At 39.6% G+C, this 126,223-nt stretch overlaps 6 protein-coding genes across 12 annotated transcripts in view; 2 read left to right on the forward strand and 4 right to left on the reverse strand.

Annotated features, from left to right (window-relative positions):
• plekhm1 (pleckstrin homology domain containing, family M (with RUN domain) member 1) overlaps window positions 1-6,377 on the reverse strand; it is a 16,524-nt gene extending 10,147 nt beyond the window's left edge. Inside the window, exons 1-4 of the mRNA XM_036533836.1 lie at window positions 5,998-6,377; window positions 3,638-3,730; window positions 2,484-2,731; window positions 900-1,538 (exon numbers count right to left, since the gene is read on the reverse strand). Coding sequence (XP_036389729.1) covers window positions 900-1,538; window positions 2,484-2,731; window positions 3,638-3,691 — 941 coding nt within the window. The 5' untranslated portion in view covers window positions 3,692-3,730; window positions 5,998-6,377. The remainder of the gene's footprint in view (window positions 1-899; window positions 1,539-2,483; window positions 2,732-3,637; window positions 3,731-5,997) is intronic.
• A 22,833-nt stretch (window positions 6,378-29,210) lies between these two features.
• Window positions 29,211-30,409, forward strand: LOC118786253 (interferon alpha-21-like). The gene is made up of 5 exons (XM_036541406.1): window positions 29,211-29,345; window positions 29,442-29,528; window positions 29,689-29,840; window positions 29,930-30,026; window positions 30,314-30,409. The coding sequence occupies exons 1-5, from the start codon at window positions 29,211-29,213 to the stop codon at window positions 30,407-30,409; spliced, it is 567 nt and encodes a 188-aa protein (XP_036397299.1).
• Window positions 30,410-42,374: 11,965 nt separating this feature from the next.
• cd79b (CD79b molecule, immunoglobulin-associated beta) lies at window positions 42,375-51,648 on the reverse strand. The gene is made up of 7 exons (XM_036541472.1): window positions 51,561-51,648; window positions 50,590-50,889; window positions 49,864-49,982; window positions 49,542-49,595; window positions 48,865-48,955; window positions 42,614-42,733; window positions 42,375-42,481 (listed from the first exon to the last, which is right to left on the reverse strand). Exons 1-7 carry the CDS (start codon window positions 51,610-51,612, stop codon window positions 42,375-42,377), a joined length of 843 nt encoding a protein of 280 aa, XP_036397365.1. The 5' UTR covers window positions 51,613-51,648.
• A 7,503-nt stretch (window positions 51,649-59,151) lies between these two features.
• On the reverse strand, window positions 59,152-101,339 carry scn4aa (sodium channel, voltage-gated, type IV, alpha, a). The gene is given in 27 exon segments (XM_036541743.1): window positions 59,152-60,770; window positions 61,828-62,098; window positions 63,424-63,528; window positions 63,740-63,877; window positions 64,119-64,172; window positions 68,053-68,331; window positions 68,702-68,824; window positions 69,237-69,410; window positions 69,559-69,713; window positions 70,567-70,696; window positions 71,485-71,937; window positions 74,162-74,518; window positions 74,763-74,936; window positions 75,045-75,283; window positions 77,144-77,276; window positions 77,490-77,672; window positions 80,000-80,200; window positions 81,181-81,322; window positions 81,633-81,696; window positions 81,887-82,162; window positions 82,648-82,739; window positions 84,526-84,654; window positions 85,159-85,248; window positions 85,897-86,015; window positions 86,996-87,251; window positions 87,253-87,385; window positions 101,228-101,339. Coding segments are annotated over 26 exon segments (5,691 nt in total). The 5' UTR covers window positions 87,348-87,385; window positions 101,228-101,339; the 3' UTR covers window positions 59,152-59,511.
• Window positions 101,340-104,023: 2,684 nt separating this feature from the next.
• On the reverse strand, window positions 104,024-110,165 carry ghrhr2 (growth hormone releasing hormone receptor 2). Its single transcript, XM_036541563.1, has 13 exons — window positions 110,112-110,165; window positions 109,351-109,471; window positions 108,692-108,799; window positions 108,133-108,236; window positions 107,422-107,519; window positions 107,042-107,174; window positions 106,527-106,680; window positions 106,230-106,290; window positions 105,756-105,822; window positions 105,380-105,471; window positions 104,743-104,872; window positions 104,228-104,269; window positions 104,024-104,128 (listed from the first exon to the last, which is right to left on the reverse strand). Exons 1-13 carry the CDS (start codon window positions 110,163-110,165, stop codon window positions 104,024-104,026), a joined length of 1,269 nt encoding a protein of 422 aa, XP_036397456.1.
• A 4,790-nt stretch (window positions 110,166-114,955) lies between these two features.
• zgc:163073 (uncharacterized protein LOC100037358 homolog) lies at window positions 114,956-119,202 on the forward strand. 7 transcript variants are annotated; one of them, XM_036524294.1, is made up of 7 exons: window positions 114,956-115,010; window positions 115,284-115,381; window positions 117,824-117,851; window positions 118,109-118,258; window positions 118,602-118,775; window positions 118,984-119,061; window positions 119,174-119,202. In XM_036524294.1, exons 1-7 carry the CDS (start codon window positions 114,956-114,958, stop codon window positions 119,200-119,202), a joined length of 612 nt encoding a protein of 203 aa, XP_036380187.1. The 7 variants fall into 7 exon arrangements, with proteins under 7 accessions (XP_036380187.1, XP_036380205.1, XP_036380215.1 ...); XM_036524312.1 differs by having other exon boundaries at window positions 115,290-115,381; XM_036524322.1 differs by having other exon boundaries at window positions 114,956-115,008; window positions 115,309-115,381.
• The last annotated feature ends 7,021 nt before the right edge of the window (window positions 119,203-126,223 follow it).

Consider the following 126,223-nt stretch of genomic DNA (forward strand, 5'->3'; position numbering starts at 1 on the left):
AATCCTGTTGTATTGAAGGTGATAAAGTATCTTGGCTGCATAAACGCAGGTGGAAACACGGATGTTTTGCACAAAGAAATGTCAAAACCAGGTGAACATTCAGTTACGGCCTTAGTCGAGCCAAATTAATTGAGGGGATATTTGAAATGTAAAGGGCTAGTCGCTGTGCATTCCCAGGACCAGGGTTGGAAAGCATTACAATACAAGGATATCCAATGTTATATATGTTAATAAATGTTCAACTTCTACATAACACTTAATATGATGATTTATGACTTAATTCATGGTTTCATTAAACAATACACTTCTGCATACCTCAGCACTCATAACACAGTGTCTACAGCTCAGTGTACTTTACTTTTGTCTCTCTACAGTACAGGGAGTGCACTTTACTCCATTGCAGCCAAAGTCCAGGAAAACATACAACATCTGCTCAAATGCTTCCAGTTTCTATTTAAGTTAAACTGGTCTGAGCAGCTGTCACACATTTACAGATACTATACTGGTTCAAGCAAGCCAAGGAAAACCAACCCTTTAAGAAGAAAGTGTTGCTTGGTGCTGCAATGGGCACTGTTAAAGGTCAACCCCTATGCTTCTATTCATTCTTCTTATGTGCTGCAAGCATCGTCTGGATCACTATGCAAGAAATGGCTAGTAAATCCTTGCGCTTAAATCCAGACTGTCAGTTTCGTCCTACTCTCTCACACACACGGACATGCGCTGCTACTAATGTTTCGCTGAGGTTTTCACTCTGGATATAACCTTCCAGACTCATGTTGTGTAAGACAGCTTGTCTTACACGACCAAAACCTCAAGACAAGCAGAGGACTCTAGTAAACCTATGAGAGTTCGGTTTCTACTCGTTCCTACTCGTATGACCAAAAAAAACCCCAACTCACTCCTGCAAGGCCTTTTTAGACTCCTCCTCAGTGACGGCAGTCACATCTAGGTCACAGGGCCAGGGCTCTTTGTCGGGGCTCTTGTGTCCGTTGCCCTGCAGCAAGCTGTCGGAACTCAGGCTGGACGATAGCTGGGAGGAGCCTGTGGTGTCCAGGCTAAGGTTAGAGGAGGTCAGCTGTGCCCTCCCACCTGCCCCATGGCTGTGCCCTGGTCCCCGCTGCACCTCAATGGTGTCTGAGCCACCGGAGGACTGCGATGTCGTGTCCCAGGACTCCTTGCGCTTGGGTGCATCTGTCCGGGAGGGCACAGCGGGGAGATCCAGGGAGTCGGCGGCGGGGCAGAGGCCGGCCAGCGCCAGCGGCGTCACGGTCCACTCGTTCAGCACCGCCGACTTGTAGGAGAGCTGGAAGGTGAGGGAGGTCAGGCCCTGCAGGTAGCTGAGCAGCACCTCCCGCTCCTCCGGGTCCAGCAGCAGGGCCGTTGGCTGGTAGTATCCCGCCAGCTTGGAGCCCTCCCGCAGCAGGGACGTCAGGTAGCACTCCACCAGGCCATCGTTAAGCGCCAGCCGCACCCAGGACCGGCAGCGGCCCACGTCCGTGCTGATGAAGCTCAGCCTCTCCAGCTCCGTCACCACGTCTCTGCGGGAGGAGGGCAGGGTCTCGTGACGCTGACGCCATGACGACAAATACTCAGACACCACTGCTCTACTTACAGCTTTTTCCGTGTGTGTTTATTTACTATAGTTTCCTACTGAGAGTTAAGTGCTACGTCCAAGGAGTCCCTGGAGTACAGTATTCTCTGGAGTTCTCCATAGGTAGGCATTGAAGCGCAGTATTCCCTAATGTTGTTCATAGTACACGATATCAAAGACTGGGTAAACATGCTGAATTTGAATTTATAACTGTTGATTAGACTAAAAACCTACGATTAAAGAAGGCTGCAATGAAACTCAAAATCAAACTAAAATTGCATATATTTTAGTCCTTTTTCAAGGGTACAAAAAGTCCCAGGTAGAATTTCAATCCACAATGAGACAGTTGCTAGTTAGGTTCTAAGTCCTTAACTTCCACAAGTACTTATCTATGCTATCTATTAAATCCATCATATACATCTATTAACACTTCAACTACTTCTACACATAGTAACTCCAGAGTAAAAAAAATCAAACTGCCTCTGCTAACACTCACTCTCTGAGACTGACAACAAACATATACTTAGAACTGTATGTGTGCATTTAAATTTGAGAAAGTACATTTTAACCATATCACACAATACATGGGTAATTTAACATTATCGGATGACAAAGTTGGAATATGTGTTGAAATAACACATGAAGGACCTGCTTAAAAGAGAGGATGAATTAACTCAGAATTCCTAACAGAATTCCTCTGGGTCAAATCTGTGAAAACTCAGTTTTTCACACTTCTTCAATTTCCAAGAATAAAACGGAATGAATGACTTAATGGGCTGAGTGTCTACTACTAAGAAACACGTGAGATAGGGTGGATAGAAGTCGAGCTGTGTGACACTGATCTGCATCAGGACACATGTCACCTCACTGGACAGGCCCTGCTGTCACGCACCGGTGAGTGACCGTCTTCAGCAGGGCCCAGAAGACCGGCTGGGGAAGGGGACCCCGTGGCCCTGCCTTCCGGCCCCGCCCTCCAACCTCCACCCGGATGTGCTTGCTCTTGATGCCATGGATGAAGACAGCTTCCAGGGCACAGCAGAGGAGGTTGGCATCACCATCTTCACTGGTCACCACGGCATCCGTAGTCACGTAGCGTTTCTGCAGAGCTTTGAGTGACAACGCCAACTTCCCCTTTATCCACTGGAGTGGCAGAAGGGACAAAGAAACAGATTGAGATCATGGGGTGAGGTACAATGAAATTCAGCATTCGTCTCCTGTTCATTTTTGTTTTGGACACATGGCTGGTACTTGTGGTAACTATTCCCCAGTTCCTCAAATATTACCAAAAGCTAGACAGTGGGTCTCTGTTTTTGTACTTGTTCTTTTCCTTTTACTAAGCCATTTTGCATTTTGTCAATGCATAGGTCATTGCTATTGAGGAAATGCACAGTCATCTGATTTACAGCACGAGGCATCTGACTACATGACTCTGCCATGTACCAATGACAAAACATTCACCTGATTTCAACCGGTTACACAACATTTCATGGTTGACTAACTGTTCAAAAGGCCATTACAAAAGTCAGCCTGTCTGTCTTCAAGTGCATGTATTGTGCCTAGTGGCTAAGACTAAAAAAAAAGAATTTACTGGTTAAGAACAGTGACTGTGCGAACTTCATGTTCAAAGTGCAACTTTACCTCTCATTTCTCCTGATTCTACCAGCCTTTTGATGTGCAATTTAGTGTCTACAGAATATGAGTGCAACAAACTGTTCCATTACCACAAGTCCTTAAATCTTCAACAACTTAAATGACAGTGTTCACCTGACAAAATAAAATGCTCACTGTGTATAAAGCTTTTGCAAGTGTGCACAACTTCTCCAAAGACTAACATCATCAATTGTTCTGTGAGATAAGGTACCACCTTATACAGTTCTAACAGAATAATAATAATCACGTAATCATAGGTTGAGAGTATGTATCCCTTATGCTTACATTGAATACAATGGGAGAATACTTTCTGCACATCATTTAACAGTATGACCCACTGCTTTAGTAAATTGTATAGAGAAGCTAAGATACACAGAAGCTGCAGCTGATGTTTACCTGTTTGACTTCTTTCTGCTCTGGCCCGCTCTCTGGTGTATGAGTGGAAAGCATTTCACCTCCTTCACCTTTCCCTCAATCATGCATGACACTCTGAAACACACAGCAATCTGATTATAAAGCAAAATGTATGTGCTATTTATATTTTTATAAACATTAATACCACAGTAACAGTAATACACAACATGCCAGTCATCCATATGCTAAAAACAACTGTCAATGGTTGGCATTACATTACATTACATGCATTTAGCAGATGCTCTTCTCCAGAGTGACTTCCATCACATCAGAACATAAGTGTATCCATTCAGTTTAAACAAGCAACAGTGTTAGACCAGGCTTACAACCTTCCCAGACCAGTGAGTGTGAGCTTAACACTATTTCAGCCGGAAGATGGCCAGTGTTCACTGGAGGAAGTTCATTCCACCACTGAGGGACCAATACAGACAGAGATCATGTCTGAGAAGAGTGACCCTGTTGGGTCGGGACAGTCAGTTGCCCTGTAGATGCAGAGTGCAGTGATCTTGAGGGAGCAAAGAGTTTTAAGAGTGGTTGTAGGTATGAAGGGGCTGTCCCATTCACTGTCCTGTATGCCAGCACCAAGGCTTTGATGTGATGCAATGATGTGAGCAATGACAGGAAGCTAGTGAGGTGAGGTGAGGAGAGGAGTAACAACTATGTTTAGGGAGACTGTAGACAAGTCATGCAGTTGCATTTTGGATTAGTTGTAGAGGTTTGACTGTAATGAGGGAGTTACAGTGGTAACAAGAAGAACCTGTGCTCCCGACTAACTGCTACCACCTGAGAGGAGAAGGGCAGTTGGCTATCAAGCATTACACCAAGGCTTTTAACAATGCTGTTGGTGGTAAGGCTTGTAGAGTCTAGGCTGAGGGAGAGGTCTTGAAACAGGGAGGACATGGATGGGAGACAAAGCATCTCAGTTTCAGCCAGCTTCAGTTTCAGGTGGTGGTCCACCATCCACTGTGAAATGTCTTTGAAATGGCATCTGAGTTTGAAGTTATGCAAAGATGGCCCTTCAAATGGACTTAGACAAAGAGCATATGTAAAGATACTCAACTTGTGGCTGGGTGGAATGTATGGCACAGTCCTAAATTCTTCAACAGATTAGGCCATCAGGTGCCATCTTCCCTCACAATGGGTCACATGGTGTCACAATCACTCTATACCATACAAAGCTTGCTTACTTAGGTAACATTAACATCAGACTACCGCTGCCATTGCATGATGGCTTTCAGCTAACTTGCACTGTAAGAGGGCATTCCATGACTTGGTCACTAACAGAACAGAAATTATTTCCATCAGATGACACTGTGACAAGGGAAGTCTAGTCACACTTTTCAAACTGTGGAAATGTCTGCAGGCAGAAGTTCCTGAATTGCACGAGTCATGAGAACGAAGAAACAGCCAGCAGCAGAAACCAGCTACTCTGGAACATGTGAATTTTAATGTAAATTCAAGAAAGTGTACGAGAGTCAACTTTGAGCCCTTAAATGCACCCCTGCCAGAGTAGGTGTGACGTCGGTTAGGACGTTGAAATGTTACAAGCTATGTCATTTAACAAATCTTTCGTTATACATAAACGTGAACACTGCTCAGACACTAACGTTACACAATTCTGAGTAATTCCAAAATTTCCTCACATTTTTCAATCACCACAACCGTGCTCCCGAGTGCGAAAAACGATAAAGAAAACACATGAATATAAGTACACGAATGTAAATAAATGTTACTCTTCACGACGCCATGAAATATAACTAAACAAACATCTGAAATCAACTACCAACAGACACCTAATATTTTATTTTTGAACAAATAACATCTCGTCTACGATAAGCGAACATTAGCTAGCTACCAATAGCTAGCTATGTGACAATGTTTTGATAAATATCTTCAATATTAATTGTCCTGTTGGAAAGGTACCTATTGTTTATCGCTATGTTTGTCAGTGTAGACGTGTGTCTTTGTGATGTCAGAAAAGGAAGGAAACCTTGCTAACTCCTGCAGGCTAACAGCGGTATACCTAGGTAGGTTATCCTAGCAAACTAAAAAATACACAAACAGGAGCGCAGCCTTGTCAGCTAGCTAGTCTACATCAAGAACGTTAATGTTCTTTACTTCATTAGTAAAGTAGCTACGAAGATGCATTCATAATCCTAATTCTGATGCATAATACTAATTACAGTATAGTCGTCTACCTAAGAGTTTCCATCAGATTTAGTAGGTTAGCTAGGAGACTGAAAAGCAGGTAACGGAGCTGGCTGTGTGCTAGCACATTAGCTAAGGAGCTGACACAACCAACACTACAACTTGTCATTAAGAAAGGAAATGTCCGTCCTTACCGACCAAATGTTTTGCGCTGTACAGACATAAATGTAGGGATTTCCCAGAATGAACTGAGGTTTTTCAGCTAACGTCAGCTAGCAGAGAGTTAGAGGCCGAAATTCTCCCCAATCTTCTCACTCCACAGCACAGGCTGAAGGCTTGTGTGACAGCAGCCGGACTTCACATTCCACTGTTCTACAACCAATCAGGAATAAATGTATGCATATAACGACAGCTAGCTCGCTAACATTTTTATCTAGCCGACTCTCAACCTGAGAGTCGAGAAAGACAGGGTAACAAACAGTGAGTGGGTAAAAAATAAAACACACACAGCTAGTGTCAGGCAATATTATGCGACTTCGGTTGTAAGGCAGCGTGATGCATCATGGGACTGTGACGGACTGTTAGGCGTAAGCATACGTTTCGGAACTTAAAATCACCTGACACCAAAACACTGCGGCTGGTCGTGTTTCGTGTTTAAGTTGTGTCGGGCTGTTAAATTGGGCGGACTTCGGAAGGCCAGGCGTTCCGCCACTGACAAGGCAAATTTGCGGGGGGCGGGGACAGAGAGAGTGAAAGGAGAGGGGCCAAACGCTGTTTACGAGCGAATTTGGAACAGGACGATCCGTTCTCGGAAAACAGCGCAAGCTTACAGTGTGGCAGTTCAGTGAACCAGTTATTCCTCCTGAATAGGTATCGTTCGCTTGTAACGAGGAAACTGGATTTTCTGTTGCATTACATTTCATTTGTGTGATACTACTTCTGTTTTCCCTTGTATCAATAACTGGGACATTGAAATTTATTGCACGTCGCAGTTCGATTGTTAGAATTCATAACTGTTCTTCTTTATATACACATTTCTATCTCTTAGTAGTAGCTGTTGCAGTTCCTGATACCAACAAAGACATATTTCTGCTAAGGAAAATTATTAATATTTAAAATGTATAAATCGGTATTTTTACAGGTTGTAATACCAATAAAAAATTAATCATTTCAGACAGTGTGTGTATTCCAGACCAAAACAAATATGTATCAGGTGTAGGTAAATGTGGACATAAATCATAAATCCGTGGGAAATTATTATAATAACTCACTACAGTAATAATTGCCCTGTTTTTAGGATCATAATGGCATAAGAAACAAAAATAACACAATGAGATCCATTGAAAGTGAAGCATGTCTTGAACGTGAAGCATGTGAGCAATTATGCTGAACTACATTACATTTAGTCATTTACCAGACACTTTTATGAGTTCATTATTGAGTTCATTATTCTATATTGTGCTGCTAGACCCTTGTGATCACCGGAAGGTGCCTACTGTTGCTTCCTAAAAAGAGACTAAACTGGGGACTGTGCTCTACTTCCAAAGCCATAAAAGTATGGAAAAGCTTTCCTTAATCCTTAATTATTAACAAAAGGCAGGATGTATTTTAAGCCAAAAGGCTCCTCAATGTAATATGTACTTATTTTTACTCAAAGTTACGTTGCCATAATGTAGCTGCTCATATCATGTTAGTGTGGGCTGAATTGTGATACTGTATAGCTGTCACACCCCTGCTATCAATCGCTTTCTACACGGGGGTCTTTGGGATTCTCTTCTGTTTTTCACTCACTGGACCCTCCTCTGCTGAATGCATTGCTACCCCATGCTTACTCCAGTGCCTCCTTACTTTGCAATGCAAGGAAATCTTGCCCTGTAGGTCAGCAAAGAGGTCATTAAGATCATCCTATTCAATATTTGCACCTGTTGAAGGCTAGTTTTTTAAAAAGTTATTCTACCTACCCAAGCAGATGAAGTAGATTTGATCTAGAATTTTTACTTTTGCCTGCCACTAACAGATTGGTGGAAAATAGTCTAATTTTTATTTCACCAATTTTGAAGCTTTTTTTGGGTCTGTCCTCTAAAACAAGTAGTTCATTTTAATGATATCATTTATATCATTTTGCTTGTATAATAACTTCATATGTGTATTAAGTTCCTGTGGGACATCTTATAAACTGTTTAAATGGAATGGCATCTTTAAAGTGCTCTGTGAAAAGTTAGATGCTAAGGTGTGACTGGCCAATGCAGAATACATGTTTGTATTTCCCTCCTCCGAGGGTTAGGAAACACAGAAAGGGTGTTTAGAGCCTTCCCGTCCATATAACACCCCAAAGAGTAACCAAAGAGAAACTGTTTGGACACAAATAAAACTTTATCAAATTTACAACCACATCAGAACCATGCCATTTCTTTTTTTTTTACTTGGTAGTAGCTTGTTTTATGGTAGTATTCTTAGTATTCAAAGTACCTAAATATGCTTTCAAAATCACTGTTTCATGTGCTTGTTTTGAATAAATAATCATGTATTTGCATTAACGATGATATATACTGTACCTGCTATCAGCATTGTAATTGATATCATTCAGTTTCATTTTACTTGAAACACAGACCTTTTTTTAACCATAATGCATTTGATTAAAGTACAATGAGAGCCCCCAGAATAGAGTTATGTGCAATAACATAGTGATTGAAATAGCAGAAAGCCACTCATCTCTGTCTAAATCTGTTGTCCAGAAGCTTTCATGAGAGCAAAACTTAAGAGAAAAAAAGATGGAAAGACAGAAATCAGGAAATCCCTAGTATATGCATAGGACACTGATTCTATTCAGCTCTGGCCCTGCTTCCATGCTCCATCTAAGAGGTTCCGGTTGGTATTAAGAGGTTCTAGTGCTTTAGGTTTCTTCTATGGGATGTTCTGTTTTAAACCACACCCCATCAAGCATTTTGACAGTGAGCCAGCAAAGCAGAACACTCATAACTCCAAAATGGCAGGCAGAATGTAGAACACACTAACTGGTCCATATATTAAGAATCTGTAGTATTATCTATATACCATCATTACATTGTTGTCATTTAGTAGGATATATACTGAGACAGTTCTGGGGTAGGTACCTTGCTCAAGGGTACAGCAGCAATGTCCTAGCAGGGAATTGAACCAGCAACCTTTTGGTTATGAGCCCTGCTCCTTACCACTTTGCTACACTGCTGCCCCATGCTATATCTACTCACAAAGCTGCTTTAATCATTATTTAATGTTATAAAAGATTATACTCCTCTTCTACTGCAAAGCATCCCCTGGTTCTTCTCATTTCCTTACCATTTCCCACACTCCCTGTCCCCTAGACTTTCTCATTCCCTTCACAGCTTCTTCTTCGTTTTTTCCCCATTCCCACCACAATTTTTCCCTTTGTAAGGGCAAAGTGGGTCAAACATATGACCTCTGGTAAGTCAAATATGATGATGTCAACAGGTGATATACAGGCATTTATGTGCTACTAATTCACCATCACTCATTCCACATTATGAAAAGAGGTTATGAGACACCAGAGAGCACCTTGATCCTGTAGGTTACATTACAACTGCTGAGCAAGTGTTCTTCCACAGATGACTTCCATAGATGACAATATTGTTATGCCTTTATCCTCTGTGCCAATGTGATACATAATAGTACTGAGACATCCTCTGGTTGAAAATCCTTCTGCTATCCCTTCCCATGTTCCCTGACCCCTACCCCCTCTTCTCCTTTCAGAGTTGCACCTCGTAATGTCCACCCTCCCACTAAAGCTCACCTTTCTCCCTTTGTTAATGTGCAAGTTGAAATGGCTTACAGTCTGCCACCAATTAACCTTCACTGTTCATGCTACAGTTTACATTTTGATCACCCAAAGATAAGACTATTTCCCTTACACTCTTTGTGGAGGCTATCCTATAAGCCCAGGAGTGGATGGCCAAGTGTTCTCAACGTGCAGGTAGCTCCAGTAAACCAATGTCCAAACAATAGGTTCAGGTTGGGTGGCGTTCCCGTGTATTACAAACTTACGGACTTACATAAAATCAAACTTCACTTTATCTGGTGCAGATCAAAGGTGCTGGTGATATTAATAAAAGAAATTATGCTGTGATGCTTGTAGTGTGGAGTCATTTAATTTAGCTACGGTAAGAACCGTGTCTCCTCCGCCATCCACACCTTAACCTACTTAATATGTGAATGCCTGTTCATATACACCTGTGAACCCATGTGACTAACACCCAGTGCATTACACCCCCAAGTGGCTAAAACAAGAAAGACCAATAAACCCACAAATTAAAGGTGACTAAATGGCTCCTACACCCTTTACGAGTAACACAGACACAATGGTAAAAAAAGTTATTTCATGAATTGTCAACATTCAATAAAATTTAGAAAAAAGGTTCTGAGAGACTTGAAGCCATCACCATCTTATTCTGTTGAAAGTTTCTTTAGTTTCCCAACATCCTATCCCCCTTCTCAAAATTTACTCTTCTCCCTTTAATAGTCTTCCCCTACATTCCTTCGAAATCTTCCCTTTTGCCTCCTGCCTTCCTTCTTCCCCCTCTTCCCTTCATCTCAACGTCCTGTTCTTATGCAACCCTTGTCATTCCTCTCCACTCTTTTCCCCATCACCACCCCTCCCGTTCGACCTCTCCCTGAAAACAGTGGGATTTTTCTGTTGTATGCTTTTGAACACTTCTCCATACAATAATGATCATATTGTAATTTAGAAGGTACACAAAGATTCTCTTAGTGTTCAAAAATGCTGAAAAAAGACCAACAGACAACAAACAAAGTTACTGAAGCAAACTTAGGAAACATTGGTCAGATAGCTGGAGAGTAAAGTTGCCATTATAATTACCTTTCAGGATAGCTGGCTGGCTGATCATGAGCCTTTCTAACCCAGAAATGATAAACTATATGGCCAAAAGTATGTGGACATCCCTCCTAATTATTGAATTCAGGTGTTTCAGCCACACTGATTGTTAACAGGTACAGTACATAAAATCAAGCACACAGCCATGCAATCTCCACAGACAAACCTTGGAAGTAGAATTGGGTCTTACTGGAGTGCTCAGTGACTTTAAACCTGGCACTGTTATAAGATGCCATCTTTGCCACAAGTCAGTTCGTGAAATTTCTGCCCTGCTGGATCTGCCCCAGTCAACTGTAATTGAGGGGGGGGGGGGGGGGGGGGGTCCATATTAATGCACATGGTTTTGGATTGGGATGTCCAATAAGCTCATATAGGTGTTGTGGTCAGGTGTCCACATACTTTTGGCCATATAGTGTAGGTTGCAGCTGGTCAGGAATGGCAAATCTAGATGGGGATGTTAAGACCAACCTTTTAAGTCTGATGCCTGTTGTGAAATTGGAAGTAATAGGGAGTGTATTTTAGAAACGTGCAGCCTCTTGCAGTTACATTGCTATGTTCTTCTTCTTATTCTTTTCTTTTGTTTAGGAGCTGAGCTGGCTTGCTAGCTAGTTTTCATACACAACCAATATTGTGGTCATTTTCTGCCAGCCACAGAAGGTAATTTGAAAAAATGAACAGATGTGGCCACTAACTGAACATTGGAGTAGTGGTGAGAAGCATAACTTTCTACGTACATGTACATAACTAGTATTTACTTTTTTTAGTTAAATGAACATAGCTATAACTGCCTATCTAAACTTAACTGATGAATAAAAACAAATGCCCAAGACTATGTTTATGATAGACTGATTAAGCATATATTTTGGACTGTAATATTAAAAATGTAAAATAAAAAAAAAATTAAAATGAACTAAAACTAAAAATTAAATACATCACACACACACACACACACACACACACATATATATATATATATTTAAGAAACATAACCAATATGTCATAAACCAGTAAACAATTTATTATGAATAAAACAGGCGATAACATAAATAAATTAGAGATTTGTAAGGCCAATAAGGAGAATTTGTCGTCCTCATCTTGGTTTGTTGTGAATTCTTGTTATAGGTTGATCATGAGGCCGCGAACTTGTATTAGAAGTGTCTCGATTTCACTTTTCACAGTTTCCCATGCACATTTGCTGTAATGCTACAAATAAGAACGAACAATATCAAAACCAGACCATTGGAATCTTTATTGTGAGTTATTTTTTTACTTAAAACAACTGAAATTCATATAAATTCTATGGCATTTACGTTGTCTCAGGTGGTATGGATGCAATTTGAGACGTGAATAGATAACAGATATGATATTGTGGGAAATGGTTTGTATAGTCCTAAATCAGCATGACATTTTTTTTGGATACATTTAGCAGGTTCACCTAAAGCAGATCTTGCTACAATGCATACATGCAAAAGTCTACATTTCTTTTCATACAATTAATGTAGTCTGATTTTCTTATTCAGATGGATTGCAAAAATCTGCTATTTTAACTGATACTATAGTGATATGATCAATAGCCTTACCGTGTCTTTCAAGTAGTCTTCCAACTTTTGGAAATGATTCTTCACTTTCTTGTAGTTGTTTAATCTTTCATTCTGTTTCCATGGTTGCATCTGTACATCATAAAGAGGACAATGACTGGAGTCATTCCTAAATTGGACCACTTCAAGGGTAAAAAGGTTAAAATGTTTTTTGTTCAGGACTTACACACTGATCCAGATCTAATGTCAGTCGGTGAATATTCATGTTGAGACTAGCAAGCCGTTCTTCATCCCAAGAGGCAGCCTCAAGATTTTTTTGGAAGATATTCAACATCTGAAGAAATGTCTCATGGACCGTTTTCATGGCATCTCCTTTCTGCAGTGACCCAACACAAATTTTACATTGGAATATTTCTCCAGGGGTGATAGAACACTTTGCAAGACCAGTGACTTTGAGTCAAGTCTATTGCACATTGGTGTAGGTGTCAAATCACGTTAAGTTTTGTATTTTGCCTCCTTTTTCAGAAAACACGTTACCAAATATTTCCTTGTTAATTTGTTGGAGGAAAATACAATACCATACTGAACACAGCTATGGCTAGCTATATACAATTGATGAATAGCTACTAAAATGTTCAGCTACTGTTTTACCAGTATTAGGTTTTTAACATCTAGTAGATAAGGCTATGGAGTGATATAATAAAACTACGTAAATAATTAGACCTAGGGGTCTAGGTCTAATTCACTTGACATGGACAGAGGGGCCAAATCAAAGTGAGGTTTGCATCTTTCCTCATTTATCAGATTGCTGTATATTTATTTGTCTATTTGTTGGGTTCAAATACAATACAATACCAATACATTGTTAGCAGATGGTATCCAATACCATAGCAAAGGGTGCTTTCTGACACTTGTATGCAGACTGGCTTAGATAACATTACGAATAACTATCAATATAAAATCAGACTAACAAATAAGAGAATGAAACATATAAAATTATATTGAATGAAGTGACAATGGTAAATAAATTTCATGATCACAGTTTTGACGCTTCATAAAATTATGGTGTTTGTTTTAAAATAGATAAATTCCTGAAGATGTTTAAGATTGATTAATAGTGATATCCATCACCTTTGATAGAAAAGATGCTTTCACTAAAATGTGTGACGCGCACAGCTCTGAAATTGCTTTTGTAATACCACGGTATTCATACCAATCCCATCTGCAGTATTTTTACCTGATTTTGATAGATAAAGCAAGACTGTGCAAGGATTTATTAAAAATAGCCTGAGGTAGCAATGCAGAATATAATTAACCAAAATTATTTCACCTGTAATGTGCATCTAAAGACTTTTTGCGTCTTTCTGAAGTTCACCTGGAGACTGCGGTCATTGGTTATTAAACACTCGTTGGGTACGCCTGTCCCCTGGAGAAAGACAGCAAAGTAGACGATGCATCCATTTTAACAGTTAGAACCTACTCCTTGGTTATTAAATGGTTACTAAAATAGATATACATACTGTTCTGCAAAACAAATTTTATAAATACCCAGACGTACCATTCCATTAAGTGCCTCCCAGATCTCACCGTATTTCATCTCCACCTCTGTCCAGTTGCATTGGTGGCAAGCGGTATGGAGGACACAGAGCGCGCTAATAATGACATATCTCAGAGCCATGATTAAATTAGTGATTATTCAGTATAAACCCAAATTTGAATCTCTGACAGGTTTTGACGTATTTATATACAAACTTTAAAATGGAAAGTGAATGGGGCTTTCACGACGCAACCTTGACATTTCGAATTTTGATTTGCGAAAGAGGTGCATAGTAAATAGACTTAATTAAATCAATGGAATAGTGTTCTCGTGTTAATTAATAAACGCGACAGAAGGGAGTGAAATTCTAGTAACTCAGAGATACGCCAAATAATAGTTATGGACAAATAATGACGGCCTATGCACAAACAAATATAAAATTAAATATTAAGCTTCCTGATTAAGTAATTCAAACGTGGATACCCTGTATTTATGAAAATTAATGTGATGCAGAGATTGAATTAATTACGTGGTATCCTTGAAAATAAAAGTATTACAGTTTTCAGAGAGAACCTGGGAGGAAATGTAGGCTATCAAGTATTGGATAAAATTAAACCTAAATGTAATTTTAATGTAGCTTAAAAATTGTCACTCAAATCGAATGCCTTATTACCAGGTGGGTATTGTATTCCGCCTAATTTAAAAAAAAATGGAATTACTTTGTATTTTGTCGCGGTGTTTGTAGTATACAGGTAAATTAAGATGTTTTATGATCCAATATTAACCCAGTCATTTTCCAGATGCACTGGCACAATGACTCGGTTAATATTGGAGTATAAAAAGCATTGTGTTCGGAGTCGTGTAGATGATAAAAAGCTGGACGTAACGTCGAATATTTTGCTCAACTTGGCTAAATTCTTTATACGCAAAGCTTTAAAAACCTGTTGTGGAAAATTTCTGATTAAGTGTATACCCCATGTGGAAATTGTAAGCATTGCCACTTTCACCCCACCAGAGAAAAGCGGAGCTTGACTTGGTACGATTAAGCTTGTTACTTGGTGGAGATAAATTATTGCCAGCAAACATTATAAGCATTGCCAATAGACGTTAGTTTTTTATTTTAACTGCAGTTATTGATATATTAACTGAAGTTATTGATATATGAGCCATTTACTCTATTAAACAACCTAACACTATAGGCCTTAAATGAATAATAATGTATCCTATTATACTTTGTATGCCTGTGAGCAGAAACTAGAAAGAAGGGTCAAGAGAGTACAGGAAACTGCGGGAGGGGTATGCAGCTGTGAGATACCTGTATGCCAAGTAAGACCTGTTGTGGGGCTGTTAATGAGAGTTGGACACTGTCCGAGCGCTGCTCGGAGGATGGACCCTTAGTGTAAGATAAAAGAGTTGGACTTTAAAAAAGGGGTGTCGCAAACAGGGATTCTTTATGGAGTATAGCCAAGGCAGAGCAGGTCAAGAAAAGACAGTTATTTTTTATAGATTAGATATGCGCAGTCTTGGAGATAATAGTGTACAGCCAAGGCGGGGTAATTATTTTTAATTAGACAGGTGTGATCTTGGAAAAATAGTGTACAGAATGTGTGTTATGAAACTGAAGGAGGGAGTCTGAGTCTAAGCTCCAGGAGGGGCTAAGGGAATAAGCATAAAAAGGGAGATGCATTTGGGGATGGGGTTGACTGCTTGGGGGGGGGGGGGGGGGGGGGGGTGGGGCTGCTTGCCGGACTGCTTGCCTTGACTGCTTAGGGGACTGCTTTGGGGGACTGCTTGGGGTTATGACTGATGACGCTACTGCTCCGCGCGGACCAGCCCGGTTTACTGTATGTGATTTTGAACCATGTACAATAAACCTTTTGCATCAGACTTTGAGGAATATTTTGTATTAATTTTTGGAGATTGTTCATTTTTGCATTTGATGTAGCTTCCTTGCGGCGCATTAGCAGAAAACGGCGGGGAGTGGTGAGGTCACCACAAACCCCACCCTCTTTAAGTTATTATTACAGTGAGTTTCAGCTTTATATCGAATAATTACTACTACTACTACTGCTGCTACTACAAGTACTGTATTCTGTTTTTTTTTTAAATTTGGAATGTGAGACATCTGCTTATTCAGCATGTATAGGAAATTCTTGGTTGATGATGTTTGTTTATTTTATTGTTCTTTAAACATCCAAAAAATAAATGTACCCCTGGTACTTCCTAATACATCCAGAAGGTTCAGCAAGTGATAGAGCCCTCTCCTACTGAGCCCCCACTCTTGTGCAGCCAACTTAAAACTGGTGGGGATTTTGCCCATGCAGCTGCCTCTGAGCTTTGTTGTCTTTATTGCTCCTGGGCACTGTGGCTGTGCCCTAACAGCATGCACGCATTTGTCTGCTCTCATTCAGTCTTCCTCTGAGGTAATGCCCCAAGAGAAGATTGTCTTGTCTTTGCACCTATGTAAGTCGCTTTGGATAAAAGCGTCTGCTGAATGAATAAATGTAAATGTAAATGTAAGATGCACATCTGCTTTGAAACCGGAGGCCCACACCTGGTATACTGCCAAGACCTCCAGCTGCTGGCATGCCATTGGCCCAACACAAAACTAAGAGAAGTTGCCCACAATCATCACAACCATTACAGAACTGAAACAGTCAACCAGCACAAACCATGGGATTTAGGGAAACAACCTCATCAATGAATGAGAGATGCTACTGTAGCCTGCTGCCAACCATGTGCCAAAATCCCAAACAGAACGCTAATTCTCTTCCGATATGAAATAAATATGCTTTTTAGAAATTAACAGACAGATCATAGTTGATAATAGTCCGCAATTACACTGACTACATTACAAGGTATATCCTCTCTTATCAGCCGTAGCCTACATCAGACGGGCCGCACGATGGATTTAAGGATAGAGATAAAATGATAAATAAAATGAATACTATTACAGTATCTGTGCTTTGTAATTTACAGAGTAATTATTATTACTGGAAAAAATGAAGAATGTATGGTCATATTGATTAAAATTCATTCGAATATGCATTTAATTTATGCATAAAGTAACGGAGGTACATTGGAAGCAATAGGGGTAACGAAATAAGCTATGATCTGTTACAACTCAGAACTTTTTTGTCAATATGTGTCATCCTCTCTTTACGTCACACCTGAAGTATGTTAGCAATCAATCCATCCTCAGAAACCTTTATATGTTTTCCCCGTGGGATATCTGCGGTGTGGTGGTGATGAAAGGGTTTGGTATGCAATCGCCGAAAGTGAAAGCGGTCGGCGTTTTTAGACCATGTGATGAAAGAAAACAATTGCGTCAGGTTTACAGGTTTTACACGTCTGATTCATGTATTACAGTAACGAATAAAACTATTTGTTATGAATGCTCTATAGATAAATGAATATGTGTAAATCAATAAATGGAATACTCATCAAATCTCAGCAAGCAAATGAATTATTTAGCGCAGCACAAACACCTAATCGGTCGAGGATACGACTCCCAGATGTTCTTAAACATCTACTAGCCTACATGAACAATGGCAGTTATAATCCGCACACACACACACACACACACACACACAGAGAGCGAGAGCGAGAGAGAGAGAGAGAGAGAGAAAACCCTGACAGGGGAAATGGCCCTTAATTTATCAACAGTGGCATTCTCTCTGATCAGGAGGATGACCTAATTTACGAAACTTCTTCAAATGTGGAAATCCCGTAATAAAGGCGACCTATAATATATCAGAGTGTATTTTAAAATAGCAAACAGGTCCCATGAGAAAATTTACCCAAATTCATAAGACAGCCATCAATTTACAGGCAGATTAATCCCCTCAGTTCAAAGTCCCTTTCTCCCATCAGTGTGAATACACAGCATGCAACGTTAATGCCACTATGATATGTAAAACTACTGTGAATTCAGTAATTGGATGTTAGTTTAATACAGATTTATATATGGTTTACCCAAGAGATTAGGGTTTAAATTGTCGGCAGTTCAGACGCCGAAAAAACGCATGAAACGACACGTTATAGTGGTCGCTTCAAAATTCCACACTGTCCTCTCAGCATTTCATTTTCTTTAGGTCGGCATCATCTAAATTTTAATGTCCTCATTTGATATGCTTATTTGAAAAAAGTGTAAAATATGAGAGAAGGACAAAGGTTACTGGGATTTTCTTACCGCCGTTTCAGTTTCCTTACTTCAACTTTCCAATTAGAAACAACAAAAACACCATCCACATCTTCGTTTGCAAACACAAGTCTGACAGCACAACTGACAGCACCACCAGCAGCAGTGAACTGAATTAAAGCTCAGGATCTGATTTTATCTTGAACATTTTGGTATGGATGTTCTGGGACATTTCCTTTGTTGTATGCTCGTTGTAATCATTCCAGGTGTGTTTCCAAAGTGCATCAGTCGAGACATCCACCTTCACTACATCAGCAAAAGCCGCGACCTTCTGAATCTAATGGTAAGACTTTTTTATTTTTTATTTTTAATCTACCCGCTTCAATATGTAAACTGCTGCATTATGGCAAATTAAGTGTTGAATTCAAACGTACAAGTTTGTTAATGTTTTCTGTTATGAAACCTCTTTATCGTTTTATTTTCTAGGACAAGTTACCCGACACGTGCCGAGCAGACGTGATGATAAAAATAACGGAACGACCAAAGCTACAAATATACAAGGTAGAGCTCTTTGTCTGATTCTTTTTGAGTAAATTGGCTTACAAACATTTTTAAAAGTCAGATTCTGTATGCAGACCAGCACTGGAAAACCTGGACTCAACTGACAGTTTGGTTCAACAACTACTGTATAATATCACACATTATATGAAACATATAGCCCTCTAATGTATATTTGCGCCCACCTTAATCAGGCATGTGCTAAGGGGGCTTGGGTCCCTGCCCTTTTGGTTCTAAAGCCAAAAGTGCATTTCTGCCAGATCAACTACAAAGGTACCCACTGCCATGCAGTACATTTTTTAGTTGAGCGCCTGCCTTCTTGAAAGTATATACATGACCCTGGTTGGTACTTTACCCTTTTAAAATCATTTTTACTTTTAGAGATTTTAGTGATTAATACTAACTGATTAGTGTTTGAGAGTAGAATCTTGGACATTGTATAAATCCATACAGATGAACCGCTTATAAAACCGACATAACATTTGACCACATGATACTTATTAGCTGCTTTGTATAAACCTTCAAGTGAAAACTTGTATCTTCCACAAATAATTCACTGCTGTTGCCTGTTTGTAAATATCCAAATGTTTACAACAGAAGCTTATAAATCATAGACAGTTTCATCAGAACTCATAAAAGTTTGCACAGATGGAGAGAGCTATGTAAGACATTGTGTTTTCAAAATGTAATTTAATCATCATATATTTAGTGCTTGTTTGTCCTCAGAATCCTCTCTAATTATTACTGTCCATCCTCCTTTTTTGCTCAAGTGGTCATAAGCCTATGATTATGTGACTGTACCTGACAAAGTTTTGTTGAGTTGAACAGCATATATCATCCAGACTAACATTTTTGTTATTCACGTTTATGACACTGTTTGCTTACAACAGCCATGTAGTATTTTCATATACAGAAACCGCAGAGGGTTACATTTGTTTTGCACAATTTGGACTCTAGAGACTTTATCATTCAGGTACTTTTATGGGCAAGCAGAAGTGGCTGTGTGAGTTTAGAAATGGGGAATGCAGGAGAGTCCAATGTGTTTATAAGTGCAGCACAGAGAATGACTTAATCCCTGGGAGCCAAAACAAAAGCTAGAGTAGAATTTTGCCAAGTGTTTGGTTCATTGGTTCAATCTCCACACAAAAAACAGCAATTTTACAAATGTTACAATCGCACCCCCCCCAGTGGGAGAGTTGAACTCACTTGTATTTGTGTTTATCATTGTGAACACATTCATACCACATTCCTTCTTATACCTCATATTTTTACAAATGTACAAATGGAGTCATTTTCTATCTATTGCTCTGTTTGCAATGCTGGCAGCAGGATTAGACCAGGGGAAGGATTAGGTTGTGTAGGTCAGGCTTTGTTAGGTATGTACTCTCTGTGTTTTCACAGGGTCTGCTTGTACAGTATTAATTGCCACTTGTATTGGGAGAGATGCTTAGGCGTGCACTGCTTCATTAATAACCCAGAATAGAAAGATCAGGGTCAAAACAACATGTTAAACAAATCTGTGTTTTTCATGCTGTGAAGTCATTACTAATTTGGGGCTCTGAGTAGGCAGACTTGTTTGAATTTGGAATTCACAATGTTTCTCCCTCTGTTTTCTCCCAAATTGGAATGCCCAGTTGTATTGTATCATCCATCACCACAACCCCCGCTTACAATTGGCAGTGCACAGGCAAGCTTGTTATCTCTTCTGAAACACATACCAAGTGTACCTTCTTTTGACACTGCAATCCACATGCCGATCCTGCACAAGCATATGTCAGGAAGACATTTTTACATGCAGCTTTATACTGGCAGACTGTAAGTGGCTGACTGAGTGTGAGGTGTCTGATGATATGAACAAACCTTGGCTGACCTACCCATCCCTCTTCCTGGTGGAACAAAACCAACTTGTTCTGCTGCAGTGGGATCCCAATCATCATCAGCTGATGCCATGGCCAGGATCGAACCTGGGCTATAGAGCTCAGCTTGCAATTCATAGGGAATATCTTGACCACTGAACTAGTGTGTACTTCAATCATTTTTTTTAATCTGTGATACAACTGTGATATACAATGACAGCATTTTATGTCCTACCATGTGCCTGAGTTTGACTTACATTTCATCAGAGCTACATCTTTTTTATTTTATGCATTACCTCCCCTTTAGTCAGTATTTCAGTTGCACCATTTCATAAATGCGTTTATCAGACACCAATGAAACAGTGGCTCTGAATAAACTCTCATTTACAGAAAGAGGACGCTATTCCAGCCCTGAAACAGGCATTCCACCTGACCTGCAAACTGTTCAAAGAAAATCTCACATCAGTCAAATGGGACGAGTCCAAACTGACGGACTTCAGGATGCTCCTGTTCCGCCAATTCAAGAACTTTGCATCCTGTGTAAGTTTCACAAAATGTGACTTTCAGTCAGTATAAATTGTATAAAGTATAAGTTGTATTTGTTTGTTACCAATCTTTAGGTGCGGGAGCACTGATAAAATGTCACCCCGTCTGTTTTGTTCCAGATGAAAGACATGACATTTCTTACCAGACCAAGAAGGGACAAAAGGATGAGAAACTACTTCAAAGAACTCACAGGTTTCCTCTCATATGAGGTAGGAAATACATTTAATTAAATAAATTAATTAATCCTTCTTAATTCAGTGTTGGTATTTATATACAAAGCACATACATGTTTTGGCTCTGAACATACTTTAAACAATTTGTATAATTCTTACAGATAGCTCTTTATATGATGTGTAAGCAGTATGCCTTGTAAAATAGTGGGGACTTTTTAAACAAAAACCGAGGACACAATTAGCTTAAGTGAAACTATTGGAAAGTTTCTCTATTCAAATCAGATAGCGCACTGAATTTGTGTGATCAAACAAAAGAATGCTTTCTGTATGATTCTCTGGTCTCTGTTTCCATGTTTTATTTTCAGAACTATAGCTGCAGTGCCTGGGAGATTGTGAGAACTGAAATACTGACACTCCTTAGGAACCTTCAGAGGATCATCATCAAACTTTAAGATGAAAACGAGATTGCAGGATATGCTACAACCATTTCTAAGCTTCAGACATAACAGACTCTGTTCATACCTCATCTTTATTATTACCTGTGGAATACTGCCATCAATTCAAGCTCAGCTTTCAGCAGTTCAGCAGTGTTTTGGTTTGAAACTCTGACATGTGTGAGGAGGGTGTTATGTCATTTCTAAACTGTCAACTCTAAACTACTATTTATCTGTTTAATTATAAGCTTAATTACCTGTATTTATTTATTTATTTATTCACCTGTTTGTTTTATATGTATTATTTACATCAAATCTACTCATTTTAAATGTGTCAAAAAATATTTTTGTCATTCAAAAATCAGCTGTTAGCCTCAACCTCTTTTCCTGCATAGGCCCAGGTGGTCCAGGTGTGGGAAACTCTCATAAATGCTGACCCTGTTAATTCTGTTACACTAGAGTACTGTCTCACTATTCTGTAGACATAGTTTACATCGCAAACCCAGTTTGTAAAGATTAGATCCTTAGATCCCCTTGCAATGCCCCTTACTTCCCATGCAAACTCCTGGCTTGTCTTTTTGCAATCTGCCCCCTCACTGTACACAATGCTAATATGTCATTTGAACAGCTTCCTGTGGTTTAGCTGCTGTTTACAAATGAACAATTCACTAAATGGCTTTTCCTGCTTTGACATGCTTTGACATGTATGCAAAACAGGTTTATTCATTTTTCTTGTTGCCTTTTAATTGTTCTTGCATACAGTTGGTTTTAATCTTTTTAAACTTTGTCCTGCTGCTTATATATAGTTCTTTGGGGGTTTTGTTCTAGTGCTGTCCTTTGTATTGTTTATTTTCCACTGCATTTTATAAATATTTACCTCAAGTGTTCTGTCCTGTTCAGAACTTTTATTTTGTGAAATGCACTATACAAATAAAACATATTTATTACAACATAGTAAATCTATTTGCTGATTTTGGAACGCACAACATCAAGTCATATGCTACTCAACAAAGTCTGCAACCGTTTTCTCTTTGTGCTTTATTGCTGACATTCTTTTAACTTTTAAACTCAAAAATTGCTTGCCGTACATTACAACGTCTATTTCATCTCACAGTACATGCAGAGAATGTACTGTATCTGCACAGGCTCTTAGAACGAATATCGGACTTTGTGCCTTTTGGAACTAATTTATATTTTATTTTTTGTACCACGTGTTGGTGAAATTTGATGTTTTAAAGCTTGGAACTCAAAAGGCTGTTTAATATCGGTCTCGAATTCGTTTCTGTTATACCCATGCAGCTCCTTTCATGTTGAATAGTGATGGGAATAACGGCTCTTTGAAGGGAGCCGGATCTTATAGCCCTGTTCCTTTCCGAGAGCCGTTCAAAAGACTCAGATCGGTCGCGAACGTAACATCACTAATGTTGAACAGGTTTGGGTAGCCTGTAATAAGCTTTTAATTGTTCTAGGTGCCGACATACAATAGCTGATGTTACTAACAAAATTCCATGGTTGGTGCTCATATGCCATGTTTCCACTCACGAACTATGCACTCATTTCACTTATTAGCTAATTAATTAGCTAAATATCTGACAAAAATGCATTCCCCGACTATATCATTCCATAACCATATTCCATATATCATTCCATAATCATCTGTCAGCGGGAGGCAAGCAACTTGCGTTGGCTTTCGTAACTTATCATATGCTTATATATACTTACCAGTGCCTATATATTAGTGAATTCATAATTCATATTTTAGTGTAAACACTTATCGCGGAATCGGTCATGGTGAAAGTCAGAAGTTTCAGTCGAAAACAGAAAAGCTACGACGAAACATCCAACAGCAATACCAAAACCCAGGACTTTCGTTGCATCACCGCAACGTCATTTAACAAACAGAAAAGGAAAGTGGGTTCACGCGGCACCACAGGGGAAGGAGCTGCTCGATGCATTGTTCTTTGAGATTACCTTTTTCTTGTAAAATGTTTCCCTATTAAAGCAAAAATCGAATTCGGACTATTCAGCGTGATCTGACAGAACAGTTAAGCACCAAGGAAAAACCATGGAAAATTACGAAGTATCTTGTCATTGTGCTGAGGTATGTAAAACATCTTCAGATTCCGTCTAATGAAACTACTACACATGTTCAATAGATCTTTGGGAAATTCTCGAAAATCATTTAGTGCTGTGCAATGCAACACACGACAGCCTGTTTATCAAATATTATGTTCATTTGTAGCCCCAGACAGGTTACAACATATCCAAAAGTATACAAAGACAAATACGTATACAAAAGACTAATTGTTTGATCAAGATTAATTATTTAGAAATACAAACGATATAGGCATGACATTTATTATATTGTTATCACGAAATATTACCTCTGCTAAAACAGCAAACATCAATGGAGAATCGGGAATGAACTTAACAGGAAGGTGAAATTATTTTGTTTTGTGTTGTCTGGGGAGATTCTAACTAAAATTCACTTTATAGAAAAGGTAAACGCTAAGTTATATGTGAATAATTCAAACAAGCCATAACAAATTATCATAAAGCACAAACTGATCACCGAATTCCCTGCTAATACCGAAATAATTGACGGCTCTGTCTGTATCGCTTCCAATGAAGAAGGCCGTTGTGCTGCCTGAAAGACATGCGATAACCAGGAACTTGAACATATATATGTTTCTTTCTCTGCGCAGAGGTTTTCACTTGGTTGAAGGTGGATTCAGGAAAAAAAACAACAACAAATAATACAGCCAAAATGAATTGATACATGATATTAACACTGATACGTGGGCAGTGACAATATTCTGATTTCCAGTTATATTTAATATCTGGGCCAAATCAGGAAGTAATCGTTATGTAACCTGATTGTCTTTACTGCGACCGAACGGCTCTCCACAGCATTGCCATTACTAGTTTGGCCTTTCGTACTGTTCATGAGCCTCATTGGTTAGGGGAGGTTTTTTTTTTTTATCTTGAATGATTAGCCTGGTAATTTCACAAAAGAGGACGTGGATGTCCCTATTCCAGAAGAAATATGCTCATGTGACCAAAGTGAGACAATGTGAGACAAAACCAATATAAATGTCTTATACTAGCATATAATAAATGTGTGTTATATATGCTATATATTAATAAACACTGGGAATAAAACTTTTGTTCATCATTCATAATTTATTGAATTAACTCAGTTTATTGCAACTGTTCATACAGAGCTATGTCTGATTTTACTTAGACAAACTTAGAAATATTGTTCTGTGTAGGTATATCACATAGGAAATAGAGTTGTGTACAGTACTGTTGATTGAAATGCCTCAGAATTTGGGCTTAATTGTTTGAAATTATATTGCTGTCTCAGTCTCAATGTTGTAATAAAAAATATTATGATTTTCCCTCTACAAATCAAGACATTGTTTCATCTACCAGGTCACTGATGAGATCATTCAATTGTTTGGTGCAAATCCAGATTCTTTCTCTAGGGGTGAAAGGAAAGTATAAGATTTCTTGACAATTGTCAGCAACCAGGTGTATGAGCTTCAGAGTAGTGAAAGATTAAAATGGTAATGGAACTGCTGTGTCTAAATAAAGCACAAAATTCATGTATACATCATACACACAAACATGCAAGCAATTGACCAGTCATAGATTTCATCCCTGTTTTGACCAGTTTTTTCGGTTCTTAATTCAGATTCTTTCCAAGACCAAAAAGAACAAGAAATTGCATCTGTATTTCAAGAGACTGTACGGTACTGTGAAAATGAATAACTGAATGGTTGTACTGTGAAAATGAATAAATGAATAAATGCTTATGAATAACTGACATAAACAGTGGTAGCTTTGGTGGATTTAGTTTCAGGAATTTGTCAATCATGCATTGGAGCTTGTCAGGAGAGAAGCATTTGTGGAGACTGGATATCCAGCCATATGCCCCCACCAGTAAATGCTATGATGAGTCACTGTCTCTGAATTATAATGTATTATATAATTATTCATTTTGCAACATTAAATGCTAAACAGACTCACATTTTAAAATGTGGTTAATCTTTCATTTCAAATTAATAATATAAGCAAATGGGCATACATTAAGTATGTGGTGCTTGCTACCGTTTTTTTCTATATGTATGACTTGTGCACTTATTTCAAAAAGTTTGAAATTCACAGCAAATTTTGCCTTTCTTATTCATCATCTTTCTGATTTATAGTGTAACATCGATGTATACGTTTTTTCATAAATTTTTAGGCATTGGTGGAAGACAATAAACTAATGTAACTCATGAATTTGGTCACTGATGTGATGCTGATCAGATGTTTATGTTTAAAAACCTATACAATGAGTTGTATCTGGTATAGTCACACATTTTTACATAAAAAATAATTTCTAAAAACCATCTGCTTATTTATTTAAACCATAATTAAATCCCCCCCAGCCTCAGAAATATTGGAGTTTTTCAGCTCAGTGATGTTATTTCACGTATGTATCAGTTTTCACAATTCCTTGATTATTAAACTCTTTGACAGCATTATTAATTATTTTATCTCATTATTTATATACTTTCTCCTTCAATTTTCAGGGAAGATGATATGAAATTAATACATATTAGATGCCTAAAAAGGAAGCATTCTGACTCTAAGGATGTAACTGGTTGTTACATAAAATCAGTTAGGTGTCCCTAAAGCTAACAGACTTAAACACAACTGCACTACGCTACACAACATAATATATTATGTAATTATCTAGGCAATTCCATAACATACAATACAACACTGTTTGTTTATGTACCACATTACACTATTCTGTACTAATATTTATTAAATTCCAGGCCTGTTGCTATGGGGGTGCTTAGGGGTGCAGTGCACCCCCAATTGTCTCCTTATATCCCAATGTCTACATAGTATGTGTGCACCCCTGTGGATTGCACCCCTCTGTATTTTCTCCCAGTGCTGAGCCTGGTCTGGACTGAATACTAGACTGAAGTACACCAAACCAAAATAAGTGACACCAGTAATACTGTGCAATAATATACAATTTCATACCATGTTATAAAATACAAAGCTATTGTTAACTGTACCATACTGTGCAATACTATACTATACTATATTAATTACACAATATTAAACTAAACAATATCTGTCAGGGCACAGGCACGGACTCACATGCAGACCAGGCATACTCAGGTTCCAAGAGGCTTTATTTGAAGGGGAAATTGCAGGGCAGGTATGTAGTCCGAGGAAGAATAAACAAGGAGCAGGGATCGAAAACAGGAGCAGGCTGGGTCAACTGGGCAGGCAGGCAGAACAGGCAACCAAGGCAGGGCGACGGGAAGGGACGAAGCCAGACGTCAGGCGAAAGTCAGCACAGCACAAGTACAACACAACACAACACAACACAACACAACACAACACAACACAACACAACACCAACACAACACAACACCAACACCAACACAACACCAACACAACACAACAATCACGTGGGTACAAAACAGACAAACTGGCAATGAGACAGAGACAAGCAGGGTAGATAAAGGCAGGGCTAACGAGGAGATGGGATGCAGGTGGGCAGGCAGGCAGGTGGAGACGGTCAGGAAATCAGGTGGGCGGGGACAGGGCGGAGAGCGAGGCAGGGCAGGAACACATGGGATGTGCAAAAAGCACATGGATGACATTGACAGACAGGGAGAAACACAAAAACAACAGCTAGGGAGCTGACGAAGTACTGACAATATCATACTATACTATACCATGGCATACTATACTGAACTATACTATACTGTACTAAGTACTACCATTTATGTTACAATATTCAATACTGCAATATCTTACACTTTGCTGTTCTGTACTATATGATACTTTACCGTACTTTGTGAGGCTATGCTATGTGCCACACCATTCTTTCCACTCTATGCTACGCTTTACTGTTCTATATAATGATATACTTTATTTATTATACTGTATTTTGCTGTATTATGCTATACTACACAACGTTATAGACACTACAACATGTTGTGCTATACTGTGCCATACTGTTCTGTACTATTACTTATTCAGCTAGGCCAGCACTGCAAAAGAACAAAAATGAAGTCATTAATCTGCATTTTAGTGTCACTGAAATTTACTTTAATTGTTTAATTTAGTTTCATTCAGACTAATTAGAACTGAATCATGTTGTTAAATATACAGTCGGAGAGGGCAATATTTCTCCTGTCCAGCATGGAAACCAAAAGGAAGCTACTTTCATTAAAATAAATTCTTGGCATTTTTTCTTTTGCATTTCAATACCTTTCAAAGTCGCCCATGGTTAAGTCAGCACAGACAAAGTATTCTGTAGCCTATTATTTAAACTCAAGAACAGCTGCAAGAACGTATCTGCATGTAATGTGTGCAGATGGGCGGCAGTGTAGTGGTTGAAGAGCAGGACTTGAAACCGAAAGGGTGTGTTCAATTCCCCACTGGGACACTGCTGCTGTACCCTTAGGCAAGGTACTTAACCTACAGTTGCCTCAGTGAATATCCAGCTATATAAATGGATAACATTGTAAGGAAGTGATGGAAGTCGTTCTGGATAAAAATGCCAATAATGTAAAAATGTAATGTATGCATATACGTAAATTCCGGATATTCTTTCTACTACTGGTCCGCAAATCATCTGTCACTGCTGCTGAAAGACGGGCGAGCGGCGAATCCCTGACTCTGCTCAATCAGATAGATGGTTACTGTAGAGCACATATACGATTTGATCCCCACGATCAGATTGGTTATGCCGAGAACGGGTGTCCATGGTGTTTAAAATATGTTGCTTTGCATAGTGGACGCTTGGCTGGAGGTTCCACATCGGTCCATTTACCGAATTCTCGGTACTAGAAAGCGAGGTGAGGCGATGTATGCTTTACTCAACTAGGTGTTAATCTAATCTTGATATCTGCTCGGTGGGAACTTATATTAACGATTCTCTCAGTTTGATGCGCTCACACGTGGAAGAAAACTACATTCCTGTACTATATGTGCAGGGATCAGACCAGGGACGTTTCTAGCTATTGAAAAGATCAGGGGCTAAATCATGTTTGCCTGGGGCTTGTCTTTTTTCTGAAGGGAGATCGGGGTCGGTAGGTTGGGGAGGTTATATCTACCTTTATAATAAATAACTATTATCACACCTTCGGACGCTGCAAGTCAGGTTCCGCTCTGTTACTCAGTCTGTCTGTTGTTTTGCGCTAAACACCTCCTTTTTCAGGGCGAAAATATTCGGGGCTAGGCTTAAAATATTCGGGGCTATAGCCCCGAATGATCGGACCTAACGACGCCACTGGATCAGACGATCCGCAGCTAATCCCACAAATACTAAGCAAAACGTTTGGAAAGATTGTACGTTAACAGCACCTACTCTCGACTATTACTCGAGATGAAAATTTTCTCATAGCTCACTTCTTTTATCAATTCGCCGTTTGCAGGTTATATAATAAATAGGAGTTTTCGTTTTCATTCATTTGTTCAAGGCTGAGGTCTAAGCAGTGATAGAATACAGTGCAGAATCGCAGTGAACAGAAGGCCAAAAAGTTGAACGCTGCGAATAGCTGACAGAGGGAATTTTACTTCTGATTAATTTTAATTATCAGTCGACTACGTAATTAATACGTAATCACGAGAATATGTATAAATATACCAGCTACAGGCATTGTTTTAACGACTGTAACTGAACAGTAATCTCACTGCAACAGCCACTATCAGAGATGGCTCATCTGAAGCTACTCAGCGCCTGTCTGATTCTGTTTATCCTGTGTCACACTTTATCGACCACGTGCCAGTGGACACAGTTTAAACTGGTGGAGCTGAATAATAAGTGCATACAGCTGCTGAAAGATATGGTAAATATCTCATGGTATTTTAATGTATTATCTGTCTTGCCTGAGTATCTCTACATGCGCATCTACAAATGTTTTTGAATCATTTTTAATATACAGGGAGGCAACTTTCCGATTGTGTGCCTTAAAGAGAACATCAAACTCAAGTTTCCAGAGGGTGTTTATAGATTGTCAGGACATACTCAGGTAACCTGAAAAAATATTTAAATGTACAACACTTCAAAATGCTTATGATGCTAATGATTCTCGAGTACCACAATTCATGTGTATCAGGTAGTGTATATAGTTTTTAATCCTAATGGAGAAGGGTGACAATTGTTTAACACTATATCTGTCTTTATGTCAGGATGACATCGCTTTTATAGCGTACGAGGCACTGAACTACGTTGCAAAAATATTCAGTAACAACATGGATTCTACCACTTGGAACAATAAAAAAATACGGCTCTTCAAAAACTTGTTACATCGTCAAGTTGAAAATTTGGAGGAGTGCGTAAGTACTGTCATTTTTCTTCTGTAAGTTTCATTTGCTTCATTTAAATTCATGAATTAATTCTGTTTTTCTTTCAGTGTCTTCATAACGTCTCAAGTGAGATGCCTTTCTCCGGGGATGGAAGTTTCCCGGCAGCCAATATGATACTGAAGGAATATTTTGAGGAACTGGGCACGCTGTTAAAAGATAAGGTAACATATCCACGAACCATGCTATTGAATATTACATGCTTTAATGCTTAGACTAACTGGGTATATTCGTGCATGGAGCCCAGAGTTCTTTGGCAGATTTCATTATAAGCGTTTTCATTCGGCTCGGCAACAGGTTATCTGTGCAAAATTAAAAAAACGAAATTAGTCACGTAATGAGAAAATAATTTGTTTCACATTAACAAATTGCACATATTTTTGTTTATTTCAACTTGTACAATGTAAGTGAAGGCGACCCGAATAGCGCATCTTTGAAAACTATTTTCTAGGGTTGGCGCCTCTGCGCGTGGGAGATCGTGAGGAAAGAAGTTAGACATAACCTTGAGCAATTGAAGATGTTCCTAGAAAGGAGAGGAAGACAATGAAGAAACGAAGTGGTGCCAGGGGGAATGGCAGGCACTTCACGAAAAATACACGGGTGGAACTGAAACGGTAACGCGTTATTTATGTATCTAATTGTCAAGACTCAGGCAAGGACTCAGGCGCGGACCACGATAGCTTCGGGTTCCAAGCGTCTTTAATGGAATCGTCAGGCAGATCGCTAATCAGAAACCGGCAGGGTCGAAAACCGGAAGGCAGTCCGTGGACAGAACGAGGATCGGGAAAACGGAGCAGGCAGGGTCGGGAACCGGACAGGCAGGCAATCAGGCGAACGTGGCAAGGAGGCAGGCAAAAACGAGGTCAGGGTACGAGCAGGGTCGAAAAACTAGAAACACGCAGACAGAAGCAAAAAGCAAACGGCGGGGACGAAACAAGAGAAAAACACTGTGACGAACTAGCAACAGGACAGGGAAAAGCAGGGAAGATATAGGGCAGGGCTGACGAGGGGATGGGAAGCAGGTGTGCAGGCAATCAGGCGGGCGGAGACCGGGCGGGGAGCGGGGCAGGACTAAAACACAAGGAAAACAAAAACACAACAGCTAAGGAGGCGGAGCACTGACACTAATTATCGTTTTTTGTGCATTTATGTATTTATTTAGTCTGTTCGTAGAACAAGCTTATTGATCCCCTCAGTCTGCCTTCAGGGCTGGTGATTCCACAGAAACTGCCCTCTTTTGCCCTCACTGAAGCTCTTCAATCAGCCAGAGCATCCTCCCACCCCTCACTTTTGATTCTTGCGCACCTTTTTGCAGCCTTTGATACAGTGGACCAAACTGTCCTTCTGTCTACCCTGGCTACACTGGGGATCTCGGACACAGCTCTTCTTTGGGTTCAATCCTAACCCTCTGAATGCTCTTTGTCTACACCTCATAGCATGCCTATTGGTGTCTCCCAAAGGTCTGTACTCAGCCTCCTCCTCCTCTCTCTTTTAATATCACTTCTGTACTGACAACACTCAACATTTCCTGTCTTTTCCTCAATCTGACACACATATGCATGCATCTCATCTTACCTGAAGATGGATGATGGACCGCCACCTAAAGCTCCAACTGTTTATGACTGAGATACATCCCCTCCAGGTCTTCCCCATTTCGAGACCTCTCCCTAAGCCTAGACACTACAACCTATTTCCCTGATAACACTTCTTACTTGTCAGAAGCGTTGGGATAATTCTTGACAACCTTTACTTCAGAGGTTGCAGAAGTATGTTGGACATGCAGATTAATTTTGTACAACATCTGAGGGATCAGCCCCTACCTCACTGTGTATTCTATGCAGTTCAGGCCCTGGTCCTCTTATGACTGGACTACTGTAAATTCCTCCTTGCTTGTCTTCCTGCCTGTGCCATCAAATTCCTTCAGATAATCCAGAATGCAGCTGCACAATTTGTCTACAACCTCCCAAAACATAGTCGAGTCACACCCCTCCTCACCTCACATCACTGGCTTCCTGTTATTACTTGCATAAAGTTCAAAACCTTGGTGCTGGCATATAGGCGAGTGAATGGGACAGCCCCCTCATACCTCCAATCAGTCTTCAAACCATATATCACTATGCTCTGCAAGCTTGGGTCAACTGACAGTCTCTTCCCAATCAGGTTGCTCTTCTCTGGCATGATGCCTGTCTGTACTGGTCCCTCAGTGGTGGAATGAATTTCCCATGGGGGTCAGAACAGCAGAATCAAGGGCCATCTTCCAACACAGAATGAAGTCTGAGGAGGTTCCACCTCAATCACCACCCTCTAACACCTGCTACTTGTATTGCTTGTTGCTTACTTACTTGTATTGTGATGCATCATGGATACTGTGATCGAGTGACTGTGTGGTACATGGTAGTGTATGTACTTGACTTCCCTTAGTTTTCTAGGTTGTCTAGTTTCAGGTTAGCTCAAGTTAACTTGTGCTAGTGCTTGAATGGTGTTATGCTCACACTCACCGGTGTGGGAGTGTTGTTATCCTGGTCTGATGCTATTGCTCATTTAACTTGGATAGATACACTAATGTTCTCTTGTACTGGAAGATAATATGGGTATGTCTTCTAAATGAATGTAATGTATTTATTTATCTGTTCATTCATTATTTATTCATCCACTATCTATCCTCCTGCCTCCTCCCCTAAACCGTTTTGATGTGAAATTATGTTATGTAATATGACATATAATATAGAAATATATGTCATTTTATATAAAATGGTGTATCCCTCTGCAAATAAAGTCATGAATGTTTTCATATATTGTCTTGTTGCTGTTATGTATTTTTCTTGGGTGGGTGGAAGGGGACTGCAATAATCCAGAAGAATATTTTAATTAGCTGATCATGTGACTAGTTAGATGCATGCACATGCAGATGCAAAGTATTCTAGTTTTCATTCTGAGGTCTTGGTGGGATGTTTAATTTATTTGACAATTTCATCAATCACAAATTAAGCCAAGACACTTGTTCATTTGATGTAAGTCTTGTGTTAAATTTGGTGTATTGGGAGTATTAAAATGCATGGAAAATGTATAATTTTGTTGTAACACAATGACAAAACCACATAGCCACACCTCAAGGCTTGTAAACCTGAGGTAAAGTAAAATTTTGAGATAAAGCTTACTATTTTGTGTTTTGTATATTAAAATAATTTGCCTGAGATTTCTGAGATGCTGAACCAAAGGTTTTCTTGAGTCACTTCTCTTTAGCCTTAAAGCAACAGAAAACTATGATTCATTTGAAGGTGAAAAGAAAAACTCATAATAAATTACATGCAAAGGTAACAGCACTGACTATGTCGTAAATGTCAATATGAAGTCAGGACAGAGTCATTTTTATTAACTCAGAGTAAATATCAGGGATGCTTTGTCAGAGAAGAAATCAGTTGTAGATGTAGATATGTTTAACACTTGTACAATTTTATCAGAACCTCAAATGAAAACATTGTCTTGCTGAAATGTGTGCTCGAGCATGAGGTACGAGTGGTCTGGAGCAGACGTGAGATTCGTTTGTATGTAGGAACAAATTACGTATTTCATAGTTTGAAAGTGCTTACTTTGAAGGCCAACCTTCTCTCCTTTGCAGACATAATAACTATGTACATACAGAAATGTGTGTAATGAAAACCTCTGTTTCTTTACAATTCTACTGCATACACAGAATCCCCATGTGATAAAAAATACAGTGTATTAATGGAGTACAGTCAGCATGGGATACAATTCATCCTTAGTGGACAACATGACTTTGTTATGGGCAATACTAGTAGCTGACTTCATCTGTGCCTTCACCACCCAGTCCTCCCTCCAAGTTCTGCCTTTGACTGAGACCCGGATCTGTGCAGAGAACACAGCAACTCCTCGTCCAACTGGGCAGGGAGGTGGAGCAGGTTTGCTGATTTCCAGCACCTGGAAATTCACTCCTCTCTCTTTTTTCTGCAATTGTACATCCTTTGAACACCATGCAATCACTGTTACCGCACCTGTCAGAATCTATTTTGTTGTCATACATTAGGTCAGCTGGGCGACTTCATAGATGAGCTGGACATGTTACTGTCCTCCTTCCCTGAAGATGGCAGCCTGCTTGTGATCCACGGCGACCTGAACATCCACCTCAACAAACTTCAGGCTGCAGACTTCTTTACTCTTTTGGCCTCCTTTGACTTGAAATGACTCTGCACTCCAGCAACTCACAAAGCGGGCAACCAGCTGGACCTCATCCCTACACGTAACTGGATCACAGACAATGTCCTTGTCACTCCTCTACACATGTCTGATTACTTCTTCATTCAGTTTACTGTGTGTCTCCCTCCCTACTGTGCGTCCACCACCCTCTCCTCCTCTTATTTCCTTTTGCCACAAACTCTGTTGCCTCTCACCCACTCACTTTTCCTCCCTGCCCTCTCCCAAATACTTTTACTTTTGATGTAGACAATGTCAATGCCAAATGAATGAATGTAAATGTGAGGTTAATATACTAGTAAGATCAAAACATAGCATTCTAAAGATGTTTAATCTGGAAAAGATTCTATAAGCAAATTGTTGTTTTATATTATTATCATACTCATTATTATTATTATCATTATCATTGTTGTGATTATATATTTATATTTAAAAATATATATTTCCAATTAAAAAAATAACTCCTCATTGTCTCCCAGGAGCTTGCATCAACTGCATAATGTTATTTATTATTTTTTCTCTACACCTGTTACACTGTTAAAATGCCCTGGAACTGTTTGAAGTCAAATTTGTCTGCACTTATCCTTGCTTCAAGTCACACTCAAAAAAACCACTGAAACAAGACACACCAAAAATTTAGTTGCAAAGGTAATGCAATCCCTAACCCCTATGAAATTTCTTTTAGGAACTGATTCACAATCACAATTATGACATGGAAAATGGTCATCTGGGACAAAGGAAAGACAATGAATAGGTTTAACATCACCACCATCTTTGTCATATCAATAAATGGCAGAGCAACAAAATAAATATTCCATTCATGACTAAGGAATGACACTGTGATTTAAGTATTAACTAAATTATCTTATTGTTTCACCTTGAAAGCCCCCAGTAAATGAGTGTATGAGTCTTTATGTCACTGAGTTATTGTTAGTCAGAATGTCCAGGTGAAGAGTATGATTCATGGGCCTGGAACTACCTGCTCAAGGGGAAAAAAGTAGCCTTAATATTGTGAAAAGGGTGAGCGTTAAAATGTTAATTATATGCATACCATTCAACTAATCTAGGGGTTTAGTAGATATATCTCATTTCACAATTGCATGGCAATTGTAAATTATAAGGTCCCTGGGTTGCTAGGTAATGAGATACCTGGACTTCTGGGATTGACTGCATTTACACAACAGTACAGACTAAGTAAATAATATATAATAAACGTGCATATAAGTGTTTGGGTCAGTTCTGAAGTTTGTGACTTAATTTACTATGTGGGGTTGGCTGTGATTACTCCACATTAGACACACTGGGCCTATTCGTGCGTACGCACGTTTTTGTGCGCATAGTGTGCGTACGATCAAAAAGGTGAACGTCTTGGCGGCAGTGTAGCATAGTGGTTAAGGAGCAGGACTCGTAACCTAAAGGTTGCCGGTTCAATCCCCGCTGGGACACTGCTGCTGTACCCTTTGGCAAGGTACTTAACCCACAGTTACCTCAGTAAATATCCAGCTGTGTAAGTGGATAACATTGTAAAGAACTGTAACCTATGTAAGTCGCTTTGGATAAAAGCGTCTGCCAAATGAATAAATGTAGATGTTTTGGAATTCATGTCCTTGCTCGTATCTGGAATTTGTTCCAACGTACGGACGAATTCCACATCTCCAGACCCCTCAGCACATATGCAAGCACACACATTTCAGCAAGATGTTTTTTAGCATTCCGATAAAGTGTACAAGTACCACATATATGTAGACGAAATGTCCATTTGCAATTGAAATACTTCATCTAAAAACACACGATTCGGTTTGAAATACATAAAAAATATACTAACTAATCTAATCCATAGATTTATAATGTAATGAACTAACTTGCTAAACTATAAGTGCGAATCTGTCTACAGTGCAGAAAGTTTGATTCAGCGCTGGCTACGTGTGCGTCAGATTAGGGAAACAATCTCAGATGCGAAAGGAAACCCCGCTCACCGTTATTATATGGGCCTAAAATCCCACCAAAAGAAATAAAACAAACGCAGGTGAAGTGCCCATAAGTAAATTAACAAACGTTTCAGTCAAGCGACCTTCATCAGAGCTGTTCTGTATTATACATAGTTACGAGTAGAAACCATGACTGATGACCCTGCTGTTAGACTGTTAGGGAGGTTGCATGAAACCATATAAATGCACTCGCTCGGTGATGGAGCGCACTATCGGTGCGATAAACATTTATTTATTAACGCATTTTCACATTTCTACATTTATTCATTTTTATATATATATATATTTCCTTGTCGAAACACGCTCATGAGGTGCAGAGGTGGGTCATCCTAATATGATTGTTCTGTCCCGAACGAAGTTTATTGGAACTCCCTGCCACTAGGTGGCGGAGTTCAACCTACTTGTTATGTAGCTCCAATAATTGTTAATATACTGTAGAAGAATCTGCTTACGTAGCAGACGTAGCCTATATGTTTCATCCTACCTGCAATTCGTATTCAAGCGTCGTCTGTAAGTAAAATCTAACATGTTTGTGAGTTTATTTCATCATTATTTATGGATTTAGACAGTATTTGTGTTCTGTAAAATGCGTTGTGCTTTTAAATACAGCTAGCCAGCCAGCCGCACAGCTCTGTTGTTATGGTTGCCTGTAATGTTTGCAAAGTATATTGTCTACTGCTATTTAAAGATATGACACAAAATTAAGACAAATGTTAATTTCATTGTATACTCATACGCAATTATTTATGTTTGTCATAGTTTACTGAGTAGTTCCTGGCATAGTTCACTCTTCCTCTGGATGATGGGCTGCAATAAAAACCATTCAATATACAAGAGTGTGTGGACAAGTTTAACTATCTGCCACGTTGTTCCTCAGCGAGGGCAGAATACTGAGTCTTCTAAGGATTGGACAAAGCATTATTTCCTGTCTCACATGATATGGAAAGTGGGGGCCGCGTTGACAACTTTAGGTTACTTTTGTCTATGTCATGAGTTTTGTGTAGAACTGGTACTGGTGAGCTGCTTCACTGTGAAAAGTCAATTAATGCTTTGGAGTACAGGAGAAAGACTTGCTTGTTTTCTAAAGAGGAACAATCAGACATTATTTTTCAACAAGACAATGCTCCTGCCCACACTGCAAAGACCACCAAGAAGTGGCTTGAGAACAAGTCCATCAGGCTCATGTTTTGGCCTGGCCAAAGTCCAGATTTGAACTCTATAGAGAATATTTGGTCTCACATTAAACACAAACTAACCAGGAAATGTTTTTTAACTACTCATCAACTGTTTTAAGCCATCAACGCTGAGTGGAACAATATTGACTCTTCCTTCTGTAAGAAGCTGTCTGCAAGTTTACCCTCAAGGCTTCAACATTTAAAGAAATCACAGGGGAAAGCTAACCCATCATAAGTTACTTAATCTATTTGTTTAATTCTTGCTAATTTCCTGAAATGTTATTTGTTATTAGGACCATTTGCCATTTTGGGCTTAGCCCATTTTTTTTTTGCCCAGGAGTGTAAATTCTAGTGATAATGAAAACAATTTCTAATCACTGAAACAGGGATAGAGAGACATTAGGAGACAAAGAGCAGTTCTACACAGTAAGACTGCTCTACAGGTAAGCAACTGATTACATCTCCACCTTTTGCTTGTGATCTAAAATTATACAGAACATTAGGCAAAATACCATAAAAGAAATGACCAAACCTTCGGTTTAACAGTCCTGAAATATTGTTCTGTGCCGTTCCATTTTATTTAAGTCACAATGTCACAATGCCTCACAATGCATTTGTCTACTTTCTGTGCCCTTTAGTACAGCCTACCATTTTTTACTCAAAAGACCGTGGCTGTTTGAAAGTTTTCATATCAAATTAACTTTAATTACTCACATATTCTCATGAAATTACTTGGTTAATTAGTTGAAACAGTTTTGGAAAGTTATGGAGAACTTTTTTTTTCTCTTCAAAATTCAAAAATACAAGATAAAGGCAGAATAGGATCAGATCTAAGTATGAACATGAAAAGGCCAAGCACTCCTGATGAACAGGTGGTTATAATCCCTCAGGCAACAGGCATATGATATGAGAGTACAAAACATGCAATTACCTATCTTACAAATGGTCATCAAGTGTGAAATGGGTAATTTGCTGAATATAATCAGGAAATATAGGATTTAGTCAAATACACCATTAACCAACTCATGAGTATACATTTTACAGCATCTTTTTGTGAAGTCCACACATACATAATCCAGTCTCTTTCAGCATTCTAAAAGCCATGTAATTATTTAGACTAGTTTTTATGGCACTAGCCCTATGGTAAGAGAAAGGAAGTTTTCTGAGTTTTGAGACTCTCTGTCATTAGCTTACAAGATTTATGACAGACCATCTCATCAGGATTTTGAAACAGCTCATCTTCTATAGGATGGTATTCTCTGCCACCAGTCTCCCTGCTGTAAATAAAGATGAGAACCTCAAAGAGACTTAAAAATTCCCTGTTCAGTTAACTTCACCTCACTATGTTGTCTCAGGGAAAACAGTCTGAAGATTATGATGCGACTTCTGAGTGATACATTATGTATGAGACTTTCCTTGTGTATTACTTTGCTTGTGGCCTTGATATGTCCTTTCACAAATGCAAAGAGCTACAATGGACACAATGCAAATGTATACAAGGGACAGCTGATTCAGCCTACTTGAACTTAAAATAGTCGATCTGCATTTGGCAGCTTTATGTAAAACTTTACGTTTTTCTCTTTTCTTCTCCCTTTCAAATATGACAGTCATCACAACCTCACACCCTTTTACAACTGGGTTAAAGGCCAAGTATCTCTATGAACCCTAGTGGCCTGTGGGTTCCGTTCCCATCTGAGTCATACCCATTTGTGCGTCAAGCTGCTTCATGCCACAGACATTGGAAAAAGCTGAGACACAGACTCCATTCTTATTTAAGCTATGTATGCCATGCATAAATAAATCACAATGAGGATTCATGATCACCACAGGCAAGAAATTACTCAGGTGTGTTTGAAAGGCCTAGTACCTGAAAACTGGAGTGTCGGTGAGTCATCATGCAGTAATAGCATGGTGACGGCCTCTTTTTGGTATTGAGATTGCACCAAATTACGCCTCTACATCTACAAACCAGTTGGTACCCTGCGGGGCCCCACTGTGTTGGCTGAGCAGTCTGAAGCTCTGTTTTACTTGGTTGAGTTCCCTGGTCCTGTCAGACCTGTCTGCCCTTGTTTCTGGCATGTTTGGGACTTCCCACTGAAAGGTTCACATTGGAATAGGTCCACAACATTCTTGCCTGGAGGTCCAGGAGGGCATCTTACTATGTCTGACCTTGTCCTGTTGAGGCATCAGACATCCTCTAAGCATGGGATAATGAATCTCATCATTCATGCCTCACTTGATTTACCCACACTGTGAGGAAAGAGGTTTATACCACGAAGACATCAAGAGATGTACAGGGGATAGACAAAATAATGGAAACACCAGATAATATATGAAAATTTATTGACTGACAAGGAGCTGGGCCACTCTTTGCTTTCAGAAGAGCTTCAGTCCTTCTTGGTGTTAGAAATTTTGAACTGCGTGTCTAGTAGGATATTGGGTCATTCTACAAGAAGGGCCTCCAGTCTTTTGAAAGATGAAGGAGGGGGAAAATTACTCCACATTCTGTGTTTCAGAACGTCCTGTAAGGGTTTAATGATGGCTAGATCTGGAGATAGAGACCATGGAGGGTGTCTAATTTCATCATGGTGTTCATAAAAGCGTTTAGTGGTGTGTATAGGAGCATTATCATCTTGAAATATGGGAACATCTTGAGGAAAAGTTTTGCACAATAGGGTGCACTTGGTCGCCTAAAATGTCTTTGTATACCCTGGCTGGAATTTTACCATTCAGAGTAATAATAAGACCCAGTAACTCCCATGAGATGACTGACCAGATGGCCGAACAGATCCACCACCATGTTTAAGAGGCAACATGGGCTGAAGACTTATTTTGGCTTTATTCAAATATAAGCCTATCCAGATGTAGGATGGGTTAGAAGTAAAGTCATTAGACCATCTTACTTCCATTGCTCTGATGTTCATTTTTTGTGTTCATTACACCAGGTTATGCATTGTTGTCCATTGGCCTTGCTTACCAGCGGTTTCTTAATGGCAACCCTACCATAAATATCAGATTTGTGAAGCTCATGATGTACAGTTTTTTGTTGGGACTAGGTCACATAGGTGTAGATTCAGTTCTGTGGCAATCTTTCAGGCCGTTGTTTTCTGATTTTTACCAACTATTCTGCTAAGTTTCTGTCTATCCCTCTCGGTGAGTTTGAACTTGAGAATTCATCTTTTCTGATGCAGTTTTTCCTCTTTTGGTGTACACCATCATTTTTCGACAATGGTTCCCTTTACACGTGAAATAATATTGACATTTCTGTGACTGATGCACCTACAATTTGGGCACCAACTATTTGACTTTCAAAATCTGTTAGATCTCATGTTGCTCTACAAACACATATGAAAGTGTTGATTTTAAAACGTCTTATACTGCACAGCAGAAACATATTCTTAATTAGTATCGACATTAATATATAGTAAATGTGTAGACTCCTTTTAAATTGCAATGTAATTACTTCGCATTAGTCCTTTTCATTTATGGTCTCAATTATTTTGTCATTTTATCTCCCCTATGACAGAAAACAGCACTATATTCTCCACCTGAATTAGTTATTCACTTTAAGATCCCAATACTAGATATGTTGATGTTATGGTATGATGAGCTGATTGCTTGTATTCAGTGATTGCATGTATTGATACCTGTGTCTTCTTGTACCAATAGCAGATAAAAAAAGAATTATTTCTGTGCCACAAAAGAATTTTTAAAATTTTTAAAAAACAAATAGTAAATAAACAACAAGGAGACAGGATTAATGAAAAAGTATAATATGTAAATTCATTACTCCCATTACTCGGCAGTGTAGCATAGTGGTTAAGGAGCAGGACTTGTAACCGAAAGGTTGCCAGTTCAATCCCCGTTGGGACACTGCTGCTGTACCCTTGGGCAAGGTACTTAACCCACAGTTGCCTCAGTAAATATCCAGCTGTATGAATGGATAACATTGTAAAGAACTGTAACCTATGTAAGTCGCTTTGGATAAAAGCGTCTGCCAAATGAATAAATGTAAATGTACTCCCATCAACCACAGTAATTTTGGGATCACATACAGCAGACTGCACAGGTGCTAAATGAACTATTCTGTGGCACCCAATAATCAGCCATGGGGCAAGGGTCTCTTAATTTATTGCCTGTTTCACAGTTTATTTTAGTGAAGACAAAAAATCGTGGTAACCATGGCTGTAGCCTTCTGGAAAATGGAAAGTGAAAACAATCCAAAAGTGAAACGAGACAGGTATCAAAAGGAAAAAAAAAACATGTGCATGACTCCTCTTGCCATCACTATCTAGTCATTCATACACGACTAATGGTATCATTAAGACTCACTATGTTCGGAGGGCTGTCTCGCCGGAAAGAACAAGAGAGGCTTTCACAAAGAGTAAACAAATTGAAAGCCACAATGATGCACCACACAAGCCAAACCTCAGGGCCTGAGGCGTGTTTTAAGTGTTCACCTCACCTAAACCCTGAATAGTAAAATTGAACTCATTACGTAAGTTGATCCACTTTTCAAATAACATCCGTGCCAAGTTAAAGTTTTAAGAACAAACAGTAATTCCCCTTAACAACTACTGTAATAGGGGCAACAGATGTTTAGTGGATCATGTACCACAAGATCAAAAAGACATATTTGGAGTTTTGAGAGAAATTCCTTCTCTCCCCCCATATCTGCAGACAGACCCCAGGTAGCATCATTTACCTGAGTCAGAAAAAAAAATAAATGTGTAGTACATATAGTATCAGCTAATCAATGTCCACTTGGCAAGGAGCATTTCCTGTGAACACAATGGCATGCCAGACTGGGCTGAATGTTTAAGGCTGCAATTTAAAAATTAGAAACCAATTTAAGTTACAGTTATAATCCACACTTGATGGAATTATGATCAAATGACACAGAAAAAGGCAAATAACTGTTTCAGGGTTTCAGCTGCTGCTGCTTCCCTCATAATCATTACCTCATAACTTCCTGTCAGGGTTCCAGGCTGCTGCTTCCTGGCATGACCACCACATGGCCTCACTTCCTGTTTGTTTCCTGTCTCTTTTAGTTAATGTTTAACACCTGTGTTGATTAATTATTGTTGTCACCTGTGTTGCCTGTTATTTAAGCCTTGCTCTTTGCCGTGCTTGTTGCTCAGGCTTGAGTTGCCATGCTTTGCGCATGCTCTACCTCCACATCCTTACCACCTGGCAGAAACTCTTCTGGGTCTAACCTGCATTCAGCAGCCACCTTCCCATCATCTGAGAGGCACAAACAGGAGAAAACGGTACTGGGCCAGGGTGTGATGGCACTGTGTTCCATGCAAAGTAAAAGTGCCAGCTCTGTCACTTCAGAACAGAAACTGTGCGCTGAGTGGGTAACGTTGTGCTGACCTAAAACAACCAATAGGACTTCGAGGAAGGCATTCCCTATGGCTGCATGCTTGACCCATTTCTGAACCTTCTTCCTTTTCAGCAAGACCTCTGCTGGGCCTGAGGATACAGAGCAGCCTCCTGGGAGAAGATGCAAATAAAAAATATGGGGTTCCTGTTTGTTGTATGATTGTCACCAGCAGCAGTGTGGTGTAGTGTAGAGTAAGAGCAGGAGGTGTAAGTGGCTGGTTTGATCCCCAGATGGGACACTGCTGTTGTGCTCTTGGAAAAAGTATTTACTCTGAATTACCTCAGGAAATGTCCAGCTGTATAAATGGATGATCTGTAAACAAAGCAGTTTTCACTGCATAAAGGTTTCTGCCAGACCAGGCAACAATACACTTTTATATTTTTCAGAAACACCACTCTGAACAACTGCAGAGAAGTGTCAATGCCACCAGAGGGCAGACTTAGTATTACTGTCAGACCCATTTAGATGCATTTGCAGAAAGTAAGATGTTGTAATGCCTATATGTGTATATATATATATATATTCTGTATTATATTCTAAATCACTTTGGAGACACACAAGACTGTGTTGAGAAGAAGCAACCGTCTAAAGCACCACAACCTGATTCTTAGACTCTCCTCCTCTTTTTGCCTCAGATAACCATTTGTCTCATATTTTGGACTCAAAGATTATGTTTGGTGGAAATATCATCCATGTCTAAGACCTAGACAGCTCCATGACTGCAGTTCATATTGTACAACAACACAACCTAATCTCAGGTTTCACTACGAATTCATTACATGAAATGAGTCTCTGTTTTTGTCCTTTTATATCTGCCGTACATATCTCTCAATTTCAATACTCTCAGTTTACAGATACAGACATTTTAGCCTAGGCTTTCATCCGTATATATCCTTGTTGTCTCACAGGAACTCAATTTAACTACTCGCAACAGGTGATAACAAATTAACAATCAATCACACTTACTTTGTGAGAATAGCAAAGAATAGAAACAGCAGCAGTGTGGTGTAGAGAGAATAAAGAATTTGAAACAGATTTGAAGTGTTGAGTCTACTGACCAAATATTTTGTGTGTGTGAGCTACACTTATAATTATGCATGCAATTAACCGGTCAATATCTGAGATTCATCCACCAAGGACATTCGGCCTGGATGCTGTGCTCCGGAATGTGTAAAATTACCTGTCAGAGCCTGAATGATCTGTATAGTATCAAGTTCACTCCTCATTTGAACACCATCAAGGAGACCTTGAAAGCACAGATCTAATAGCTTTATGATTATGAATCACATAGTCACTGTTATGGTGAATATCTTATTGAATATAGCTGTCTATTATCACTGACCTCCGCCTGTCATGCTCACCACTCATTCAAATGCCTAAACTGCAGAAGAGGAAAAATAAAATATCCATGGTGAAAATAACCACATTGCATACAGTGCATTCATTACTTTCATGGCACTCAGCTACTACATAATAAAATGGATAAATCAAAAAATAAACAAGATGGCTTGATCAGTGAATCAAATGAGAATACATGAACACATTCTTTAAAAACCCTGCAATGTCTGTCACAATAAAGCCCCAGTGGCAAACATGTCCAATGCTATAAATAAATCATTCTCTCTGCAGCTTCTTTTCTGTCTTTTCAAATCTAATGCTCAGGAAACCTTCCTCAAAAATGTTTTCCCACATTTTCCACACACAATTAAGCTTATTTCTAATCCCTATTTAAATTATGGACTGTACTGGATTTTCATCTTTTTGATTACTTTGCATAATAGCAAAACCAAAATGTTCTCAAAAAACTATTGTAATAATTTGACCTGCTTCAACAAAATTTGCAACTTCAACAAATTTGTGCACTCCTGCATGAAATTTCGGTAAATATAAATAGTTCATTTTTTAAAGAATTGTTTGGTACTCTCAAATCTCATTCATTTCAGGTATAAATGTTACAATGTCTTCATACTCCATTGGGCATATATAGTTAGCAGAGAGCCATCTTCTGGTGAATACTATAAACAAACAATAGGAACCGACTAATACTATGGGATGATAAATAAGGAGCTGTGTCATTGAATTTGGCTGGTCATAATGACCTCTGTTTTGCATTGTCAACAGGTTACAGTGTACAAATATGGTATAAAGAGATAAATAAAAAGAAACATACAAGCACATCTGAGACCATTAAGTGCTAAAACAGTGATATCATAGTGACCTGAAAACTCTATTAGGACAGTCGGCAAGACCTCCATGTAGGGAAGCTATTTTTTATGCCACTGAAACTACTACTTGTATTGTTGTTATACAGACACTTACTCTGAGAGGTGATTTCTGGAAAAGGCCCTTCCCGTGCATAGTCAGGTGTGCCTTTGAAGCTTTAGCTGTTGAATAAAACGTCACAATGGCAAACAAATGTTTCTGACATACCCTTACAAGGTTAATGGCACCAAATTGTGAGAAAATATTCCAAATACATTCCTACAACAAAAATAATCAAAAATAACCAAACACAGGTGTACTGTAATTAATATCCTAAGAGTGAAACTACACCTTATGATAGACTTAGCTGTCAATGTATATTATCAACTACACAGATGGTGTTTATTAATGGTGATTGATGGTATCAGCCACTATTATGCATAATATTATCTATAAGGCCTATTTATACACAACATTGGATGCCTGTTCCAATACATTTGGCATTATGTTAAGTTTTATCGTTCAACACTAACAACATGTTCTATAGATAATAAGCTGCTGAAAGTACCTTTATATGAAGATGCTAGTATTACACTATCCAAAACATAAGCCCTTATCATACACCTGTTGCTACATATTCCACCACTCTGTAATGCAGACAGTGGACTTGTTCGCTTACACATTTAACTCATGTAGATATAAGCCCCTGAAAATGTAGGGAGAATACCCCAGGCAAACACCTTTTTGTTGGTTGCACTGGGTATTTTAAATTCGATAATGTCAGCTTCATTGTCCACACTTGAAATGAGACCTTAGTGAAGATACTGCATCATGACGCTAGTGTTACATTCTGCAAATATGGCACTTCTGAAAATTAATAGTAAGTTGGCTGGTTCAGTAATATATAGCGTATCAGCCTCCATTCTCCATTCCAAATTTACATTTGTCGCATGACATATGTCATCTGAAAACACCTGCTGTACATATAGAAACGTGGTACACACACATTTAGGAATGATCAGTTACTTCCCACTCCAGTCAATCATAATAATAACAAAAGTTGGTAGCCTGTAGTATTGTACATGTAGGCACCCGAATGTTTATTTTTTATTTTTGGAGGTTAGATATGATTAACCATCACTTTTTGTGCATAAAATTGCATTCAATTTTTACAATTAAAAAAAAATGCTTGTACATGAGGATACATTTTCAAATACTTCTCATCGGTAACTATGCACTTCCCTTACACATGTTCTAAGACATATGCTCAAAAGAGATGATGGGAGGTCACAAAGAGTATGCTGTCAGAAACTTGACCCAAATTCTGAATGTGTTCACCCAAGATTGTCATGGGTGTGTCATGTCAGAGTTTAGTCAGCGGTTGACAATCCAAGAAAGGTTGAAGAAAGGCCATTTTGAGTGAAAGCCTAACATGATGCATCCAATTCATATAGATTAATACTCTTAAGATCAGAAAGTGAAAGCATTAACATGGTCACATTTCAAAGTTGTTTTTAACATCATAAATTCAGCTTGTTTTTGTGTTTGTGTCCTGTGTTAGCAAATCTTTAAAGGTGCTGCTAAGCATATTCATGATGATGATGATAATGATAACAACAAGAACTTGCTGAAGGTGGTAAGTACTGGTACAACCACTTTTACCAAAAATAATTATACGCTTTCACTGCTGTGTCTCATCTTATCTTGGCTCAGAGTAACAACCAGCTAATGGAGTGTTCATGTTCAGCTGTGTGTATCCATCAGATGGGAAGCTGCGCTTCTATGCAAATACACAGGAAGATGTAACAGGAAACACATGCAGACACATGAGTTCAATTAGTCCCGTCTCATTGTTACATTTCACAAAATTTCAGGTCTTGTAAACAATGAGGAAATTTTATTTAACATTTTCGCATGTACAATCACACTGGTGTGATTTGCCGTTTAGCGCATATGCTAAAACCGGTGCGATTAGAACACAAGATTGGAAAAATTCTAGCTAATTTTTAGCTTTGAGGGAACAGCGATTTAACATAAAAAAATATAGTAAATGTGGTGGTGAAAACTATGCGAAGCTTAACAACGCTAAAGAAAACATAACGAAACATGTAACGAAATACGCGCTACATAGCATAAACTAAGTTACGTGTGAAAGAGCTAATTTATCACAAAACCATTAAAACAATACTATTTGCTAAAACACACCTTAATAAAATGGTTTCAAATGATAACGTGACACCAACACATTGGCTAAGGTTAACAGGTTTCCAAGGACAATACATGAATGAGGAGCCAAAAGGCTCACAGGTCTTTTTAGAGGTCAGAAGCCAATGCACTGCAGGTGTCTTAGCCAAGTGAGGATGCTGCACTGTTGGATTGTTAGTAAAGAATTTATTGAAATACCTAATGCCTAAGACCATTATTGAAATACCTAAAAGTTTGTGATGTTCTTTAATCATATCATGATTATCATACATGGCACTTAAAATTACTGTTTTGCATCGTGATTTGGTTTGGCTATTAACTACTGCATCAAGTAGTTGTCAAGAGTAACATTCTGTTCTGTATTATGAACCACTGTCATGAAACAGCTAACATAGCTTAATAGGTACGTAACTACTAACTAATATGAATTATATCATTGTTTGTATTAAGAACTTTCATAAATCATTTATGCTTCCTCAGATTATAATGTTTTACAATGGTAAAAACAGAAATGAAAAAGAGGAACATATTATGATATACAGTATAGCTCTTACTTATTTCTGTTCGTGGCTCTAAGTATCACAGGTGAGGGGGGATGTTATGACCATGCCATCACGGAAAGAACAAAAATGAAGGTTTTTGTGGTTTTCACACAACTGCTCTCTGAGCATAAGCAACAATGTGGCATGGAAAATGACCTGAACAAAGCTAAATTATCCATCCAGTTCATATAGATTACTACTACTATATGTCCACATTATGGTCATAATGTGGGCATAATTATGACCAAAAGTATGTCCACATTATGACCATGGAAAAAGGAGTGGCTGTTAATGACAGGTTTACAGTTTCTCACGTTGGAGTAAGGCTCATTTACATTGCACATACAACACAAAATGCTAATATTAATACTTTATTGAAAAATAAAACACAGCAAACAATACTTTTCAATAACAACATATGCTCTACCCAATGAAATGGTGAGTAGAAACTTTTTTGAGTTTACATGCAAAATGTACAGAGGACAAAAATGGCATAAATACATAAAAGCATACATTTACAAATTAGATCGGCTACAGTGTATGAATGCTTTAAGTATGTGTCTGTGTATGTGTTTCACCCACTTAAGGAAGAACAGCACATTGGCATGGCAGATGCATTATATGCATATTTGACAGCGGAGCCAGATGCTCAGGCTTCACCTTATTGAGGATTACCTCTGTATGTCCACAGTCTATGTATTATCACTGGTCCACAATATTATTAGTGCATGCGTACAAATCATATAAGCACCTGGTCTGGGACTGTGTACATGTACTATATATATATACATACACATATAAAATACATAGAAAATAAGGTGGCTATAATTCACTCCAGCACATGTGAGGTGCCTATCCCAATGAAACTCAATCTATTCTGCAAAGGAGAACACAGAAACAACTGTGAGTGTTCTACTCCCTTGAGTTCATCATGACTCTGTTTAGTTAGATTCAATGGATGATAAAAGCAAACCAACTTCCGGTATGGATTTGTACCACTCTAAGGTGGCATTCTGCACACATTTCACGTATTTTGGCAAGTGGCTGTTGGCTTACCACAGAAAAGACCTCATCACATCCATTATAGTGGCCAGAGCAATTGGTGCTATGCTGGGGCAAATTATGTCCACATTATGACCATGGAAAAAGGAGCGGCTGTTAATGACAGGTTTGCAGTTGCGATTGCATTTTTTTCATAGCAGGTGGTGTTGGTTAAAACCACCAGTGTTGCTGAGTTCTGTCAATTAGAAGACATGTCTATGATTACGAGGAGGAAAACCTTCATTCCTGACTTGGAGACTCTGTCTGTTCCCAAGTGGCTTCTGAAGGCTGGCTCAGAGCTGGGATATCTTCATAGAGACCACAATGCTCAATTTCCAACCCCTGCACAAAAGAAAAAAAAGAAACAATATAAATAATATATAACATAATATACATACACAATATCTGTAAACAATACAAAAGACACACAATTATGAATATGTGCCAAACAATACAGTCAACCATCCATTCAATTTGGTGTAGCTACTCTAGGCTAAACTGATTTTATTTAAAGTAGTCAATTTTATTTAAAAATTGTTTCAGTTTAGCCCAGTAGGAATTGAATGGAAAAGAATACAGTGTTAATCATCCTGTTGAGAGAATGAGAATTGTTCAAACACACAAAGGAGTCTCATGATGTCTTTGGGGTGGGGGCTGGGGGGTGGAGCTACTGAAGCAGTGTGGGCCTGGACAGCCACAGCTGTGAAGAGGCCCAGTGATGTCACAGCAGGCAACTTCCTCTCACTCTCATGCGGCATTAAGCTTTCCATCCTGCGTGGGTCTGCTATTCAAGTCACATCAAGCATAGATGACCTTGTTGTTGCACCTGTTTTCTCATTGTTGGAGGTGCTCTTGCTCTCTGCTGACAGCCTTGATACAAACATTTCTTTCCTTTTTATCACAGTCAACCAGCAAAGATCAGGCATACCTCATAAGTGTGGTCCTCTTCAGGTTCCTCATAAATAGCATCTTCCTCCTTAGCCTGGGAGAAAATAGAAGTCATATCACTACACTGACAGAGAAATAAACATCTTGCTAATGACAAGTTCATAATGGCCATATTGGCCTGTACTGCATATAGGAACAGTATGAAAGAGACCTGTAGTTCATTACAGCCATGACAATTCATGACAATTCATCATTATTTAAAAGAAACAGTAATACCATTGATAACACCCTCCATATATGAATATACAGAAATACAGAGCACTGATTCCACTTTGGTAATCATTACTAAGAGTGTAACACACTTTTTTCAGGTGGAGGAGCAGTGGGGCAAGGACACATGACACCAGCAGTAGAGCCTGGATGATAATCATGACATCCTTCATTTTGGTTCTCCTCATAGCTTCCCGTGTATCGATATGCCCTGGGGATGGAGAAGACAAGCATGAAACAGCAGCATGAAGTATATTGCTGTTTGGGTCATTGGACAAAATGACACTGCACATCTTTGCAAGAGTGAAGACTTCTTTTGCTTTCCTTGATGTGCATTGTGAGGTGTATAAGTTGAGAGGATGAGTGCTGACTAGGAGTGAAATGGTATGATATTTTCATGGTATGATAATTGTACCAAAAATATCACAATTATTGATCCATCACACTATCATCATTTATAACACTTTTTAATGACAAAGAAATCATTCAAAATATATTTCAGTCAGTTTATATTGCTTAGTTGGCTGATGACACAGCTGGGATTATACTCAAGTCCTAGAGAGCATCTTACATTTGAAGTAAGTGCTTTACCCACTGAGCTACCCAAGAGCCTCTAAAGGGCATGACTTTTGCTAATATGTAATGCCCTGTATTGTTGTACCTGTATAGTACAAGCATGGTTGTGTGACATTATTATATATCATAGTATATTCTTTGATTTGTGTTATTAGTATTTCATAATTTAATATCACAGAATACTATTTAATCCCTAGTGTTGTCTGCAATGAAAAAGAAAGGGCATTCCCCTAAGTACTTACTGTACACTTGCAGTTCAGTCCCTGACCCCCAGACGTTGTTAATCTTGCAGAAGTACACACCACTGTCCTCTGGCTGCACCATCTTGATGCCTATCCAGGCATTCCGTGATTTGGACAGCAGTGCAATCTCAAAGCGTTCGTTTTCGACAATGGGATTCTTGAGCAATGAATCGTGTTTTGGGCTTTTGTACCACTGGATCTGACCAGACGAGTGTTCTTCTGGTACTATACAGTACACTCTCACATAACGGCGGCTTTTCACACCCAGAAACCGTGGCTTCTGGAGGACGTCCTTACTCACTGCAAACACAACCAGGAATAGAGGCTGAAAATGGTGGTGTCAGGCAACTCGGTGGTCTTAAACATTAGCTGAGACCATATCGCTGAACAGGTTACAACAACAACAACAACAACAACAAAAACAACATATGATCACATTTTTTAAGAACTGGATCTATGCCATGATGTCATTAACATGCTATTCCACAAGGATGGAACACCATATGTATGGTATGTATGGTGACCCTACGGAGGTCCAAGTAACTCAAACCAATTAAATATGTTATGCACATGGGCATTATTGTGTATGCACATGGGCATATTGTGTATGCACAACTGAAATTCGTTCTCTGACTTCCTCTTTTACTGGCAGATGGTCTCAATATACCACAGTGAAAATAAGTCTGAGACTCAAGGTGGCTGTCTGACAAGAAACCATGAAGTGCACAAACAGTCTGAAACAGTACATTGACTCAAGAAAATAAGACAAACTTTAAGCAAGACTGCAAAACTCAAACAACTCAACAAGGCTTACATTACCAATATTATGCGACCAAATAGTGCGAATGTCATTGGGTTGCTCCCCTAAGATGATATTTTTCAGTGCTACATTTGCCTTTTTCAGCCAAAATGAATACTTCCTGGGTGAAACATACACATGTAACATATCTTTCTATGTAACGAAATCTTACCTGAGAAGTTCACCAGAGCAATGAGGCAGAATCCTAAGAAAACACACTGCATGTCTTTTAACAGTCTTTTCAGGTTAGCTGTACAGAAAGAAATATGAATCAGAAGTGTTCTGTACACCTCAGCTGTGTGGAAATGTATGTGTCCTCACTTGTAGTGCCAATAGCTAGGTCTGATACATTCTGTTAGCACTTCCTTCTACATTGTCCCCAAGGGACAGGGGTGTATGTAAATGAAGTTGCTGAGACAACAGACTGTGCAACCATAATAGGCCATCACTGTAAATCCTTATTCAATTGTTTTGAATATTTGACCAGACCACCTATCTGTTTGTGAGTATGATATTTCCTGAAGACATTTCTTAAAATAAGAATTGTACACTTGAGATTCATGATGTTTACCGTTGGTTGTTTGAGGATGGTCTTCTGTGAAAATGTTTTCATATATATCTTAATTTTTTAGAAACGTATTCTATGATATATATTACATACAGCCGTTCAAATATATGTAATTTTATGCATAAAGAAATCACTATAATATAATATATACACTATGTGCATGAAATTGAAGTTTAAATCATTTTTCAGGGGATGTCTAACATATAAAGGCTTAATAATAAAGATCAATAAAAGTAGGTATTGTGACAGCTGTTACCACAGAGTAATTTTATCAGCCATCTTGATCAATAGAGCAATTTGCACAGCTTATATCAAAAGTGTTACGTAAGCATCCCATACACCAGTTGTGCAGGTCCTGGGATGCAATAATTTTTCAAAAGGAATATCTCTGCGGTTCCAACATGGGTCATCTAATAGCCAGCAGAGGTCAGTCCAGTGTGAGTTTGCAGTGATGAAAGAGGACACGTTTTTGAGAAATAACTTTGACAAGCGTCATAGTCCAGACCTCTTTGAAAGGTGAAGAGCTAAGTTACTACTACAGCCTACATCACAAGAGGAAGACAATAATTCAATAAAAACAGAATTTCCCTGTGAACATGCTGCCATTACAGGCATCAACCCTTGTGAAAGACAGGGATGTTTAAATGAGTTCTGCTCTAGTGCATTCACATTCAGACAGACATTCAGATTCAGACAAACAGTAATACTCTGAAGGTGACTTGCCATGGTCCTTGCCACCCACTGCTGACCAAAATAGTGCTGACCCATGGGATGGGTAAAAGCATTTCCTTAAGTAATTGTCAAGAATGAGAGAAAGGCTGAGTGCAACCGCCAAGCCACTTGTCATTCAGAATAATGAATGTCTGAGTCTCCAGGCCACAGAGTATGTCAGAATCCTATGAATAGACAGGGTTATGAAATACTTCCATTTGTCTCTATTACATGACCACTGCCATCTTCTCCTGGAGGTGCACACTTAATGTATAGTGGCCCTTTTAGGTGTGAATGCATAACTGTTTTAGACACCTATCACATTACGTCTGATTGAAATTTGTGTCTGTTACTTCTGCCTGTACCACAGGGTAAAAAAAAAAGATTTTATTTGGGAAGAGGATGAAGGGACATCATTTACCTGTCATCAAGCATATTTTTAGTAACCCCCAAACCTCCCAGATCAGCTTTGACGAATTTATATTTTGCCCTTCACAATCCTGAAGCTGCTGTGACTAATGTATCAAGTAAGTATTGTCAATTTTAGATTAATGACATAAAGATTGCAGCCTGTAGTAACAGTACTATGTGACCTGATTCCCATTAGTGCAAGTCCGACTGGCAATATAGTTCCACTAATCACTGGTATACTGGACTGTGGCCTCCTCAGTAAGGATACAACCTGGGCCAGCGACAGTACTGAGTGTGGCCAAAACATGTTGGGTAGCAGTAGTCATGTCTTTGGTCTGACAGCTGACTGTTAACAAAAAAAAAAAAAAAAAACCTGCGCTTAATCAGTTACAGAAATGCAAAAATTACAACCCATAGGCTCACAGATATACTGTTATACTGGTGGAGGAAAACACACTTTTAAGACTTTACCATCAGATTAATACTGCACAATGGAAATACAATTTCTGTTCTTTTCCAAAAGTAGTTAGACTTTGTGTAGCTTAGTAATGATAAATTTGCTGGAACATCTCAGGGCGAGGTTGTAGGTATAGGAAAAAACCACAAAATTTAAATAAATAATTTCATACCCTGTAACACAGTCATACCATGTAGTACACAACAACTTGCTAGTAGTTCAACAGGTTGGCACAAGATTATAACCATTTTTCTTTTCAAAACCCACACTAATGCATTTACATGCTGTGCCTGCAATAGGGGAAATAGCTGTGATGTGTCTCTTCTTTAATTCTCAAGGGATATAGACTGTTTGTGCACTGACTGTAACCTGGGCTGCTGGTGTTGCAGTTAGTGAAGTGTGTCAAGCACACTGCATTTTTAGCCTCTTTGAAGCAGCTTGCAGAGCTCAGATAAGCCATAACAAAGTAAAGCCCTCATATCTTCAAAATGTATGCAGTTAATAGTCTAAAATGGCTGCTCTGCAGGCATGTTTTATGATTTTTACCCACTACAGTGGCCTCCCTGTCATGGATTACATGATTCAACACTGAGCATGGGCAACCTGTATGCTGAGCCATCTCAGATGTTCACGGCACGTCTATCCAGGCCTACGGAAAATAACGCAACGTGTTGAGCCTTGGCCTAGGGGCCAAGAGAGCTGGAGCTGTGAACCAGCTGGTCACTGAAAGGATCTCCCCTTTGACTTGACCTTGATCTGACCCCCTCCAATATACACTGTCTCAGGGCTGTCAGCTCAAAGTGCCACAGAATGCTCTGTCTCCCCCACTCCCTCTCCTTCCATCCTCAGTCACAATGCTCATGTCCTGCTCTCATGTTGCGGCCTCGAGACAGCTGCAAGGGCTTGGGGCAGAGATTCCAGGTGTTGACAGGATGAGCTCTGCCAATACCCCCCACCCTGACCAAATGGAAACCAGGATCTCCAGCACTCCCTCTCTCCCCTTGCTTTGGTATAGTGATCAATCACCTTGCAAACGCAACTCACAGATCTAGCCTGTGGCCCATAGTACCCATAAGTACCCATAACAGCGCATGACCTCATGCTAAAAAGAAGCAGCTTCACTCCGTTAGAGTGTAAAACATGAACTTGTACTTGCACAGTTTGTGCATTTTCTTGGCTCAGCAGAGCTCAGGTCTGTATTTACATTGTATGAGGATTCTTCAAGTTGTGGCTGTCAGACATTGGTAGCTTTAGGGTGTCTTCTGCAAGAAATCCACTTCTCTTACACTTACAAATCAACAGGGTGTTACTTTTTTCCTTTCACACATGTTGTGGAACCTCATGATGTTCACCAGTGGACAACAGAAAGAGGCCACTGAACCCGTCTACACTGAGCAGTTTGCTTGTTGCATTATTGTGGGATACAAATGTATTGCAAATGTGGGATGGAAGCTAAACCAGGTAGGTGTTCTGTGCTCCTGAATGTTATGCAAGATCAGTAAAATCAAAATGATTAGACTGCTGTTACTTTCCAAACATCACACACATTCTCCCATGCGACCATTTTGATATAATCAAAAACACCCTCACTTGTTTATAAACATTCCCACTTCTGCTACTGAGGCCATTCTCTTTTCATCCCACCCAAGAAAATGCCCAATAGTTCCGTAGACTGCATTTGTTTTTGTGCCTGACCTCCCCCCCCCATCCCCACCGACCCTGGCCCGTCCCTAAATACCCTCCTACACTCAGGCCATATCCTTCACATCAGCATTACTGCTGATGATGAGAAGTAAAGTAGCAGTGGACACAGTCTTTGAGCAAGTGAATAGATGAAATGCTAGTGCCTGCACAGAGACATTTTGAGTGGAAGGCATGCTGGCTGAAAGTCACCGCCTGCTGCTGACCTCTGACTCTGGCTGTATGTGAGGAACTTGGGCAGAAACAGTCCCATGGACATTTCCAGACATGTCTCCCCCCCGGAGTGCTGAGTAGGAGGGCTGAGACACCCCCAAACCCAGCTGGACTCTGTAGAGAAGAACTCTTACTGCATGCAGCAATTACCATGATCCAAGACTCTGAAGACTCTGATTTTAGACTGTTATGTGCCACTCAATATGTACAGTATATTGTCTATTTAGTTCTCGGTTTGACATGCGGGGATGATATTGGAAAAGATAGCAGTGTGAACTTTTGCTCTTTGAAAAGACAGTCATTAAAACACTATTGTATATGAATATGTAGCTATGTCTAGATGTAGTCTTTCCCATGGAAAGGGTAATATAATCCTCTGAAACATTCTTCTAATATCCTGTATGAGAACACCATCCGGTCCAGAAGAGATGTCTCTGAGAAGTGATAGCGAGGTGACACCAAACTGATAGCGTGACAATTGGCTCTTCTAGTGCATATGATTTGTCTACTGCAGTCTGGTTCATTCCTCACTCCCAACTGTTGAGGTATGTCTCAGTGAAATAATGCTTAAAAAGTTTTATAGCCTCAGAACACTCAGCTGGGACAAAATGATTAAGAAGTTAAATGTATGCAACCCAAATAGCTTAACAGGCTTTGAATTCTTAAGGCATTACTGCTTGTTACCTGAGGTTAAAGACATTTAGCAGGGTGGGCTAAAAATAGCAGGCGTGAAACAGAAAACATTTGGATAGGGTGCAAGATGTGACTCTTGTCAACTGCCAGCAGATGGCGTGTCTTTGTTGTGAGACAGGTAAAAATTAGACTGTAATTACAACAAAAAATCTGTACAAAAACATGAGCAAGGCCATTCCTATCATCCAAGCCACACAGTGGTGTTACAAGTATTATCTTCATAGAACACAGAAGCACTGATGTAACCCCCTTCTTTTTTCCTTTTAAAATACTTTATTCTAATAACATGTTTAAATATTACTTTAATAAAAGGCTTTTATATAGATAATATATAACAAGTGCTAATAAAAAAAAAAAACATCAACACAAAAACACTTCCAGCTGAGCATGTATGTACAGGCAACACTGATAGTGTGCACACAGCCTCAAGCATCGACAATGACTCTGTTCATAAGAAATGTAAACAATGGCATACATTATTTATATAATTTACACGTTGCCAGAAAGTGCACGGTGGCAAAGGCAACCTCCACATTAAATGTTAAGGCTGTGTGTTATCATGTCAAATGAGAAACCAGACGGATCACCTTTCTTTTTGTTAATCTGGCGAAGGACTCACCACAGCAGTTCCATTACACTGAATTTCTGTACACCAAAACCAAGTACAAAGGTGAGATGAAAGGCCTTCCTATAATTACAATCAATTTAGGCAGTGGTTTTGTGCTAGAAATCCAACATCTTGATATAAATCTCGCATTAAGGTCTTACATCCATTTGCTGTTTTTTTACTTGAAAAGAGAGACAGATACTTCACCAATGGGGAACCATGTCTGTTACAGAAAAAATCTCTTAAAAGTGCTTATTTTATTCATTTAGAATAATTTAAAAAGTAAGTAATTTCTCATTTAATTAACACTTCATACACAGCTTTAAATGAGTACATTTTAAGCGAGTGCAGCTATTATAAAATAAGACACAAACAATTCTAAGTGATGACATCTTACAAAATAATATGGTGAAACATGTTAATAATTATCACTACTTAGAATGGATACTTATGGAACCTTCATGGGATTAGACAGATATCTATGTAGTGCACAAAATTATGTCAAACAAAAACATTTTTGTGCTCTTAAATGCATATTGTTACATATACTGACTCAACAATCAGAACATAGAAAAACAGTGTCTAAACATGAAGCGGAGACCTTTAACTGCTGGATCAGTCAGGTTACATCACCATAAATGTAAACATCACAGATATTTTTAACAATCATCCTTCCTTTACAAACACAAATCCACTGAAAGTGCCAACTTTTTATTCAGTTTCTTTCCCCTAAATTCACTTACTAAATGTCAGGGAAACTTAGGGAGATAAATAAAATACCCAGGATAGTCATGGAAGCTAAAAGCAGACCTGTTTCCTGAAAAAAAAAAGGATTGAGAGAAATGATTTAGAGGGCATTTCAGACTGGGTGTGTTACATGCAGTGGTGCAGTAAACTGCATGAACAGGAACCCGTGTTATATAAATAGCAACGTGAAGTGGGACCTTGAAAAATAACCAGAGATGTAGTTAAAGTAATGTGCTGCATTGTTTTTCAGCTTCTGGCACTGGGGATTTTCACTATTTCACTTACCCACTTTCTGATAATGCAATGCAAGCAAGGACAAAATAGTTTTAGAAATTTCTTCCACCTTGGCTGAGGTTTTTGTAAGTGCTTGTAACAGTAATTGTTATAATTTTATATTCATTTGACAGACTCCCTTATCCAGCACAATGCACAGAGCACTAAGTGACTATACTAATTACAATAATCAGTGTAAAATTCATTACACTTAATATTTTGTGCAGACTTTGAATACTAGTTGATACCTTATTACTTTTGTTAAGCTGCACATGGTGTTATTCCATATGAAAACCGCACCATTTTATGAAAGAATGTGTGCTTGAGCTGCTGCTGTCACAAAATCGTGCGTCGCCTTGGCTATTGTTATTGTTTATTTCAACAGAGTATTGAAATAGTATATTATATATAATATATTGAAAGCTTTATTCTCTGTACCCCCTTCCCAGCTTCTTGTACAGACATGGATCAGAAAACCAACATAGGATATGTAAACGAGTGATTTCATTTAAACCTTACCATCCTTTTTATTTTCATTTCCATTTTAAATGCAACATAACAGTGCAATAATGGAGAAGTTTTCTGTTTGAGTTTATGGGTCTCTGCTATGTTTGCTGGGTAGAGTCTTAAGTTCACAATAAAGGTCACCATTCAGCTTCTGTCTAGCTTCTGTTGGATTTCACAGAAGACCTAGGTAATTAATAATGGAGGGATGCTTAGTTCATCTGAAAGTTTATTAAACACTGAGCTTGAGTTTTCAGAAACTTTCTGACAAGTTTGAACTCCACATTATTTCTTGCACTAGCTGTTCATACATGTGTCCTGAAACTGGAACCATTCTAGTTTGTGTTTGTGTGTAAGAACAGGACAGCATAAATTTCTAAGTCATTGAGAGTGTTTTTCATAAATGTAAGCCCACTGTTGAATGGGGGTAATGGAGAAGCAGGCCATCTTTAGATTTAGAAGATCTACTATTTTGGAAACCAGATTCCTTTCCCGATTACTGCATTAAATCAATATACCTTTTGGCAAGCAAAAGACTGGCCATCCTTAAATCACATCCAACAAACAGGAGGACTATGGCTGTGATAATGTTTTGAAATTCTAAAAAGATATTCTGTATTTGATGTTTTGCTTATATTGGTGAGCTCATATTTCTACTTCATGGTAAAATATATTTTAAATATTAGTTTAAATAACTATGTAGAGACAACAGATCACTCTCGCTTTCACAAATGTTAATGTGTGGGTCTTCAAAAAAGGTATCATATTTTTTCCTTTTTACCCAAGCTTTACCCAAATAACCCAAGTAATTTATCAATGCTAAAAATGAAATATTCAAATATTCGGTGAATCAATTTAGTATCCTAAAATACTGAGATTGAGGTTTCAAACCTGAATAAAGTGCTAATAAAAAGCACTCAACCCATACAAGGCACAGAAAATTGCAATGGGGACAATTTTTAAAGATCAGTCCAGGCTGAAGTTGATCATTTGATAAAAGCTGAAACAGCACACATTCCAGAATTAGTCAGTCCTGACTGTCTACAAACCTCATTCACCTACTTATTACTCTTCAAAGTATATGTTCTGTCATTTATGTGCAATCCCTTCAAATTAGTGCCGTGTAAGGTGTTAGCTGTGCTGCTGAGACTCAGCAATCTCTCTCTTCAACAGCTCATGTTTGTGACTCCTTATCTTCCAACGGGGAGATGATGGTGCATTCTCTCAGATGCTTTTTGTTATACGATTGACTCCCTGATGTTGCCCTCTGCTGAGGGAGGATGACGGGATGGAGCTGAACGTAAGACCACCTCGCTCGTGACTTCTACAGGGACCACCACCAAATGCCCATCAGGGGCAAGGGGAGGCCACATTACTTCAGGGTCCACTTGGTATTCAGCATGTGCAAATGGGGGTTCTTCCTCAATTGCCTGGCTTCCATAGAGTGCATTCATCTTTCTGGCAATCAATCCCTCTGTTTCTGGTGGCTCCTCATCCTCCTTCCTCACAGCTGACTTTGAGCGATGCATGAAAGAGGCCTGCTTGATAGACCTCTCCAGCAGGTGTCTGCGATAGGCCCTCTGAATGACCACGGCCGCCATCTCCTCCTCCTTTCGCCTCAATGTGGTGATGATGGGCTCAAAAGATGCCTTTGAGGGATTATTCATTATGAACTTTGCCTCCATGCTCTCCTTCATGGCAGCCATCTCTATTGTATCACCCAAAACCTCCATTGTGAGGGCAAGCAGGACATCCATACAATGGATTTTGTCCCCAGGGACCATTGGAAAGTCCATGGAAATCAGTTTTAGTCTGTTGGGTTTTGGAATCCTCAGAGGATCTAGCAAGGCATCACAGAACTCTGACAGTTTGCTGTACTCCAGAAACTGGGTAGCTTCAGGATCAAACTTCTCCCACGTCTCGTAGAACATCTCAAAATCATCCTCACAGAGGAGATCCCCGCTCTCCTCCTGGGCCACATTGAAGTTCTCTAAGATGATGGCAATGTACATATTCACCACCACAAGGAAGGACATGATGATGTAACTGCAGAAAAACATGATGCCCATACCCGGATTCCCACAGTTCCCCCTTACTTCAGAGCCTGGGTTCTCCACATCAGGATCGCAGTCTGGAGGACCACTATTCAGCACAGGAAGCAGGAGACCATCCCAGCCCGCAGACGTGGTGATCTCAAACAGACAGATAATGCTGCTTCCAAAGGTCTCAAAATTGAAGATGTCATCGACTCCAGCCTGTTTTTTGACATAGGCAAAGTTGGACATGCCAAAGATGGAGAAGATGAACATGATTAAAAAGAGGAGGAGGCCAATGTTGAAGAGGGCAGGAAGTGACATCATCAAAGCAAACAGCAATGTCCGGATACCCTTTGCACCCCTGATGAGACGCAGAACACGTCCAATTCTGGCCAGTCTGATGACTCTGAAAAGGGTGGGTGACACAAAATACTTCTCTATGATGTCTGACAGCATGATACCTGAAATGAAATGAAAAGAAAAACAACTTAAAATGAGGTCAGGCAAACTCAGACCTAATCTCAGAGTTCAAATGCTGCCAGCATTGCACAGAGCTCAATTGAACAACAAAATTTCCTTCCTTGTCCCTTTAGGTATGGCAGTAGAACAGAGGCTTGCAATTATTAAGTTCACTAAGCCACACTCTGACTCTATTGTCACTCTCTCTCCTCCACTACCATCAGACGTCTAACCCCACAGCACCTTGACCTTAATATATGATAATGATATGCATACTGCATACACATTCAGATTGTTTATCAATTACTAATGCAATTATTCCAGCGTTAGCTGTGTTGAAATTTCAGTATAAAGGACATTGTTTGTATACCCCAAGAAACAGAAAGGAATAAAAACTAGACCAGTGATTTGCACTCAATATTATTAGCTAACCACATTTTTGTTATCTTGCATGTTATATTTGCAGTATATTTGTTATATTACATGTTATGTGTGCTTAGCATTTGAAGACAATGCCTCTTCCATAGCTAGCTGGCTAAATATACATTGCTGAATAACTAAATAAGTTCAAATAGCCTTTATTGTATTAATGCACTTTCTAGCTATTTTGTAGCTTGCTAGGTCATGAGAATGAGAGCTCCTAACTGAACCTAGTAGAATAAAACATAATTTATTAGCTCTGTTTTATTCTTGTAGCTAATACAGCCCTTGTTTGAGTTTCATTTGGTTCTTGGAACTTAAGTAGGTGCCTTTATTGTAAGAACAAGGCACCTTTGCAACAAGTTTGATCCAAACTTGTAAGATATGATATTGCAGCAATCACTACTCTGAGGTACAATGACAAGTTGCTTCATTAATGTGAGTTTTCTGCTGCTCCATCCCACTGCTAAACTGTGAAGTCCCACTGCAGTCCAGCATGGCGCTGTTACAATGTTTGAACAATTATGTCTGTTCATCTGCATTGTCATTAGGTTCTCATTTTACAGCTTCATTAAAATTCAATCCAACTAACTTCATTATTCTCTACTCTATTGAAAAAAAAAAAACTCTGCTACATACCCACAACTGAGAGAATGACCACAACAAAATCAAAAATATTCCATCCAATGGTGAAAAAGTAATATCTGAGTGCGAACATCTTGAGGATACACTCTCCTGTGAAAATCACAATGAAGACCAAGTTGATTTGATAGAGAACATTTTCCTTCTCTGCACTTTGGTCATCTGTCTCTACCATCATGGTGACCATGTTGAGGCAGATCAGCACCATGATGAAGATATCAAAGAACTGTTGGGTGATGAAGTCAAACACTTTGCCTTGGATTTCATTCTTCGGTGCCAATCGAAGCAAAGGGGTAGATGAGAGAAAAAAACAAACAGGATAAACACACAGAAAAAAATATCAGTTAATGCAGATCTTCAATTTGAAATGTGCATTTAATAATATTTAGAGGGCAGAGTGAGGTGGTGTCTGTGTTGATGCAGGGTGTCATGTCTGCAGTATCACAGCACATGGTCACAAACATAGAACAGATGATGTCTGCCTGCAAGGTTTAAACTTAGATCAGTTACATGCAGAAAATCAGCATGGTTTAGTATTCATTAACCAACACTGGCAGCCTCAAATTGGTCCATACTTGGCAAAATTCACAAAGCTGCAGTCTTCTACAATTGATCCTCTAAGCTTTGTCTGAGAACTTGTGATGGAAAACCAGATCCTGCTGTGAACTTGTACTCTCTACTTCTCTAACTGCTTTGATGTCATTTACTAAATGAAGGAAATATCTTTACCAATACTAACATTAAACGCTTTAGTAAAACAATACTAGTACTCTTCATTTTTGGTTTTAAGTACATCTTAAATTGACAAAATGTAGAACATTGTGATACAGTGCATATGTGAAATGGCCTCCTTGGTGCTCCTACACATTTAGGGGACAACTACCGTATACACATTTATAAATTTTCATTTGTTTGGATAATTTCATACAGATGTTCATTAGTACATAATGTGATGCAACCAGGGGTGTTGTTGAAGATGGGTGGTACTTCAAACCCCAGTGGCTACACCCCCTCCCAGCCAAGAGCAGCAACAGGGGGACTTGCCACGGCTGGACTCAGTAGGCCCTCGTTAAGGGGCTGTAAAAGGACCTCAGCTGACTAGGCGGGTGTGGGAAAGTTATGAGAATTGTTAGTATACATGTGAGGAGGTTTATGGAAAATTATTGTTTGCAAATACTGTTTAATTTCTTTAAATGACTACTTGTTCTGTGTTTAGACCTACACCTGTCCCTTGACTATTCTTTTGCTGGTTCCCCTGAGTCATGGCTCTAGTAAGTAGCTCAGCTGCCTAGAGCGCTCAGTAAGGAACAACTTTGTTAGGTAGGCTCCACTGGAGCTAGTTTTTGTTTTGCATTTTTGTGCTGTCAATAAATGCCCAGTGTTTTCACTGTGGGGATCATATTTATTGCTGACTGCGTATTATCATATGGTGTCACAACAACTTAAATTATACTGAATGATTTCACTGCTCATTATGAAAAGAGATTTTCAATTAAAGTCTTGAAAAATGATGCTTACATACTGTCAGCGGTGTGAATGTTCAGTTCTCTGAACACCATTGTCACTCTTCATGATATCTGCTGTTTTGCTTACCGATGGTCTAGGAATGGGTTTCACTGGTTTCTTGGAGCCCAGTTTCTTCATGGCATTGTAATATTTCTTCTGTTCCTCTGTCATGAAGATGTCCTTCCCTCCAAAGTACAGAGCCAGAAACAATTATTCTTTATGCTCATAAAGCACATTTTGGGAGCATATTCTTATTCATTCATTTTATATATCTGCAAAAGATGTACTGTAAAAATGTTAAGTCTTGCATACTTTAAGTAATATTCCTGTATTTATTGCATGACAAAAAACACCTCAATAAAGATGAGACGTTGGTCAATCATGAGAATTTTTTGATACTTATCTTTTTCTTTTGCTGATTGAAGTTGTCAATGATGACACCAATGAAGAGGTTGAGGGTGAAGAAAGACCCGAAGATGATGAAGATGACGAAGTATAGGTACATATAGAGATTGATCTCGTAGGAGGGCTGTTCTTCTATCTGCATGAGGTGGAAGGTTGGAGAAGAGGTCTATCTCACATATTTGCAGTTTCTCGTTCAAAGATCTGACTAATTTTAAGTCTCATGTGCATATAGTGTGGCAATAAACATACTTAGGCCAAATTAGATCATAGTGCATTTGTTTAATTGAGTTCACATTAAACCTGACACCTTTTGTTCTCTGTTACTGAAAGGAATACATGTGGAAAATAGTAGTGCTAATTGATGGCAAAATCTTTACCTCACGTGAATCCACAGCTGCATACATGATGTCCATCCAACCTTTGAATGTTGCCTGAATGGTCAGATGAAAACAATACTGCTTTGAGATGCTGCACTGAAAGAGCACATTTTGTTGGGTATGTAATTGTGCATGCGTATCTATGATGCAAATGTGATAACAACTGTGAAGAAATCAGTATTGCAGACAGTTTTATAGCTTGTATCTGGCAGTCAAGGTTTTAAGGCATTTCAATCTGCAGAGCCTAAAAATGCTGAAGTAAGATTTTCACTATTTCAGTATGAAAAAGTTCCAAAAATATTTCAATAAGTTCAAACAAACATATTGTAGCTGGTAAAATAAATAAATTCACTCAACATGTATGCACTTATTCAAACTTAGCTATTTTATAGATGTGACTTATTCAATACATTCAGAATGTAACCTTTTATTTAAATATTTTGTGTTCCCTTAAACATGATGCCAAACTGAGTATGAATGCATTTTTAAAAAATCTATCCAAAGGAACCTAGCCAGACTAAACAGTGATAAAAACTTTTACTGCATTTTGTTGTGTTACAGCCTGAAATCTGGATCAATTTAGACTTTTTTCTTCTGATCTATACAACCTGTTCTACCCTTTCAATGTGTGAAAAATGGAGGCAAAACCTTAATTAAAAACAAAACTCCTAAAAATCTTCATTGGAGAAGTATTCATCCCCTTAGAAATAGCTCCCCTAAATCGGCTCTGGCTCAGCCAGTCGCCTTCAGAATTCACACAATTTGTTGCTTAACTGAAGTGGTTAATACTTTTGATTGAACACACCTGTCTTTGTAAGGTTAAATACACCTGTCTGTGTGAGGTCCCACCATTGGGCAATCCATACAAGGAAAAAAGATATCAAAGGAGCTTTCTCAGACTCAGGGAAAGAGTTGTGGACAGACACAAGTCTGGGGAAGTATATGGACAGATTTCCAAAGCTTTGAGTATCCCACAAAGCATTGTGAAATCTATTGTCAAGTGAAAGGAACACATAACTACCCAGAATCATTGTCGTCCAGGTCGTCATTTAAAACTGAGCAGGTACTCCACAAATTTGGGCTGGATGGTAGGGTGATGAGGAGGAAGCCATACTTCAAAAAATGTCAGTAAGTCCTGTTTGGAATATGCAGAAAGGCACATGGAGGCCTCTCAGACAAGGTGGAAGAAAATTATGTGGTCCGATGAAATAAAAATGGAATTGTTTGGCCTTAATGCTAAAAGCTACAGTATGTCTGGTGAAAGAAGGGCACTGCTTATCACTCTGACAACACCATCTCCACTGACGTATGGCAGTGGCAGCATTATGTTGTGGGGTTGCTTTTCATCGGCAGGGACTAGTAGGCTTGTCAGAAGGATGGTTGGATGCAGAAAAAAGTAGGTGGATCCTTCAGAAAAACCTAGAACAGTCTGCAAAAGACCTGAAACTGGGATGGCGATTCATCTTTCAACAGTAAAATGGCCTCAGACAGAGAGCAAAAGCAACCTTGCAGTGGTTTAACAAGAAAGTGAATGTCCTAGATCAAACAAGTTAAAGTTCACAGTCGAACCCAATATATAGCCTGTGGCAGGAGCTGAAGATTGCTGTACACCACTGGTCCCCAACTGATGTGCAACAGCTAGACCAGTTTTGCATGGAAGAGTGGGTAAAAATGAAACCTGCAAAATATGAAAAGCTTGTAAAAACTTACCACAAAACACTTGAGGCTGTAATTTCTGCAAAAGGGGGTGCAACTAAGTACTAAATGCAAAATAACTCAGAGGGGTGAGTTTCTGTTCTCTTTTTCATTCAGTTTTTCATAAAAACAATTTTTCCCCGTTAAAATTTTGAGCATGTTTTTATTGTAGGAAAAAAAATCCATTAAAATGAATTAAAGTTTCAGGTTGTAACTCAACAAAATGTGGAAAACCCCAAGGGGGTGAATACTTTCTCCAGCCACTGTATTTCACCTGTAACAGCTGAAATGTTGCTTTTGGGTCTTTTTTTTTTTTAAACGTGACTGGAAACAAATTTAGTGAATGTTCATGACCAGATGCTGATACAGTGAAGTTGTTGAATGTTTATGTGCTCTTCTCTTTCCTCAAGAAGGCAAGAAAGCACTGATTTTTAAGCTCAGCTGTTTGTTCTGTTTTGAATACTCAAGTAGTCATGATCAGCCTTGGAAGGATTCCTCCAAATGAAAGTAATTTGTCTGAAGCATTGCATTACTGTCTTCACTGAGTTTTTTGTGCAATACAGGTGGTAGGAAATACAGCAGAAAATCCATGAAAGCCATATACCATAGGAAAATGGGGAAAAAAGAAAGATAAAACTAGACATAGGAAGAAACTTTCCACACAAAGGATACAGGGTTTCTGCACTTGGCAGCTCATCCTTAAACAGTATGTTACGATCATATAACACATCATTATTTCTTTGACTCAGTGGGGACAGCCCATGAATCACAACATCACTCCCACACAAACAGTGTTTACAGCAAAGCATGAAACACATGCCCATAACTGGCTATCAAGATCGTTGTCTAATGCAGGGTTCAGACTACACGATTTCAGCCCGATTTTGACACGATTTTGTTGTAGCCGACAAATTTCCAGCGTCAGGCCTGAATACGAACATCGAGAACGACACAGATTGACGGACGGGTCTTGTAATGTGACATAATTGAAGAATAGCGATGTGATGTGCCGTCTGGGACGCCCCACAACACCCCAACGAAGAGTCTAGCATGTCCGCATTTTTTTGAGAATCTCCAACAACGTGTTCCGAAGTTGACCAATAGGATGACAGAGTGCTCTCTGAAAACATGGCGGCGAAGAGAACGAGGGATGATGTTACTATTGCTGGTGGAACCACGAAATTGAGGAAAGGTTCATTGAAATGTGGCAACAATACCCCTGCCTCTTTGACGTTTCCTCCATTAATAAATTCTCTGGTGTAACGTTAATGCGTGAACTCGGCAGCAACAACACACAACACTCCCCCGCAGGTAACGTCGCCATGACAATGATGTCAATGATAGGGAAATAAACCACATTAAAACGACATTCATCTGGGGATTGCTGTAAATGATTTCCAGCTACACTGTTTATTCAATGTCACTAACAATTTGATCAATAGAAAATTTATTTCAAAATAGAAAAAGTTACACTTCATAACGTATTATTGTATTCATAACACAAGGTATGGGCTGGGCTCCGGATTGACTTGCCATTCGGTCCGGATGCGGATCGAGGTCCAGACTTTGAGAAGCCCTGCCCTAATGCTATGTGACATTTGTATGTAAACTGAATGCATATGCTGTCACTTCAGGCAGTGGTCAATGAAATGAACTGGAGCTGTATTTACTGTTTTCTTGATTTCAGCTATAGTGATTGTGAAACCACCTGATATTATAACATATCTTTGTATCTTCATTTACCACAGAGAGTATACAATTGCCAAAAGCCAATCATTTTTCCTCTGCGAGACCTTTTGTGTACAGTGAATGTGGTAGCTAGCTACATTGATGTAATGTTCCTGACATAACACATTCATTACCCCAAGTTCTCTTTGAAGGATAGACAGCCCATACTGTCCTCTTCGTGACACCCAGGAACGGGTCCACAATCGTTTTTTGTTTTTCTTCTTCTTTTCTGAACAGAAGACCGCCAGCATCACACATAGTGCTTCTGTAGCCATGATTGACACTTTCTTGACCCTCCTCCCCGACGACACGCAAGGATGTGAATGATGGTTGGTCGGGGTCAAACTTGTAGTGTTGTCAGTCTCCCGACCAAGACATGGCAAGATTTTATGGCGATATGACTGCCTAGTCTGACATGGTGATCGTTGTGAAAGACAAAAAAATCATGTAGTCTGAACCCAGCATAAGAGCACCTCAGCACAAGAGATCCACAGAGGGAGCCTGCACTCACCACTTGCAGCAGGGATAGGTAGCCCAAGCCCACGTTGTCATAGTTGACCTTGACATTGACCCACCGCACCTCATTGGTGTACATGAGGGCCATGCAGTCACTCTTGTTGTTCACCACATCGATTGGGAAGACCTCCTCAGTGGTGGTGTTGATGCAGCGGTAGAATTTCCCCGCAAAAAGGTTAACCCCCATGATGCTAAATATGAGCCAGAAGATGAGGCACACCAGTAATACATTGAAGATGGAGGGGATTGCCCCCACCAGTGCATTCACCACCACCTGCCCCAAAGAGAGCACAGAGTCCAGTCAGAGCACCCTGGGAGCACGGCATGCCTCAGGTCATCAGGCGATTACAAATCAATGCCAAAGCTTAAGGTCTTAAATACATTGTATGTTTGTGCATACATTGTACTTCACTGAGCTGCCACTACCAATTTTCTTACTTAATTTCTTTTTTTTTAATAAACTAATTTCCTGCGCTCATTTTAACTTGTCTGCTCTGCTTAACAGTAGAGCACATTAAACAAACAACACTGAGGGTGCCTCTTTCAGAACCACGAACCTACCCTTCTACCATCATCCCCTAGTGGATACCGATAACTGTCCACTACTGCACCACTGTTGTAATGAAGATTGCTGGGTAACTTACCCTCATCCCTTCAAATCTGGACAGGGCTCTGAGGGGCCGCAAGGCCCTCAGTGTTCTCAGGGATTTGATGGGCCCCAGCTCAGAGTAGCCCATTAAATTTGCTGTAAGACTGATCAAGGAAACCTAAAAAAAGATTGTCATCCAGTTAAAGTAATCAAATAAACTTAAACATTCTGCCTGACATGTTCAACTGGCAAGGATGTGTGAAAGACACTTTGTATTTGTTCACAGTCAGATTTCATATGTTGAACAAAGAATAAATAAAGTATGGGCTGATTGAGTAAATAAATGAATGAATGAGTAGTAGTAAAAAAGATCTTAGGTGAAAACAAGAACTGCTTTGGCCACTTTGGTTCCTCACTGTCTTTTACATTTAAAGAAATAAAGCTTCTAACATCACAGATACATTAATACATTAAGATACATTAATCTAAGAATAACATCACTACAATTATTCAGTTTTATCAGCACAACTTTGTTTAATCTAGTCTTATCTTAAAAATACCAGTATAAACAAGTAATGGATGAAACTTACATCTACAATCAGGAAGTCCAGCCAGCACCAAGCATTAGTAAAGTAGGTCTTAAATCCGTAAGCCACCCACTTAAGGAGCATTTCAATAATAAAAATGTAGGTGAACACTTTGTCTGCATATTCCAAGATGATTTTTATAGTTCTGCGGCGTTCAATGTATATGTCTTCAAAGGCCTATCAAAACATGAATGGGTACAAAAGAATTTAAACACAAAAAAATGAAATCTAAGTTGAAATTGGTAATAAGCGAGATAATCAGCCTGAATTGCTTAAGTAAATACCCATGCATGTATTGTTGCTCCTGGACACTGGATTCACATACCAGGGCTCCACTGCTGAGCAGGATCATGAAGATGATGAAGGTTTCAAAGTAGTCATGCTCCACGATGGTGAAGCACGTCCTCCTAAGATTCCACCACATCTTCCCTTTGCCCTGAGTGATGTCCACAATCAAGCATGGGAAACGCCTGATGCAGTCTGCAGGGGTAAAACAAGACAACACAGACCTCCTGATTTCAGGAATCCAGCTCTGTTAATGTGGTGTCCACTTGTCCATGATCAAACTGAGTCACCTTCTTCAATATGCAGTGCTGATTCTAAAGTCAACTTTTTCTGTTTGTATTTGCCTCCTGTCCCCATAAGTCCTTTTTTTAATGGATCCGGGCAAACATGCTCATTCTTTCCAACTAATAGATAGAAATATCACACAGAAGCCACAGAAGAAGGCAAGATATGTGTGCTTGGTTTCCAAAAGAACTTGCACACTGAGTGAATTTTCAAAATGTACAAAGCAGCTTTTTTTCTTCCTTCCTGTTGAAATCTTATTAAATTTGTAAATTAATTCATACCATAGTCTGTCAAAATCTCTTTGCCATCAAGAAAACTGTACTCGCATGCTATTTAGGGCATGTATCTTTTACAAATAGAGGCAATTATCTTTAATAAAATATGCATTAAATACACTTATGCCAGATTCCCTTACAGGAAATGTAGGTGTTTTTAGTCATGTGGTAACGCAAGTCCTGTCAAACTGAAACGCTTGCTGCACTTTTTTAGACATTTTGTGTTTTGTTTCTTTGGACGTCCTATGAGATAACTGTTTCATAGACTATTTTAGCCTTGGAAATTTGTTGTGTTTGGACTCCTTTACACAGTGTGTGCAACTTCTTCCATTTACTTTGATTGTGCACCTATGCAGACACAAAGGCTTGCTGACCGCTGTGGGCTTATGCATAAAATCCCCCCAGGGGGAGTCATTGGGGAACTGAGAACGGTCACGGTGAGTCAGCGGAAGCTCAGCGCCCCTCTGAGACTTGCAGTGATGCAGTACCATCTGTGAAACAGGCCTCTGGCTCTTCCGGCTCAGGCTCTTCCTCCTCCTCTTCCTCCTTCTCTGGCTCTGGAGGCTGGTAGTCCACCGTGCTGCACACGGACGAGTCATCATCCACCACACCAAGCAGCTGTGATGTAAGGAGGGCACAGAGAGAGGCTAAGAAGACTTGCCCCATGAACCTCAAACACAGTAGGGAGTGCCACAATCAAACACGTGTTTTTGCAGATGTGATGCTAAATCACCTCAGTACACCTGTTGTGGCACAATATGCTTTTTATGATACAACTGTTATGCATTCTGGAATTGTGAAGAAAGTCCACAATGGCCCGCAAACATCTCTTGTTTTACATGACCACTACTCTGTGTCTGTGCAGTATTCCACTATAAGCATAAGCAGGTGTAGAGAGGACACATTGTATAAAAATAAGTGTGGGAGCATTCATATTTTCTGCAATATACTGAGTAATGGAACTGAATAAAGCATTACATTGCTTACAGTCATATTTAACAGAAATAAAGTTCACATTAAAAGACTCATGTTTTATCTAGAGCAAATGACACAAATTAGAACATCAGCTGGGCAACGGGACTCGTTTTCAAAGAGCAAATGTGCCTCTGCAAGGCTGCACGTGGAAAAGATCCTGTGCAGTGGAAGCACATGTCTGTGCAGTCTTATGGTTACTGTATGTTGCCTGATCATTATAAAGGAGTCACACCTTTCACTTGTTTGGTGCTAGCACAAATGCACCCAACAGTATTCAACTTGCACGTGTCTTTAAAAAGAGGTTCTTAACCTCAGGAGGCTTCCTGGTTAAATATAGGTTAAATTAGCAACAGCTAAAGCCACTAGGGTTATTACTAATGTTTAGTGAGTGGGTCAAACCTTTCATGAATTTCATAAATTGTGGCTGTTACCTTTTTTCTGCTGTTGATCTCATCTTCATCCTCTGAGCTGGAGTCATCTTCATCCGGGTTTTCAAAATCAGACTCCCCCTGAGCAATAGGGACGTTGAGGGTCACGTCGGCATTAACGTCAAACCTACCAGGATGGGCCTTGTCTACCCAGTTGGCAACACCATCCACCATTTTGAAATCCGCCTTAGGGTCCTCCCCTGAGTCCATGTGGTTCATGGCCAAGCTCTCCTTTTTCGTCTGATCACCGTCATCGCTGTCACCATCCTCCTCCTTGGCCTTCTTGCCGAGCATCTGCCTGACAAGCCTGGCGATCAGGGCTTTCACCCAGTCGATGCCCCTGGTGATCCTGCCGATGGCGATCTGCAGGTTGTTCATCTCCCCGTCATCATCTCCCCCTGCCAGGTTGTCCCCACTGAATGAGCTCAGGAGTAAGGCCAGGAAAAGGTTGAGGACCTGTGTGTTCAGAGAGGAGTCACATACGCATATCACCCAAGGGCTCTCAGCCAGTGGAGACTGGGCCACAGATACAATAACTGGCTGAGAAATAAAGATTTAGAAAGAATTTGGAATTTAGCACTGGAGTATGGCAAGGACTTGTGAATACTGAAGAGAAGTGAAAGGCATGCTTATGCAAAAAAAGTCAATTCTGAGAGCGCCAGTGTTCACTTTTCACTCAGAACATACATTGCAGTCCACCATCAGAACAGTGAGAGTCAGTGAGAGCATTTACATGGATGTGATACTAAAGGCTCCTCAGCGTATCATTTGAACCTGTAGTCATAAACTAAAACTTGTTTTAAAGCAAGGCAAAACCCACGCTCTGTGGTGCTCTGTAGAGATTTTTTTATGATGGCGTAAACTGAATTTGCAAATGCCCGACTAGTCCAGTGTTAAAAACAATATCAGAAACAATTTATAAAAACCAAACTGGTGCGGAACCACAGAGGCACTGTTTAAAATAAACAAATACAACTGTAATGTTAATTGGCATGGGCAGATAGATTGGGGGTTAAAAAAAGTTAATTTGTGCTGCGTGCAATGAAAGTTCATCATTTTGATCATAAACTCATGCGACTCGTATACATAACACGTATCAAATTTATGTGGTTCAGTCTTGACGCAGACATCAATAAATATTATGTTGTCTGTCGCCCTTGTCGAGGTGGCTATCTTTAGTGTTGAAATCACATTAGTCCATTTCTCAGTTCCCGTTTCCCATGTTTAGATGGAGATCATGGTTACACGGGCCCAAGTGGGCTGATCCTGTACCATGGGAGTTGTGAATCAGCGAGGGGCACCTGAAAAGGGCTGAGAGGGGCGGAAAAGACGCTTGACTTTATTGGGGATAAACGTGTAGGCTGTACTGTAACACAGCTACACCTACTGCTCATTTCAGTTTACAAAAGGCGCAGTGAAGAATCAGTGGGCCCGCTCACCATACTATTAAGCAGAATAATTCTGACATCACCCAATCTAGGAATGATGAGGAAACATTCTCTGAGGATAATGTATCTGATGTGTATGACAAGCTGTCTGTTTTTGTGAGAAATTAATTGCATAGTATTGCCCAACCATTTTATTGCCTCCCTGTCAATTAATGCATTCTGCTGATGTACTGCGACCCCTCTTGTATCAGATCTCTCGACCCTCTCTGTGTGCTTTCAGCTGTCTGGGTTTGTTCCTGTGTGCCAGGGGCTCACTTGAGATGGGTCTTAACACATACCCCAAGGTCAGGACCACTGTTTGCTGCCTCGAGTCATATGATTTAAATAGCGCTCCCTCTGAATAAATAGCTGGGCTCCTATCTGCTAACGTTTGTCTTCGGGACCAAGCTTGGCCTCAGACATGAGACCAAAAAGCTGTGTTAGTTTTGGCATGCGGCTCGATGCCATGCGTTTGTGAGCTCATCTGAGGAGCTGTTTCCTCTTTATTCTATGAATAACCTGACAGGAAATGCAATGTGTGTTTCCAACCATAAATATGGCCACACTTTTATAATTAACTGCTCACAACGTATCTGCATGTCCTTGTTCAGAATCACTGAATGCAATATATCAAGGACAAATCCATCAGTTGAGACTTTCTGCCCATTCCATTTTTTCTGGAAATTCCATTGTAAAAACATGGAGTGTGTGTGTGTGTGTGTGTGTGCACCTGCATATGTGTTTGTGTGTGTGTGTTTGTACAATGTATGATCATTTATAAAACATATGCTGCTACTCTATGCTGCTGGGTAGAATCTATTTTCATTTTTCATTTATTTAAGCAAACATATAAATTTCACACTTGTGTTCCTTCAGTAAGATTATCATTTTTTAAAATGTATCAATACACCTGGAAACACACACACATATGCACACACATTTACATTTACACACACATTTTTGCCAGTAATGGGTTCAGCAAATAAACGTATACATAATAAACATCTGTGGTACACTTGATGCTAACAGGATGCAGCTCACGTTGAGGGGGACGACATCCTCTCTGTGAAATACGGAACATTGGTGGTTTAAACCCAGGAAAGCAGTTTAAAGGATCAAAGAAAAATTCTCCCGGAAAAAGGAAGCAGAAATCTGAGCAGAAACAAATGCTGTAGGACACACAAAGTAGTGATTGTGGGAGTGTAAATAAATATGTATAAACATTACACACCAATCAGGAGAGCATTACTCACCACCAGGTTTCCGATGACCATGACCATCATGAATACGATGACACACATTCCAGCACCAGCCACCTCCATGCAGTCCCACATGGTCTCGATCCACTCCCCACACAGGATACGGAACACAATCAGAAAGGAGTGGAAGAAGTCATTCATGTGCCAGCGTGGCAGCTCACAGTCCCCTGAGATCTTGCAGACGCAGTCCTTGTAGCTCTTGCCGAACAGCTGCATGCCCACCACGGCGAAGATGAAGACGATGATGGCCAGCACGAGCGTAAGGTTGCCCAGGGCTCCCACAGAGTTCCCGATGATCTTGATCAGCATGTTTAGGGTGGGCCAGGACTTGGCCAGCTTGAAAACACGCAACTGCCTCCAACACACAGCACAGAGTCAACATGCCTGGTCATTCCTTCCTGGTCACCTTAATCTCATAACATCAGAAGTCATTCATACTGTTGTTTTTTTTGCAGGCAGTACACTCAGATATTGGTTCAATAACAATAATTTTACAATGACTGTGGTGTAAAATGCTTTTCAGGAGTTTTGACTTCTTTGCTTAAAATGAGACAACGTGTTTGTGAAATGTGAAGAAGAAAGAGTTTGCCCTTACCAAACGGAAGGACCGAAGGACAGACAGACCCTGGACATTGGCCAGGCCCAGCTCTACCAGACTCAGAGTGACAATGATGCTGTCAAAAACATTCCATCCAACCTGGAAGTAGTAATATGGGTCCATGGCAACGAGTTTGAAGACCATTTCTGCTGTGAAAATCCCTGTGAAAACCTAGAAGGGGAAAAAGAGGTATACATGTTTTGTATCAATGAGAGTGTGGCAGACAAAATGTAAAGGAAATCGCAGTTTTTGTGCAAGAGGGAGAAGACTGTGCCTCACCAGGTTTCCCACAGACAGCATGTGATCAAACTCTGGGCTCATTGGGTAGTGTTCCATAGCCATAAAAAGGGTGTTGAGGACGATGCATATGGTGATGCCCAGGTCCACAAATGGGTCCATCACCACAAAGTGGATCCACTTCTTCAAGGTGATCCACAGCGGACAACAGTCCCATTTCAAGAAAATGTCAGCAAACTTGTACCACCATGGAGGGCATGGCCTTTGAGCATCCTCTAGGTCTGTCAGTGTAAATGATAAAAGTCATAATGTCAGTACTGCCTTACTCATCATTTACAACCAACAGATAAGTACAATTCTATATATATTTAGATTTATATAAGAATAGCCTGTAATATCAGTGCAAAATCTGTCAGGTCTGTCAGCGTAAATGATAAAAGTCTTAATGTCAGTGCTGCCTTAGTCATCATTTACAACCAACAGATAATTGCAACTCTCTATATATTTAGATTTATATAAGAATAGCCTGTAATACCAGTGCAAAATCTGTCAGTGTCTGTCAGGTCTGTCAGTGTAAACGATAAAAGTCATAATGTCAGTGCTGCCTTAGTCATCATTTACAACCAACAGATAAGTGCTACTCTATATATATTTAGATTTTTCTAAGAATACCTTGTTATATCAGTGCAAAATTGAATATGTCCCTTGCCTCTGAACACATGAAAATGAATGAAACAATATTAACATATACAGCTTGTGTGAGTAAAAACTTTTTCAGACCAAATTTTTAATACTGTCTTTTTCACTTCACTTGAATATGAGAAGGTTCCTGTTACTCTCATTGACATTACATGTAATACAAATGCCACTTTAGGCAATAATGTGGGGATCTCACTCCTAGAGGTTCTGCTGTTTTTAATTTTTGCTCAGCTCTTAAATACTCTGAAAGAATCATTCTATGAATACCAGCTGTGAATCAGTTACTGATTTCAAGGTAACTCTAAAACCTAGAAGTCATCAAGCTTTACAGCATGATTTGATTTTATTTTTATACATAAAAGGAAAAACAGTGATCAATATGTTTGAGTAGTTGTTTGAGTGGTCAATTTCTTTCTGAAAGTGTACAATTTCTGTTTTATCTAAAAAATGTCAATGTGTCTGGTTTTGACAGCTGTCCCTTGACATGAATACTTCATTTGTCCCAACATCAAACAGCAGCTTCAAACACTGTACCATCACCCTTATCTTTACAAACGTGTGAAAATTATTACAGGAAAACTTACATTTGATTCAGATTAAAGAGACTTCAATAGACCTTTTTATATCATGAAATTCTTTCTATGAGTACCAAAAACTAACAATCAACATCCTAAATTTGTGAATGACTTTCAGGGTCCATGGATCTCAATGTATTTTTATGCCATAACACTAACCAACGGTCAGCCGAGGCAGACTATATAAAGACTCAGAAGGTTCTGAAATTATATGAATGTTTTCTGTTGTCAGGGAGGACTGGATGTGTTGGATAGTCGAAAAAAGTGTCTGTTTGTTGGGTACCCAGAATCTTCCACAGCCTGTACCCAGCCCCAGGAAGCCAGGCGTTAATATTTTCTGCAGCAGAGTATCTGAATGTGAAACATGTGTTTAAGATTTTGTGGCAAGCGAGCAAATGGGTTTTGGAAACAACAGCTACCGTGCAGAAATAACCTAGGCTTAGCACCATGAAGACATGTCATTGTATGTATGTTGCGGTCATTTTCCACACAATGTGATCTGGCTTACTGTGTTTGCCCCACTCCAGACAATGCACCACTAATTCTTCTCAAATCAGAGTGGCATGGTTAGCTTGACATACTAATCTTAGCAATTACACTTCGCATTAGAGCATAGCCTCCCCAGCTCCCAACTAAGCCCAATGTATTTTATAGCCCTCATGGGGGACTTCACACATCTCATAGATGTTTGTTTTTGAGAGACAGGCGAAAAAAATAAACCAGAGCACTACATGCATTAGTAACCTCACATTATGTCAGGGATACATGCGAGTGGTTTGAATACATCTGGATTAAACAGTCTAAATTAAAACATTGGAATGCTAATTTATGCTGTTGTGTTAATGGTTGTACTGCTAGCCCTTTCACCTTCTAAGGCTGTTGTGAAGACACTCATAGCACTGGCAGTTCTTTTCTTCAGGCCCGGCTCCTCCAGGAATACCATGCTGGCCTTCGATCCATGGGACTTCTCCTCAGTGCCTTCCGTCTCCTCATCAGCAGACTGCACAGGACCACAGAGACAAACCAGGAAAAGAGACCCTTTATTGTATGACAAGCAGAACGGTTCCCTTTGGAAGATGCTGCACATTCTCTGTCCTAAAGACTCTGAACTCTGCCATGAGGCATACTTGGATCTAACAAGAAGGACTGGAACAGCAGCCTCTGAGTAACCCCAAAGTGTTGGACCACCTCCTCCTTTGCAGTGTTGGCTCACCTCCTCCCCTGAAGAGGCCTTGTCGATGACGAGTCGGGGCACAATTCTCCCGTTGCAGTCCTTTATGACATCACCATCTTCTCCTAGGCTGTGCTCGTCATCAGATAACTCATGTTCTGATCCACCCACACCCTTTTTTACTTTTCTACTGGACAGTGATGACTTGCTGTCAGAACAGTGTATCTGTTAATAAATCAAACAATCAATTAATACTGAGAAAGAAAACCTAATATTTCCTTTCCACTCCTTGAGACCCCTAGGCCAAAATATATATATTGTGCTGATTAGATAAGTTGCTCATCTGAAGCTACACATGAAATTCTGATGAAAAATGATCAATTTGTCACTTTTAAAGTCATGTATGTGTATGTGTATTGGGACACTGACATCATAGCCACCATGTGGGCTAGCAAGCTGTTAGGCTTGCGAAAATCTCAACACAATATTTATCATGCAACCTCAGAGAGGTATTCTTGTATTTTCAAAGCACTCAAATTACTTCATTTCCCTCTCATTTCCCCATGATAGACCTTTCATTTTTCTATGAAATCTGTCTGGTGCTCAAGTAAACACGCGTGACAACCACATGAGGTTGGAATCAGAAAAGCTGAAGTCCACTCCCTATACATTTAAATTACATATAAATGCACTGTTTATGCTTTCTGGGACATGTATTTTCAAAATACAAAGTACTGTATTTTATTTTGATACTTTTTTCATACCAGTACTTTATAGTTTATTTTAATACATTTATCTTAGGGAATTTTTAAATTTTACATTATAATACTTTATGATGTATTTTTGCCCATCTCTGCCTCCAGAATATGGCCCTTACCTGATTGCAGAGGCTCCAGCCACTGCATTATACTGACTGAAGACAATCGCTACAGTTTTGGAGCTATGTCATTTCAGAAAAGCCTACAGTAAACACCTGTACCTTTTCATATATTTCTAACTGTACTACAAACTCTAATACTGCAACCCATATATTATTTCACTTTCTGTTGGAAGTGAGCTAGTAATAATCAGTGAAAGTACTCTCACCTACTCTCATCTCAGAGCTGTGCGAGTATGCCCTGGGATTCATAAATGTTGACTGTGTAGACATGGTGGAATTAATTTTGTCAGCAACAACTGTTCACGCCATCCCCATTAAGTAATGAAGAAGCACAACACCATGAAATGTGTATGTCATAGCTAGTGACCCAGCATGAATCTGCACAATTTGACCTATTCTCTTAGTTAACGCATAAGACGAAATGTCTCCCACACCCAAGCTTACCCAGACTTTACCACGTGCATTTTAAAAAGCTTTATTAACAGAACTAAGATCAAATCCTTAAAGCAACTCTCCACTAAAACCATATTCTGCAAATACAACGAACATATAGGTAATCTGACGTAACTGGGAAAAATGTAGAGCCGAAATATGCAACATACTAAAAAACCTATTACAGGAATGCAGTTTACTGCTTAGGTTTTCAGGCTGTGAAACAGACACTCTTAGAAGTGGCCAGCTTTTGTAGATGTATGAAACAAAGAAAATACAAACTGTCTTGATCAATACTGTGAAAATGTATCTAGCTGTAAAGAATAAAGTAATAACTTCACAAAAGCAATATGTTTGTGCATAAAAGTGGAAAAGCAGTCATGTGTAAAATGGGAACTGTACAGTGAAATAGGCTGGAAGGGTTTCCCTTATTGCAATCTCTTTTCTATTCCTGAATTACATCTATTCCTTCACTTTAAAAGGAAGTTGACAGTATTTAGGCAAATTATATAAATAGATGCTTACATTTTCCATTTCATTACTACCAATCATTGTGTAAACAACACTAATAGCCATGTTATTTAAATTTACATTAATATTTTAGTGCTTACATAAGAAGTAATCAGATTCTCAGGCCATCAGATGACAGAGATTTGAAACTATGTATTCTTAATTGTTCACATATTTAAAAACATTGAATGGCACTTGCAGTGATTATCTTCTCATGCTGTAATTATTATATATAATTTTGGGTGTGTTTGGGGTGTTCTCTCTAACTACAATAGATATTAATACACACACCCTACCATCCATTATGTGCAGATAGGAAACAATCTCGCCACCAACTTTACTAAGTAGCATAGAAAAAGGTAGAATTAGAGTGTCAAATCATATGCTCTGTATGTACAGACATGCATACACCAACACCTAACTAATTTAAACTAATGCTGATACAACTGCTGCTCATTAAATTAAACAGTTTGGAAGACACACTAAATAGATGTTATTCTCCTAGTTTGAAAGATGGAGAAAGTAACATTGCAAGTCAGAGTGATAACGAATTGTAATGTTAACAACTGTGCACTAAACTAGCTAGCTGTCTTTGTATGGGTCAGCAACACTATGGCTGTTGATTCCTCAGGTATAACAATTTTTTTTTTACATGTAGCACACAGTTTATTAAGATTTAAACACTTCCATTCTTTTTCAATGTACTATATATCTGATATAGTCAACCAACCTGCTGATCCTGTTGCTTCAGTTGCTCCAGGAGCCTTTGAAACTCCTCCTCCTTCTCCCTGGCCTCTGCTATTGTGGCTTCATTCTGCTCGTCATAGGCCATGGCCACCACAGCAAGAATAAGGTTGATGAGGTAGAAGGAACCCAAGAAGATCACCACCACAAAGAAGATCATGTAGGTCTTCCCTGCTGCTCGCAACGTCTGCATAAAGACATTCATGCAAAGATTAGGTTAGCATCCACAATGTGGATGATGTGTGCATTATCTTTGTTAACTTTGGAAATCAGAGGTAAGGCAAAAAACAAGTCAAAATAGATCTGAGAACTTCTACATCTCCTGAAAAAGTGAACCTTTTTAAAGAACATTTTTAAAATAAAAAGCAAAAAAGCAAAATTAAAGCAAATTTACTATATTAACAGTAACTACTAGTAACTATACTAACAGTAACTCTTTCAGGTTCAATATTTCATATCATTTTTTGATAGTTGCTAAGATAGGAAACAAATTTCACAAGCCTGAAAATAAACATACCATTTGCCTTACATAAGAGACCTGTAAAAACTTAAATTACACCATGATTTAAATTTATGTGAATAACACAATTATATTTTCTAAAAACAAAACAGGCCAAGCATTTACATGGAGGAGAAATATTCAAGACATTTGGCCAGCAGCTCCCACATCATCTGAAAATAAATCATTTTAAAATTACATTATTGTACTTAAAAGTACAACGTGAACTTGCCTCACTAAAGTTTCTTAATTTTTGCATATCAAATTGAGGGTAATTTTTGAAATAAGCTGGCACTATTTGAGTTCACATTTTACAAGTCACTCTATAACATCAACCAATGTTCAAGGCCAACTCTTAGATTCTGAAGTCTGTAGATTTAGCTTCTGCTCTCATTCATCAGTCTTGTTCTTACTTAGTGCACTGCTTAGCTCACTAGCTGGTATGTTTCTAAATGGTGACTTTTGTGCATTATGGAGATTGTCAGTCTCTGAAAGCCTGTAAAATTCTGTGCAAATCTGCACTCCATAGTAAAATCATATGCCACCATGAACAGTAACATAATGCTACATCACTTCACACTAATCCAACATTTATCTAAGTGATGATATCCTGAGGTAATTATCTTGTGACACATTGCGCCAATGGATATTGTACTGTGGAAAAGTACCAGCTGAAAGAGGTTTTCCCAGTAGTCCTGCGTCATGAGGCGGAAGAGGGCCAGGAACGCCCAGCCAAAGGAGTCATAGCTTGTGTAGCCATAGTTGGGGTTCCTCCCAGCCTTCATACAGGTATATCCTTCTGGGCACTTTCTATCAACAAGGTAAAAAATCAATTTGATAAGAAGTCCTCCCAGCTCATCTCCCCAGTCTCTGAAAGCACAGAACCACTGAAAAATGTGTCATTCCTGTAAATGCCAAGTCTGAGCTGAAAAACAACTGTGGTCAGTAAATTCTAAAATGGAAATAATTCTGATCTGGCACTGCTACTGTATTATGAATTAGATGTATTTAAGGTTTTACGAATATCAGGAAACATTATGCCAAAAGTATTGATTGTGAATTTGGATAATCTTATTGTGAAATTAGTGTCATAATTATCCTGCGTAATGAATGGACCTACCCAGCATCAGAGCTGTTTCCACAAAGAAGGGCGTCCAAACTGCCATCCAAGAAGTAGTAGTTTTCTATAAGATTATAAACAGACCAAAATCAGTACCTCAGAGCTAAAAATATCACCAATATATGACAACATGCTGACCTTAGCAATTAGCACTTAAAAAAGCTACCGTGTTTTTCCACTTTATCGCAGCAATAAAACGGTTATGGTGTAGAGGCACTGTATCTTCCAAAAATTTGTATAGAACCTGGAATCACCTTCATTGTTGATATATTCATTGAAGTCGAAGGTGCTAGTGCTGTTGGCCGTAGTGTTGAAGGCCATGGTGTCATTGAAGGCCATGGTGGAGTTGAAGTCATCCACCCAGCTGTCATTGGTGAAAATGGGCCAGCGAACACACTTATGCCTAAGGTTGCCCATGAAGAGCTGCAGCCCGATGAGGGCAAAGACAGCAAGGGCAAATACGGTCAGGATCATCACATCCACCATCTTCTTCACTGACTGGATCAGAGCTCCCACGATGGTTTTCAAACCTGTAAATCAAAGAGAGCACAGCCGAGTAAGAGGTCTCTCGACAGATCTCGTCATATTTTGACATTCAGTTATTCAGTTAGGGCGGCAGTGTAGCATAGTGGTTAAGGAGCAGGACTCGTAACCGAAAGGTTGCCGGTTCGATCCCCGCTGGGACACTGCTGTTGTACCCTTGGGCAAGGTACTTAACCCACAATTGCCTCAGTAAATATCCAGCTGTATAAATGGATAATGTTGTGAAGAATAGTAACCTATGTAAGACGCTTTGGATAAAAGCGTCTGCTAAATGAATAAATGTAATGATATTTTGAAAATTATAGTGGTGGAATGCAAACATTGTAGCTATAAAGTAGGCCTGCATTTTACCAATCGGTTTGTGCTCATGGTGCTATTGCTATAAACGGCTTGCTCCAGCATGCAACAAAACAGAAAGAGCCGGTGTGGCAGACCTCTCCTCACCACAGCGACTGATTTAGATGGCACATACCAGGAATTACAGTGATTGTCTTAAGAGCTCGGAGCACACGGAAAGTCCTGAGGGCTGACACGTTGCCAAGATCGACAAACTCAGTGATGTACCTGTGGACACAACCAAAACCAAGGCAGTGAGCCAAATCAATAGTTCAGTGAATGTCATTTTACTAGCTGTATCATGACTGATTACACAAAGGGTGGAATGAACTTTTTGCTACAGCAAATGATATCAGCTGAGTCTATTTTTAGATCAAGGCAACTGTCCATTTCTGAAGCCAAACAGCAATATTATCTGAAGACATTCAGTCCAGCCACCTAGTGGAAAACGGGTCTAAAATGAACAGCAGATTAGCTAGTCTGGATATTCTGTTGTTACTGAAGCAGCAGTCTCTGGCAACTGTACAACAGTGTAGAAAAAAGTCTCAGTGAAAACAATTACATTTTGTAATTGACTGAAAGTTTCATTCCTTTCCATTGAAGTTTGCACAAAGTTGCTGTAGTAAGTACATGATGTACATATACTATAATGACTTTTATAATAATGTAATAAGAGGTATTGTAAAACACTCATTCACAGCAATAACTAAAGTTCACTATATATGAATTTCCATACAATCAGAGTGTAAAGGTTGTGATTTAGTTGAGTATAGTAGTAGTTACATCTGGCTTGGAGTCTGACAAAGAAATCAAAACTGACCACAGGCCAAGGTTCTTAACCCCGGGTATCATGTACAGAAAAGAGTGATGTTATGGGTTGGACGAGGGATCAGCTCAGTGCAAATGAGAAAGTGTTAAGTGGAATTTTTTATAGTCCTGGACAGGATCAGTTTGTCTTGGTCTATTTAATTGCATTAAGATTTTTTGTACATTCTCCTCTCAAATTGTTGTTTTGAACTTCAGTTGTTTGTCCTATTGTAACCGCATTCTGATATGAGTTTTCAGTCCAGCTTTTATACACACGACTGCACTGCACAAGTGATTTGTTATATAAAAAATTGGTTTCTTGTCAATGACAATGAAAAACAAGATGGCCTCACTTATACATGAAAGCAAGTTCTGTTTCTTGTACACAATGGCAGAATCCTCATCATTTAAGCACACAATAGCACAGAGTACAGTTGTTGAGCAAAAACAGCAATGTGTGTTCTTGGTCTTCAGTGTGCCTTCCATATATCTTGCAGAGGTGGGGCGATATGAAATTATTAAAAGCAAAGTATTCTGGAAATGTGCTTTCAAATTATGGAGTTACTTTTCCATAAACTGAGTAAGTGTCTTGGCTTGTAGTTAGATCACAAGCCAAAATACTCTGACTGAATACACAGCCAGCCCATTCACATAAATGTAAAGATGAATACCAGCAAACGTTCACAAAATAAATTTGAACCCCCCACCATAATTCATGAAGCATGTTGTCTTGGCATTTTTCTGTGAAATGGTCAAAATTCATTAGATTTATTCGATATTCAACCAAAAGTCCAGTCTACACATTAGAAGTAACAGTACAGACATTCAGACATTTAGACTCATTAGTCCCCATGGCCCAGCTAGAGAAGGCCAAGAGAAGGCTAGAATATGTGACCCTAATTTGAATGGACAAACATTTTCATTCATCCAAGCAGCAGTTTTTGTAAAGGTTAAAAATACAATGGTTATAAAGGTGGCTTATGGTGGAAAGGGTGTGGGAGCTGGGGAGTGGGGTGGGGGCAAGGGGAGGAAATGGGGGTTGCAATGCCATAAACATTTTAAATACCATGACCTTTAACTGCTCTCAGCCATTTGTCGTCACGCCCTCTGTGTCTGCTTGACCATCTCAGTGTGCTGAGGACAGTGGCTCATCCATACAGTTACCTGCTGCCTCTGTAACAGTCATTCCGTCAGCTCCAAGACTTACGCCATGCTGATCACCATGAAATCCAGCCAGTTCCATGGATCTCGGAGGAATGTAAAAGGTCCAATACAGAAGCCTCTCGACAATACTTTGACCGTCGCCTCAAAGGTATAAATACCAGTAAAGACATACCTGCAATACAAAAGAGGGTCAAGGCACGTCTGTGTTTTTCATGAAAGTCACCATAACACTTACATATGACATAAGTATATAACATATGACAGTGCTTTTAGAGGTGTGGCCTCACCTCCAGGCACTTTTGCTATTCACTGGTTCCTGTACTACATCACCTATCTCTAGGGTAACTACCTTAAACTATAACAATAAAGTTTGTTATACAGTGCATGGCTGTACTATATATATCACAACTATCACACGCCTCAGCAATCATTTTGAAATAATTATCACAGTGTAATCTTACTATCCAGGGCGAATGGTTTAACAGCTTTTAAAATGTCTTTTGGAATTATGTAACTATTACAATACATCAAGAGATGAAGAAGCCAGTACACTAAGCATGGGTGGTGACACAACAACATTATTAATATTAGTGTAACATTTGCAAAACTGAAAGCTGTCAGAACACACACGGCACTAAAACTAAACTAAAATCAAAGAAAAAAAAAGAACACTTACTCAACAGTTTTACTCCAAGTGGGCGGGTTGCTCATTGTCATGAACACACAGTTTGATAGAATGGTGATCATGATGATCATACTAAAATATTTGATTTACAGTTAAGGAAAACATTCTGATGGTATGGTTGCACTATATAATGCTGACCAATAATTCTCAATAATTTTGTTGTAATGTAAAGTATACTTATTTCCAATATCTTCAGTAGAATGTAAAGGGTTCTTACAGCACATGTAAACCTGCATTTGTACACCACTTTGCTGAAATAGTAGTGCAGTAACATGACAAGTGGAGGGCTGATCGACTAATCAAGGCGTCTCCCTGTAAAAAGGGGTCCCTAAACTCCCGTATCAATGAGAACCTTCATCTGCTTCCTAAGACTGTTGACTGTTTGAATAATTGTTTAATTGTCATTTGTCTTTGTTTCTAAGGATCCTCAATCTTTCTCGCTTTGTGTGTGTAGATGTTCAGGTGAATGATGCCAGCCATCAGTTAATGAGCCACAGTTGTATGATTGGCCTGTGATCAAACACAGGTGTGCAACTGCAGACTCAGAGGCATCTTGTGTCAGTTGTCTGTAGCTGTCCTGGTTTGATTTGGTTTGTGGTTTTTAAAAATAATTTACTTGGTTTGCTCCTTCTTCTTGTTTTTGTGTGATGCATTGGTCAGCTTCATTACAGTACCACTCTGTTCACATTTATCTATCAGCAACACAGATTTCAATCTCCAAAAGGATATGAATGTATGAGAATTTTTATTGATCCTCTCCTAACAATGTTAAAGGGGCTCAGAATGTAGCATGCAGGTTCAGCGTTGAACCTGTAGATTGTATTCCCTTTGCTGATGACAATAAAAGTCTGAAAAAGAAGAGAGAGAGAGAAAACAGGGATGGATCAGGCATCATCAATGATAATCTCCAGATATTCTGTGTCCTGTGCAATGACTTTTATTTTTGAACCCTGTGGAGTACTTGCATCAGAACAATTGGCATTTACGACTCAGTTTGCAAGATGATGGCACAGGGGAACAAACTCACTAAAATATGGCCTCCCTTTTTCTCCATTAAATTAATTTGTCCTGTCATGCAAGTAGGTATGAATTTGCATATAAATCTACTTACAAAGCACACTGTTGCTTTTTATCTTCACTCCTGCTATTTCATTAATTTAATGTTGAAATTTGGACTACATAGAGTCTGCAATTCCTGTAACTTTGTAATTGCTGTAAGCACCGATAAGACATAAAACCTTGTAACAAAAAGGAGGGCCAGAAATTTAATTCATAAACTGGTAAATCCTCAAGTTACAGAAAAATGCTCAGTATTGGACCCATTGTGTTTTCTGTTCTCTTGGTTGCTTGTTTGTTAAACTAGTAAAACAAATGTGCCTATTAAGGCAGATGATTACCAGCTATATCTGGAGTCAATTAAACTTTCCTGAATATAAGTGAATTACTTTTGTGTCATGCTTTGTTTGCTTCATTAAATACAGAATAACATTTATTTCAGAATTATACTTCTTTAAGTTTCCAGTGCCTCTGGTTTTGTATTTAGCTCCATTTACTGGCATTTGTGCAAATTATCTGTGGAAACATAATTCTTACCAAATCACCGCAATGACAGTAATTGTGACTGGGAGTGAAATATGTCATGACTGGTCTTGATTTTTATCAGCTGTGTGAAAAAGATATGGAACATCTGTTTCCTGAGGACTGCGGTGCCGTGGGTTTCAAGACCCTATTTTTTCACTCATCACCAAAGGCCTCTCAGAACATGGCTCTACGGGAACAGACACAGCTGGTTACGAAGCAAGCCTCACGTGCACGTGCATGGACTGACTTTCTGCGCTTCGAAGAAGGGGTCCAGGTCCTCGAGAGGGTCGTTGAGCATCGCGGGCGGGGGGTCTCCATAGATCATGGGCAGAGACTTGCCGGCCTCCAGGTCACTGGTGGGCACACTGGGCTCATCTTCCTCTTCCTCTGTTCCCTTCTCCTTCTTCTCCTTGATGCGCCTTTCAATCTCCGCCAGCGATTCTGGGGTGAAGCGGCGGAACACATCGGTGCCTGTGGGAGGGAGCAGGCTTGCCATCTTCGCATCGCGAAGAAATCACCACCACACCGGGGTCTCTCAGTAGCAGGCTGCGGGATCGGAGGGCGGGGGGAGAGAGGGAGGGGATGGTGATTGCACGCATAGGCTCCACTCTTACAAAACCCCACTGGGTCAGGGTTCCTATGACATTCCAAACAAACAGAACCCGCATTAGCAGTGTATCACGTGCGGACTCCTCCTTTCTCAACTTTTGCCTCCGACCCATAAATCACTGCTTCCAGGCCTCGTGGTCTTTAAACCTATCCCTGAGCCCAACCTTCATCCCAATCTAGCAGCTATAAGGGTAGCTCAAGTCCTGTTGAGCCCATATCGCATGCCATTTACTTTATTTACATTATTCCCATCAAACAATCAGTAAATAAGCTTTCAATTAGTAGAGTGGGCTTCACAACAAAATTACCAATGAGCATTTTGCAGAGAACAACATAGATATGTCAATGTTCTATAAAGGTTTGAAAATAAGTATGTTAATCTGATAAATCCAAAGACGTACGTAGATGAGAATGATATAAACAGAATCACAACAAACAATAAGAGTAACAAAGAGTAACAAAATTATCAAACAAAAATCAAAATTATGGACAAATCATAACTACAGTATGAAACACTAGTTCTGTAGGCATACTTTTATGTCAATTGAAACAAATGCATGCTTTCATATAATAAACTAAATTATTGTTGTATATAAAAATGATTTATGACAACATTAGCTTACTTTCAACACATAACTGTATGAGTCATCCTCTGTTTTGGGCTTAATGCATTAGCATTAGTCAGGTTATTTACTGAGTCTGAAATATTTATAAAATTGCCAAAGTATGCTTTATTTGTTTAAAGCATGCTTATTTCATTTTGAGTGAAACATTATTAAACTATACACTGTATGTTTTTTTTTTTTTTTTTGCTTTTTGAATTCTGACTTCATATTATCTGGACACTATATCTCACTATGTGTTGCTAGTCAGTATTATCTGCATTCACATTTGTTTCTTTGGCAGATGCTCTTTTTCACAGTGACATAAAAAGAAATTTCAGAGGGGAGCCATACTCAGGCTGATGTCACAATGGCACTCACAGTCGAGATCACCTTACTGACTGACCCCATCTGAAACATGTGGTTCATTCTTAAACACTGTGCTTTAGGGGCATCTGACACCAGAATAGATATGAAATCATAGACACAGCTAAATATGCTGAATAGTTAACATGGTCAAGAAAACAACAGGTGAGTTGCTCTGTTGCAATTCAATCAGCAAATTACTACATGATGTTGAATGAAAGTTGGCACCACTGCAGATACTACAGTAAAGGCCAGATGTTAATTCACAAGCTTCATATTAAGAGGGACAATGTTAATCATGCATTTTCATGATACAATATTTGCATCATAACACACCAGAATATTTCATGCCTAAAATCAGTTGGACATCCTTTCCTGTCATCACCTCTGCAGGGCAATTTCTTATATTTTAATAATGTAAATCCTGAAAATAAATCTCTTCACCAGCACAACAGCATTTGGAAGGAGAGTTTATTTTATGAACTATGCCATATAAAATACATACAACTATTTCAGACCATGTGTTGAATTGACAGTTTCCATGTCTGTGTCAGAGAAGAAGTAATGAGATAATGCAAATGAATACTATGATTAATCAGTAAATACACCATACAAATAAAAAAGGGCCAAACCTAAATATTGATATGATAGCAAATATGTTTGTATGACCTAGAGTCTCTGTTTGTAATCTAATAACAAAATAAGTATGGTCATTGCTCTAGTATGATTGCACTAATATAAAATTGTAATCTCTGATGTGTAATACTCCAAAATCATTTTTAAAATCAATAATCTTATACTTATTGATATTTTGTCCCATTACAATGTAAACACATTACTGGAAATTACACCATTATTCTAATTTTTGTATTTACAGCAGTGAACAGAAATCATGTGTCAAGATGAACATGAGCTAATAACATCAAGTTTAAAACGAATAATGCTTAGATGATGGTAGAAGGGTCTGTACACTGGTATTAGGGTTTACAACACAGTCACACATATCACATTAATCACAAATGTAGGGTATAGTTTATATTTTTTCAACTCATGGGATCACTTAAACAGTTTGCAAAATGAATAAACCGTTTTCCTGTGAGTATGAGGTCTTAGATCATAACTTCAGCTGAGATGATATTCAGGTTCTGAAAGTGAGAAACAATACAAGACTCTGCAAGCCAACAAGTGAGCTGAAACTTAACGATAGGTGTAACATTGTAGACACATGGAACAGTTGTTGATCTGCTAGAAATAAATCTTGACTGTATTCATTGGGAGGGCAAACTGATAAACAGATTTGCATATTCTTGATGTTCATAGTTCATGAGAGGCATTTGACAGAATTTTGAACAATATTCTCTAGCATATTTGTCCATAAAGCTTCCATGTCACAAACTTGTCACTGTCTGGTTTATTAAATAATTACCAGTTGGTATCCACAGTTCCTATTTGTTGGACATCTTAAATTTGCTCTGGCAAAGTAAAGGTAAATGCAGACCACATGCTGCTATGTTTTGTGTGCATTGGCTTGGTAAATGCAGATGTGTGTGGCAGTGGGCTGTGTACCAAGCTTAGCTGGCTGCTCTCTCTCCCCCGACTGTTTCTACACTTAAGAGTAGACAGCTTGAGTCTGGAACGGGATGGTGACCCACATAAAAGTGTCAAGGTAATGCCAAAGTGACGGGTGGCGCTCAAGACGAGAGCAGGGGGGTTCAAGTTCAACGGGACACTTTCCCACAGCACCAAAGAAACTCTGGCATTACTCGTGTACATCATATTACTTATTAGCTTAGCAGACGTCCCTATCCAGGGCAACTTGCATTGCTAACATATGACATCTTACACATATTCGGTGACCTATTAAGACAACTGAGTCTGTACTGGAGCAATTCAGGTTAAGTACTTTCGACAGCATGTGTGCTTTAGGCAAGCTGTCATCTCTCTCACAACTGTTTATAATATAGAGAAAAGGAATGTTTTTGATGCTGCATGTTGCTGATTAGTCTACATACTGGTGGATATACATATTTCAATCTGTGTGCCTTTATATAATTCCAGGAAACACATTTTTTCATCTCACTCCAAAAGGTTCTGTGGTGCCATATTACTGGTGCCAAGGATCTGTTTCCTGTTGGGCAAGCCAACAGCACCTTCCTTCTGTAATTCCATGGAAAGGGTCAATTCCGGATGCCGCAGTTCAAAAACAGATGATCTCATCTGGATCAGTTGTGCTGCGATGGGGTGAATAAACTGCCAGTCCATGGAGTAGGGGAGGAGTCACCAGTCCATCTTCTTTGGATCTCTAGGTCCTTAAGAGCTTGACTTGTCTCTGAACCCAGTGCGGTTTTATGGTTCTTCACTGGATCTTTGGATGACATTCACTGAGACTGAATCAAGTGTTAATTGCCTACTGTGGGATTTGCAGTTTTATGTAATCTTCCAGTATCTTCCTGTTACATTTACACATATTTTTGTAAGTGCTCATAGACAAAGGGGGCTGTCACAAACATTTCTTGGTTGATTGATAGTTCTTGATTACATGTAAAAAGTATCAAACATAATGTTGCCCTCTCCCCAAAGCACTCTGTGCAGCCCCTAATTTTGGCCAGAAAGTAAGATAATAGTTAGCTAGTAAGATATTGGTAAAATGATAATGATTAAATTATGGCCACCATCCACTACAACATTTCTGTTAGTGGGCTGTGTTTGCCCCAGACACTATGAGCTCAGAAAGTTGAAGGTGCATGTAGCAGTCTGAGACTCCTGTGTGCTTGAGTGTCGATGCAATGGGACTTTGGGACTGAGGGTCAGATATATGACTGTGCGTATTCTGGGGTTTTTCAGGGGCCCACCGGTGAGGCTGAGCGGGTCTGGGAAAGCGGAGGGCAGGCGCGCACACACGCAGATACGATGGCCACACAGCTGCCGTGGGCAATCACACCATGGCGTCAGGTTACGGCAGCACGATGACTCCGCTCATTCCTGCTCCGTTGAGCCCCCCCCCCCCCAACTCTCCCTTCACATTGCACTGATAAACAGGCCCGTATGCCAACGTAGCTCACCAGCTACCTCTCCTCCACCCTCTATTTTACATGGCTGAAAAACCCTCCCTGCTTCCGCAGAAGCATAGCGACCCCCCCACATCGCCCCCGCCCCGGCTCCCCGCCTTTCCAGTCCCCCCTCCAACTGACATGTCGTCGTAAGTTAATCTTTCATTTTTCCTGCCAAAGATGGATGTCCACCGTTATTTTCCCACAACTATAAGGCTTCACTGTGCCATTCTGGTCGCCCATTAACCCGGCATTTCCCAGCTCTCAGGTGGTTTTCTCCTCTTATTTTAAGCAACTCCCACAGGGGCCCTCTTCCACCAGGGAGGACGGCTGAACATAAAATACATATCCTGGTGCACGCCTGTTTTTCTGTGTAATTTACGGAAGCTTTACCTGAAGGCATCCCGTCAAGGATTCTGAGCCATCCAAGTGAACAGCTAATCAGTCCTCCCCACCCTACATCTGACTAGACTGTGCTGTTTTTAATAACATTTGAGAAGACCTCACTGAATGGTCACAAAATAGTTCCATACCCCCTCTATGGCTTTTGATCAAGCTAAAGAGGGTTGGAAGCAGTGTCCTCATGTTAAGGTAAAGTAAATCATCTGCTGACTTGTTAGCATTTGTAACTGTCTTTGTGGTAACTGGACCATACTGTGTGATCTGCAACCCAGACCAAAAGTCTCAGAGAGACATGCAGAGCGAGGTATGAGATACAAGTCAAACAATACAGGCAAAACATCACACAGTTCAAAGGTCACAGCCTTGGCCCAGCAGTTTCTGAGTTTTCTGAGAGAGAAATCAAGATAAAAGGTCATTGGAATGGCACTCTTCATAAATCATGCAAGAACTCCCAGGTCTTCTTCTTGATAGTTCATGAATCTATCCCATCAATTTACAGAAAGTAGTTTAATTTAAAACCAAATCCAAACATATTGCTTTCATGTCTTATCTCCTTTCACCTCTACTCTAGCTAACAGTTATAATTTAGATAAAATTCTTAACTCTGACTATAGTCTACTGAATAGTAGCAAAAACTACACTACCATACTTACAATCTATTGTCACACACTACACTCACCTAGTAGTCCCATCCCAAAAAGGGCACTCATACATGTCTCGTTCACATCCATTCTCTACCCTTGCCCCCAAGTGGAGGAATGAGCTCCCCACAACTGTTAGAACAGCCTCATCACCAGCACGGACTCAAAACTCACATATTCAGACTATGCCTCAGTTCTCCAAACCGTGGCCCCTCCTCCTAAAACTGTAGTAAAAGCTAGTAGCTGTGAAATAGGTTGTAATTTAAGCATAGAAGACAAATCGACTGATGGCACTTCAAGCTTTTGCAGCAGCAAAGTAGAACACTTATGACAAAGGAAATCAGTTGGCAGATGCAAAGTAGCTTTAAAATGTGTTTGTGTGATGATGGGTCCTGTTCCACAGAGAGTATCACCATTTTGTAAAGCCATCTATGCAAAAGACCCATTTTGTTTGAGAGGATAAACATTAGGAATACAGCTGAGCATAAGAAAGCCTCAAATGATAAGATTATTCCAGCCTATGACAAACAAAAACCTGAAAATAGAAATAAAATAAATAAAAAATAAAAACAAAATGCATTCTGTAATCTGTGTAATATTCTGTTTCACAGATAACATAGATAACACAGATAAGAATAATGAATGCCTGGTTTTCAGCTCTGCAAAAGTTGTTGGTTTATGTAATGTGGTCACACACAAATCTATGCATAAGGGGGTACATAAAATAATGGACACACCAAAGAATATTTGATTGTTTATAAATAATAAGGAGTTGGGCTACCCTTTGCCTTCAGAGCAGCTTCAGTCCTTCTTGGAGTTACCAGTTTTGAACTGCTTCTACTAGGATACTGTGGGCCATTTGTCAAGAAGAAAAACCTCTAGTTCTTTGGTAGATGAAGGAGGTGGAAATTTACTCGACACTCTGCCTTCCAGAGCCTCCCTTAAAAGTTCAATAATGTTTGGATCTGAATGTCTGGGGAGACATAGAAGGTGTTTGATTTCATCCTGGTGTTCATTAAATCACTACTGAATTTGTTCAGCACTGTGTATGGGGGCTTTATTGCCTTGGAATACAGGAAAATCTTGAGGAAACAATGTCTGCACCATAGGGTGCACATGGTTGCCTACAGTGGGTTGGTATTCATACCACATCTGAGTGACGCCAAGATTTACAGGTCTTGGGACAGGCACAGTGCATTGAAGGATTCCTTTGGCTTTCTCTAAAGAAAATATACATAAACACATAAACCTGTGCAGATAAAGGAAGAAGTATAAAAAATGAATCATAAAAACATATTACTTTCTTCCACTGCTCGGAAGTCCAGGTTTTATGCTCATTACACTAGGTTATGCACTACTAGTTTTTGTTGAGACTGAGTCATGGAGGTGCAAATTCAGTTCTCTGGTAGTTTTTGAGAGTGTTGTTTTGAGGGTTTTAGCAACTATCCTGTTTAGAGTCTGTCTGTGCCTGTCAACTTGTGACCACTGTCCCTCTTTCCTTTTTTTCTTTGACATACGCTGTCATGTTTTTTGCCCTCTCTGTACCTGATTGACTTGTAGTCTCGGCACCGCTATTTGACCTCTTTCAATATCTCTTGGATCACATTGCTTTAGAGGCCCACCAATTAACGTGTTGATTTTAAAATGCCCTCTTTATCAGAAACATATTTGTAATTAGCACTGACATTAATATGAAACACATATTTTTAATTGATTTAGTCACCTCAAAATACAAGTACAGTCATGTGCTGCTTAACGTCCACGATACATTCTGTGAAATAGGACGTTATGTGATTTGGACGTTGCGTGAACACCATAATATACTTAGCAAACCTATATGGAGTAGGCTACTGTAGCCAAGATACTGTAAACATACAGTACCGTACTGTATTTCAACTAATGTATCTGGTAAAGTACACTGTAATATATGGGGTAAGTTGGTTAATACTGTACAATACTAAACATAATACACATTAATACACTGTACCATTATCAGAGGTGGACACCCCGGCTTCAGAAAGTAAAAGTCCTGCCACGTATTTGTTCCACCCATGCACTAAACAAGGTGATTTCACTAACTAGCTTCTCTACCTGGCTGAAGAGTTGTGCTAGTTAAATTCAGCTGGTGTAGTGTATGGGTGGAACAAATACGTGGCAGGAGTTTTACTTTCTGAAGCCGGGGTGTCCACCTCTGACCATTATACCCCTGGCAGTGCAATCGTTTTATTTCCATGAGGCATGAGATACACGTGTTACGTGCGGGAAGCGCTGCCTTCACTACGTCTGGTTACGTCTGCTACGTCTCGTTCTGTGATCAGGATTTTTAAACTTTATTATAACCTTATGGGACTACGGACGTATATGCGAATGGATGTTGTCCGAATGGACGTTAAGCGGCGCATGACTGTATACAAGTCAATGATTGGCCAGTATGTATACAAGTACAATTATTTTGTCTACCTCATATATATATGTGTGTGTAGTACCCATCAGAAATTTGAACACACTTAAATCTCACACTTAATCTTCCACTATTTAGAATAATAGTAAAGACATCAAAACTATGATATAACGCAAATAGAATTATGCAGTGACCAAAAAAGTGTTATAAACAAATCTTACATTTTTAGGTTTTTCAAAATACCCAAAAATATTTTTTAAAATTAAAAATTAGTTTGGAAAGAAATTCATACATTTCAGTTAAACATAATTAAGATCAAAATGTCTTCCCACAAATGGGGAAATCCATAAAATACTATAATAATCCACCGAGTTTGCTCCCAGTACACAAATAAAAATACATTTAATGTAATGTAATAATGCAATAAACAAGTGATCAATATTTATATTTTCATAGTAATTCAATATAGGTATATTTTAACAAAGTCTCTCAAAATGTAAACAAAGTTCCATTTTTAACAAATATGATCTATTTATTAATGATTAAAAATGTTGTATTTGATGTAATTCAAAATAGTGCAAATCCTCTGGCTTTTTAAAAGTTATGTGTTTACATGATCAAAAGTCACATTGATTATTTTTGTCAGTTTGCCTTTTAAATATGTATTTTTTAAATTAGTAGTGCCTGAAGCATAGATGAAATGCAAATCAAATTCAGTAAGTAGTAATGGGTAAATAGGGTTACATATGATACCTATGATATTGTCTCTTCGTCTTACCCTCTTTTCTAAAATCAAACATCAAAAAGACCTTATGTACCTGTATTGCAAATCAAGGCGTACTGTAAATGTGTGATATGTAAAATAAATGTAAGAGCGGACTATAAGCATTGGCACTGTGCTCCATAGACCGGGAACACACAGTGGAGTCTGAAATATTATATTTCTTACAGGTCCATGCTGGATACAATTTTAGCAGCTATTACATATTCGTACATGGATCAAAAGACAGAATTATTCAATCCTATAATATATACTTTAAGTGGTATTTGTGCCTTTATCAGCACCATATGAGTTTTTATGCACATTGTGTGCTGCACAGATCCATACATCATGTGTCAGGCCAGGCGACAAGACCATTCCGACATGGGAAATTCCGAGGGAGGATATAGGAGGGATAATATAGAGCCACAATGTCACACTAGCTTGTCATGGAATGTGAGCACCGGTATTCCTATCCGGAAACAAACTTGCGCAGCTTTAGGTTTTTGGCACAAGCAGAGAAGATGAGGAGAGATCGAAAGAGGCCACCATACACATAAAGACGTAAAACAGCAGACTGGAGTGCAACAAGGCGGACATTTTTGAGAAAAATGAGAGAGAAGTGAGAAGTGTAAAAATGCACTGAGATCAACTGAGAGGACACAGTGGATGTAAGGCAAATGGATATCTAAGATCCTGAGACATAACATAAATGCCAGCAAAACATTTTTTTTTCATCCACTGAAGTCAGTATGTAAACCAAAATGAAAATGACAGTAGTGTTTTAGTGTAGTCATTTGGATGTATAGTACAGTGAACTGATAAAACATGGTATCCCCACACTGCACAATACTATCATCAAGCCTCACACAACTGTAACAGTGATCAGCAGTTCATGTTTTGCAATATAGCAATAAAAGCACATCTTTTCCAACATGATTCTTTATCTCCTCAAACTACCAAATAAATTTTCATCACTCAATGAACTATATCATGAAAATTTTTTAAACTTTTGTAGGATATCAGATGGGATATACCTTTATGCTATCTGGGCTGTAACTGGTTCTATACAACCACTGACATAGAAGGGCTGACAAACCCTTCATATTATATTTTGACTGATGCACATGAAATTAACTAAACAAACCCAGCAAGCAATGTCAGAAGCATGTACCCACACATACTTCTTCTAATCCATTTATTTAAATTATATTTTAAGTATTGTGTAAAATCGCTATTAAGCTTTTAGGATATAGCGTACTGAGTTTACATATAATTTTGGCCCCATGCTCACTCCTCAAACAAGACCTGCACTGCACACAATGCACACATTGATTAGACATGTGAGCCAACATCAACTACCTAGGAGTGTCTCTTCTGGAAAGGATTTCCACATGCTGAAGGCCAAGCTGTGGAAACCAGAGCTTTCAACTGACTTGCCCATACTTCTCCCATACTCCATACTGAACTGACATACAGTATGTACCCATCATCACTTTATTGCATGGCCATTCCCTGTGCTCCAGAAAGATTACTAAAATAGGACATATAGATGATGTAGGTTACCCTACATCCTGACAAACATCCTACAAAGAAACTGCAACATACAAATGCAACCTAAATCGAACTGAATAAATTCCACTGAACACCTTTCACAAGACTGTCAGTTGCTAAACATTCAAAAAGTAAGAGTACATGCAATGTACCAGCACCCTTGTCCTATTCTACAACAAGCACTGTAACAGAAGGCAAATTAAAACATTCATTTCCTGCATATCTGATCCACTAAGTTACTGAACACTTTTTCAAATGTGATATTAATAAACGTGACAGTAAAATACAATATAAAGAGTCATGACAATTAAAAAAAACAAAGCCTATTGATAGCCATCTTTTTCTTGTTGGCTTAGATAGCTCCAAAGGCCCCTCACTGTCATTTCAAAGTGAAGTTTGTACAGAACTCATTTCATTAACAGTGACTGGCAGTATCCTCGGCAGCCATTTTATACCAGAGGATCCCATGCTGAAATTACAGAAGAAAGGCACTTTGAGAAGACGCTGTTCAGACCTCTTATCCATCCAATTACAGTGGTGACCTCACAGACAATCAACATGCACATATAATAGTAAAGCCATGCCTTGGTTCCTTTATATCTTTCCTAAGGACAGCCTATTTTTTCTTAACTGATTTTGCCAGACTGTTTTACACACAACATAATAATATTCATCCAATTCAATAATAACCTTTTAATAGAAACATAATGGATTTTGTGAAATGTTGCAACTATCATCATAATCTTCATTTTACCTTTTTACCGGCATAGGAAGTAACTAGAAAACAAAACAAACAACAACAAAAACAGCATTTCATTTTATTAACTCATTAATCAACATCTACAAGATGTCATCTGAGATTTTTCAGATCAACATCTGATTAATTAAGAAACACCAATATGCCATCAACCATGATTACAATCAGTGTGAAATCTGATTTAATTCAAAGTACAGCTATCCCTAACATCACAAATAATGAAAAACTCTTGTTTCCTTACAAGGTAAGACTCCTAAAGGCCAAGCTTTGCAAAATAGCTTTGAAAAAGCTTTGCAAAATAAGTACCACAAGTTATTGGTGAACACATAATTTAATAACATCATTACACAGAGTAAACTTTAACAGCCTGAACGTGTGACAACTTCAACAGTAAAACAGAGGTGAGGTTAACAGCTCAATTCCCTCTTAAAGCTCAGTTTTGAAAAATCAAATAATTCTTTGTTTCCAAGGTGTTCCTCAAGGACAGTTCAACGGTTTACTGTGCTCGGAATTATTTTCCACTGTGAATTCATGACTTTGCTTATTGGTTGCTTTGAAATAATTTAATTTATTGAAGTCAGCAAACATTGTAAATCTTTACCTGCAACGTACTTTTTTCATTAGGGATATGACTAGCGATCTACAGACAGTTGATGCACATAGCTGCCTCTGCACTGACAGGGCTTGTTGTATCCAACAGATCAGGTCACAGCCACACCTCTTTTCCACTGGGGTGTTCCCAGAGCAAACTCTGTACACTTAAAAACTGGATTGTATATTCACTGAAATTAAGGCTAAAATATTTTGTCTTTTATGAAAATATCTTAAAATATTTTCTTTCAAAGTGATATGTGTACATACACTGTGTTATAATGTTTGTTTTATTAGACTTGGAATACCAATAGACAGGTAATTGGTAGAGGGGAGACATAAAAAGCATAAGGACTCACCATGGAAAACTACAATTTTATTGTTGGGAGTTTGTGACTGCATACAAAACCATGGCAACAGAACTGACAGAAATAAAGAATCAGCATACTGACACTGAATGTACTACCTTTACAATTACCTTGGGTTCAACTTATTTCACCTTTTGCCCACTGAGTGAAGGGTAGGCAGAGCAATCACATGCCTTCCCTGAGTGAAAGAAACCCAAAACCAACACCTTCTGCGTCCAAGTGCATGTGATGCCCTGATACTCACAGACTGAACAGCCTTGCACACACACACACACACACCATAAACCGGCAACACCCAACACACCATGGCATGTAATCCCTACTGCATGTTGGGATTAGATATCTGTTCTTTCCAGCCACTACAGTACGTGGTGAAAGTGTGGCGTGAAACCCACTGCAAAGCAATTTGCACCCCCTTACACACCCTTTCACAGGCTTTGTAGACCACAGGTTAGAGATCAGTAAACAGCCATGTACCCTTCAGACTAATGTCCAACGGAGGACACGCCCATAACACAGCCTAATAATACAGCACAGGTGTGGTCTCACAAGATCCTATGTCTAACATGCTACAAAGTAAAAGGGATGAAAGCTTGCATGGAAAAATCCAGGAGCAGAGTCTTTCTGTATCTTTGAACTACATGACATTGTTACGGTGGTCACTTTTTAAAACCATTCTGTCAAGTCACTAATGGTGCAGAAATGGTCTTTTTGGAAGAAAACAGAAACAAAGTACAGATACATAGCAAAATGGCACTATCGGCATGTAGAAATGGGACCTATCTTGACTAGTACTTTGTATGAGGAGGAGGCCATAACCTGATCTTTGCGTCAAATGAGAGCCCAGGAGGCAGTGGGGCCTCGGGCGTCCCCATCACCCTGTAGCTCTGATTTGCTGGGATTAGTGGAGGGGGGGCAGCATACAACTAGACGCAGGCAGCATCCTTGGACACCGAAATGAAGCCATGAGCTATAAATAAGGCAGCCTCCAAGGAGGGTCAGGTGAAAAAGTGGCTGAGTGGGGGGAAGCAGGTGCAAGCGTCCACCCCTTGATGAGGCGTGAGCCTTCCGTGTCTTGCAAGTACACGGCAGACCACCTCTGTCTCGTTCACTGTCATACCCAGATAGTGCACATCTGGAGTCTCTCCCTCTCGCTCACAGACACCAACAAAAGGTCACACGCTCACGAACACAGCATCACGTGCACTTCCCATACTTTTCAGTATTATTATTAAGAACTCAAAGAGCAAAGCTAAAGGTTTTTGTCAGGACTTCATCAAGATGATAACAAGGAAAGATCTGAAATCCATCCTCTGCAGCACTGTGGAATGAAATTATAAGGCTGGTCATTCCATTCTAATCAACAAGTTTGTTGGCACACAACCCAACTTATCCAGATAGGGCAAGTGAGGAGAATATGATAGTAAGAACGACACTTAGAAAGAAACAACACTTGAAATTTTTGGCAGGATTAATAATATGTAAGTGAGATGCTTGCAGCAACAGCTTCACATGCTAAATTACACTTACATATAATACATTCAATAAATCAAAGGAGTTTTTAAGTTAAATATCCTTGATAATGTGTAATTTGTGTAATCATACTTCACAGTTGATACTCAAGAGTTTTAGTAGCATAGAATTGTTACCAATATAGAATATGATTGCCCAACATTATACCATATTTATTACAGCATGAACAGAGATATATTACAGGTAAAATGTATTTTACTGTTAGTTTATACGATAATGCCTGTGACATCTCTAACAAGAGATGTCACAAGTATTATCAGGCGCCCTGAGAGTAATGAGTCAAATAGTGACAAACTTCATGCAGTCCTGCTCTGTCTTATTTAACAGAACTGGTTCTGCTTACCAGCCCATTCATGTATGTGCTTTGTGGCATATTACTTGAACCAATAACTTCCAGTGATAACACTGCAAAGGTATGAAGATGAAAATAATCTATACACTATTCTATCAGTATGATACTACCATATTGTTTGCATACAGTATATGAGCGAATAATTTAATCTGACATTTGAATTACAGGTGTACTCAATCAAAAAGATTTTACTCAAACACTAACAGGTGTATCTGGGCCACAATTACGTTTGCACAGATGAATACGCACTAGAGTTGCAAGAAGACAACCACAGCAATCATCCTCGAAATAAACTGGATTATAAATAGTTTATGAACTTGTCATTTTTGCCGAAATTTATAAAGAATGCAACAGGATTAAATGAGTTCAAACCCCTCATGACCAAGAGACCTCTCTGACTTCCAAAGTTCATGCACACTTCACAGAAGACAACCTAAGCCAAACGACCACCGCACCGCAAAAAAAAAAGATTATAGAAAAGTGAATCTTTTACCTTTCACTGTAAAAATGTAAATGTATATTTCCACAGAATCCAAGAAATACCCCGTTAGATAAGTCTTCGTTCAAGCCTTTTGCCGAGACGTTTATTTTCCCCCTCTCCTTGCCAGTTCACGCTCCAAGACAGCTGTTGCTGACGCAAGGGTGTCTTGAATGAAACCTGAGCGTTGCTTCAGGTAGGATCATCACTTCTTCGAAACTTTTTGACACTTAGACTACGACTCGGTTATCGCTGTGAGGATGACTGTTTCTCTACATGAAAACTTTATCAGGCGTACATGTATGACAACAATTCGGTGATTTTTGGGTTTAATGACAAATGTAGCGTTTCGACAGCAATATAGAAAAGACGACGAAAATCAATTGTTACTTCTTTATGAAGACCTATAGACGTTATTCTTGACTTAATAGTCCGGAGGTGATGAACAAGTGTGAAAGATGGGGGGAGCGAGTGTGAAAGGTGGGGAAAGCGAATTATGTTTATATCCTAATTATGTTTTCCGAATATTATTGTTGTCCTTCCTTGCTGTCTAGATGCCGGTTTGTACACCCATTTATATTCATTGCTTTGTGTGTACAGTGTGTTGTGTCTGTATATGAAGGCATGATCAACTGAACGTGTGACGTACATCTTTTTTTCAGTCAAGCACGTTTTGTATTTTGGCGCTCTCCGAGCAGGCGTTGGTCTGGCAAGCTTTCTGCTTTTCTTTATAGGCGTCTGCTGCTTCAGCATTAATAGTAATCCATTGCAAGTGAGACAGAAGCTGTACATATTTTTACAGCGCCGCCCCCAGTCTGGGTAAGCGCTTAATCAGTAGTCCATGGGGGGCTGAGGGCACTTGAGCCTGCACGGAAGAAGGCTCCTTGACAGCTTGTTGCAACTACAAACAAGTATCTGTCGAGGCAGCGTTTGGGTCAGCATTTTTAGCTACAGAGCTTTCTCAATGACGTGTAAACGCGATTGACCGTGTACAGCACAGTGAAGGGGACAAAGGTATGCGTGGTATACAGGAAGAATCCCATCAATTGAAATGCGGTATTTGGTTTCTAGGGTGCGTGCTATTTTATGCGATCCAATGAAAATGACACCTGCTAATAGACTTTACAGATGAATGTGTTCAGGTGCTCCTGAAAAAAATGACGTACTTTCCATTTTTCTGTCCTACACTCAAAATGTCCATGTTGGAAATAGATGTTTGCAGTAAAAACTAGTGTCCATCTTAACAGTTCTCAAGTAATTTGAAAACTTTTGTACAGTTTAGTTAATATCACAACTTCAGAAGTCGACTTTTGGACACACAAATCAGTGAATATGTATGTAAACAGTGAACAATATTTACTTGCTCTGTCCCATATGACTAAAACCTTTCCTCACGGATGCTTGCAGTGAGGGGAGCCACTTCGGTGATATCTGGCTGAAGAAACTGCTGTCAAAAACCGCATGCTTAATGATTTTAGTTGGTCAGACCCATTGACGTATCAATATATTCTGGGCTATGGATACAAAACATTAATGACATGACAGGGTGAAAAAAGTAAATACAACCAATCTATACCAAAATAACTGATCCTGTGTATTTACAGACACTTCTTTTTGTTGCTTGAGAGGGACCTTAAGCACTTTAGGGCAGTGCTTAATTTGGCAGACCGAGGGTCTCTCTCTCTCTTTCTCTCTCTCCCTCTCCCTCTCTCTCTCTCTCTCTCTCTCTCTCTCTCTGGTCATAAACGGAGAGTGAGACTCTTGCGCACTCCTCTCAGCCCATGTTGATCTAGAGAAAGCAGCTGAGGAGAAATTTAATCCTGGGCCTGATCGCTCCCTCTGATAATGTTGCCATATTCTAACATAATGAGCTGCCTTTTCTTGGAAGAGATGAGCAGCTCTTGCTTGGTCACTTGCTGACTCCCCCTCTCTCTTACACAAAGCTGGCTCTTAGCAGCCGGCAGTGACACGTTAAATTAAGAAACAAGCCTGACAAGGAGCATAAAACATTACAGTGGGTGGCATACCTCCTTGCTCTGCCACAAACGACTGAACATAATTTGAATCCATCTGATTTTGTGTTTAGTGAATTTAAATGAATAACCCTTTGCCCTTCACCCTTGAGCAAGTGCTACTTCTTTGTTTCTTTGTTTATTCTAAAACCTTTTTCTTTCATTTTATCATCCACTAGGCTCATAATTTAGTATAAGAAAAAAAACTGATTGCTGAATTTTTTCAAAGTGCAACTAATGCAGGATACAGTAGAATTTGTTGCTTTTCCATTCGTTATGAGGACATTTGTTCAAAGTGCAAGTATCTAACTACCACCATCTGCTGGCAATATTCAGTAGTGATCAAGGTTTACTTCATTATGTTGGAGTAGACATTATACATTGTATAAATTTGGAAATGTTTAATTGGATGAACAGTGATGAGTAAAATCTCTGCAAGACAGCACTTTTACAGTAAGGTTTTCATTAATATGTGCATTATCATGCATTAAACTAAGTATATGTCAGTGCTACCTTTACTATGCCCCCAGGATTGAAAAAAATTGTGAATATTAAACATAACTGGACAATGGATAATTTCACACTAGTGTGTTCTTATGTGTCTTAGCCACCTAATAACTAATGTGATTTTACAAATGTGAATTAACACTCTCGGAACAAAACAGAAGTAGGTCAAAACACAGGCTGCAATGTGGGTTAAAAAATCATGCAAATTACTTTCACTGCTTTAACCTAATGCAAGTTAAATATTTTGATCCAGTAAAAATATGGTGCAGACTGAGCCCCCTTCACGCTGGGTTTAGGCTGTGTAATCCTGTGTCACCAGATCGAAAGCGTTGCCCTCCCTTGTATCTCCACTGTGTAAGTGGCATCTCCTCATTTGCTTTAGAACTTCGTTCTGCACCTGAAAAACAGATGACAAATTATGCAAGCTACTTAGATATATGGCAGATCACAAACTGACCAGTTTGGTGTACACAATCTGATTTAATGCATGTCTTACCTCTCCATTTAAGAAGCAGTATAGTAATGCCACAATAAACCCCTGCAATAAATACAGCATTTATTAACAATGCTTATCATATATTGATGTTGTTCAGAATTCATCTAATTAAACAGTCTACATGTTGCAAAGTACTGTGCAGCAAATCGCAGTGGACAGTGGTGCATAACTGAGAAGTTATTTTAACATCTGAATATTTGAACATCATAATGTCTTGCAAATATTGTATCAAGTGTCCATGCTTACAATGTTTTCCACATACAGTACAGTAGCTGCTGATGGTGGAACTATAGTGGCAGATGGAGTGATAGGAAGAACAGAACACATGCACAATGCACATGGATGATGAAAAGGCCTGAACATGTGTTAAAAATCATGACTGGCCAGACGGGTCGGCTTTTGAAGGCTATTATGATGAGCAAGCATGATGGTGCCAATGGTCTCAGGGCTCTGGCCCAGGAGTTGTCAGGGAGGTGTGGCAAAGGGCAGAAGGTGGCCAGGGTGTACTTCCACACCTGGAAGGATCCCAGGACCAGCTCAAAGCAGAGCCTTGGCTCCAACCCCACATGCTCTGGGAAGAGTGCAAACACCGTGTAATGCACCCCAAACAGGGGTATCAACAGCAGGGTGGATTTCGCAAGCCTGCTGCATGGAGGTCAGTCCAAACAAACAATTGGGAACACAAATGGGGACAGGTATTAGTTTCTGCAGGACACTTGTTTATAGACAGCCATGGTCCAACATAGCCTTTTATAGTGTATCTCAGGCCCTTGATGTCAAAATATCTACTATTAAAATCACCATTAAAATTGATCAGATAAATTAAATTGGATTCAGAAATTAATTTAAAATTTTCTTAACTAACCAATAAATAAGTAACAGAGCAAAATGTTTTTGGAGAACGTTCTGTGTCAAACTACTGTATATAGTGTTTTTAAATATTACACTATGGTTAAAATAAATTTTAAATTATGCATTTTAGGAGATGATCCAAGCCTTGTTTTACTTGTTTTTTTTTGTAACTGACTTTAATCTTGACATGCAGGTAGTCATAATACTGTCTTAGTTTCTCTAGTTTCATTCAAAAATAGCATTTGTACTCTAAGATGTGGACAGTTGCCTATTAATGTGCTATAAATGAGTGACACTCACCTGTAGTGTGGCCGTTCACTTCCCTCTACGTCTGGCATCTTCATTTTCTGAAAGATGATCCTGATGATGTTCACAAACACCAAAAAGTTCACCTGGACACCATATAACATCAGGTATTAGTGCTCTGTCTGTTGATGTAAGTCTGTAAAAAGATTTCTTTCATATTCGTGTGTATACTGAGAGATGGCTTCACATGCAAGTTCTGTCTTGATGCATGTTATACTGAAACTCCCTTTTCTCTCAAACAATGAATCCGCAGCACTGAATTCAACAGGGCTAGGTGAAGTAGGTCTGGTGGTAAGGATGGTAAATCAGTATGGCATAGTTTTATGGGGAGGTGCTGTGTAAGAAAGTGCTTTGTAAGTGCTGATCATACAAATACAGAAAACAGGATTGGTGTCTTGATGATCCACCAGAGGGCGCTGTCTAGGTCATCCCAGCACCTGCCAGGAATGAAGGGGCCACTGTGACAATTATTGTCATTCAGATTATGATTCAGGCCAAGAATATCTTTTTTCCCCCCTTTTTAAAAAAAAAAAAAAAATATTACCAGCAGCAAATGTCTTTATGCAAGGTGACATACAATATCACTCTATAATCATTTAAATCATTATGTGCATTCTACATTCTGTAACTTCTATAATCATATACATTATCGAACAAATAAGACAGTATCAATTCAAATAGGAAGTGCTTTTGAAACATCAATAAATATACCACCTGTAAAAATGGACATGTAATAAAGAAATGTAACACACTTCTCATACATTACAATACTTTTTGACTACAGTAACTATATAACTATACTTTTTATCTTTCTCTTTTTCTGTCTCCTGGAAGAAATACTCACCCTTTGTTGTCATACTGACTCTTAAACAGTGCCCATATGACAATGGTTAAAGTAGGAGACCCTAAAACACAGACATTTCACAAGGTAATATTTAATGTTATCTTGAAGGACTTATTGTGAAAATACAATAACTATGTTTACCCAAGAACACTTTCTTTTCAATCCCTTGTCCAAACAGCAGTTTGTCTCCAATAACGATTGCAGCTGTTAAACATATAACGATTCATTTGGTACACATTATCTCCACATATTGCCTGTCAGAGTCTCTGAGCAATCCAGCTGTGACGCAGCCCTTACCCCAGCCAATGAGGGTGTACCACCAGAAGATCCTCCTCTCTTGGGTGAAGGTAAAAACAAGCAGGGTGTGCAGGTACAGTCCTTCTACCAGCAGCCAGAAGAAGTTGGCCATGACGCAGTACTGGAAGAGGGCCACTGCCGCCTTGCAGCCAGCCTGGTGTGGGGGGGGGGGGGGGGTGTGGAGGGGTCACGCTGGGTTGGTTAGCATGATTCTCACTGGTCAGAGAAACTCAACCCAACCCTCTAAACTGATGAACTTCATTGATCCATTTTTACTGAGAGATATTTGAATGTGTAAGAGGGAATTCTAATTAGCATTTCTGGAATATGTTCCACCCACAAGTACAAATATTCTATATGGCTCTGTAAATGATAAATGTGTACCCACCTTTAGCATGTAATGGTACATTTATACAGCCTGAGTCTGCATAGCATGGAGGTAGTACAAACACTGTCCTACAGAGGAGCCTGTATTCTAGCATACATCCCCAGACATTTCCATGAGCAGCACCTACAGTGGACACGGTGCAGTGGTCTGTGCTCTCGTCTGCAAACAGCACAGCGTCCTTCACAAACACCGCCACTCCACGCAAGATGAAGGAGGAGAACAAGTTCAAATGGATGTAGGTCCGTGTGCAAAGCAGCTTCCTGAAGGAATAACACAAAAACCCTAAGTGATGCAGAAGGAGCAAAGACAACTCCAATTAATGCAGAGGAAATAGTTTCACAAAATGTTGCAACTTAGCTGCCTTGTCGCTCAGTTTTGTCATGTTAATTCAGACAAGATCGCAACACAACACACATTGCAATACAATCAACAGATAATACAATATGTGCAAAGATGCATACATTAGCAAAGAGAACGGTCCGCATAATTGAAATGACATTAATTTACCTGAAGGTGCAGAACACCACAATGGCAGAGATGAGGGAGGCTAATGACATTCCGTATCCAATGGTATAAATTAGCTTCACTGCAGCAAAGTATTTTTGCTTAAAACAGAAGAAGTAATTTCAAATTAATGTAGCCTGGGGAAAGTCACACAGGACAACAAATACTCCCTATAGCGGATCTTTATTCTGTAAAGGAATTTAGATTTCAGATATCAATGCCAGTAAAGATGAATCAAACAAGAATTAGCCTAGTGCCATTGCAGAGCAGATACAATGCTCATTGGACAGAGAAAAAGATACCAATCCTGCAATACAGTATAAAATACAGTAGAATACAATCATGTCAGTTCACATGCCTAAATATAATGGTAATGTAATGTGCTATGGCGGTGGGCCGTCCTGTGAAACACTGATCAGGTGCAGCTCACACTGAGCTCAGAGTTTTCTGTTAACAGGCCAGTAATCTATTTCTGGGCTAACTCCCAAGAACAGAATTTACAAACGGAACCACAGCCACCTGGCTACATTAAAACAGTCTATGATATTTTGTACAAAACATAGAATTATAAATCTGAGTCAATATTCAATGAAAGCTTTGAATTTGCATGATAAAATAATTATAAACTAAATATATACATAAATAAACAAAACCCAAACACTTCAAAGCAATAAACAGCAAGATATGTTCAATTATAATTCATCAATTTTCTACCTTGTCTCCAGTGTCTTCACCATTGTCCTCAATAAGACAAGCCTTGTAGTATGGCAAACTGGGTAGACTCCAGCCATGAATGGTACAGTTTCGGGTGATTGGAGCTGGAGAAGTAAACCATATTAGGCTGAACATTTCAACATCTATTGCATATAGGGTTCAAAACATTCAATAAAAGCTTACTTTTTAACATTAAACAGATGGGATAAACACTAGTTCAGCAATGTCCCAATTTATTGTACACAAAATGACCATTTATTTAGTGGGACAAAAGGAAAAACAGGTATTACCCCAGTATCCTGTTTTAAGGTAAATTTTTAATTCATTGTGAAACTTCTGTAAGGAATTGGCTCAAAAGAAAATCATTTTGATTACACTGGGACACTTAGTTAAAATATGGCTATTTGAAAGTCATTTCACAGTTTTAGGTTAAGTATATAGCAAACAGTTGTCATTTAAAATTTGGAGGAATGCAAATCTTGTTTACTATTATCATAAATATTCCTTATTTTCTGAAAGCAAACAAAAATCGTGGAAGTACCTCTGATGCAGTGCATACCTGGGAGAGCGGCATGATTTTTGAGTGGCTGGGGACAGGACACAGACACCTCTTCCCCGATAGTGGCTGCAGGCCAGCAGTTTACACCATCCCACTCAATGCTGCATCCTGGGAGACATAGTCATGCTGCTCAGGATTGCACTGTTTAATGTGTGAGCATCACTGAATGTACTGCAAGTCCCAATACAGGCCTCAGGGATTTACGCCTTAAAGCTATCATGCTGGAATGCTAGAGTGTTTAGGAGAGCACAGCATGTGCATAAGTGCACCGTGGAATGTGCAATCAAGTACTGGATTCACGATGAGGGACCAGTGTGCTCCCCTGTGTGAGAGACCTGGGCCTCCTGTGCAGTGAGCCAGTCCTGTCTCTTGTCTGAATGTTGTGCTGCATGGTTGTGAAGGTTATGGGTTTGACCTTGGCTCTGGCCACACTGTTAACACATGCACAGAGAAATAAGGTGGCAGGAAATGACTTGCTGTGAAGACGCAATGGAACCACACTGTGCAACAAACTAATATGTAATAATAACATCTAATCTCAAATATACTGCTCATATTGCAGATCAATCGACGATTTGTTTTCGCCAATAAAACCAAATATCTCGCAAGTGGCTTGGCAACAGCAAAGCACTTTGAGTCTGCAGTTAGAAAGGACCCACCGGCAGTGTTGTTGACCATAAGCAGAGATGGTCGTTGGATTAGTGACATTCTGTGAAGGCATTCGGCTTCCTTCTCTTGGAGGAGAAACACTATAGAGCATTCTGGATGGCTGGTTGTTACCTGTGAGACACACAAAGACCCATGAGCACAGACATGCACAAGCACACACACTCACACACATGCACACACACACGCAAGCAAGTCAAATGGTCACAAGTCTTTATGTGGATTGCACTGGAATCGTATCATATGTTTTGAAGACCTAAATTTGAAAATGGCAAAACACCATCTACATAATATACAAGAAAAAAAAAACATTAAGCATTTTTTACATTTAGACCTCTATTTACAATAAATATTCACTTGTTTAAATGTTTGAGCTGCAAAATACATATGTTACATATAAACAATCAATATAAGCATATTAATGGCTACCAAAGAAACACACAAAGGATCAGCATAATCGATAACACAAATGAGTCATGCAATTACAGTGAAATGTGTCAAAGAACTTACCACATTTAATGTGTTTATAAGTATCCAACAGACAATAATGTAACTGATTTCCAAACACTGCATCCTCATGTCAAATGAAAAATTACAGTTTAAGGGAGAGATACTCCACACAATGCAGCCCTTGCATTCTGGTTGTAATGTTCCTCTGCTCACAATCCAAAAGGTGCTTTCTCATTCCGTTAAACTGATGGCAACATCCCCAAAGGTATAGGCAATTTCTTCAGTGACACAGGCTGCTTCTCACCGAGAGCAGACGCTCAAACTCCCTCTTTAATGGCTTGACGATAACGATCAGCATGATAAAAAGGAGGGAGCTTGGAATACCTGGCATTTAAAGTTGTGATTTTTCGTATTTAGTCCATGTCACATACAATATTTTTTCATATCATTTCCCATATCACGCATGAAATAATGTGCACCAGAGGGGGCCTCCTATAGACAAAGGGGCTGATTTTGCATGCATTTAAAGCATGCAATGTGTGTGTTAAATAGAAACAAGATAAAAAAAAACAGGAATCAAATAATACAGAATGAAAAAGGGTGTTTCTGTTTGCCTGGATCAGACTCTGACAGATCTGACTAACTCCACCTGATATTTGTCATGCCTTATTTATGAAACATAAATTGACTCTTTGCTGAGACCAGAGAGATTTCTTTAACAGCTGCACACCATGTGTCCTGAGTACTTCTGAATATTTTACTGTGTTTTTGACTGTAAATAAATGGACACATGAGGGATCCTAAGCATTTGGAAGACACCATCATTCTTTCTCCAAGAGGACTTAAATACACCACCTACCAATGGCTATGTGTGTCCTTTCATTAAAATTACAGTCTACATGAAAATTGCATAACAACATTGCTTTTATAGAGAAAAAGAAACCCTGAGGATCCATCTGTCTCATCTACCTACACCCAGGGAGGTCCCAGTGATGCAAAAGTGGTGGAGCTGACTGCACAACAGCCCATAACAATCAGGCAAGTTTAAAGGTTGAGTGCACTTGCATTTGAGACATTAAAAGATGACATCACTTGGAAGATAGCATATGCAAATTACTGGCAGTGCAAAAAAAAAGTTGTGTCACCTCTAGGTTGCCCTTTTCAGCAGTTTCATCTTTTCCATAATCAGTCACACCAACAGACTAGGCCTGCTGTAAACTGGCATTGAGACTGCAGAAGCCCAGCAGAGGGTAAAGCAGACCCTCCATGAGAGAATCACTCTGTCCATGCTCATTGCACTTTCCTCCTTTAAATACTATGCTGGCCTTTCTGACCTAATAGTCAAATACCAGCATGACCAGTGTGCACACGTGCTTAGTGTGCAGCCTAGAACACGGTGTCTGCTGTAGGGGCCAGGGTTAACTATGATAGAATGCTCTAGGCTTTTCTGGATTCTTAAAGTATGACATCAGCAATGGAGTCAACCTGACTGTGTGGAAGAGAACTGACGATGAACATTGAGTGAGTGACACTTACTGCTGGCCACAGATGAACAACAGAACATGCCACAGTTGGTGCTCACCATCCTCAATACAGTTCTGCATGTTACAGTCATGTGCTCCGAGTGTACACCACCCGTCAAAAGTTTAGAACACCTCCATTCTTCCAGTTTATTGAAATTTAAGCAGTTCAAGTCTAGTGTTTGACCTGAAATGGAACAAAAGGAAGCGGTAAACTGCCAGAGGTTAAAAAAAGTTTAGGTTACCAAACACTGAAAAATAATGTACATTTCAGAGTTATAAAAAAATCCTTTTTCAGGGAACAAGTAATGGGTTAACAACTTACAGCTTTTCTGCAGCAATGGAAGTAAATTAAGCCTTGAAAGTTGATGCAAACAACTCCTACAGGTGTTCCAACTTTTGTTGATTACTTACAAACCCTCTGTCTGTATAAAAGCAGCGCGACAGAGTGCTGTCACTACAGTTGAGTATGTGCTGACTGCCATACCAATGAGCCTGGCTCTTTGGCGTTGCGGTCAAAAATGCAATTTAGTACCTTGTAGACCTGGGTTTGAGGCCGGGTGGGGTGACTGCTCTCACCCTTCGCTACAAATGGTGTCAGAGGGGTGAGAGCTTGCTGCGAGGCCATCGGAGGTGTGCCTAGTGTGTGAGCTGTATGAACCGCCAGGTTAGATTGACCCCGGTGTGAGGGACCCCAGAGATGGGTGAAGCATGGTGTGAAGGGACCCCAGAAATGGGTGAAGCACTGGTGAGTGGGGCACCCTGGGATGGGAGAAGCACAGCAGGGGAATGTGTGAGGGATGCCTCAGTGCGTGAAGTGCATGGGTGTACTTTCCAAAGGGGAGGGCAGTGTGACAGAGTGCTGCCACTACATTTACATTTACATTTATTTATTTAGCAGACGCTTTTATCCAAAGCGACATACAAAAGTGCATACAGCAAGTATAGTGACAGTACGAGGACAGGATGTGTACAGTTCCACAATGAGACAGTTCTCAGCTGAGAGCAAGGTCTGTTTGAGGACACAGTACTATCAGATTTGTACAATTACAGCCTATAGGGCACTACAGTTGAGTATGTACACTGACTGCCATATCAACAAGCCTGGCTCTTTGGTGTCGTGGTCAAAGCTGCAGTTTGGTACCCCATAGACCTGGGTTTGAGGCTGGGTGGGGTGACTGCTCTCGCCCTTTGCTACAAGCAGTGTTAGAACAGACTGTGTTACTAGACCCTCTGATGCATTATTTGGACAATATTGCACTGCAGGAAGTAGTATATTGCTTATCATAATGGTGACAAAAAAGGCAATTAACAAAGGAAGACAGACAGAACATTATGACCCTTAAAAGTGTAGGTCTTTCCTTTATAGAAATTGGGGGTGTTTAAAACTTTTGACCGGTAGTGTAAACTCTGACAAAGTTTGGATAAGGATGTCATTATGGGGAAGTGAGGGGTCCAATGTATTTAAAATCTGTATCAGTAACCTTTTCAACAGCTATGTGACTGGATATTTATAAAGATCACATTTTTCAGTGAGAGCTAGAGATGCATTTAAGGCATTTTTACCCCCTACCCCTCACTGCACCTCCAACATCTGATGAGGTTTTTTTTTCCTTGTTATATTGGAAAGTGGCAATTCAAAGCCACAACAATTGTAAGTGTACAACAGTTACCTTTCATATTTATGCATACAATTAAGCGAATGCCACAACAGATCTGCCAGCATTGCCGAAATGTTATCTGTACTTTATAATTTGCAGTTCTGATGTTGTTCAACACTCCAAACTCAGGCATGCAGAGATCAGACTGAAAACAGAACTTTAATGCATCTGATTTTCATACTTGCAGCCTGTGCAGGGGCGAAATCCAGCGTTGTTAACCAATAGGCTATGGTGCTCTGAAATATATTGAGGTGTACTGTTGTTGAAGTCAAATAAAATTTCATTTTGTGAAGGTAGATGCTTTCAATTGTTTATGTGACCATTGACCAGCACAAAGTTGGCCTCTTTCCAGCTGCCCAGAAGACCAGCCAGTGACAGTAAAGATAAATCAGTGTAATAAAAAAATCAGCGGAAAAGTATGGCAGAGAGGAGGATTCATCACTGGAGCTTAATAGGGAAGACTTTTGACAGAGCAGCCAGAAATATTATACACAAACTCTAAAGAAAGAAAACAATGTCCCTACTTAATTACTTACCTATGACGTCCCTGAGCAGACAGTAGTTTGGAGACAGAATGATTCCAAAGGGTGATAGCATGTCATTTAAGGTAGATTGTTTTCCTGGATAGCCTGAAATGTGCTGTGGGTTGAACAGAACATAATAATGTGTGAACATTATAACATAATAATAATGTCTATAAATCAATAACTAACATTAGTTAACAGTGTATTTACAAGTCAAGGATGCAAGTAAGAATATGCAAAGTGAATATATGAAATTAACTTTATGTTCATGACAAAGCCTACCTGATGGCTTTAAAATGAAGACTTGATTTTTTATATGTGAAGTAGTTCTTCACATATAAATGGAATGGAATGCAGTCACCTCCAACTCTTTAACTGTAACTGTTCAACTCTTTAAGTATTAGAGGCCAAGGTTCCCATGTAAACCAAGCATTAAAAGTTGGCAGTTGTTATTCACAGAAATCAATACTATGTACAGTTCATTAACATTTGCCTGAACTGTGATCACTGTGCTGCCTCCTCGATCAGGAGCAATATATTACACCACCTATAAAGAAGTGGACATTCACATGTACATTATAAGCTATATTTTGCAGCATGTAAACTAAGCCGTTCAACTGCTGTGTCTGACATGTGTTGTATGACAGCTGTATGTTGGGTCTTGGGGCAGAGGGGTGGGGGTTGTTAGCATGCTGCCACTGAGACACACAGGAACACACCCACACAGCCTCTCCCTCATCAGCTTGAAGACAGGAGGACTCTGTCTGTCATCTCCCTCTCCCTCTCTCTGGAGGTAACTCAGCCTGCAGGAGTCCAAACCTCCAGAGGAATCCAAGCTTCACAGGTACACACCCTGCATTTTACTGCTCTAGAGGAACACAGTACCCCACATTTCAAGGGAGCCACGGCATGGCCCAATAAAGAAATGGCACAAAGATTCTGTTTCTTAATAGGCATGTGTTCGGAGGTGTGGAGTTAAAGTTTCAGCGCATGGGCTTATAAAAAGACACAAACTACTGACCCCCCCACCACCACCACCTCTCCTCCTCATTCACATTCCCTTGTGCATTGTCTGGATTTCCCAAGCTCTACCTTTTTTGATGACACTGTTGCTTGAGTCACTGTTGCCACCTTATTTTAATATGACATTATTATGCTTTATGGCCTGATAGGAGACTCAAGGGGACACAGAAATGATAACAGGATGAGATGAACAGGGACTGATGACAATGGGGGAACTTGTGAAGTAGAGATTGGGGGTTCAGCTTTCTCTCCTTTTATAGTAAGTGGAGTTGACTCCTGTGGATTAGGCCACCCCCCTTCTCCTCTGAAGTGGGAGACAGGGCTGGGTATATAATGCCAGGAGAGTAGGTCAGTCTTTTGTCCCTCACAGCAGCCTCTGTCTTGACAGCTGCTCTTCGCAGACCCGCTAGAGACTTAGCCATGGCCCCCAAAAAGCCAGAGCCAAAGAAAGAAGAAACTCCAGCTGCAGCTAAATCTCCAACTCCTGCTAAATCTCCTACTCCCACACCTGCCAAATCTCCAACTCCTGCTAAATCTCCCACTCCCACTCCCGTGAAATCTCCTACACCCACTCCTGCTAAATCTCCTACTCCCCCTCCAACTCCAGCTAAATCTCCCACTCCTCCTCCCACTCCAGCAAAATCTCCCACTCCTGTTCCTGCTCCAGCTACAGCTCCAACTGCAACTCCAGCTGCAGCTCCAGCTCCGGCTCCAGCTCCAGCTCCTGCTCCAGCTCCTGCTCCAGCTCCCGCTCCCGCTCCAGCTCCTGCTACACCATCAACCCCAGCTCCTGCTCCAGCACCAGAACCCCCCAAGGAGCCTGAAATAAAGCCCAAGATCATCTCTGTAAGTGTCCCTGTGGTTGGTAGGGATCTGAATGTGGTCATTTTGTGTGTCTGCGTACCTGTGCCTTTTGATTTAATGAAAGACTCTCAGAATGGACTCATCTCTGATTAGTAGAGCTGCTTGGTACAGCTGATTGATGGACTTATGTTTTAGCAGATACTGCCTTTCTACAAAGTATTAAGGCTACAATGTAGTGAGCACTGCATTATCAGTGTACATGGGAAAAGAGATTTAAGGGGCTGGATTACTGTGGTTGCCTCTCTCAAGTTTTTCCAGCATCAGCTGAACAAACAGCCTCTTAATGCCAGCCTGTGTGTGGAGTTTACTTCAGATTAATCCTTGATAATCACTTGGGGATATTGTGTTGGCGCATTGTGTTGGGCTGGGAAATTTGACTCAGAGTTGTAATCCTAGTTACACTGTAGCTAGAGGAATGTTACATTGATGCTGTAATTCTACAGTCTTTAAAGTATTTGCTTTAGGTTCTGTGTTTTGTTTTTGTTGGGGTCATAGTCATGCTGTTTTAAGGGACAAGAATGGCATCTAATTCTACAAAGGCAACAAAAGCCTTTGCATAGTCATCCATCTAGTCTCCAGTGAATTTAATGTTAATGAAGGATTATTCTACAAGCAGGGTTCTGCAGCTTTTGGAATTCACTACTGGGGATGGGGTGGGGGTCATGGATGTGTTGGACCAAAGGTTATTATTCCATAGATAAGTTGTACCCTAGGATTAATGCTCTGTCCAGCCATCCCCCAGCTTTCTGTCTTATTAACAGTTCTCTTGGTGCAGCTTTTCTCTCCATTGTTCATAAATTAGCTTCTATTTTACCATCAGCACCAGTGGTGGGAGATACAGTTTCATGCTAATCCCTGTAAGCAGCGGGGTAATATTCTTAGAGCTAGAGTTAGGGATAGGGTGTGGTGGGACTGCTGTCAGACTCTGACCTTGACAGTCCATCAGTGTTCCATTTGCACTAAAAGTTCATGGAGTGGTAACCTGTGAGAGCCTGTTTCTTACTCTCGCTCAGCACTCAAAGCTAAAATGGGTTCCTGCAGCAACCTGTGAGCATTAGCACTATTAGGAGCTAGTATGAACAGTGACATCCCACATGTGACATCAAACTAAAATATAACCAATGCACAACTGAGAAAGTGATGGACTATCTCTGGTTTTTACACCAATGAGCTGACAAGCCTATACATCAGTGGAATATACTGAAGATGGTGATGAGGATGTAATGCTATCTACTATTTGACAGCTACAGTACTGCTTTGTGAGGTATGTTCTCTGGAATGTCAGAGTAAAAGCTTTTTTATGCTGTTTCAGTCTGTGACAGATGCTTACCTGCTTTAGTTATAACATTTCAATACACAACATTGAAATGTACTTGAAAAGGGCGTTAACCATCATCTGCATTATTTAGGTAACCACATTTTAATTTCAAATGGTCTATCACACAATACCAATGCTGACATAGTAAAAATGCATTATCCATCAACCATTATCATTCCAGCATCTGCATCGTATAATTCTGAAAACATTTGTAAATGGGTCTAGTCTTTCTCAGAGAATGCCCACTGAGCTGTACACTTAAATATAAGTCCTGCTGAAATATTTGACCCGGAAAATTGCTTGATTGACCAGATTGCATAATTTAGCCAACAGTTTATTCTGTGGATTTCTCTGAATTACTAGCTGTGATGAAGGTGTATGTGCTTTTTCAACACATAAAATATATGACATTATATATTTTGGATGACTTTGTCGTTAGTAAGAGTCACAGGGATTGTCTGTTAGTTGTTTAAAGTGGACAAAAGACATCCACACAGACCAGATCTTGTCTGAGTCTTTGACACAATGGAGAGCACAGAAAAAAACAATACTGGAGTGTTGCATAATAGGGTCTTGACACCACAGCAGAAATACCACCGCTCAGTGTGGGCACAGCTTGTGCCTTGGCATCTTCATTTCTAGTGCTGCTGGTCTTGCTCATCACTCATCAGAGCTATAGCTATGCACACACCCCCTCGAAAGCCTCTCAAACACTCCGATGTCTCTGTGTAGAGCTATGGTGTGTGTTCATGTCCCTCAGTACACATGGCCTGATTCAGCTGGTTTTCAATCAGACCTTTCTTATATTGACATTATAGCAAAGACCGACACTAATGCCTTCAGTGCTTTGTGGGCTGAATACAAAGGTTTCTGAGTCACCTTTAACAGCTTCCGTCTGTTGTTTGTTTATAATATGATAAGCTAATTAAAATAGAAAAACAATATGGTGCTCTACTGGTACATTCCTTTTCCAAAATCTGCCTCACCCACTGTCAGAAAAGTTGTGTAATTTTAAACTTTCACTTTAGTTTTTCTTGCAAATCCTTAACAGTATTAGGGGATGAAAAGAGCCACTGTCATGACCAGATTCTCTAATTCTGTTTCAGACTGAATACAACGCAGACCAGATTGATGGTAAGTACATTTATGAGAGACAATAAATAATATGTTACCCCATGATGCTGAAGTTACGTTTTAAGATTTGCATAGCATTCAAGAAAGGCAAGATATATAACTAGATTAGTATTTACATATTTTATTACCGGTTTGGAATGATAGTTTGATAGAAAACAATGCCAAAAATGCCATGAAACTATCACAGTTGATTTAGATATGTTCACTACGGTAGTGTTTGTAAGCATCTCTTACTTGTACGTATGTCTTGTCCACAGAGTTCAAGGAGGCCTTCTTGCTGTTCGACAGGACCCCCATGGGCGAGATGAAAATCACCTATGCCCAGTGCGGTGACGTCATGCGGGCCCTCGGGCAGAACCCCACCAATGCAGAGGTCCTGAGTGTTCTTGGGAAACCCAAACCTGAGGGTTAGTCCCCGGTTACTTGGGTACTTCCCAAGAAACACAAAATATGCATTTAATCCAGGGCCAGAGGAACCTTACATTGAGTTTACTAATGACCAGAATTAATTCTCTTGTATTACAAACCATGTATAAAAGGACTGAGGATTGCTTGACCAATGCAATGTTTTCAAATTTACGCTGTGCAGTTTCCATGTGTCAAATTTAGCACTATATGATTTGAACAACTACAGTTTCATACGTTCCAAAAAAGGCCACTCATGTTCAAAAGACTGATATTTACGCGCTGTTGTCTTGATGCTGATTTTTATGTGTGTTCTTATCTTCCCTGTGTTCCCTGTTCATACAGACATGAACTCCAAACTGATCGACTTTGAAACCTTCCTCCCCATGTTTCAACAAGTGTCCAAGTCCAAGGACCAGGGCACCTTGGAGGACTTTGTGGAGGGGCTGCGGGTCTTTGACAAGGAGGGAAATGGCACTGTCATGGGAGCTGAGCTGCGTCATGTTCTCGCCACACTAGGTGAGTCATTGCTCTTCCTGGCAGCTGTAGAAGACCAAGCGCTGCAACTAAGCATTTCTAAAAAATCAATAACACCAACTAATGCCAAATTAGAGTACATCAGAAGAGCTTATACAAGACAAACACCTGAGAAAATAAAAAGGAATAAAGTCTAGACCATTACCCGCACACTGGACAACTCAAAGATGGCCATTTATTGTGTCTACAGGTGAGAAAATGTCTGAGGGAGAAGTAGAACAGCTTCTGGCAGGTCAAGAGGACACCAACGGCTGCATCAACTATGAAGGTAAGTAACTGGAACATGCTTACATCCCTCTCATTCTGTTGAATAGTGTTCTCACCAGAAAACTCCCCAAGAGATGCCAACATCAATGCTGCTTTTTCTATTTCTTTTCTAGCTTTTGTAAAACACATCATGGCAGGTTGAACATACAAGTAAGTCTACCCACAAATGGACTACGGTCACCTTTATGTAAACGTATAGCACTATGCACCTAGTATTTGAAGTTAGGTTTTGATTTGACATGAGCTGAGTTACCCCTCTTTTCTTTGTAGGAGCCTGTTCTGCAGTGCTTCAGTCTGGCAGTTCATGGCACCCAGACACTGACAATTACAATGGAACCATTTTGGGCATCCCAAAGATCCAGGATCGTCTATGTTCCTTGTTTTCTACCATCACTGTTCCTTGGGCTCTACCTCTGTTTGGCCTGTGTTTTTTTAATTTATTGTTCTGTCATTTCATCAATAAAAATGAAATAAAATTTCAATGTTTAACTTCAGTTTTAAAGCAGTCACAAGTTCATGTTATTAAGCTCAATAAGTCCAATCACCATGGTTTATCAGGGCACTGTAGTTACATATCAAGAGAACATATCATCTACCATCTATCTTTTGCCTCTCTGGGTTTCTGAAGCTAAAGATCAAATAGACCCCAATACAACCATATTGTCAGGGTTGTCAGGGAAAGGACCCAGGCGCAGACAAAACAGGCAGTAAAAGAGATCCTTTAATAACAGGTCCAAGTGCACAGGCAAAGTAGTAATGAAAACCAGTCCAAAGTCAGTAACCAAAAAATCCACAGTGAAAACATGGTATCAAAAACAGAAGGCAAAAAGGGAGAATCAGGAACAGGCAGAGTCAAAAAGCCAAACAGATCAAAACCAACAAACAGCAAGAATAACAGAGGAATAAGGCTAAGACAATCAGGAAAAGAACAAAGGAAACAGCAGGGTATATATACATGGGCTGGTGATGAGAGAACAAGGAACAGGTACGCAGGGTGGGCTTCAGGTGGTGGGCGTGGCAGCAGGGCAGATAGGCAGGACAGGGGGTGGGGCGATGGCTGAAAACAAAACAAATGCACATACACGGGAAAAGCAAACAAAAGACACACCCACACTGACAGACAGGGAGAAACCAGCCGCTCAGGCTGGAGTACTGACACATATGACATCAGAAAAAATTTTAACTCTTAACGTTTTTCTCTAGTCAAGGTGATATTATAGACTTAATTTGGGATTTACTGGGACTGTGAGGTATCCATAATATCATAACAGATCAGACCTAATATGAATAATGGGACATTATACATCATGCCAGTGCACAGAAGGGCTTGCTGTACAATAAGTGCACTAATGCTTTATATTGAGATGGGCAGGAAATTATAAACATGAACAGGTTTTACTCTGAAGAAACTTGTAAAAACTCTCACTTTTCCAGATCACAAAGACATATGCATTCCCTGAAAGAACTTTTCAACAAATTAATGCCAAACAGGTAGACAAAACATCTGTATTGGTGAAAACCTTCAAACAGGCCAACAAAAATGCTTTGCCAACCATTACTGATGATTCTGAGATATGCAGCGACTCAGCAGTGCTGTCACTTACCAGGGAACAGTACTGGTCACCATTAATTTACAGTGAGCAATGAACAGTGAATAAATCCTGTTGACTGATAATTGACAATCAACAGGAAAGAATCTTGAGGTTTGATGATTTGAATCAGAATCAGACTTTATTGGCTAAGTATGCTTTTAAACATACACAGCCAACGTCTCTCGTAGTGAGCTTGTACAATGATTTTCAAGGTGACAGAGCCAAACAAAACTGTTATAGAGGTGGTAAGGACAGACTCGATGATTGCTGTGTAGAACTTGACCAGCAATTCCTATGGCAGCTTGAACTTCTTCAGCTGGTGCAGGAAGTATATCCTCTGCTGGGCCTTTTTGCAATGGAGATGGTGTTGGTCTCCCACTACAGGTCTTTGGAGATTGTAGTTCCCAGAAACCTGAATATCTCCACAGCTGAGACAGCGCTGCTTAGTATGGTGAGGGGGGTCAGGGGTGTGGAATTACTCCTCTGTCTGCCATCACCTCCACTGTCTTGAATGTGTTCAGCTGTAAGTTGTTGTGGCTGCACTAGAGGTGCCAGCTATTTAATCTCCTGTCTGTACGCAGACTCATCACTGTCTCGGAGGAGACCAATGACTGTTGTGTTGTCTGCAAAATTCAAGAGTTTTACCAAGGAGTCCCTGGCGGTGCAATCATTTGTGTAAAGGGAGAAAAGCAGTGGGGGTAGTATGCAACCTCTGTGGGGTGCTAGTGCTGATTATCCAGGTAGTGGATGTGAGTCTCCCCAGCCTCACTTGCTTCCTGGCTGTGAGGAAATTGGAAATTCAGTGACAGATGGGGGCAGGCACAGTAAGTTGGGAAAGTTTGGAGTGGAGTAGTTCTGGTTAGATGGTGTTGAATGCTGAGCTTAAGTCCACAAACAAGATCCTTGCATAGGTCCCTGGGTAGTCAGCATGTTGGACAATGTGGTGTAAATCCACTGTGCAAATTGTAGGTGGTCCAGCAGGGGGTCTGTGATCTCCCTAAAGTGGGCCAGCACCAGTCTCTCAAACAGGTCTGTAGTTGTTAAGTCCTGTGATACAAGGTTTTTTGGGGGCTGGTATAATTATGGAGTGTTTGAAGCAGGAGGAAACTTCACATAGCTCCATTGACCTGTTGAAGATCTTTGTGAACACAGGAGTCAGGAGATCAGCACAATATTCACTTTGATTTTGGATAGATACACCAGAATCAAAGTGAATGCGATTGATAGAAACACATAAGCAACAATCAGGGTCAGAGAACGGTTACCTTATGTAATTCACTTCCTAGCCCAGAGGAGGAATGCTGGGGCAGCTGCTGCTGGATAAAGCCCTGGGTCACACTCCACTGTTTGACTGAAACTGCGCTAAACTTGGAATGCAAGGACCTTTCAGTAGACCCTCATGCCAAGCCTCGTCTCTGTACATCTGACACATGATATATTGGGCAGTGACACAGCAAGCAAACACTTCTCACCGACGATAGTGCTTCCCAAAAGATATGTCACAGCTTAAACAGAACAACAGCGAATGTGAGCACTGGGCCAAAACTAAAGCTACTTGAAAACAAGCTGCTGTGTTGTAGAACCTGTAGCATTTCCATAGCTTTAGGATCTTGACAAGACTGTCTAAATCCCAGACTTCATAAATTGATGTGATTCATGTTATGTTGTTGTTTTTTAAGCACAGGGCTTTGCTGGTTGCACTTCATTCTCTGAAATGCCATAATATAATCTGGCTGTATGTTTTAAAAATGTAGCCATTTTTGGTTCTTGAAAAATATGTAAAGAAATGCATGTCAGCTGCTGTTTTGTCCCATGTCATTGACGCTTTCATGTTGAGTAGCTTTTGCCTGACATTCCATTGCCCCCCAGTTACTGTATAGCTATAGTAGGTAAAAAGGAATGTCACACATGTGTAGGGGGTGCAACTGTAAAAGTCAATGTGACACTTGATCCCACTCAATCCCCAGGACAATAGCCTTGGCTTTTTATAGATGGGCTCACAGTTGCCCACAGTGACTTCATGGACCAAAATAACCTCCTGCTTCTCTGTCATTGCCATTGCCATTGTCATAAAGTTTCAGTGCAAGTAAAGAGAAATTCCAAGCATGGCTAGTTGATTAACCCTATAATGGTTCTGCTCTCAGCACAGAAAGAAGCTCCTGATCTCCTCTCACACCCTTAATTCTGGGATCTAATCCTTGGATTCCAGCTAGGCCTCACTCCTTTACTGCAACTGCTCTTTCAGTCTTTTTTGCCCCTAGAAGTAGCCATTGGTAAAATTGATACCCAATCATTCTTTTACTAGAGCCAACATTAATTTGTGGCTTAACTCTGGGCATTGATGCAGAGCTGTGAACAACCACAAATGTGTGTTAGGAATCCAGAGGCCAAACAGAGTGTGATGCCAAGCACCCTGACTGTTTACCAGTCAAAAGTTTGGACACGACACTACTACTATTTTCATTTATTTACTAACATTAAAGACATCAAAACTGAAATGAAATAACACAAATTGAATTATATTATGTAGTAACCAAAAAACTGTTCAACAAATATTTATATTATCTTATATTTCAGTAGCCAAAATTTTTTTTTTTTTTTGGAAAGAAATTCATACATAGGCATTGGTTTCACTGTTTATATTTGTCTTAGAAACAAATTTCACGCATTTAAGCATTTTGTGATGGGCATGAACAGTTGTGCTTGCGTTAGTGGAAGATCACAAAAGAGTGAGATCCTTGCCAGCACAAACTGTTTAGTAACTGTAAATTAAGCAGCTTCCTGTTACATTAACATCTTTACAGACAAAGACTGGCCTGTCCTCTGAGCTGTGCTGAGAAGGGATTGGGGCTCTGATTTTGCAACCAGACCACTGTGTGTTCAAATTTGTACATTGCCTCACAGCAGGGGGAGGGAACAGTTTCCGCCTAAATTCATAGCGTTGGCAATGTGCTAATAGATGAATGACAATCTTCAGAATAAGCATGTGTAAAACCTGTATCTTGTTTGTACGTGTTGTACACTAGGGCCATTTGAATGATACCCCTAATTTACTAAAAGTAAATTACTGATAAAGATATAAATAATTATTAATTAATGATAAAGATATAACTAACAGAACAGTTAAGTTTTCATGGCAGTGTGTCACCACTAGTTATAGTTGTAGATATTATAAGCAGCTTTGAAGCTGGGGCATGGAAGCTAGGATGAACAGAAGTTGTTTTATTTATCCCAATTTGTCATTTGAACCATTTGAAAAAATCTTATACAAAACCTAGCATTCCTGTCTCCCTGAAGTCAGTGACAAATAAATGGACAGTAATGTGCTGTTTCAACATACTCTGTGCATCAAGGTTGCCATCCTGTGGCCACACTCCAAATGAACAGCATTGCATGAGCTGAGGAAATACTCAAAGACAGAGTTAATTGGGAATTTGTCAGTGTCAGCATGGCTTGACCGGCTGACCTGTTTCTGACCAGTGAATATACACTCAGTGGCCACCTTATTAGGTACACCTGTACACCTGCTTGTTGATGCAAACACCTAATCAGCTGGCAGCAACTCAATGCATAAAATCAGGAAGACATAGTCAAGAGGTTCAGTTGCTGTTCAGAACAAACATCAGATTGGGTAGGAAATCTGACGGTGGGATGATTGTTGGTGCCAGACAGGATGGTTTGAGTATCTCAGAAACTGCTGATCTGAGATTTTCACGCACAACAATCTCTAGAGTGTATAGAGAATGGTGCAAAAAACAAAAAACATCCAGTGAGCGGCAGTTCTGTGGGCGAAAACGCCTTGATAGAGGTCAGAGGAGAATGGCCAGACTGGTCCAAGTTGACAGGAAGGCGCCAGTAACCCAAATAACTACACTTTACAACAGTGTTATGCAGAAAAGCATTTCTGAACATACAACACATGGAACATTGAGGTGGATGGGCTACAGCAGCAGAAGACTCCTCCAGGTACCACTCCTGTCAGCTAAGAACAGGAAACTCACGCTACAGTGGGCACAGGCTCACCAAAACTGGACGATAGACGATTGGAAAAACATCGCCTGGTCTGATGAATCTTGATTGCTGCTGCGACATGCAGGTTATAGGGTCAGAATTTGGCGTAAACAACATGAATCCGTGGATCCATCCTGCCTTGTGGAAATGGCTCAGGCTGGAGGTGGTGGTGTAATGGTGTGGGGAACATTTTCTTGGCACACATTAGGCACCTTAATACCAATTGAGCATTGTTTACATGCCACAGCCTACCTGGGTATTGTTGCTGACCATGTGCATCCCTTTATGACCACGGTCTACCCATCTTCTAATGGCTACTTCCAGCAGGATAACGCGCCATGCCACAAAGCACAGGTCATCTCAAACTGGTTCCAGGAACATGACAATGAGTTCAGTGTACTCAAATGGCCACCACAGTCAACAGATCTCAACCCAATAGAGCACCTTTGGGATGTGGTGGAATGGGACATTCGCAGCATGAATGTGCAGCTGACAAATCTGCAGCAACTCAATCATGTCAGCATGGAGCAGAATTTCTAAGGAATATTCCCAGCACCTTGTTTAATCCATGCCACGAAGAATTCAGGCCATTCTGGGGGCAAAGGGGGGTCCTACTCAGTATTAGAGAGGGGTAACTAATAAAGTGGTAACTGAGTGTATATGCCATTAGTCAGTATGCTTTGATGTTGCAATTGACACATTGAATCAGTCTTGCTACCTTTAAATCAAGGTTTGTACTCTGCAAGAGAAGAATGGAGGATGAACACTCTCCCTGATAAATATTCTTGTTTTCTTACCAATGAAACAGAAATTGTTTTCCCTCTCCAATAGAAAAGCTAATTTCTCATAAATACAATTAATGAGACTAATATCAAGTAAAGTGGTACATGGACATTCAAGTTTGTGTATGGCTGACTTCATTCTGCTGTTGATTACTTGTGTTCATATTATGCTCTATGCCCAGTATGTATTTCTTTGCCTACAGAGTGTTTTCTGGGCAGTCATCACAGGAAGAAAAATCAGGCTAATCGGTGTCCTTTCAGGAACTGCATTTGACGCCTATGGATTAAACTGTACTATTAATGACAAGGGTGCTGATACAAACTGTCTGACACTGATATAAATGAGGTCAGATATGAACAAAGCTAGGAGTAGGTGGGGTTGGTATTTAAGACAAGAAAACAGGTGTTTAAAGGACAGTCCATCACACATGTTGTCTTTTGATGCAGCTCTCATTCACTTAATCAATCTGATAATGAGATTATCAGATTGATTGTGCTAGTTTTCTCACACTGAACTCCTATATCATGGAGTCGCCTTCCAGATTTTGTCCAGGAATCAGACACAGTAATAAATTTGAAGTCTAGATTAAACACCTACCTTTATAATAGGTAAAATACTGAAACTGGGTGCTAAGGAGGAGGGTGATTCTAGGCCTTAGAAGTTTTTGATGCTAAGAGCTGTCCTTACAGTGGTTTCATTTTTGGTGAAACTGTCCTGTGCTTTTAGTAGGATCCTGTTCTGAATGAAGTGATACAATCTCAAATTGCCTTGGGTCTT

Source organism: Megalops cyprinoides, chromosome 1 (genome assembly GCF_013368585.1).
Source record: "Megalops cyprinoides isolate fMegCyp1 chromosome 1, fMegCyp1.pri, whole genome shotgun sequence".
NCBI lineage: Eukaryota > Metazoa > Chordata > Actinopteri > Elopiformes > Megalopidae > Megalops > Megalops cyprinoides.

Bases quoted from the DNA above. Each gene is read 5' to 3' on its own strand.
- LOC118786253 (XM_036541406.1), top strand. From the start codon at position 29,211: ATGGCTCATCTGAAGCTACTCAGCGCCTGTCTGATTCTGTTTATCCTG. The intron at 29,346-29,441 runs GTAAATATCTCA...TTTAATATACAG, and splicing joins TACAGCTGCTGAAAGATATG to GGAGGCAACTTTCCGATTGT. The intron at 29,841-29,929 runs TACTGTCATTTT...TCATAACGTCTC, and splicing joins AATTTGGAGGAGTGCGTAAG to AAGTGAGATGCCTTTCTCCG.
- cd79b (XM_036541472.1), bottom strand. From the start codon at position 51,612: ATGCAGTGTGTTTTCTTAGGATTCTGCCTCATTGCTCTGGTGAACTTC. The intron at 49,983-50,589 runs GTAAGTACTTAG...CTCCATCCCCAG, and splicing joins GACTGAACTGCAAGTGTACA to GGCATATCGATACACGGGAA. The intron at 49,596-49,863 runs GTGTGTTACACT...ATTTTCTCCCAG, and splicing joins TGCTCCTCCACCTGAAAAAA to GCTAAGGAGGAAGATGCTAT.
- ghrhr2 (XM_036541563.1), bottom strand. From the start codon at position 110,165: ATGCTGATCGTTATCGTCAAGCCATTAAAGAGGGAGTTTGAGCGTCTG. The intron at 108,237-108,691 runs GTATGCACTGCA...TTACTTCTCCAG, and splicing joins AAATCATGCCGCTCTCCCAG to CTCCAATCACCCGAAACTGT. The intron at 105,472-105,755 runs GTATGATCAGCA...TATGGTGTCCAG, and splicing joins CAATCCTGTTTTCTGTATTT to GTGAACTTTTTGGTGTTTGT.
- zgc:163073 (XM_036524294.1), top strand. From the start codon at position 114,956: ATGGCCCCCAAAAAGCCAGAGCCAAAGAAAGAAGAAACTCCAGCTGCA. The intron at 115,382-117,823 runs GTAAGTGTCCCT...ATTCTGTTTCAG, and splicing joins TAAAGCCCAAGATCATCTCT to ACTGAATACAACGCAGACCA. The intron at 119,062-119,173 runs GTAAGTAACTGG...TTTCTTTTCTAG, and splicing joins CGGCTGCATCAACTATGAAG to CTTTTGTAAAACACATCATG.